Below are 144,179 nucleotides of genomic sequence, written 5' to 3' on the forward strand. Positions count from 1 at the left end.
CTGGGCTACAAACTCACTTGGCACACACTGGCACACAGGACTGGACTGCTTATTTAAACATAATAATAAAGGCACCAGAGCGCCCGAGGCGCAGCCAAGCAGCGCGCAGCGCTGGGCTCGGGACAGACCGGAAGGAACTGATAAACCGAGCGCTAATGATACCCGCTCCCTCCCCTATCGGAAGTGTCCTCCGAGCGCCGGTCATTGAGAAATACCGAAGGGGCAGAATGCGGGTGAGATGAGGACAGGTCCGGGCGCAGCCGCGCGCCTCGCGGGGCGGGGAGCGGGGGCGCCGCGGCAGCAGGGGGCTTCTGCGGGCCCCGCGGCACAAACCTTAGGGCACAGTAGAGTCCTCCCAAAGGACCACCCCCCGCGCGCCCCTGAGTCGGGGGACTGATTTATCGATCCCTTCCCCCCAAACCCAGGGAGATCTACACTCCCGGCCCTACCAGACCCCGATGGGCGAGAGGTGGGAGGACGCAGAGAGGGGGCGAAGGACACGAAACAGAGCGGATGGCAGAGAAGGATAAAATGTCCGCTTCTCCCGGCGCCCGTGCGGGGCGAGAGGGGGCGGGGTCCGCGGCTGGCTTCCGAGTGAAACGAGACCTGCGGGTCTACTGAGCATGCCCGTTCCGCGGCCGCCGATGGTCGCTCCGGTTCCGCGCTCCGGGCTTTCCGGGCGGCCGGCGGGAAGGACCCGGGTGGGGGTTCTCCCCCGTCCGCGACTCGGGATTGAGAGGGGAGTAGGTGGGGGTCCTGCTGGGTTTGCGTGAAGTTGTGAGCAGATCGCCATTACTTTTGAAGCTGTACGATCTCACTCTGAGTCGACACCCTTGATTTGATCGTGTTCAGAGCTGCCTGCCCCCTGCTTTTGCTGGTTGTCGGGGAGATACAGGGATGTGGGTATTCAGCTCTTTCATCAATGTCATTAAATTAGAGCCCTAAATCCGTTATACTTCCTATTCTGGTAACAATCCAGTTGATAAGACCCTGATATTCAGATCAATAAACATATCTGAATTATTCATCCAATATCGCCATTTATTCTATGGAGCGGCAGGAGTCACAGTTAGTAATTGATGGAGTGACCTGCTAGGAACATTTCCACCCAAAGGCCTCTTTTGGGTCACGAACAAGGCAGAAGAGAACTGAAAGGTTTTCTTTAGAGGAACATGAAGGACCAGGAGTGGAGGGGGGAGCATTTGGTAATCCCACTGGCTAGAGACAAGAAAAGATTGCCATTAATCTCCCATTTGCAGTGTGCTTAGCACAGTAGCTTCACTGTATAGCCAATTAATCTTCCCAGCAACCCTATGTTGTGGGAATTATCCTGACACTGCAGACGCCGAACCCGAGGCTCAGAGAATTGAAGGATCTGCTTGAGTGTGGCACCAAGACATCCAAGTGGGGACCTGGTGACTCCTGGACCTTAGAATGTTTTCCTTTGCTCCTCTGGCTGCCTGGTCCGTGGGCTGGGCCAGTCAGTCACTGCCATTAGCAGGGAGCTCGCTGAATGAGTGGTGATGACACCGATTCAGCTTGCCTACCTGCAGAAATGAATACTCACCTCACCTGCTGCCTTGCCATTTGGGCACTCTGAAACTGGAGGGTGGAGCCAAAGAGATGCCCATTGGGTGGATAATTTTGACATAGACAAATGCCTATGTTTCTGGAAGTTCAGGAATGACTGAGTGGGATCTCTTTTAGCACCTCCAGGAGAAAAGCAACAGTGGCCACAGGGGAGAACTGGGTAGATGCCTTAGCCCTATGTGGATTTAGAGAATAATAAGATCTTGTTTTGTTTGTTGCTTTCTCATAGACTCTCAATGGCCTCAAAAACTGAGAAAAACAAGCTTGCCCTTGTTATCCCTGTTTTATAAAGAAACGGAAGAATTGCTAAAAGCCTCACTCAGTGTCTCAGGGCTGCTAGGAGAAAACTGGACCCAGGTGTTCTTCCCCTGTCTAGTGCCCTTTTCACCACCATACACCAGCATTCAGCATCAAAGGTGGGTGAACTTCAATCCTCATCCACAAAGATCATGGTTGCGATAAGCACGAAGCCTAGGGTAAACCACTAGTTTCTCCTTGACTCAAGGTGAAACTTTTACTATCTTTGGAGCACTTGTGGCTTTCCAAACGCATACATACACCCTTTAGGTATACTACATTTGAGGCATATATTTAATCTTCTCTTAATTTGTTCAATGGTAGCTATTTAGTTAACATCTCTATGTAGTCGCTTGGCACATTCAGGAGGATGGAACATCTACTGTGCTTGGAGAGCAGGAAGGGGCAGGGACTGTATCTTTTGCACCCTAGTATTTCCTAGAAGGAAATACTCAAATGCTAGGTAATTTGTGGGATCCACTGCAAAGTAAAAATGTGGAGCCCCTTGTTCAAACATTATAAAGAATTTCAAGACCACAACAGCAGAGCATCAAACCAGGCAAAGATCCCTATGCAACTGCGCAGGTTGCACGCCCGGGAAGCCAGCCCTGCCCTTTGCCCATGGTCCTACGCCAAGGCAGGAAAAATAATTTAAAGACAAAGGGGAGGGGGAGGGGGACTCCAAGAGTTCTCCATCTCCCCATCTCACTGTGCCAAAGCCCACGGGGTCGGCTACCCCTGGCCCAGGAACTATGGCCTTCAAGGGCCTGGGACAAGGGCCATCCTCCACCAATACGAGCGAGATTTACTGAATAATTTAAAAAACATATTTGGGCTTACCTTTTAACCCGAGAAAGTCCATTTCTACTGAAGTGCAAACCTTTCTGGGCTGTGTTGGATTTACCTTTTATTTTTTTATGTACAAATAATGATTCCTTAAAAATGCCCGTTCCCCTACCAAGACAAAAAAGATCACAAGATTCACGCGAAACTGAAAAGCCTCTGCCATTCAGAGCCTTGGCAAAGGCACCTGTGCCGCCCCCACCCTCCCGGCCCACGGCGGGGGGTGGGGATCCTCTGAGCCCGAGCACCCCTCCGGCTCTTCCCTGAGCTGAGCTGCCCGTCTCCGCCCCCTCCTTCCCGCCCCGGATTCTTAATCCAGGGGTTTGGAAGGAGGGAGGGAACCAAACAGGAGCCAGATGTGTGCGAGTCCCGGGCTCCTGCCTCCTCCCTCCTCTCGGGCATCTTAAAACCCGGAGCGCTCACAGAGAGGGATCCGGAGCCAGACAGACGGCGAGCAAACAACTCCGCTCCAAGGCTCCTCCGGGAGTGGAAGCCCGGAGGGAGGGGGAGAAAGGAAGCCGGGCATGCTCAGTAGGCGGGACAAAGTTTTTTTTTTTTTTTCTCTCTCTCTCTCCTTTTTTTTTTTTTCGGTCGCAAGTAGGAAGCTTTTTGCACTCCACCACCTCTGGCCGCTGGGAAGACGTCATCGCTTCCGCCCTACTTCCTCCTCCTGTTGGCGGCGGTGAGAATCCAATATGGAGTAAATCGGTGGAGTCGAGAGATGGGGCTCGGACGGGGCGCCCTGCACCGCCTCCCAGGCGCACCTCCCCCAGCCGCCGACCGCTCCCCGGAACCGTGATTGGCCCGGCCCCCCGGGGCGACCCCGCACCGAGCCCCCACCCGCGGCCGGCCCTCTCCTCCTCCTCCTCTCAGCAGTCCCCGTCGCCCCACGGCGCGCTTGTTTTTCTCCTCCTCTCCCCAGCGCCGTCCCCTGCCCAAATCTCTCCCCCTCCGCCCGCTCCCGAAGCCCCCGAACCCCGCCCGCCTCGCCCCTCGGCGCTGCGACGCTCACTCCCCCCGCAGCTTGCCTTTGCACCCCTTTCCCCAAACCTCACCCCGCGCTCCGGTCGCCCTGCTTCCCCTTCTGCCTTCTGCGGCGCCCCCTTCATCTGTAGCCGCCCCCCCCCAACCAAATCAGGCGATCTCCGGAGATGTGAAGAAGGAGGGTGAGCGGACAGGAAGATGAAGGGAGCAAAGCTGCCCGCCGCGGGACAGGCGTCTAGGTGAACAGGAAAATGACCGAAGAAACACACCCGGACGAGTAAGTTTGGCCGCGGAGTGGGACGAGGGTATCCCGCGGGGACAGCGTGGGGGCCGGGGCTGAGGACGCGAGTGGGGACGCTGGTTGGGTGAACTTGGCATAGGGTGCAGCGACTCGCTGGCCTGTGGGGTTTGGGACGCGAGATTTCCCCCCTTGTTGAAGTGAGGAGGGGGCAAAAACTGCTGCGGCCGACAGGGGCGCGCCTTGGGTCGGCGGGCTGGTGGCCGCTGCGGGGGCCAAGGGCGCGCGGGTGACCTCGGGGCGGTCCCCGCTCCCTCTCCAGGGACTCACAAACACCCCTTCCCCCCCGAAATCCTCGGCGGCTGGAGCGGAAGACCTGACACCCCCGCTCCGGTTTCCTGGGGTCGGTGGATTTTTACATGCTGACTTTGTGACTCTCCCGCCCCGTCGCTCGCCCGCAGTCCCTTCGGGAGCCCACTGGGGCCCAGGCTCCGCCATTTCGTTTTCTTGAATCGCTCTCATTTGCATACCACATTTTCATTCATAAAAAACACGGCAGAGCGAGAGGAGGACTGGGCTCCGGCTGCGCGGGGGTCTGCGTGCGCCCGACTCCCTGCGCCGCCCGAGGGGTCCGGCGGCGCGTGTGAGTGTGGGTGCACGCGCTGATGGCCCGGGACAGGCGCCCCGCGGGGTCGGGGCAGCTCGGGGGGCGGATCCCAGTCGTGTGCGGCGGGGGCGGGCGGGAGCGTGCGGGGCAGCGCGCTGCAGGCCAGTGTGTGTGTATGTGAGTGTGCGCGCGTGCACAGGCGTGCGTGCCCGGCCCGCGGGAAACAATGCTCGGGGCGCGCCGCCCAAGGGGCTCCCGGGCAGACCTGCCGCCCGTGAGACTGGTGCCTTTCTCCGGCCCCGGGCCCCGGTGCAGCTCCCTCCGGCCTCGCGATCGCCGAGCAGGGTTTGGCTTTCTCCCACCCTGGCTCGAGGCGTTTCCAGTCGCGGGTGCAACCGAAGCTGTGCCCGGCGCCTGAGGTCGTCGGCCTCGGGTCCGAGCGGTCACCGCACGGCGGCTGCAGCCGCTGCTCAGCGGCTGTGCCCGCCACCAGCCACTTTTTTTGTGAATAAGACGCTCTCCTTTATTGTCACATGATATCCCTCCCCTCCTCCCCTGCACATTCATAAATCCGGAGCCTGCCTCGGCTCCTTTCATTCAGTGCTGCCATTAGCCAAGGTAGCGGCGGCGCTGGCTTGGGCGCAGGGAGCGGGTCTGCAGCCTCCGGGACGCGCCCTGGAGGGAGGCCCCTCGCGTGTCTGTGGGGCGTCGGGCTGCCGGTAGTCAGCTCCCGAGGCCCCGGGTCTTTTGCCCCCGCGAGCATTGAGACTTGGTGCAGAGAGGGGAAGTGACTCAGGGCTGGGCGACGGGGAGGGCTGCTCTTGCAGCAGGTGACAGAAAGCTGTTTTCTACTCTTAAGAATCTACTCAATTTTTTTTGAATGCCCGTTTATCCTTTGGCGTCTGCTGTTGCCAGGCTGGATGGAGAGGGTTGGGGAGGGCTGGGGTTTGAGAAAGGGAATTTCCTTCTTGTGGGTCCCCAGGGAGTTTTGACTGCAGTAACCCCTGGTCTGCTGGACACCCATAGCTGAATAGGATCCCGCCTGGTGTGCGTGTCGCAGCCGTCCGGCCACATCTGGTTTTTCTATTTTATACATTTTGCTTTGCCTTCATAGACAGTATCTTCAAATGGTAAAATGGAAAAAAGTTGCGCTTCTAGGGCTGAAATATGGAGGGACAGGAATATGCTGCTGGGCCTTGTCCCCCTTCAGACTTGACTAACAAACAGGTGTTTTTATGGTTCCTCGTTTGTCCCTGCACACACAAATAGCAGTAGTAGCAGTAAGTGACAGTTGTCATGCTCTGGGCGTCGGGATTCTTGGAGATTGGTTCAGCCACCCTACATTGGGTTCCTTGGCTCCATCTCTTGGGAGTACTGGCCAGGCCACTCCCTTTTCACAGCGGCATGTCTGCTTTGCATCCTACCCCACCTGGTATCCAAAGCAAAAGGATTTCTGGTGTGATCACCAGCAAGAAATAAATCTCTATTCCAGGCCTTCAGAGCAGTTCAGCATGGAAACCGGCTGCCCCCACTGCTGTCAGAAGCCCCATTGAGACAATGGATGTTTGAGGAAAAGTTCTGGTTTCATTTAGAGAATCAGAAAGCTGTAGTTCTTTAGCCCACTGCAGAAATGGCCTTCTCGGCATTACTTTTAATGTAATGACCTTGGCATGAAACATGAAATGCCTGGTAAGAAAACGGCTGCATGAGCTATAAACTGCCATTTGTGGACACTGTCCATTACATGTATTGTTCAACGTTGTTATGTAATGACCCATCTGAAAAATTCCTTTTAAATGTTAGTGCCAGGAAGAAAGTTTCTCCCTGAGTAATAGAGCTTGCTGTGAGTGCTTTTTTGGTTTTTTTTTTTTTTTTTGCTACTGCTGTCTGGAAGCTCAGAGCTAAAATTATTGCTTGATTATGGTAGCCATATTAGCCTAGGTTTTTGCTAGATTTATATACCCCTCCTCTATATGAATTTTAGTCTTCATTATCTCTTCTAATGGTTTTATGTTTGAGGTCCCTCAAATACCTTTTGGAAGTAGGCAGAGGTGTGTTACTTATAAAGAGAATTGGTGACATCAAACTGGAGACCTAGGGGAGATATATTTGTGCCTTAGGTAAAATAGATTTTCTTGGTAGTCCACATATATTTAAGGTTTTTATTAAACAATACAGATATTTAAACATCTGTTTAAATTTAAACATTTAGCATCAGAATACAATAAATCAGAAACTTGCAACTGGTTAAATTGTGCTTAATTTTAAAAAAAATAATAAATGTTTTATCTTCTAATGTTTTTTTTCTACGTCAATTTAACACTCCTCTCTAATAAATATATAGTAATTCAGGAAAGCTTGTCTGCTCTTTTCACTGATGGTCCTAAAAAATAGCTAGTGTGTAGAAAATACACTGACCCTTCTTTGATCCCACTCCAGACAGAAATGCACTTTAAGGTTTATAATTCTACAGACTTTTTAAAATAATTTAAAAAGTAAAGAACATCAACAAACTATTGAAAGTGGTGTTTTGTACATAGGAATGGAAAGTGTTTTTAAAATCATACATATTTTGTCTGTATCTTTAAAGCATTTGATCATGGCTATGAATGGTTTGGAAATTTGCAGACAAAGTGAAGAAACCCTTCTCAAGCGAGCTGTAACTCAGGAGCCATTGAGCCATCGAGCTGCCATTCAGCTTTCTATTTTGTTCCTTTCGCGAACTCTGCTCTGCAACACACATCTTGCTGAGAATGGATTTGCAGCTTCGCCCTCAGTCATATTTTTCCTGATGTTGAAAGATTTCCCATTAAAAAAAACAGGCTCAAATATTTTTGCTGAACCATTTCAAAGAAATTAGACATCAGAACTCTTATATCTAAATACTTGAGCTTACTTGCCAAAAGATGAGAATACTGTTGAATCATCACACTTGACAAAATTAAGAATAATTCCCTGATGTTTATAAAAGACTCAATCTTTTATAACAGGTCAATTTAGCCAGAGGCCAATCACCAATCCCACCTTAAATGCATTCGTAACATACTTAAGACTCAAGGCTTAGCCATTTGCTAACTTTCTGATCTAAGGCAAGTTACTTACGTATCTCACCTTGGTTTTATCTAAGTGAATGAAATGGGAATAAATATTATATGTCATGGAGTTGCTGTGAGAATTAAATGAGATATCCTATGTAAAGCTTACAGTCTAGCACCAAGCATAAATCAGTGTATGGTGTTGGCTCTTTCCAGGGTACTAAGATGGGTTTCTCACACACTCAGCTTGTTAATTTTCAAATAACCAGTTTAACTGATGAGGAAGCTTAAATAGAGTTACTTACCTAAGACAGCAAACATTTTTTATAGCATTTATTCATTTAGCCTTCTCAACAATCCTATGAGGTAGATGGTATTATTACCCCCACTTACAGATGAGCAAACTGAGGCCCAGAGAGGTTAAGTAATTTGCCCAAGGTCATGCCATTAGTAACTGAAGGAGCTGGGATTTGAGCAGCCCAGCAGCCTGGCTCAGGAAGGACTGTTTTTAGCCACCGTGAGGTACTGTCTCAGCAGGGAGACGGGGATCAGCCGTAGTTGTTCTGACTTCAGAGCTCACACCATGTCTGCCAGTCATGCTGTCCCTAATTCTGAATTGGTGACAGTCTGTCACCATATCAAGTCCTTAATTTATCAAACTCCTCTGTCAGTTCGATCAAGTCACCATCTTGCCATAATTTTTTCCACTTCCCCTCCCTGAAAATGCTATGAGGCACATACTGAATTAAAGTGAATTTAAATAAACTAGGGCTTGAGAATTCTGAGATACACATTGAGATAATAGGAGGAGTGTGAATTCAGAGTTGATTATTACTGGAATGTTCGTTCTGCAGTCATTGAAATAACAGTTGTGGAAATTAGACCTGATACAACAAGTATTGATCCATTTTCTTTGCTTCAGCCTTCAAAAGGTGATGTGTTTCTGCTCTAGAATTCTTAAATGTTGAAAACATGGAGTTGACTTTGCAGAATTGGAATCTTGGTCCACTTATCAGAAAATCTTGAAAGGAAGACAAAACAAAACAACTTGGAAAGACCTGAACAAGCTTCTAAGCCAGGACATTGTCATTGTATGAAGTCAGAGTGCCTACTGCATGCCCTTACTGTACAGCTTGTCAGGTGGTGGGCCTGGGCTAACTCCATCTGCTGGGCTTGTTTCCACAGGGATGTTAGCAGATGCTACCTCCTTTCTAACTATAGCTGATCCCCTCTGCTTTCCAGTTTCTTTCGCCAATAAAATACATAAAAAGAGAATCAATACAAATACCCAAACTATTCTGCCTTGACAGTCTGCTTACTTGTGCTCTTTTTTCTGGAATTCTCTTCTTTCTTCCTTCCTTTCCCCAACAAGTGAAATTCTGGTCATTCCCCCCAACCAGCTTTTCCTTTTGTGAGGTCCTCCTAGACTTTCCACATCCTCACTCTCTGAGTCAAAATTGAGGACTCTTTTTTTTTTTTTTTTTAAGGTTTATTTATTTATTTATTTCCCCCCTGCAAAGCCCCAGTAGATAGTTGTATGTCATAGCTGCACATCCTTCTAGTTGCTGTATGTGGGACGCGGCCTCAGCATGGCTGGAGAAGCAGTGCGTCGGTGCGCGCCCGGGATCCGAACCCGGGCCGCCAGCAGCGGAGCACGCGCACTTAACTGCTAAGCCACGGGGCCGGCCCTTGAGGACTCTTTATAGCAGTTTTTCCCCACGCTGTATGGCAGTTATCACCATTTAGAGTGGGCTTAGATTCTGGCCCAGACTATGAGTTTGTTAGATCCAGGGTTACCTCTCAACTGCCTAGTTTTCTAGTTGTTGGCCCAATACCATTGGGCACATTATGGTTGCTTAGTAAATGTCTGTTGAATTAAAAAGGGGATTTCATTATTATTATTATTTATTTATTTATTTTGATGAGGAAGATTGGCCCTGAGCTAACGTCTCTTGCCAATCCTCCTCTTTTTGCTTGAGGAAGATTGTCCCTGAGCTACCATCTGTGCCAGTCTTCCTCTATTTTGTATATGGGACGCCACCACAGCATGGCTTGATGAGCGGTGTGCAGGTCTGCGCCTGGGATCCCAGCCTGGGAACCCCGGGCTGCCAAAGCAAAGCACATGAACTTAACCATTACGTGACTGGGCCAGCCCCTAATTATTTTAAAATGCTGTTCCATCCCTGCCAACTAATGCAATAATTACAGTTGTTGTATTTGGTTAACTTAGGGTATGCATAAGCCTCCTACTGAGAAACTCTATGTTCACACGAAGCCCTTGGCGTGTTTTGTGGAAATTGGGTGCAGAACTGTCTGGTGGTGGTGATCTGTGATTGACAATTCAAAACCATTTTGACTCCAGTCCCTGTTGTGGGAACTGGGAAGTAGAAGATCTTGGGCACAATAAGCCAGGGCCTGTGTTTCTGCCTCTGCAGGAGGATCTCTGCAGAAATCACAATATTAACAATTTGCAGTAGCTGCAGGGTTCTGATGGAGTCTGAACACTTGAAGTTGGAGACATCTGTGCTGATGAACTCCAGTATTGGCATAGTTCCTATATTACTGGGCTGAACACAAATACACAGTCTTAACAGCGGAATCCTCAGAAACTGAACAAGATGATAATAGAGGCAGAGCAGGAAGTTTTGGTGTGTGTGGTTGTTTGTTTTGGCTTGTTTTCTCTTAAGTAAATTGGGCTGATTGTTTTTTTTTTTTAAAGACCCAGTCATATCAATAAACTCTTAACTATTCTTATAAATGTTTCTTTTAATCAATATTTAAAGCTAGAACATTGATGATATTTTAAGGCATTTTAGTCACTGGAGTAGAAGGAATATTTTGGAGTGGTGCACACAGTGCTCTGTGGAACAAAATGCATTTTCTGTATGCTTGCCCTGGGTAGGCATGAAGGATTGTTACCATGGCTTGACATGTGTTCCATGTCATGGAGAGGAAGTCAGGCCAGGATCTTAGTAAAATATGTGATATTAACTGGCATGGGAGTTCAATAAATTAAGGAACAACTGTTTGCTAATACTTATTTCTGAGGTAATCTTTGTCAACAGTATGTTCACATGTGGCATATTACACACATGATAGCAAATTGTGCTTATGTTCCTTATGCTACTCTCAAAGTATAGTTTAAGATTTACTTAAAAACAAAATTTCTAAGGGGCAAGAAGGGTCGGGGGTGGGCACAAGAGGTGAAGGGATGCATTTATATGGTGACTGACAAACAATAATGTACAACAAAAATTTCACAATAAAGAGAAAAAAATTTTCTGTGTTTACTTGCACTTAGAGCGTAGAGGTGAAGAAATGGATTTAGACTCTACCCTAGTATTTAGCATTTGTAATTGAAGAGATTAGAACAACACAGGCAGCTTCGAAGATGTATGGCTTTGGCTCCTCTGTGTACTGAAATAATGATTTTCAAATCTGTTTGTTTTCATTCTAAATATATTCCCTGTGGTCCGTTCATTAACGATAAAACTTAATTGTCAGGTTAAGTGTTTTAATTTTTTTCTCTAGTTCATCTAGTAATGACATCTCTGTCTTTTCACTTTCGTTATTTATTTCTCTTATTTCTTTTTCTCATTGCATTGCTTTGGCTCTGGCCTCCAGTATTGCTTTTTCCCAGATAAGCACTGTTTATTTTGTATTTGCATCCCACCCTCACTGAGAATGCACAGAGAAGCTTGGCCCGTCTGCCCTTCTAGGTGTGGGAATAATAGCTTGTTAACCCATCTACCCACAGCCTGGCAGAGTGCTGCGTCTATAGTCGGCTTCCTGCAAATGTTTATTGATTGGTTAAAATAAATATTTATTAATTGAAAAATAATTTCACCTTATATAAAAATTTAAACGATTATTCACATTGTACCTACAACCAAAAAGACTTTGAGGTTGCTTTTTCAAAACTACCAAAAGGGGCAGACTGCCATGATGGTAATGGAAGAAACATGGGCTTTGGGGTCACACCCTGCCTCTGCCCTCTGCTGACGAAGGGACTCTGGCAGGTGTCCTAAGTCACGAGCCCTGGGTTAATGTAATCGAAGTTCATTCTGCTACCTACTTCTTTGGCAGTTAAAAAGTGGGAATGTGATAGTGAAGGTAAAACATTTTAGCACAGCTCCTGATAAATCCGGAATTCAGTGGCCCTCATCCACCTCTGGTAGATCTCACATCATGTAGCAAAGTATCATTTATTTTCAGAATTTAGAAGGCAGAGGATTTTCATTACCTATTTTAGCCTCACAGCAACCTTTTGAGGCAGGAAAGGAGACTCTCACTTTATGCCTAAGGGAGTTGAAGTGACTCGCTCAAGGGGGTTTGTGGGAGGAGAATTAGAACCTAGAAGTCAGGTTCTGCTTTTCATTTGGCTTTATAGAATAGCACTTTACTTTGGGCACTTTGATATCAATAACGCCCAGCTGACAATTGGCCCCTTTACTCAGTGATCTTAGTTGGCTGTGCTTTTTGAGATTTTATGTCTTTTAGTAGCTTGTCTTCTCTCTTACTGTCGGCGTACTTACCTATAGTAGCATCATTGGCTCTCTTGCCATCCCTGTCTGTGGTTTAGAAATCATACTACCAACAGCATTCAAATTGTTTCTAAAACAAGAGTCAGTAGGCTTGGGGGGGATGGGTGGGACTGACAGTTCTCTTAGGAGTAAATTGGCTTATGACTTGTTTTTTCTACTTGCCTGCCATGTTGGTGTTTGCATTTTATATTTCCAGCCAAGGAATAAAGTGGATGCTATCCCAGAGGGTTAATGTAATCATCAACATCCTAATAATTTTACTCATTTTTACAGACCTTTTAAAGCTGCACAAGTGTGAATATAGTCAATATAGCAATTACATTTCTCTCCTTTGCTTAATTACATTTCTCTGACCTTTGCTTAAGTCAAATCTGGGATTTTTCTCAGGTTCAAAATTCCAAAACAGGTCTGCTCTGCCAGGATGGTGTGCACTGGCTCAATGTTACCTCTGGCCCTGAAGGCCTAATGGTTGCCTTCTCATTACTCTGTATGTGAACAGGTTTCAATCAGGAGTCCGCTGTTTGTAAACCAGTTTTGAGGCCCTTAGGGTCTGTTCTTAGATGTCTTTTATACTAAGGAAAATTAGGGGACACTAGATTACAGGTGACCATTTGGAGGGTGGTAGACTTTGAATCTAAAGAACTTGACTTTAGAACATACTTGGACCCTAATTGCAAAGCCATGTATAAATTATTTTATTGGATAAAATAAATGACAGTGGGGGTGAGGCCAGAGGAAAGGGAGCCACTAGCTGTTGAGTGCCATTCACTTACTGCACCTAATGTACCAGACACCTAATCTGTGGGAAAGTGCCAGAGCTGTGACTCAGAGGGAGTCTGCCCTCAGGATCTTACGTTCCAGGGTGCTGGGCACTTTCATATGCCTTAAGGGGATGAGGACAGATTGTCTTCATGATTCACTAACTGACTGTCAGAGTTGTTTACTTTTCCTTCCCCCTCTTCTGCAGGGTTCCTCCTGGAGCTGCAAGCATTGGGATTCCCAGATTTGGGGTCGGGGGGGACTCTTCATACAGAGCATTAAAGGAGGGACATGCCCGTCCCAGAATCCCCTAACAAGTTCTTCAAGTTATTTTTAGGGTGAGTGTGTGTGTGTGTGTTGTATGTGCATGCACGTGCGCACTCACGTGTGGATGGAATATGTCCGACAGTCAAGCATCCACAAACTACAGGCAAAGAAGAGATTCAGAGAGGTTAAATACTTTGTCTGAGGTCACAGAGCAGGACTTGTTATTTTTAACCCAGGTCCTTTGCCTTCAAATCCCATGTCTATAGAACAACATTATGTGTCATAACTTCACAGAGCCTCACATTTCTCAATAAAAAAATTGTGTGTACAGGGGCCAGCCCGGTGGCATAGCGGTTAAGTGCACGTGCTCCGCTTTGGCGGCCTGGGGTTCACACATTCGGATCCTGCTTGTCAAGCCATGCTGCGGTGGCATCCCAGATAACATGGAGGAAGATGGGCACGGATGTTAGCCCAGGGCCAGTCTTCTTCAGCAAAACGAGGAGGATTGGCAGGTGTTAGCTCAGGGCTGATCTTCCTCACAAAAAAACAAAAAAAATGTGTGTACAGCTTGATTTGTATTACTGTTGAGCCACTGAAATTAGAATTCACTTAGAATCCTGTAAATGCCTCGAAACTGTGAGGTGACATTTCTTCCTTGCATTCCTGTTCAGCTCTGTGGAGTAGGGAACCAGTGCCCACAGAGGAGGCCTTTGCTGTTCTCAGGTAAAGAGCAGCTCTACAGATACCTCTTGTGGAAAGAGAACCAGCCACCTTACCCGTGATGGAGAGCGTGTGTGAGCAGAATGGCTGACAGAGCACGGTATTCTCCTGAACCTGTGTTTTAGCCTAACTGTTTTGAGAGGAGGATCAAACTTGCATGTAATAGGGAATCACCTGGAAATCTTGTAAAATGAGGTTTCTGATTCAATAAGGCCTGAGATTCCACATTTTTAACAAACTTCCAGGTGCTGCTGGTGCTGTTGATCCGTGGACCACACTTTGAGTAGCAAGGGCCTCTCTCTCTATGGCTGTGATGACGGTGAGCGCACAGCTGCCAGGTTGTGTCTTCACAGGCGACTTCACAGACCTGGCATTTGGAATCTGTTGAAGCTCGGCGGACAAGAAGGTGGTGTTACACAGGGAGCGATGTTATCAGGGCCTGCACTTCCCCATCCCCAGCAGCACTTCGAGCTTTGAGGTGTAGCTTGATTTTAGATGGTAGTGTGCTAGAAGAATTTTCTCTTCTTATGGCTTAAAAAAAGTTCTTGATGAATGCCAGGAGGCCCAAAGGATCCATCACTTAAAAAGAAATACAAAGTCCCAGCACTTCGTGTGTAATGTCTCACGATCAGCTGGCATTCTGCAGCTTCCAGACGAATCAGTCTTGTATGGAAAGCCTGCAGCCCTGCGAAGCAGGCAGGCTCAGCCCTAGAAGAAATCACAGGAAGTAATTAAACAGAGAAGGTCAGAGAAAGAGGAAGTGGTTGTGTTGTTTCTGATGCGAATAGCATTGTTGTTCCTGGGGATCAAGATGATGATGTTTAAGTCTTCTGGAATGTGACTGCTTGGGGATTTGATTGTATTTAAATTGAAGCCCTTTTAGTTTATTCTTTTAGACAGCAATCTAGTTAGGAAATGAATTGCTTTTAGGTCTTATCAGGAATCCCTATGTGCCTCAGCAGAAGTCTTAAGCAGGGAGTTGCTTATAGCTTGGCAAATTGCACTTAAATGAAATGAATGTCAAGATTATTAGAGGTTAATTTTAGGTGTCTGGAGTTCTCCCTAATTCTCTTGATTAAACACTTTAACATAATAGTTTCCTTAATTGGAATAATGATGGAATATTAGCATGCATATTAAACCATTTACCCAAATTTGAATAGGGTTAAAATGCAAATTATCCATCACTTGTCAGTGCTTACTCTTTAGAGGTAATTCCTGGTGAGGGATGGGGAAGAGACTGGAACACGAATCTGAATGGGGCTTTCTATTGAGGCCGCACTGCTAGGAAAGGCAAGAATAGACCAAAGGACTGAAGTAAGTGAGAGACCCTTTGTTTCCCCAAAAAAGAGGTACTAAAGATACCAATGCCTGGCATAGTAATAACTCCAACCTGGAGGTACATGTAATGGGAAATCTGAAATGAGCTGACTCTAGACCCTCTCTGGTTGTATCTTCATTAGCCTGTCATATTTTTCTTTCAGAGGAAGGTGATAAGAGACTTAAAGTCCCTCCCTATCATTTAGATACCCCCTCTGAAGTCTTGAATTGATGCCACCACCCAGCAGTTCCCAAACAAGTGCCTGGGAACCCATAAGCACCCATAAGTGTTGTTTGTGAACCAAATACATAATGTCAGATATTATATATAATATATATATTACTTTTTCAGTGCACATAGCTGCATATAAAATACAACCTCACTAAAATACTGCTGCATTCACAGTGCATGTTTGTGATATTTGTCTCAACTCACAGTTATTAAAAAATACAGCTATAATCCCTGGAGAGGGGAGCTAGGCCCTGAGTTTTCTCCCTTTGAGTTCTTAGAAAGTTGGGAATCATTCCTGTGACCCTCATTCTGGAGCTAAGAACCTAAGTGTGATCATTCTGTAGGGGGTACATATACAGAGGGTGTGTTCCTACTCTGGGGCAGGTTGGGTGGCAGGTCTGAAGGAAGGCAGAGGATAAGTTTAGTTGGAGGTGGATGGGGGGAGTTGACAACGAGTCAGGACATCTCCCCTATGGACTTGGCATGAGGTTGGGTGTTCTCAATAAAGGAGGCGAGCTGGGGCGTGAGTTGTCTCTGTCTTCCAGCTCTTCTCCCTTTCCACTGGAGCAGTCAGCGTTGATAGAACACCAGTGCTGTGCAGCTCACACTCTTTATTTATTGTGGAAAAGAAGATACACCCCACACTAGAAGCTCTTGAATGGATACCAAGTAGCAAAGAAGATGGGTGCCAGTTGCCATGTGTGTAAGTTCTGGGAGTCAGGAAACTGAGGTTCGTATTCACCCTTTGCCACTAACCTGCTGGGTGACCTTAGGCCAGATGTCGAGCTTCTTCTCTGGACTCAGCTGTCTCATTTCTAAAATAAAAGCATTGAATAATATCATAATATTGAAGAACTCTTCTAGTTCCAAATATTGCAAGGAGAGTTCATGTTTAAAAAACTTTTGTTCTTATTTACAAGTATAATCTTTTTAAAAATAGAGACAAATGCAAAGAAGAAATTAAAATACCTCTTGCTGCACCAGCCAGGGGAGGGTTCACTTTCCACAAGGTGGGCCTTGTGTTTTAGAGGACTCAGGTGAGGATAGGGATGGTGTTTTGAGGGATGGGGCAGGTCAGGCAAGTTGGGGAGGAGGCATCTCGTGTCCATAGATTTCTTCCACGGGCAGGGAAACTACCTCTGTATTTATGCTGAGGGAGTTCAGAGAAAGAGCTGGTCCAGTTGGCTGAGGCTAAATTTGGGAGGTTATTGTGTGCCAGGCTAACAAAGTGGGTATTTGGACTTTTGTTCTTTAGGTTGAATGCAGCTGTTTAAGGTTTTGAAGCAAGAACTGATTAAGTGATATATTGGTAAATGCAAACTATTTAGAGGGTACAAGCTAGGCTGGAGTGGTGGGGGCGGGGGACGCTAATAATTGAGGCTCCACTATATCTGGGCAAGGCTTTTCTTTCTGGCTTTTATGAAATGCAGTAGGCATTGCTGTAGAAACCTTTGTTCCAAGAAGGTTGTTGTTATGTTTACTGGAAGATGATCAAGGGTGCTGTGAGATTCAGAACAAAATTAACCAACTTACTCTGTAGATCAAACTTACAGCCTGGAAATAACCCAAATGAGGGTTTTTGTTTTTAGTATTGTTACTTCTGCAGGAACACAGCACTGGTCAAGTGAAATGCCCTTGTGAAGTGGAAAATACATTGTCCTTTCTCAATAGAGTAAAATGGTTGCAACCTGACCATAAAATTGTAGAACTGGGGAGGATCTTAGGAAAATACCAGCTCAGCTCCCTTCCTTTACACGTAAATCACAGTCCAGAGAGGTTGAGTGAGGAACCCAGGGTCACACAGCTAGTTGGTGGTTTGGGATATACTGGCGAAGAGATGTCATTGGCCTTGGTTCCTGTCCTGTTGTGGGTGCTATGTTAAACATGCATGACAATTGCCACCCTCGAGTTGTTGAATCCTCAGGAGACAGGAAAAAGATGGTGGAAACATTCAATTCAGATCAATGTGGGCCGTGTTGATGGTCAGCCGTCAACACTGAATAGATTGCTAGCCTTGGTCAGCCCCTGTACAGGGTTGAGATAGATGCGCTTGCCAAATGCGGTTCCTGTGTGGCTCGCCTGCAGATGGCAGGTAGGGGACCCAAGGTATGGCTTCCACCTGTCATGTTTCAGAGAGAGGAAGGTAGGGAGTGGAGGCAGGGGAGGGCCTTCTTTTGCTCGCCATCCTGGGAAAGAGGAGAAGATGAGCCCTTAGATGAAAAGTTGAAATACATGTGACGTTCCAAGGTTTTTGCACCTGGGCACCAGCAAAAAAGGTGATGAAGCATTACCTATACTTGTTCTTCCTCCCCAGCTCCAGCGCCTTCTGTTCTCCCCATGTGTTTGCTTTTGGTGTTAACTGCCGAGGTGGTGTGGTCAGAGACAGCAGGAAGTAATATTTGATATGCAGGTCTCCTGGGGTGGGGGGGGTTGCTCGGTTCCAGGATGGGAAGGGTGGCGGTTTGGGCACATGAGTGTGAGAACTCCACGTACTTCTAAGCCAACAGGTGCTTACAGCAAAGAGAGGAAGGGAAGAGTCGACCGGCTGGTCATGTAATGAGCATTTTTTATGGTAGCTTTTTACTGTAAGTTTTCATGAGGCGGTTGCCCCATAGGTTAACTCCAGATCAAGTCGGGGTTATCCTCTACTGAATCATACAGCTAGTAAGTGTCGTGGCCAAGGGCATGTAGAAACCTAGGCTTGAGGAAGACTGAAAACAGTCCCCACACCAAGACACACTATCCCTGAGAGTCGGCGGTCCAGCAGACAGGCTGGGAGGACACACCCCGCTTTGCTGTGGTGAGACTTGATCTGCTTCCCAGTCCTGCTTTGAAACTCCACTTTTCAGTCAGGACTCCCCTTGGGATAATAAGATTCATACTGTTTGTATAGGATAGGAAACTTGTATTTTTTTAAAATTTCCTTCTCTTGGGGTTCTACACCCGCCAGCCTTTTGTTTTGCCTCGTTAATCCCTATCAGCTGGGCGTCCTTCTACTTAGAGAGTAAAAGATTCCTTGTGAGCCTGAAGATTCCATTGTGGAGTTTCAGGCTTCTCATCCTGGGTGCTTCTGGGTCATCCAAATGGTTAAGGTGCTTTGGTTATAAATGGTTTACCTGCAGATCCCTCCTTCCACATTCCTCTTGTTCCGCATGGAGCAGTACAACAGTGATTAGGAGGATTAGGCAGATGTGATCCACCCCCCACCCCTGGCATGCAGCCTGAAATGGACAGTTTATCACTAGGACAAGAGGCCCCAAGGTGGACTGTATCTGGGGCTGGTTTGGGATGCTATTGAGGACCCAACACCCTTCCATCTTTCCACTCTTACATTTCTCCTCCCTAAACCAACCAAGTTAGAATTTCACCCCCACCGCCTGTGTCAGTATTTTAAAAAATCCAGATTCTACTGTACCTCCAACTAATCCGAGTTTGGAAGAGGGGAACACCCAACCAAACCTAGAGGATTGTAACCAACCGAAACAGCATTGACCAGGGAGCATTTACTCTTTTTAAAGATCCCCGAGTGACAGATGTTAACTAGACTTATTGTGGTAATATATACAAATATCAAATCATGTTGTACACTTGAAACTAATATAATGTTATATGTCAATTACAGCTCAAAAAAAAAAAAGATTCCCCTGTCTATCACTGCCCATTAATTTATCCTGAGTAGTTGGCCATATTGGAGGGTATTCGAAAGGCCACACACATCCGTATCAGTGAACGGGAATGTTCTAAGAAATGTTACTCCTTCCCTTCCTGTTCTTTCCTCTTGGTTTCATCTCATTCAAGTTAGATAACAAATAATCTCTTAGGGAGGAAGATACCAAATTGATGTTACATGTGAAGGGAGATCATAAGAGACGATAAAAAATAAATTCTAATTGTTGATCCAAGAGGTCTTTTATTTAATAAAAATTCTAAAGCACACAAAAAAGTCACCTACAGCTGTCCAAAATTACGACTGTTTTTATTATTTTCAGAAAAGGTTTGGCTGAAACTTAAAAGCCCCATTAATTTTTTTCAGAAGTTTTCCTTGGTGATGTAACACAGATGCCTTTAGGATACAAATTTAGCTCTTTTAATGTTAAAGTAGTAAATAAAGAAATATAGAGGTGTTTTTTTATTTTCCTTTTTTTTTAGTGAAATGGGGACAGTTATTTTACAGGGAACAAGAATAGTTCTTGCATTTGACTTTTGACAAACTTCTGTTAACATGAGAGTAGTGTTTTCTCAAATTTAGAGGAAAACAAAGCTATAGAATTATATGCTTTTACCTAGAAATGAAAATACATTGACTTAAAACGGATGCCTCTAACAAAAACTGATGGCAGGTTTTAAGCTTGTAGCTTGTCACCCAGAAGTGTGGCGCTGCATGCGAATGTGGGGAAGGCTGAAAAATTGTTTTAATGTCTTAGGAGAAAATGTGAAGGGCACACCTAAAAATGGGACAGAATCTGGCACAATAATGTGAATGTACTTAATGCCACTGACCCATACACTTAAAAATGGTTAACATTAAATGTTATGTATATTTTGCCACAATTTAAAAAAAATGAAACATCAAACCAAAAAAATGGGACAGAGTCAACTAATGACTTAATAACTCAAAGACTTCTTTCCAGGAAAATGGCAGCCTGAACACAACTGCCTGGGCCTGTGCACTGCAGACCCTGAATCTATTTCACCTCCTCTTAGTAGATTTCTAGATTTCTAGCTTCCTGTGGGTCCCTGCCTGGTCTCCTCTCTCCCACCAAAAACTGCCTTCACAGAAGGGATTGAGGCGATTAACTTTGAGATTAGGTCTGTGGTGCCCAGTCGTGTATCTCCTTAAGGTTCCTGCAGTTGACCTAGCATGTGTGTTTCTTTCTATACTATGTCTTGACAAGGGGTTGGAACCTCTGAGAAAGTTCTAGAGGTGGGAACAGTTCTGCGGTAGAGCTAAGAGCAGAGGTGGTCTTGGTTGTGGTGGTGTGGGTGATGGGCCCTTTCCAGATGGGGAGACCAGAGTTGAGGAGGGTCAGCTCATTCAATCCTGACCAACCGATATGGCCTTGGGCAAGCACTTCATGTGCAGAGAGCCTCGGTGATTCTCAAGGACAGCAAGAATTCAGCTTCAGAGACTGTGACAGCCATATGGGATAATAATACACAAGACTGATACTCACACGTGTAAAAACCAGTCAGCTCGGCCCTTCCTCCTTTCCTTATTTGCAGACTAGAAGATTCATAATCAGGCAGGTGAAATTAAGAATCACTCAATTCAGACAAACGTGTGAGAATGAATATGTGCCGTAGCGCAGACCCGTGAAAAAGCAACTTGTTCTTTGAAAATGTTAGGCCCTTTTTTTGTTTTTTTAAGACTTGATGTTTCTCTCTTTGAGTAGTTTTACTAGGCATGTTGGTGTAAATTAGGTTGTTAGCATTTCTGAGGTGGCATACCCCTAGAGTGGGAATATTAGCAACTTCTTATGTAGCTTTTGTTGAATTTTTCAATAAAACTACTAATGAACATTAAATAAAATAAAAATAAATACACTAACTCTTACCAACAAGTACTCATTCTTGATGGTTGAAAATCTATACTCATTCATAAACTGTTTATAGATTTGACACTTTCTGGCCTTGGGAATACTTAAGTCACCACATTTGATACTTAATTTGTCAATCTCTATGTCCAGTAGAAAAAAAACAAATGTAATGAACTGCTCTGATAAGCTTTGGGGATAGGGTTATTCGTGGTCGAGAGCATATTTGTTCAGGTGAAAGCACACACTCCGCCCCAGGGATTGAAACACAAGAGCCGAAGATCTTACCAATTTAGGGAGCTGAGAAGTATGCCCTGTTCTACCACACCGGATGGCCCGTCAGTTCCTGTGGACACTTCTGTGATAAGGAACCCGCGTGCCCAGTGACTTGGGTGTGTGGCTCTGATGGTCAGTGAGTTCTTCTATGGAACCTCTGCCCTCTGCAGCAGCAACAATCGGTTCTCTTGTTCTGATGGCCCTGCTGATACAGGAAGGCAGTGCTCCTTCTTTTCTCTTCTGCTGGCCCAACATCATCCCGGTCTCCTTATCAGTACTCAGGTACAGCCATGTCTCCTGTAAATGGGGGCCCATAACTAGAAGTGCTTCTCCAGGTGCTATGGACCCTTAGATACTGTGGATATTTGCCTCTCTTCTTGCAGGCTAGGGTGGCCGGGGGCCACGGTCAGTGTAAAGGCACCAGGCTGTTTGCATGGAAAACACATGCTGCTCGTGCTGAGCCTGCACCCTTGATTTTCCTTTTTATGGCTCTATCGGTCACCATCAGCTGCTATGGGCTTTAGAGGTGTAGACATCTCTCCCCTTGAGAGGGGCGGGCAAAAAGCAAGCCCTCCCAGTGCCAGCGTGAGCACTTGCTGGGCGTGCTGTTGGCTCTAGGTGTGCTGGGCAGTGTGGGGAAGGGAGTTGCCTCCTGCTCCCAAGGATCTCTCCACTTCTAGGTGAAGGACTCCAGTCTGTTGTATTCCCTGGGTGGTATTCTTTGGTAGGGGTGCAGAAGGCCAGGAGAGAAGGTGAGTGAGCTGCTTATAGCACTGAGATAATTGTTTCTTGAAGCTGGTCCTGGGCCACCTACTTAGAGTCAGTAGTCTGGAGGGCTTGTTAAAATACACATCTGTGGCCCACCCAGACCTCTGGAATCAGCTTCTCTGGGGGTGGGGCCCAGGGAATCGACATTATTGAAAAGCTCCCTAGGTGATTCTTCTGCCTGCAAGCCCGAGTTTGAGATCCACTTCCTAAATTGTAATTACATCCTTGAGGTTCGTTTTCGCAAACGTCCAGCTACTGAGGACTCAGGAATTGTAAAGGCTACCTTTGTGCCTTACTCCAGCCACCAAGTGCTTTTAATAGTTCCTGAGTATGTGTTTACACGATCTGCATTTTATGAAGTCCATAAAGACATATTTACCCAACAACTCACCACTGCTCCAAAGGTCAGCTGTCCTCGGTTTGTATGAAAGGCATTTAACGCAAAGTCAATTAACACCAAGATAGAAACCAATTAAGGCAAGGAAGTGAGCTGTTGAGGCCGACATTCCATTCCTAACTTTTGTCCCCTGTTGTAGCTTAGTTTTACAAGTCCCTTTAAGCCATTTACTTCGCGTAGCCCGTGCCTGTGTGGCCAGTCACCGCATACAGGTAAAGTGCCCTTTATCGTGGCTTCATGTGGGAGTGCTGTTTAAAAGCGTGTAGTATAAGTAACTATTAAATGATGGCACGTTAGCACTGTGCAACTGACTGAAGCACCCTCCTGACTGCAAGCAGCGGGGACAGCAGCGGGGAGTGCCGGGGAGGAAGGGCAGGGCAACTCAGTCTCCCTCAGTGTTGCTTTCAGAGCCTGCTGTTGAATGAGTCCTGCCTGGGTCCAGAGCTGTGATTTCCTCCTTTGCAGAGTCATTCCTCAATGAATGGCTGGAAGATTAAATGAGACAGCGTGGGTCACGTGCTCAGCACAGTTCCTGGTACACGAAAGCAATCAATTTGAAAAAGGTATCTGTTGTAGCTGATAATGATTATTATAACAAAAATTGAAAACCCTGAGGGGTTAGCAGTTGCAGTAGGTCAAGAAGCTCAGCTGGTAGGTTTTTCCACAGTGAAGGCACCCAGAGCAAACAGCCTCAGGTCCTCCTGCACTGGCTGGGGCCCCATCCAGATGCCAGCCGGGCCTCCTCCTCAAAGGAAAGGTATGGAAATGCAATAGAGTCCTTCCTGTTAGACCCTGTGCATGACGTCTTTCAACCTACCTTCTTACCTTAGGAGAAAAAAGCTAGGTCCTCTTGTGATTTAATTTGGGAACCATTTTTATCTAGCGAGGTTAAGAACTGGAATGGTGAGTACAAGTAGTGAAGTAAAAAGGAGATTCTGGGGGCCGGCCCTGTGGCTTAGCGGTTAAGTGCGCGCGATCCGCTGCTGACAGCCCGGGTTCGATCCCAGGCGCGCACCGACACACCGTTTGTCCAGCCATGCTGAGGCCGCATCCCACATACAGCAACTAGAAGGATGTGCAGCTATGACATACAACTATCTACTGGGGCTTTGGGGGAAAAAAATAAAATAAATAAATAAATAAAAAAAAAAAAGGAGATTCTGCCTGAGAGGGTATAATCAAACGCCACAAACATGCTAAGGATCCCAGCGTGGGCAAGGGAGGCAGACACTGAAGGCTACCTGCGGAATCTTTGGCACCAGCACACCAAGTTATGCATTTATTTTGCATTTAAAATTATTCTTAAAGTCTTCATCAGGAAACAAAATTTTTGTTACTAGAGGGGAGGCTGTCGAAGTGGCTTTATCCTTTTTAAATAGTGTCCCAGGTGCAAATTGCTAAGAACTGCATTACTATAGGGAGGTGGTAGGGCTTCTTGATCAAAATCATAGGATTTAGACCAGTGCTGTCCAATGGAAATACAACAGGAGCCACATAAGTAAGTTTAAATGTTCTGCTAGTAGTGTTTAAAAAAAAAGTAAATATGGGCCGGCCTGGTGGTGCAGTGGTTAAGTTTGCACACTCTGCTTCGGCAGCCCAGGGGGTCTGGGTTGGATCCCGGGCATGGACCTAGGCACCGCTCATCAAGCCATGCTGTGGCAGCATTCCATATACAAAGTAAAAGAAGATGGGCACAGATGTTAGCTCAGGGACCATCTTCCTCAAGCAAAAAGAGGAAGATTGGCAACAGATGTTAGTTCAGGGCCACTCTTCCTCACCAAAAAAGGAAATAGAAACAGGTGAAATTAATTTTAATATATTTTTATTTAACTCTATATCCCCAAATTATCATTTCATCATGTAATCAGTTTTAAAAATTATTAGTGAACTATTCTTTTTTTTTAATAATTTTATTTATTTATTTTTTCCCCCAAAGCCCCAGTAGATAGTTGTATGTCATAGCTGCACATCCTTCTAGTTGCTGCATGTGGGACGCGGCCTCAGCGTGGCCGGAGAAGCGGTGCATCGGTGCGCGCCTAGGATCCGAACCCGGGCCGCCAGCAGCGGAGCGCGCGCACTTAACCACTAAGCCTCGGGGCCGGCCCTATTAGTGAACTATTCTGCAATTTTTTTGTACCACACCTTTGAAACACAGCGTGTATCTGACACTTGCAGCACATCTCATTTAGACCCGGTGTATTTCAGGTGTTCACTAGCCACATGGCTAGTGTCTACTGTGTTAGCACATCTGTAGACTAAGGCAGACCTGGTGTGAACTCCTCTGCTGCTTATTAGCCATGTGACCAGAGGTAAATTACCTGAACCTTAGAAAGCCTCAAATGTAAAAATGAGACCATAATACCTACTTTTGTGGGCTGTTGTATCAAGTCAGATGTATGTACATAAATGTATGGGTCCTTAAAGAGATGCTCTGTTCATCTGAGGTGCCTCATGAGTGCCAGGTGGATGTTACCGGCCTCTGGAAAGCAGTTTCAACTTGAAGCCTTGTTGAGAGGGCCTGAGGTCTAGACAGAAGGAAAGGGTCATGGGCCAGCCCGGTGGTGCAAGCGGTTAAGTGCTGGCACTCCGCTGTGGCAGCCGGGGGTTCGCTGGTTCGGATCCCGGGCGCACACCGATGCACCGCTTATCCAGCCATGCTGTGGCGGCATGCCATATAACGTGGAGGAAGATGGGCACGGATGTTAGCCCAGGGCCAGTCTTCCTCAGCAGAAAAAGAGGAAGATTGGCAGATGTTAGCTCAGGGCGGATCTTCCTCACAAAAAAAAAAAGAAGAAGGAAAGGATCGTGCCCCTCTGTTAAGCAGCTTGAAAGATGGAACCAGCAAGAAAGGACAGGGGCCCTAGAGACTGGTTTTGCGAGGAACTATCTCTGGAGCTGAAAACAGAGACTGATAAATCCTGTCTAAGCCGAGTGAATGGGCGTGGAGGATCTGGAGCCACTCGCCCATTTGGTTCATTGAAGACCAAGATTCTCCTAGACTGTGCCCAGGATTTGTGACTGTGCAGGGTGCCAGAGGGGACTCTGGGAAAGAAATAGAGGAGGAAAGGGGGCATGGCCTGGGTTGGTGGCGTTTGGGGGAGTTACCCTTCACAGACGTGCCATGTCATAAGCATTCTGATAATTCTTTTTTCTCTCCCTTTAGTCTTCTGGCTTCCTGGCCCAGCTTTTGATGTTTTTTATTGTTTGTTCTGAAAAGTATAAGTATTACTAGACCGTCGCATTCTCTTGTTTTAGTGGTATTTTAAGACACTCCCAAAGAGCCAAAGGGAGAACTATCCTCAAAATGCAGTTCTGGGGAGTTCCCTGTGCTCCATCGTCCTTTGTGATCACGCCAGGTGGAGCGTGCACGGATACAGTGTCTTCACAGGCAGAAGGACAACGTGATCCAGCCAGAGAATAAATACAAGTTGATCTCTCAGTTTAAGCAGACCAGACACCAAAATCTAGATTTGCAAAGCACGTGAATGCGGGTGTGTGTGACAGTCACCATGTGCGAAGACTCAGCAGAAAAGTGCTTTAAATAGGCAGCATCCCCCCATGCCGAGCAGGGAGAAGCTGCATGCCACGTACCCACCTCCCTGATTTACCAGCAGTTCTCCTGCGTCTGTGGCCACACAGCAACAGGTTGAGCCCCTTCGTGCTGAATCTTTGCTTGATGAGGACAGTTTAAATGGCCCTAAAGATTGTCATTTGATGGGTTTTCACTGCATATGGTGTTTTCCTTGAATTCAGCCATAGGTATTAATCATCTCCTAACACCACACAGAGATATGTAGCCATCTCAAGTTCCTGTTATTTCGTTGTTAGTTCACATTATTAATCATCTCCTAACACCACACACAGATATGTAGCCATCTCAAGTTCCTGTTAAGAAGTCAAGTTATTTCATTGTTAGTTCCCATTAGCTACAAGGCCAGAGACTTTCTGTCATGGGGCTTGTAGCCATGAATAAAGGAGCTGAGTGCCCCATTTGAGAAAGGACTAAATTTTCCACTGCCCCAAGTAGTGTCCAGTGACTTGGATCAGAAGCCCGTGTGAGCCGCCGGGAGCTGGTGGCTTGGTGGAGGGCCTTGCCTCATTCGTGGGTCTGTGCTCTCAGGAAAGGTGAATCTTATCTCTAAGAAGTGTGGCTCTCTTTATCAGGCCATTCCGTAGAACAGGTTCGCTTCCAACAAGGGTCAAAAGGAGAACTTGATGTTAACTATTGCTGGCCTGTCTCTCACCTGCAGCCAGGAGAGCTGATTTGCCAAGCAGAAGGAAAGTGAAATAATAACACATCCTAAAGGGTGTGTTTCTACCTGCCCCCGACCTTCCATCCCCCCACTGCCCAGAAAATCCTCCCCAGAGATGGAAAGTCAGGACATCTCAGGTGTAGGGCACAGAAGATACAATGACCAGTTTCATTTCCACCACCAATTAGGCCCCTTGTCACTGCCTCTCAAAGCTCCTTGCAATCTTAGAGACAAACTTGGGTGCCCCCCAAGCAGATAAAATATTGGGTCCGACCTAGCAAAACTAGGCTGTGTGATTTTTTGCGGGGGGCACAGCTGGTATCGCTTTGGGTTTTTAACATTTCAATTCATTTTTCTTGACTGCTGTGAAGAGTGAATTACAGGAAGGGGGTTGGAGGATTAGCAAGTTTGTGGGTATAGATTTGGGTGGAGAGGATTAGGAAATCTAGTTTCTCACATTTTCTGTGTTGGGCACAGGCTGCGGGATTTTTCTGCCTCTGGGATGGTCTTTGTGGCTCTGGCCTCTTGTCCAGGCTCTGGAGGACCTGCTGCCTCGGGTGGTTGCTCTTCTACCCTCAGGGCAGCATTAGCAGCTCCAAGGAGTCTCCATCAACAGCATCTAGGCCAGAAGCACCATTTTACAGGTGAGGACACTGAGGCCTGGGAGTTAAACCCAGGTCACACAGTTGGGTAGTGGGAGAGTCTGAGTGCCATGGTGGCTTCCTCTTCCCACAGGGGTCATCCAAAGGAGTGCCAGGAAGAAAGGGTGGGCGCGTGCTGCCCATTGCAGGGGACTCAGCTTGGAGAATTGGTTTAGAATTTCAGAGTGCCTGAAGGAACGGGGAAACAGTCACTTAGCAGAGAGGCCCTGGGTCTTCTCAAACAGGAGTGCTCTGGGTAGGAGGAGGAGGGCGGAGGAGCCTGAGGACTCGGTGGAGGAGCTCAGATGTAGCTCCTTAAATTAGTTCAAAGTGAGAACTGTAATTGCTATACTTGCTCAAACCAAATGTCTGAACATTGTTATAAAATGAGGTGTAATCACAGAAAAGAAGATTGCAGCGCAGCATCACTCCCACAAAATAGCCTTAGTGTTCTCTGGAGCCCCACGGTGCTGAGGAATCTTCTGGGGGTGCTGAAGGCCCCTTATGTTGAGGTGTGTGTTTTGGACTTAATTGGGAGAGTTCGTCCTGCTCCTTCGGACAATCATTCAGTTACTTGACATTTGTAACAAGTTGGTGGTGAAGGGAAAAAGAATCGCCATTAAACATTTTAGGAATATTTGAGGTCAGGATAAAATAAGATGTGAACAAGAGGGAAAACTGAGGCTGATTTATGGCAACTGGCCCTTGTTAACTGCTATTTGAATGATAAAAGGAACCATGAAAAGGATATTTCAGTAACTCCCTGGAAAATGACTTCCTCTATCAGTATTTTTATGTCAATTCCATACTTTTCTCCCCAAGCTGAAAAGTGCTATAAAAAGGCAAATTGAGCCCTGATTCTGCCTTTTGTTAGTCACGTCATCTCGAGCAGTCCCATAAACTCTAAGCCTTCGTTTTTTTTGTTTGTTTTTTTAATAATTTTATTTATTTATTTTTCCCCCAAAGCCCCAATAGATAGTTGTATGTCATAGCTGCACATCCTTCTAGTTGCTGTATGTGGGACGCGGCCTCAGCATGGCCAGACAAGCGGTGCGCCGGTGCGCGCTTGGGATCCGAACCGGGCCGCCAGCAGCGGAGCGCACGCACTTAACCGCTAAGCCACGGGGCCGGCCCATAAGCCTTCGTTTTCTCTTCTGGAAAATGGGTTGATGTGTGTACAGGTAAATGAGAGAACACTTGGCACAGAAGAAAGCACATGGTAAATATTAGTGAGCTGCCTTTATCATCATCGTTGTTGTTTCTAATCATGTTTATAACATTGTGTTTATAACACGTGTGTAAGAGAAGAGAAACAAACCGAATCAAAGATAGCCACAAGACAGGAGGAAAAGTGGGGAGTGGCAGGTCTGTTGGGGAGCGAGTGCCTGCAGCTAAGGGAGATTGGTCCAGGGAAGGTTTCCTAGGCCGGTTGTTGGGGAGGAAGGGATTTGCTTGGCAGAAGGGACAAGGTGATGTCCAAGCCGGGGAAGTGGTGCATGGGGTGACAGAGCTGTGCCTGCATTGATGAGAAATGGACATGTGGTTTTGTGGAACTACAACCTGGCCCCTTTGTCTAAGTGGCTCCTCCCTGATCCTGTGTCCCAGACTTGGGAAGTCTGTTGATTCTCCAGCTCCTGGAAACCCCAGGTCCACTCTATCTGTGCACAGTAGGGTTTAGTTCCAGGAGGGCAGGGTGTTTGCCTGTTCTGCTCATTCCTGTGTTCAGTGCCTGGCATAATAGGGGGCTCAAGAAATATCTGCCGGATAAATGAGTAGGCGAACAGTGTGAATGAATGTCTACGGTAAATTATATGTGCTCCTTGAGAAAACTCCCCGAGAAAACTGTCATTACTGAGACTGTTTAGCCATCCTATAAAAAGAAGAGAAAAGCTTTAAAAACAACGTAGTTTGGTCATAGACAAGTTGTATATACTTGTGCTTATACCTAGTTACCATGCAGTTCACTAATGTATTTAATATATGTGATTAGCTTTGTGAGTATAGTTGATCAACGATTTTAACTTTATTTTACGTGGTCATCTGCCTACATACAATCCTTAAAACAGTTAAAGGGAACGTTATTAGCACAAACATTCCTTTTTAGAAAACCGATTGTGCTGCTGTTTCTGGAGTAGTGTTTGAATGTTATATTCACCTGATTATCACTCTGACCAGCGCAGTACTGAGCACTTGCTGTGAGGTCTAGGCCTGCTTTACCAGGGCTTTGATGTGCCTGTCAATCACCTGGGGGTCTTGCTAAGCTGCAGGTTCCCAGTCAGCAGGGCTGGGGGGAAGGGACTGAGAGTCTGCATCTCTAATCAGTTTTCAGATGCTACCTAGGCTGCTGCCCATTGCCCCACACTTTGAGTAGCAAGACTTTGTCTTTAGTATCTTGAGGTTTTTCTTTGTGTTCTAAAGATGTCTAGCATATCCTATTCTAAATGTTGATTTTTCTATACTTAATCTCTTCTGGAAATAGTCATTTTCTTAGGAGGGCCATTGTTTGGTTTGCACATGGTTAATACAGTGCTGCCAAGTATAGCTGCTCCTAGAAGTTTGGATATTTCAGGATTCATTGCGGACCTTGAGTGAAGTCTGATGCTTTATATTTGGCTTTTGGGAAGGTATTTGGGCTTTTGGATGTAAATCAAATGTTATTGGGTTCAGTGTTGGCTAACAGTATGGATTGTACCAATAAATTCTTTGGCACAACTGTAAAATGCCCCAAACCTGGTGGATTCATTTCTATTTCTCAATTTGACCAAATGTGCTCATTGTTGTCGAACCCTTTTTTGATTAATACTGAAGCAAATCTTCTGTAGTCTTGCAAAATAGAAACCTTAATTATGACTCTTTCCATGTCTGTATCATGCCTATTGATTTGAATAATTTCTGAATTGTCAGAGAATTTCTTCAGATGCAGCTGCTTTGTGGAATTATATTACTCTAATTCAGCCAATAATATAGGTGTAGGTTTAACTTTTAGTTTGCCTTAAGATGCTGTGATTCCATAGTGAACTCTGATAGGAATTACTATTCGTTCACTAAGGGCTCACCTCTTTAGGTGCTGGAGTACCCCGGGAGCTCTAACCTGCCCTCTTCTCTCTCTGCAGGCCTGCTGGGTGGCATCTAGTCCCATGGCTTTAAGTACCATCTCTGTGCAGGTGACTCTCAGATTGATTTCTCCCAGCTGGCCATTCCCAGAACTCCAGTCTTGTATCAGTATCGCCCTGTGGACCTCTAATAGGCATCTAAACTTAAATGTCCAAAACAGAACTTCTGATCCCCTAAAGTGGGCAGCCCACTCACCCAACCTTCCATGTCTTGAAAATGACACTACCATTCACTCAGTGCTCCAGATCCCAAATCTCATGGTGTGTTTGATCCCACTTTCCTATACTGCCTGTCTGCATCTAATCCATCAACAAGGTTGTCTGTTGTTCTCCACAACAAAATGAAATTGTCCTTTTTTTTCTTTGCAACCACCTCCCTTGGTCAGGCTGCCACAATCTCTCACCTGAGGAGTTGCTGTAGCCCTCAGGCACCCTACTTCACTCTTGCCTCTGTATATAATACATTTTCTGCAGAGTAGCCAAATGATCTTTACAGAAACCACATTGCTTTGTGTCTCTCCTTGTTTAAAACCTTCCAGCAGTTTCCCATTGGGAACTCCTAACCTGATTTACCAATCCCCCGATTCTTGCCCTGGCCTGTATCTCACATTCTCCTCATCTGGTACCATTCTTCTGCAAGCCAGACAAGCTCTTTCTTGTCTCCATCTTTATATTGGTCATTCCCTCAGATTAAAATGCTGTTCCTTCTGCTCTTCCCATCACTGGCTCCTTCTTGATGATTGTAACTGAGTTTAAATGTCAGCTCTTCTGGGATGCTTTCCCTGACCCTAGTCACCTCTTATTACATCATCCAACTTTAAATTTGTATGGGACTTACCATTGTCTGTTGATTTATGTGTTCATGGTCTGTCTCCCTGTATGTGAGCAGGAACCTCATTTGTCTTTAGTGTTTACTAGTGCCTAGAAAGTACCTAAATATAGTAGAATCTTAAGTATTTGTTGATAAATGAATGGCTTTATCTGGAATACAAAGAACTTTTATAGAGTTCTATCAGCTTTGGTACTTATTCTCTACTGTTGAGACAAAAAGTAAAATAATAAACATATTATTTCTAAAGATTTTTTTTTTGCTTTGTTTTGTTGTCTTGTAAAGAAGCAATTTCCAGAGTATGTTAGAAGGTGAGGTCCCACAACTACAGGCCTGACCCTATTGGTGATGTCCAGGTTCCTAGGAAACCCATGTGCCTTTAGAATTACCTAAGAAAAATTAACAGATGTTTGTATGCTTTAATGTTCTGATTGCTTTACAATCTGTAATCTGTGAGTGGTCTAATGTTAGCATTTAGTTAATTAAAATATTGACCCACTGTTATTGGCGAATACTTCTTGAGCTCTCACTACTTAAATGTCATTGTAATTGATGCTACAAAGAAGAAAATGGTATGAGACGTGGTGACTGACCTTGTAATTCTGTTTGTAAGCATTCAGTCCTTGACTTCTGGTTAAACATAGTAAACTGAACAAGTGTACATACCTCTGCTTCCTCCCCAAACTCTCATAAAATGACAGTAAGGAATAAAAACAGTATAAACCCAGAAACCTCCCAGAGAGTTAGCAACCAAATTTTGGAAGATAGAATTGCCAGTGCGTGAGTGCTGATTTAGCAGAGCAGAGAAAGCTGAATCCAAATTGCCTGCCAGGGTGGGTGGTGCAAACTTGGGGGTAGGATAGATGGAAGTTCTTGCTACAGAATCCTAAAGGCTGGGGTTCCAGATGCAATACTGAGCCAAAAACAGGGAGTGAGAGAACATTCCATCAGAGCAAGGGAGAAAGAGAGAGAACACCGTGAAATCCAGGAATTAGGGTCCAACACAGAAAAGAAGTCAAGAGAAGAAGCCCCAGCAGTGCAGCCACACATTTAGGCCCTGAGAGCAGCCAGTCTAGAAGGGGGATGCAGGACAGATGGCCCCAGAAGGGATGGCACCAAGAACAAAAATGCTTTTGATCCTATTGAGAGAATGTTTTTCAGCTCTGGCCCAGTTTGTAGATGAAATAGTAATTGATACATAGAACACTAAGCAAAAATTTTAGGAGGCAATTTATAATGGAAGAATAAAACAAAAAGTTACAAGAAAGAAAATGTAACCATCAAATTTTCCAAGGTCAGCTCTAAATATTTATATAATTCTAAGTGTATCACCAAATCTTGATTTGAATAAAATGTCATATAATTATTTGAGAAGAAGTGAGGAGGAGAATTGTGGAGGAGCCAGGGGGATATAATTAGATAATCGCTAAAATTGGTGTCAGAAGGGTTGTGTATCAGTGGCTTTGCTGGAGAAGTATTCATACCTGAGTATCCTCTACGATGCTGAGAATAGCCCTGTCAGGTGCTTTGGAGGAAGTGACGTGTCTAAAGAAGTCTAGCTAAGACAGGGTTCCTTTCTTCAAGAGGCTGGCAATCTAGTTAGAAAAGCCAGGGTCTGTGAATTAAATATAATTGTATGGTATCTTGTATTGTGAGCAAAGAGCCAAAAAAGGTGCCAAAAACAGATTGTAGGAATTTGGAGGGAGAGGGGAGATGATCTTGGTTTAGACAGTTGAGGAAATCTTCACAGAAGAGGAAGGAATTGAGTTTTGCCTTGATAGATTGGTAGAGTTTAGGTAAAAAGGAAAAGAGAGATGTCCTAAGCCACAACACACTCCAGTTGCCACTGAGAAAAGTTAGTATTGCTTGTTCAAGACGGTAGCAATGAGGGCTGGGTTTATTACTTGGCGCTGTTGTTGGCTGATTTCTGGCAGGCCTGGGTCACCTTCAGGATATTCATAAGTGTTGGGGTGGGGGTCTCAGAGGCCAGGCCCTGTAGATCATATAAGCCTGGTGAATGGGGAGCCAAGATGTAGTGTGCATCTAGTTCTCTGTTAATTTTTCTATTTTCAGTATTTCATTCAAAATAAAGAGAGAAAAGTCAAGTCTTTTTCCTTTTTCCTTTTCTGATGGCCATGACTGAATTTTTCTTGCATGAACGGTTCTTGTATTCTTATTTGAAAGAAGAATTTGGCATATGGCAGACCTCCTCAAGCTATCTTTAGTTGGTTGTGGGGTGTAAGTGATTAAGAATGCAGCTGCACTTGCTACCAACACATGCTTTTAAGGAGTGAACTGCTAAGCAGACAGGCCTGGTTAGAAGTTTAGAATAGCCTCTTGGGATCAAAGACCTAATTTTTCAAGCGCATGAGATACAAGAGTCCCTCCCCTCAGGACTGAAGCATTGAGGCCTGTTTCTGCCTAGAGGCAGCATGACTTATTTGTTTAAAATGGCGGCTACTCTTGGCTCTGGAGATGCAGCCATGCTTCACTTGGAGTAGACAGGAGAAGGCTGACTTCACTTTACTTTGTATAGTTTGGCTTCAGTGCTCCTTTGGAAGAAAACATTCTTTAATTCTCCAATGTGTCCCTGGACAAATCCATCTCTGTCCTGTTGCTCCGTTACACCGCGGTGCCGGGTCCTTAGTCTTCAAAGCTTGGAACTCCCTCTTGCCTTTCCTCCAAAAATTTGTTCTTTCACTCAGCAAATATTTACCAACTTTCTGCCATATGCAGGACCGTGGGGAGAACACAAAGATGAATCAGACATGGGGCCTATCCATAAATGTTGTCAGTCAAGTAGAGGACGTAGGGCAAGCACACGGGAGCTTTTACTATGAAGTGCCCAAGACTAGCACCATGTGCTGTAGGTATTTAGAAGGGGACAGAGATTAGTTAGAGGGGTGGGTTTCAGGTAAATTCATGGAGAAGGTGACACTTGAGTTGAGCCGTGAGCTATGCAGGGGGGAGGTGTTGTTGGCAGAGGGAGATGGCACATGAGCTGTAAAACAAGAGGATAGATGGAGAATTGGAAGAAGGAGCAATCAGTGCTTACTGAGTTCTCATTATACCCCAAGCACTTGGCTGAGACCCCACCCTCGTTATGCCATTTAATCCTCATAGCAACTTTTTCTTGCTAAGAACACTAAGGCCTGGAGCATTTCAATAATTTGCCCAAGGATGCTCATAAGTGGTAAGGGTGGAGAGTTGAACCCAAGGCAGTCTGATTCCAAATCTCAAACTGTTAGCCTCTGAACCAGAGCAGGTGTTAGCTAGAGCAAAAGATATTTGAGGGGAAAAGGAGTAGTTCGAAGAGGTCACATTTAGAAAAAAGTGGTTTGGGGCAGATGAAAAAAAGAACCTTGAATGCTGAGCTAATTACTCTGTAAACAGCAGAGAGCTGTTGAAGGTCTTTAATGGTGTGTGACGTGGCCACAGCAGGGCTTCCAACTGTAAGACGGAAACATTTGAGTTCATCACTATGTGCCGCACACTATGCCAGATGCCTGGCACCCCTAGTGTCATTTAATTCTTTAACAGCCCTATGTGATAGGTGCTATTGATGCCCCTTGTACCAATGAGGAAACTGAGTAAAATCTTAGAGAGGTTAAGTGAGCCGCTTGCTAGAAGTGGAATTGAGTATGATGTGCGAGGTGGACTTGAGGTCTGAGGCAGAGGTCAATCAGGCCACTGAAGGAGACCATGAGCCACAGTGGTGATTTGGGGAGGGGAGGAAAGAAAGTAGTGGATGTGCGAGAGTTGGAGAGCCACTAATGTGAATGAGAGTCCACGTGGGAGAGGTTTCTAACTTCCACCTTGTAGGGTACAGGTGTTGGGGAGAAGCCTGGGGAGTGTGAGTGGAAGAGGGGGCAAGTCACCTTCCTTTCCAACCTCACAAACAGACTTGAAGGATCAGGTTGGGATGTTCTGTCCACACGTGAAGCGAAGGCCTAGGAGGGCTGGACTTAGCGATGGATGAAATCCATTAAACTGGTAAGCGAAGTGTGTGTGGAGGCGGGGGAGCTGGGGCTGCAGACGGAGCAATCTGAACACTTAGATCGGAGGCTGGAGAGGAACCTGGGATGGAATGAGGGAAATCAAGCAGGGGCATGTGGATGGGCGGTCAGTGGGCTTGGATACCTCAGGAGGAGCTGGGTGGTGGAGAGCAATTGCTGGGTGAGGCAAGTCCTGGTCACCAGACATCTTATACCCTTCACCCCTGCTGCTAGGGTCAACCCCAATCTGAGGCAATCTCCCATTTTCCTCATTCAGAAAATGAATAAAAATCATCACCATAATTGGCATAAATTTGGCTAAGAAAAAAACATGGAAGTAGCATAATGTGAAAATGCAGTGGCTTTTAAAAACTTTTTCAATTCATATAAAAGGAAAAAAGACCCTGTTGGCTAGTACTTGAATATCTAGACCTTTGCATTCCACCTTCTTTGAGTCTCACTGTGATCAGAACTGGGCTTGGTGTGCTGGGAAATCAAGATAATAAGCAAGACCCCTCATGGCTCCTAGCAATCCTAGTATCAGAAACGGACAGAAACGCATGGAGGCATGGGACTGAGGTGCGGGAACATAAGGAAGGAGCCCCTGTCCCCGTAGGTATTCAGGAAATGCCAGGTATGGGGGCAGGGAGTGTGTTCTTCTCTTCAAAATGTTTGATGGAGTGACTGTGAAACATGCAGTGGTAAGAAATCAGTCTTCAGATAGTATATGTTCCTCAGTCAGATTTGGCTCAGAGGGAATTCTCGGTTTGGGGGTTTATTGAGGCTGCTTTGAAACAGGAGGCCCATTAAACCCTTGTTCGTGTCCGTTCACAATGGCTCCGGTTTCATCAGACAAGAGGCCTGAGCAGGGTGCCAGCAGTAACCCCCTATCTATGGCAGGCCTTGAAAAAAGCAGCACCCTTTGCCAGAGCCTGTGAATTTTAAAAGCAGGGATTTGTCTGCGGAATCATCTTTCTGAAGCAAATGTTGTGTAATTGCTCGCTTGTAGAACTGTGGTTGATCTCTTTCTAGCAGGTTAGCTACCTGAGAGGAAATGAGAATTTAAATTGTTTGCTGGACTTTTAAAAATTTACATATGAGGAGATATCTTCACCAGAGATGCATATGACACAGAGGAAGCTTTCTGTCCAAGTAGCAGCCGCTATTGATTGACATTTTATAATTTCCTTGCCTAGGTACTTGTCACACATTCTTAGTAGTCCTCACAACAGTTTTTACTTGTGTGGTTTTAAACCCATTTCAGAGATTAGGAGCCCAGGTTCAGAAAGTAAGTAGCTTTTTCAAGATCCCTCAGCTGGTAAGTGCCCAAGCTGGGATTGGAACCCAGATCTTTCTGACTCCACCGTGGCTTTCTGCTCCCGTTATCAGGAGTAGCCCAACAACTGGCAATAACGATTTTTGAATGAACAAATGAGTTCTCCAAGAAGAATAGTTCATATGCTCCCTAGTTTGAGAGAATATTTGAGTTAGCTGTTTGGAGAAGGGGGTCACGGACCACGAGGCACCAATAAATCTTCCTTACATCTGATAAATCACTTTATTATGATGATTGCTGCAAAAAAAAAATGGTTATTCAACAAATGGGTATTGAGTAAAAATGTACTTTTCAGCTCTAGATTTGGGAAAGGGGGCTGGGGTGGGGGATCCAGGTGGAGGGGGCAGGATGGCCAGCGGTGCCACATTTCCCACAGTGTCTTCCCGCAGTAGCACCACATCTGTGTGCAGGTGTCTAACAGGTCACTGTATGCTACACTCAGGATTATTTTGAATAACATGCTGCCTTGTTTTTATCTCGGTAGCGGTAACTTTGTATAAAAAAATAGCTAGTTCCACAATCATTTGCCTTTTGAAAAGGAGGCAGGGGAGAGATCTGTTTAAAACTTGTCACAAGCTCCTCACAGCCCCTTCTTCCTGTTATTTAGTGGCAGGTAGAATCTCTCATTCATTGAGGTCTGGGGACCAGCGGTCCCCCCTTCTCATTTTGCGCTGCCCTCTGCTTCCATCCCTCATCCTTTCCACGCAACTCCTAGGGCAAGGGCCTAGTGAAGGAGGACGGAGTGTCCCTGGCACGTTCTGATTAATCCTGTTCATTGTCAAGTACAGCTTTTTAATGAGCTGATTCACGACTGAGAGTAGGTCTCATGCAAATCCCCAGTTTGTATCCTGCAGATTTCATTTCTAACAGTTTCCTCATTTCACAACTCCTCCATTGTACCATGGGTTTTATGATTTCCTTCAAATGTAGAACTTCACCTCACATTGTATTTCAAAACTATGAGTGAATATTTTTTTAAAAAATGAAAACCTTAGAAAAATAAGCTGGAAGAACACATAGGTAGATATTTAACTCGTCTCTAGAGAAACAAGGATTGTCTACACATAAACGTACTAGAAGAAATTACAGAGGAAATCACTGATAAGTTTCCAAACTTCTGTTTGTGAGATACCACAGACAAATTTAACAGACAGACAAATATACAAAAAACGTTTGCCTCGATTATGATATATAAAGAGTTAATATAAAACTGTGAAGAGTTCAGAAAATTACAAAAAGAGACAGTAAGACAACCAGTAGAAAAATAGACAACTTAGTACTTTAAAAAATGCCAAGCTAACTGGTTAAAAGAGAAAAATATAGTTGGCCAAACATGGGACAAAATAGTTAACCCCACAAATTATTAAAGTAATGCAATAAAACAAATTATTCACAGATTATTCACAATTATTATTATTCACAAATTATTAAAGTAATGCAAATGAAACAGTAGCATTTTTTTCAACTGTTATTAATTATCAACTAGGAAAATATTTTTAAATGCTGGTGTGGCTTTGGTGAGGGGGCATTTTTCAAACACTATTGGGAGTAGAATTTAGTGCGCCCTTTCTGGAAAGCAATTTGATAATATAACTTTTTTTTCAAGTTCATCTTCATAATCCAAAAATTCCTCTTAATAATCAGAAGAAAACACATTTACGGGCAGTGGTGTTTAAAGTTATGTGAGTTGAAAATGTTGATAAGAGAGCCTAGGAGAGTGGGTAAGCCACATGGAACATCCATTTGACCAGATAGTATGCAGCCTCGGAAAACAGTACTTTTAAGGAATTATTAATAATATAGAGGATACAGCATTGGGTGAAAACAGGATTCAGAACTCTGTACCCATATACCATGATCCAAATTTTGCCTAAAACACATGCATAGCAAAAGGGCCGGAAGGAACAACACCAGACTGTCACCACTGGTCATGGTCAGTTCTGAGCTGTGGTATTAACAGGCATGACTTGTTTTCTTCTTTAGTCTTTTATGTATATATTAAGGTGACCAACCATCCCAGTTTGCTTGGCCCTGCCCTGGTTTTAGCACTGGTAGTCCTTCCCTGGATGGTTGGTCACTCTCGTGTATATGTGTGCATAGTGAGATGAGTTTGTGCCATTTGGCAGGAAGGGCCAAAGATAAAGTGACAAGTGACAAACTAATGGGGCCTGTGTAGGAGTCAAGCAATAGGTTTTCTGGTGATAAAATTAATATGCCTTATTTTAGAAAACATAGAAAAAATTAATATGTAAAAACTTAAATAGTGCTTACATGTGGCCAGTATTGTTCTAAATATTTTTGGTGGTTAACATTCTTTCATCACCCAACCCTATGAAGTAAGTACTGTTATCACATCCCCATTTACAGAGGCACGGAGAGATTGAGTGATACGCGCAGGGTCCCACAGCTCCTGACAGAGTCTGGATTTGAACTCAGGCAGTCTGGATGCAGAGTCTGGGCTGTTAACTACTGAACTACCGTCTTGATCTCTACAGATCCTCCACTCCAGCCACTCCCGTTGCTGCCCTTCTGGACAATCGTGTCGTTACTGCCCACACCAGGCCGCTGAGTTGGCCACGCTTGACTTCCTGCTGCTCCACTCTAGCCCCTGTCATGGCCAGGACTGTCACTGACCTATGGCCAGGACTGCCTTTGACCTCGAACAGAGGAAACACCTTCCCCCTCTCTGGAGCCTGGGGTGGGGATTTCCATAGGAGAGTTGCTGGCCTCTGGTGATAGAGTTCTTTCAGTTTTGCCACATGATCTTGTGGCAAAGGTCTGGGTCCAGGTGCAGCCTTGGGTATTTTTGGAAACACTTCTCCTTTTCCTTTATTTTGCCAAATCTGGCTCATCAGTCCTTTGAGGGTGATTTTGGCTTCTCTGCCCAGACCATCAGACATTTCTGTAGGTGTTGGAATCTTCCATGAGGGTTCTGGACTCTGTGCAGATTTCAGGGTGAGTGTGAAAGTGGGGCGGGGGCGATGTACATCAGGGTGTCCATCCTCAGCTTTGCTCAGCTAAGCCCCGTCGTGATTGCACATGGCTTTGTTAGCAGTGGTGATCTCTGAGTGATGGATGATGGACAGTATTTATTCTTTTGCTTACCTGTTTTCAACATTTCTTCAACAAACTTGATTCACTTTCCAGATTTTAAAAATGTATTTCAATTTTTTTTCTTGTAATGCCATTTTCCTCCTGCAGAATTTCCAGTTCCTTCAAAATCCATGCATGGCAAAGAGCTCCCTAACCCTCATTCAGGTTAGAGCACCTCCATTTCTGTACCAAAAAGAAATACCTTCAGCTATTGTCTGAACTTATACCTTCCTGATAATTCTGCCAGAGTTTCTGGTTAATTGTTTGCTTTTCACATTAATTGAACAATGAGAGGGCACTGGCATTCCTCGCTCATGAGGTGGAGGCACAAAATCTACATTTCTTTTTAGGTGTGTTGAGGGGGTGGGTGGGAAGTGGGTTGTTTTTGGTTTTAAATCTCAGAAATCTGTTATTTGACAAGTAAAACAAAGTTTTAGGTACTTAACTTTTTTGTGAGGACTATGATGTTTAAGCTGAAACCAAGTTTAAATTTGGACCTTGGTTATGTTTTCAAAGAATCTGTGTGTTTCTTTATCCTCTTCCTTCCAAAAAGTTCAAAAGTATGAGTCAGTCTCCCTCCCCTTAACACACTTTTTTGGGAGGTAAGAGGGAAGTAATGTAGCAAAATTATTCTTTCTCAATTATAAAAGTTGGGTGTCTTTAGATGTTTTAGTGTTCAAAGGAAAGACTGTGCTTCCCAAGGCAAGAAGTTCCCTTAAAAAAAAAAACTAGGGGCCGGCGTGGCTTAGCAGTTAAGTGCGCGCGCTCCGCTACTGGCGGCCCAGGTTCGGATCCTGGGCGCGCACCGACGCACCGCTTCCCTGGCCATGCTGAGGCCGCGTCCCACATACAGCAACTAGAAGGATGTGCAACTATGACATACAACTATCTACTGGGGCTTTGGGGGGAAAAAAGGGAGGAGGATTGGCAATAGATGTTAGCTCAGAGCCGGTCTTCCTCAGCAAAAAGAGGAGGATTAGCATGGATGTTAGCTCAGGGCTGATCTTCCTCATTCACACACACACAAAAGACTAATGTATCTTTCTGTTATTTTGTCTCTGGAAGAGGGATGAGGCATCTGCCGGGATGAGAACAGGGGAGAATTGCCAGGTGGATTCCTGAGGCTGGAGCAGAGCTGTGAAGCGAAGATCTTTAATCCTTCAGAGGAAAGAGGGATGGGGCCTGAGAAGCTAGAGCGAGGGGATAGGCCTGGCCAGTCAGGATTCTCAGAGACCCGGTGCCCACAGCTCTCTCCGCAGAGCCAGCATCCCTTGGGAGTGGTTAGACAAGCAGAATCCCCTTCCGCCACCTACTGAACCAGAATCAGCAACCCTAAATGATTCGCCTACACTGCCTGTGGATACTGGCTGAATTGGTGGCCTGCATGGCTGCCCAAGAGAGCAATGTACCACCAAGCCAAGGCGCAGGGGGAGGGGTGGAGGTGGGCTACGAGCTAGACTGAGGAAGATCATTTAATTAAATTCATAATAATATATTCTAAATATATAAAACATAATAAAAATATAATATATACATTTATAATATCGTACCACATGCTCAGGGTTTGGGTTTTGCTTTGGGTACCTAGGAAATGACCAAGAACACAACAGGAGGACACACTTGTGTGTGTGCGTGTATGTGTGTGTTTGGAGGAAGAATTGCTTTTTCACCTCCCCTCCTCCTGGTTTTGGTCCCTCATCTGCACTGGTAGTCTTGGAGAGGACTAAGGGACTTGCTGCCCCTTGACAACAGCCCCTAAGAACACATGGTAAGCTCCGCAGTGAGGAGACCCAGCCCTCTCCCAGTCACCCTCACATGGCAAACAGTAGAGCTCTTTGTGAGGGTCCTCTCTGTGCTCTACAGGCTCAAGAAGTCACCAAAAATGGAGTTGCAAGCCCTTGGGCCTTGGCTAATCTGAGCACAGCCCAGGATGGAGTAAAAGCGAGGAGCTTAGCTGGGAGGCAGGCATGGCACGGGCAGGGCGGCCTGCCCACACGGCGCCCTGGGCTGGCATTACCTCATCCATGAGTCCAGCTGCTGATAATGTCTTTGGCCCTGCCCCTAATGGGAGACTCGATCTTACCTTGAGGGCTCAGATTCAGTGTTCCATAAGCTCTGGATTCACTCAGGTTGAACTTCTCCCCCCAAACACATTGTATTAAAATAAGGGAGTGAACACAGCTTGTAGGTGAGGTGCTGTCCTGGTTCTTTTTGGCTGTGTGATGTGCTAAACCTGTTGTCCTTAAGACACGATCCTCATTGCTAACTCATGGCGGCTCTTCCTTCAGTGTTTATTAGCTCCCTTTTTACATAAACTTATATATTTATGTTTAGGTTAAAATTTGCATTTTTAGTCTAAACTATTAGATCTAGATTGGAAACAAATATGCATCCTGTGCATAGGGTTGATGACTTGAATATTTCTGATTTTGTTTGACCAAATGCTCTACTGTCTTCATTCTGGAGTTGACCTGTACACAGTTACCTAGCCTTTCCAACATAGATCCTGTTGACTTCAAAGATACTTTTGAAGCATTTACCAGCATGTTTTGAAATTTTTGTATTATTTTTCACTTATTGGTATCAGAATTGAATATATTTACCTGTTGCTGCCCATTAAGTAAACTGAGACCTGGGTGTGCTACCATTATTTTGTGCAAAAACTAGCTGATCAGGGTTACAGATTATTAGGTGAGAAAATTAGAAGCCTCTGTTGGAGGGAGTTCATACTGCCTTTGCAGCAGTCATAGCTGGAGAGCCGTGACTACATTCCTTAAAGAGAAAGCACAACCAAGAGTTGCGAGTATGGGCTGAGGAGGAGATTGTTCTGGTAGCTGAGTGGAATTTCTGTCTTCAGTGTTCTGTGACTACAACTGAGGGAACCAGCATCGACTGAGTACCTACCACATAACCCACATTGCGCAAGGCTTTTGGGATACTCCCCACAAAATCACCCTGTCACAGGGGGAGGGTCCTCCAGCCCCACCTTGGGGTTTTAGATGGTCAGGGTATTCACTGAATACTTCAGAATTGAAGTATTTTTCTATAACATTAAAACCAGCTTCAACTTAAAAAAAAAAAAAACAGAACTAGCTCTTAAAGAGCCACGTGTGGGAAGTGTTTGCTGGGTGAAATGTGGCAGGGAAAGCAGGTATCTAGAGTGGACATTGTAAAAGACGCTTTTATGCCCGGGGCCTTATGGAACAAGAGTGCTCTAAACATACAGAGTGGCAGCTGAAGAGCCAAAACCTGAAATGTCTTAGACAGACTGCCTGAGCGTGTTACTTGATTTCTCTTCCTCTATAAGATGGGCATCATACAGTAAGGATGGTGATAATATATTTTTGACAAATTCATGATTACATGAAGAGCTTACTAGGGTGGCAGCACTATTCTGGATGTTGCGTAATCAGAGGTGACCTTACGTTCTTAAGAGGGAGCCACACAATAAGCAGGGAAACCAGTAAACAAGAAAAGTACAGGTTGTCCCCAACGCCAGGAGAGATGTGCTAGAGAATAAGTGGTCCAGCCCTTACCTAGTGAGTACCCAGCTCAGTAAATGATGACTGCTGCTATTACTGTCGTTATTGTTATTGAATGGCCTATGAGGGGAGGGAGGTTCCTTGACTGGGTTTGGTGAAGATCTAATGTCATAGGACACACAAAGTTAATGCCTGTGTTTTCTGATACCATATCATCCCCCTCTCTTGGCCTCACCATCTCCCATGAGCATGATCAGTTGACAATTGCTGGAAAAATCAACTTTGCCTGAATGTGTAGGAAGCTATTTGGGATTTCCAATGTGTTCCTTCCTCCTAAAAAGTTATAAAGCAGGTTTGCTTTGAAGGGGTAGTGGTGATCATTGTTCATCTCTTCTGCTCTCTGCCTCATTCTGCTTCTTTGCTCAAAAGCAACTTAAGTGCCCACAAGCATTTCCTTGAAAAGATCATCATTTCAAGGGAAATGAGATCTCATTTAAAGTTTCTAGGTAAGAAAACCCAAGGTTCTTGTCTTTACTTCCCTAGGGCAGTTGGTAGGGTATTGAAGTAAATGTGGATCACCCTCTTCCTCTCCAGATTCTACCCCCGCCTATGTCAGATGCAGTAAGGTGAAAGAAGGTAATGCTGGCTCTCCTGTTCCCGTCCCTCTACCACACCCCTCATGGTGCTGGCAGCCGCCAGGGAGGTGGTGAAATTTCCACCACTGTGCCAGCTGGGCCACCTGTGAAGCCACTGCCAAAGTCAACATGTGTAGTCTTTGTGTCTGGCCAGTAGGTTTCATAATGGCGGTTAATGGAAGTTCCTGTTCAGACACCCTCAAACTCCTTGTGTAATTCTGTCTCCAGAGGGCCCAGGCAACTCCTCTTATGTAAAAGCAAGATCTTCAGGGAATTTTTTAATTTTTCCTTTAACTGGTCACTTGGCAAGGTCGTAGGAGGCTTTTTAAGTGGCCGTTAGAGGTGGAGAGCAATATTGCTAGTGGCCATTCAGTAAAAATTTATAGCAGACCTAAGGTGTACCAAGTTTTGTTCTGGAAAGAGAGGAGGGCACAGAAATGACTAAGCAATGAACCCAGAGCCCTAGGACTCTTGATGTAATTGAGGTGTGGAGGAGAGACAGGTAAATAAATAACCGTACTATAAATCAAGACCAGAGAGCTCAGTGGAATGGGCATCTGAATGAGTCACCTGAGAGAGTGGAAGCCAATTTCCTTGTCTTGAAGTCATCTTTGAGGAGAGGGATGAGTTGCAGTGAGGAGAGGTAAGAAGGGTTCTTCTCAGTAGTGGTAGCATCTGCTGCCTTCTGGGGCTGGTCTGACGGAGGCGTGTGGACAGGGCCTGCCTCACGTGCACGCACCTAGACAGTCATGCAGGGCCTTGCGCGTAGAAAGGTCCCACACTTGGTTTAATGCTCTACTGTTGCCGTTCTGAAATTCTTAATAAGTTTTGAACAATGGGCCCCACCAATTATTTTCATTTTGTACCAGGTCCCACAAATCATGTAGCCGGTCCTGCATATGGAGATGGGGCTGTAACAGTGTTTGGGCCAAATTGTGAAGAGCTGTCTGTCAACCTGGAGAACATTTGGCTTTATTCTAGAAGCAGTGGGGAGCCATGGAAGGTGTGGTGACAGGGGTTGTAGAAGGAGAAGTGGAGAAGCTGGTGAGACCAGAGAGGCAGGCAGTCCATGGAGGGAGGCTGATCAAATCATGCTGGAACAGTCATGGCAGATACCAAGAGCTAGTGGAGATCCACACCTGGTGCTGATGGGCTGGCTTAGGGCACTGGGGACAAAGGCGGAGAGGGTTGTTGGAGATGGCGGAGGTTTGTAGCTGGGCTGGAGAGTCCACTCACCAACAGCAATGCAGGAGAAAGGAGCCCCTAAGCCAGTGGCAGTGAGGCAGATGTTTTGCAGGAGCGGGGCGAGGCCCTTTCCAAAAAGACCCGGAAATCTCTGGTGGGACTGCTTGTAGAAACATGCACTGCAGCTGCTCAGCTGCAGCAAATGACCTGCAGATCAAGGTTTTTGTCAGTATCGAGAGCTTCACTAGAACAAATATTCATCCAAAAATAAACTTCCCGTTCTTCCTGTTTTTATAACTTGCCTATTTCCTCCGAGTTTGAGGCTGGTCTCCAGTTCCGTGGGTTATTAATCTTCAGAGGATCAAGACCTCTATAGAAGTATTTCCTGTACATGTTTATCTACCCAGCCCTAAATTATTTTCTCCAAATGATAAGAGAATTTTTCCATACTGGTGTGTCAGACTTTTCCTTTGAGAGATTTCGATTAGGCACCGCAGCGAATAAGGCTAAACCAGAACAGAAGGAGCCCAGGTGGTGGTGGGGCGTGACCTGCAGTGGGTTCTGATGGCCATTCTCAGCCCACCTCCTCCAGGCTAAAGGTGGCTTCTTTATGGCCCGAGTCCCAGGGAGGTCAAGTGACAGCTGCAGAGGGCCTTATTTGAGGAAATTTTAAATGCCCTGAGAATCCACAGGGGAATAATAGCTCCAGAAATGTCTCTGCACCTTCGAAGAGTTCAAAATACCCCTCCTTGAACTCTAATTTGTTCTTACAACATCTTCCAACTATAAACAGGGCCCCTACCTTCCCTCTTCCTTTCACAGTCGAGGGAATTAGCGTATGCCTGGTGCTCATGACTGTGCACAAAGAGAGAAAAGCCATGTTGAAGCTTGGGCCAAGTTCAGACCCGATAGACAAATAAACAAGCTTGGTTAAGTAGGCGTGGGCATTTTACTCATCGGCTCAATGAGTCCACCTGCCTCTGGGAGACTTTCTTTGGTCTCCTACTTTTTGTGCTTACACATCCCAAGCTAGCATGCTGATGGGTATTTTTTTTAAGTGTAAGCCTTCTTGTATGACTCTTGCAGAGAGCCGTGGTGGCCGGGCTGCGTGGGTGGCGGCTTGTGCTGCAGCGGAACTTGGAGGGAAGCCAGCTGCCTTTTACCCAGGCCTTCCGAGGTGGGGCTGGCATGCCATAGTTTGCACAAGGCACTACCCCTCCCCCTGGGTGATTCAGGTGCCTGGATTGGGAATTACTGCACCAGACCATGGCCTGCTGCACTAGACCGCACTGTCCGGTATCCAAGCCACTAGCCACCTGGGCTGTTGTGCACTTGAAATGAGGCTAGTGTGAACTGAGATGTGCTGCATGTGTAAAATACACGTCGGATTTGGAAGCCTTATTACGAAGAAAAAGAATGTAAAATAGCTCATTAGTAATTATTTCATTTTGATTACTTGTTGAAACGAAAAATATTGGATTATGTCAACTATATTATTCTGACTGGTTTTGCCTGTTTTTTTATTACGTTTTTAATGTGACTACTAGAAAAATTTAAATTACAGATGTGGCTCATGTTACATTTCTGTAGGACAGTGCTGCTAGTCTGTGCTGTAGTTCAGCTGCCAGCGGTGGCTTTGAAGCAAAGGGTACATTCCCAGAGGCAGGGAGGGAGGGTGCCCCTCTCCCTGGTGGCCTGGCTGACGGGGTGACCCAGCACTAAATGTAGACTGCCTAAGGCAGTGGGTAGACATCCTACTTCTAGGCGAAGAGTTAATAACTTAATGAGCCGGCAGCAGGAATTTTTAAAAATCGTTTCAAAGCACCCCTCTTGGCTTAATTTTTTGTCTTAGCCTCATTTGCTGACCAGCCTCCTTCCTGGAAGCCTTTTTTTTTTCAAATTCAGAACTCAGCCCCTCTGTCAGCTGGGACCTACAGAGATGGTGTTGGCTGGAGGGGCTTGTTGTTTTTATTTTCTTGTTTAGATTGTTCTGCCCGCAGGTCAGCCTCCAGTAGCTGCTCTTTGTCCTTTCTCCGCAGGGCTCACCCTGGAGCTACCCAGATAGGCCTGGGAAGCCACTGTTGCAGACCAGTCCCCAGAGTGGTTACTCAAGTGTAAACATATCTTGGGAAAACACGAAGTGGATGTGAAGCTTAGGAAACTCATGCTTTGAGAAGCACAGACGTACAGAACCACAACCAACCTCCTAATGTCGGGGTCGTGTTTCAGGAAAAAAGGGGGGAAATTCCACTGGTCTTTGACAGCCCCAAATAATTCCCTGTTGCAAGGAGGAGTTTCACGTTGACTTCAGAGGTCCAGGAAGAGCCTGTTGGATTGTATAGTTATCATTTTATTACATGGTAAAATTTCTCTGCTTGGACACCTGTGCTGGGGGCTTCTTCATCAGCCAGAGCAGCCCTGCCTCGAGGCACTGCGTTCTTTTGACACATGTTGTCCACCCTGCTCTCTGTTGTATACTAGACCTTTGCTGGAATAATCGACGTGAGAACCAGCATTTATTAAGTGCTTGCTCTGCGCAAAGTGCTTTATAACGTTTACAGTGAATTGGCATCACAAGCTCCGAGATACCCCAGAGAAAGTGCTGTGGTTTCCCCATTTTGCAGATGGAAAAACTGCAGATTAGAAAGATGAAATAAGTTACCCGAGAACTCATAGCTAGAAGTCGATGGGGCAGGGAGTACAACCTGGGCTGTGTGCCTCCAGAGCCAAGTGTTTAACCATAGGGCGTCACACTGCACTGCCCAGACCAGCCCGTGTATGTATTGTTCATTCTGCACGAGCATTTGTTTATCATTGACACGTCTGCTGGTGCAGGCTGAGACACGACACCAGGGGAGGGTTCAATTCTGGGTTGCTGAACCAGCCAAGCTAAGGATTGAGGAGCACTGCCGGCGCCTCTGAGCTTTGCTGGGAGGACGCTCTCTCACATGGCTTTTAATAATTTTATTTATTTATTTATTTTTTCCCCCAAAGCCCCAGTAGATAGTTGTTATGTCATAGTTGCACATCCTTCTAGTTGCTGTATATGGGACACAGCCTCAGCATGGCCGGAGAAGCGCTGCGTCGGTGCGCGCCCGGGATCCGAACCCGGGCCGCCAGCCCCCGAGCGCGCACACTTAACCGTTAAGCCACGGGGCCAGCCCTCACATGGCTTTTAAAATGCTGTGCTGTGGAACCTTCTCCCCGCATGGCTCTTGTGTTGGTGCAGAAAGGGTAACTCCACAGCTGGCTGGCTAACCTGATGAGGTTTGGAAATGAACAAAGGGGTTAAGAGCTATATGCTCTGGGGTCAGACTGCCCTTTTGGTTCTACCTCTCAATGGCTTCATAGGTTGGCTTCTTCATTCTCTGAGTGGCCATTTCCCCAGCTGTAAAATGGGGATACTCATAGCACCTGGCTCAGAGAACTGCTGTGAGAATTGAAGAGGACACATAAGGGCATAGCATAGCATAGTTGGCACATCAGGTAGATGTCAGCTAACATTTCGTTATGATTATCTTTAGTGCTGCATGATGGATTACAGTCATATACAAAACGTACCAGCAGATATGATCATGTGGCTTGCGTTTTGTTGTTTTATGGCAAACACATCAGAACATATATACCTTTGAATCTGAATAGGTACCTTTGTACTTGAATGTTGTATCTTTTAAAGCCATGATGTCACCTCAGGAAGCTCCATGCTCATCTTGATCTTGCAACCATTTGCTTGAAACATTTTCAGAAGCCTTTTTGAAACTCCTCAGGAGACAAAAGATGGTGATGTTAAGTATTTGTCTTGTGAAGGTAGATTTTAAGTTGGAAGTGGCCTTAAGTTCATTAGAGCTAAGTTTGGTGAATAAGTCGAGAATAAGTTTTGGTGATGGATCCACTGTAAATTAAAAAATAGTGCTTAACTAAAAAGCATGGATTTTTTTTTTTTTTTTAATTTTAATGGCTGGCTTATTTATTATAAGACTAGCCTTGAAGGCAGTTCCAGAAGAATTCCAGGTACCTTTCGACTTGGGACAGCATCTTTGGAACACTAGTAGAATCTCCCAGGGCAAGAGCTTTAGAGACAGGGGTTTGGGAGTGAGTATTGATGTATGGGGACAGTATTAAGACGTATAAAGATATGTTTTAGGAGTAAAAATTAGGCCTATTTATACCTACTGTTTTAAGTAACACTGGCAGCTGAGTTGGCCTTGTATTTGGGGTTCGTGTAACTGCTAATGGGGCCGGTAGCAGAAGGTTCCCTGCATTCAAGGAGTAGAGACCAAAACCTGGCTTTGGGCCTAGACTGCTTGCATTCCAGGCCTATTTACACCTTGTGATACACAGAATTCAAATCTGAAGGTGTAGGTGTGTGTTAAGGGAAGGGCCCTTGGTGGCATCCTCAGCCAGGACCTTAAAGCTGGGCGTGTGAGAAGCACTCATCCTTCTTATGCATTGCCACGGACTGCTGAGAGACTAGAAAGCAACACTTAGCTGGGGCTCACAGAGGTGGAGGAAAGATGTACGTCCCCATGGAAAGTGATGAAAGAAAGTTCAAGGGTTTTGTATCTTCAGACTCATAATGACTAATAAGTTCATCCAGGAGGGCTGGCAAACAACCTTTGGGTGATTTCCTACAGGTAGAAATGAGAGGTGCCATGTTTAGTGTATCCTAAAGCTTATCTTGGAGAGCCTGGGGCTTTGGGATTCAGCTGATCAAACTCCAACTCTGCTCTCTGTTGCTGAGTTAACTATGGTGTCATAACTAGGATTGCCTGGGCCTCACTTCTCTCATCTGTAGAATGGGAACATAATTATACTGGTTATGAGGGAGGGTCAGAGGAGTTACACAGAGGACAGCCTCAACAGATGCAAACCCCTCTCCCAAGGCCCTAAGGATGACACCAAAATTAACCCCATTGCCAGAAGAAAGTAGGCAGAGGCCCACAGTTGTCCATCAGACTATGCCACCTGCCGCAGGAAAATTTCCCTTTGTGAGGTGCGGCTTGCACTCCTGAGAGGAGACTTGTCAATGCCTCTCTGCTTTGAGTAAGGTCAGCTGTTGGGGCTCCCACACTGAGCATCTATGACCAATTAAGCTGCTGAAGACACTTGGGCCTCTTAAAACAGGGACTTTTCTGTAGCTGATGTAGGTGGGTCTCAGCAAGATGCACATTGTCACTTAATGCTCGGGTGGTGAGGGAATGTCGATATGAACTGCAATCCTGATCTTGATAACAGGTCATCTCCGTTCTGGATTTAAAATAGGCCCAGGTTCTGGTTTTAATCTGTTTGCCAGATCCCTAGTTTTACTATAGCTCTACTGTCACCCTTGATTGCACTGCTAATTCAGGGAAGCTTGGCCGGGAACACAGACTTGGCTGCCCCGGAGAGACAGATAATTAGACCGAGGGGGTCACAGGCAGGCTGGACCAGAGAGCGTCCAGCTGCCACTGTCCTCTCACACTCCTGACATTTTCCTAAACCACCCTGTTAGGTTCCTAGACCCCCGATTCTCAAACTTTGTTATACAATAGAATTACCTGGGGAACTTTGAAAAATCCAGAAGTTCAGGCTGTGCCCCAAACAATTAAGTTAGGCACCAATTAAAAAAAAAACTTCCAGATCATTCCAGTGTGCAGGCAAGTTTGAAAACCAGTGTCTTAGTTGATGGGATAAAAAATCTGGTGCGGTTACTTGCTGAGTTGGCTTGCTTTCGTGTGGTCATTAACTCTATCATCTCTGGATCATCTGGGGCCAAGGTGTCACCCCTAGGGGCTGAACTGCCCTTTCTGGTCAGTAGTGAGGTCTCAGTGGCATATAACTATTATATCAGCCTGTTTTCTTATTATGAAATGTTTTAAACTTTTACAAAGGTAAAGAGAATAGTATAATGGACCCATGTACCCATCACCCAGCAGTCATTCGTGTTTTCTCCACCCCACCACACACACTGTTTTGCGGGGGGAGGTAAGGGGGTGCGTGGAGTATTTTAAAGCAAATCCCAGGCATCATTTCATCCATAAAAACTTCAATATGTATCTTTAAGAGATAAGGGCTTTAAAAAAATAACCATAATGCCATTGTCACACCTGAGAAAAATAACAATAATTCTTTAATCTCATCTAATATTGAATCCATGTTTGGTTTTCTCCAGTTTGTCTCAAAAATGCTTTTCTATGTTGAGTTTGTTCCAATTAGAGTCCAAACAAGTATAAATCATTTCTAATTGTTTGACTTGAACCCCAGGGTAATTAAGCCGGCATTGTGTACACAAACAGGTAATGATGCATGTGCACGTCTGAAAAGAGACGTAAATGGCATTTGGCTCAGCTGATGTTACAGGAAGGTCTGTCTCCTCCTCACCTTCCTTAGCCCTTCTTGTGGGACCTTGACCTGTCATGGAGGAAATGCTCTTTGAGGCCTCAGCCACAACCACTTCTGTGCTGCTTTGCTTCTGCCTGAAGGCATGTTCCCTTCGGTAAACTTAGAATAGAATCTTCAGGATGCTTGTGGAAAGAGAGGATGAGTCAGCTTCGTGGACAGCTTAGAATTTCCTGCTCCTTTGCTGGAGGCAGTGGCTGGGAAGGGCTGGAACTGCCTCTTGGGCTCCTCGCTGAGCTCTGTCCTGCTTTGCAGGCTACCTCTGGGGTTTCACCTGGGACTTGTGCTCTGATGCAGGGACCAGCCAACAGCTCAACCCTAGGGTTACAGATGCCTCTGTGTGGCTTCACCTCCAACTGGACCTCTGGGATAAGGTCCGGATAATGACCAGGAAAAGAGAGGGTTACTTTCTGCCCGCTGAGGTAGCACTAGCCACCTCACCAGTCTCCACTTTGGCACAGTGTCCCTCTCCTATGAGATAGAATGCTGGTAGCATTTCTTAAAGGGTCAGATGCCTGGATGGCCCTTAGGATGAATGGATGGTGAGGCTTTGGGGGGTTAGCAGGATGAGAATAATGATGGAGAATGAGTAACCTAAATAATTGAACTCTGTCTCACTCCTTCCATAAGTATCTATTGAGTGCCTAGTATATATGCATCATACCAAATCAAAATCTCATTTTATTTTTCCATAACTATATTTTTTGCTTTGGAAGGGCTTTGTCTTGATTTCAGATGGATTTGCAGTTGCAAGGTTTTCTTCCTTCTTTCTCTGTGTCATGGTCAGGTAACTCCGGGGCACTAAACAAGCATCTTAATATATAAAGGCAACTCTGAAATATAAGGATGTTCACCGCAGGGTTGTTTTCAATAGCAAAAGGTTCCAAAAAACCTAAATGTCCATTAATAAGGGACTGGTTAAATAAATCCTGGTACATCCTTATAGTGGAGTATTGTACAGGTATAAAAAGGGAATGAATTAGTTGTCTATGTTCCAGTATGGAAAGATCTTCAAGGGATAAAAAGCAAGGTCTAGAACATGTGAATAATATGCTATCTTTGTGAGAAGGGTTGAGAGGAGAATACTTATTTATATTTGCACAAAGCCTGGAAGGATGCACAAAAAACTTTTGAAAGGTGGTTACTCTTGGCTTGTTGGGTGGGAGAAGGAACAGGGCAGATGGGATGTGGTGGGAGTATACCTTTTTATATTTCAGTTTATGAATCGTGAATGTTACCTATGCAGAGCAATTAACTAAATTTAAAAAAATAAATCTATACTTATGTGGTACAGATAAATTCATAATTTATTATGCTCCAGTTAATCTGTTTTATAAGCTTCTGACCACTGCTTACTAGTACTTAACACCCCAGCATCTGTTCTGACATGGACCAGTGAGGCTATGACCAGCCCATGGAATGTGTGCCATCTTCTTCCCGTGATGCCTTGCTCAATAGCAGATTATAAATATTTGGTTCTATTCTGAAGCCCATGGGCTTTTCCCCTTCCTCACCCTGAAATATAAGCTGAAGTGACAACATCTCAAGTTGGACGGGTGGGGACAGGGAAGGCGGGCTGCCTGTGTCTTCCAGCAGTCTTCTGAGAAGGAACTGTGTGGGGCGTGGGGGGTGGCTTCCCTTCCCATGCCAGTCTTTCTGCAGTCTTTTGCTTATCTGTTGGCATCCTTTGCGCCATATTGTCTGTGTGTTTGTATTTATTTCCAGCTTCTACTGAGTGGTAGCAAAATCCCTTTGAGCTGAACTGGTCCCACCCTGGTAGCTTGGAATGTTCTAATGTTAAGACTTGCTCTTCACATTCGGCACATTCTTAGGATCAGGGACAATTCCTCCAGGGCTCACAGGAAACAAACAAATGAAATCTATGGAACACTTGTCTCCCTTTTGAGTGGAGAAAGAGGGGTAGAGAGAATCTTTGGGGAGGCTTGAAACAAAGAGCCTGTGGGCGTGAACCTTGTTTAAAAGTATTTTGAAAGATGAAATTCAAGGACACTCAGGACCTATTCTTGATTCTCCCACAAATGTACCTTTTATATTTTTTTCCAGATTGTGTATCTGGGGGTTACCCTTTGGTTTTTAGTCTATAAAATACGTGAAGCCCATATTCATTGTCCATTCCCTCTTAGCCATCTGATACTTATTTTAATAAAACTTGAAGGCTGTCGTTTTAAATGGCAGCTCGGTGAAGAGAGTGGGTGAGCCCTCCTCGGTTCCTTTTCTTCCTTGAATGAGTACTGCAGTGAGTACCGTTCTAGGGGTGAGTACCGAGCCAGTTGAGGTTTGATCAGGGAGTAGGCATCTCTCCCACAGATCTCTTCCTCTTTTGAGTGGAGCTGTGCACACAATGAATAGCACATGTGGTCATAATTACCCTGGACACTTCTGTAGGAGGCCAGCATACACTCTGTCACCTCTTCCTCCAGTTTTGGGAAGGATCACTGTTTTTGTGATGGAGCACCAAATGAGGTGCTTGGTTAGCATTTAAAGTCCATGTTGAAAGATGCATGTGTACTGCATCTTTAAACTACAAAGTCACGTAAGGGTGGCAGTGAACCAGGAGAGGCACGTGGACAGTGGGTCCCCAAATCTCGGCCAGCTCCAGCGGATGTGTTCATTGAGGGGAAGAGCCCCTCCTCTGTTTAAATGTACTCAGACTCTTGCTTCTGTTCTCTCGCTGAGCGGGCGGAGTTGAATTTGGAAAGTTGACGGTGCATACATGCGACTCCCGGGTAAGGCACTCATCTTAACTACGATGCAGAGCACAAGTTCTTTCCTTAGTGAGATACTTTGGATTTTTCCCCTTTCCTCCTCTCTCTCAGCAAGTTTTATTATGGCCATTCTTGGGGGTTCCTGATAGGAGGAGATACTTGAAGCAAGATGAATGCTCACCAACTGTGCCTTTCCTAAGTAGAATTCAGGTGAACCAGGGGGAGGAAATTGACGCCGAAGTCAGTGATCTGTAAGCCTTATCTGATAGTTTGCAACCTGTTGACCAGTGAGCCCTAACTCAGGTTCACTGGCCCCTTTAAAAAATTTCTGATAGAACTAAAATGTTTATGGTAAAGTCAGAAACAATCTTCAGAGTAATGAGTAACTTTGCTGCCCTTCTGATGATTTATTTAACCTGGTGCCTGAGACTTCTAGTGCAGGCGAATATTCTGGACACTGTCATTTACTTTTCTTGTTCTGGAATCATCCCTGATTGCTTTTCAGAAAGCTGAAGTTACCAGTGTGTCACAATTTAGGGATGATTTTGGTTTTAGCTAGGTAGCTAATTCTTAGTCAGGAAAAGTGGACTTAGAGTCAGAGGTTTGGGGCCCAGTTCTGGCTCCTACAACTAAATTTGAACAAGAAACTTGGCCACTGGCCTTAGTTTCCTCATCTGTCAAGTGTAGTTGGTCTAGAACTAGATAAGTCTAAGATTCGTTTTAGAATTCTAGGCTGATCTTCTAGTTTTTTAGTTAATATCTGGGGTCCATAAGGTGTGAAACCTATGAATTATTTATTTGCCCCTCTGGGGTGCCTAACTAAATCAGAAAAAAACCTGCACACAATACCTTTAGTTTTTCTCAGAAATGTGTAAATAGAGAAATAGGGGAATAATGTTTCCTAATTATTTTTTTAATGGGATTCAGACAGTGGAAAAGAATACATTAAATTAGCAAACATACATCACAGAAGTGTAGATTCCTATAATGCTCTTAAATTCTGCCACCTAGATATCATTTTAGGAGAATGTTTCTTTGCATTTCCTAAATTTTTTATAGTGAGCTTATTACTTCTTGTAATAAAGAAGAAATACACATTACAAAAGTTTGCTACCACCTATCGGTCATTTCCTCCCTTTTTATAATCTTGATCTCCACCCCCTATTTAAGACAAGAAAGGTTAATCTGTGTTTTCTGTTGAATGAATGAAAGAAATTCACTCTGCCAAGGGTTTACGATGTGCCAGGCACTGAGCTACAAAAGTGAGAAAAGAAAAAGAAAAAACCTTCTCTCGAGAATCTCAAGTCCAATGGCATAGGCAACATGCAAGTCATAACAAAATGCTGTAATCGTGGTACTGATTGCCACGAAGACAGAGAAGAGGATGTGCTAGACTCCAATTACCTATCTCAAAGTCCTGTGAAAGTCTCAGGCTCAGTGTCTGCATATAATACAACCATAGCTAATGTTGACATTAGCTGTTATTGTTGACTAATGTTGTTTGTAAGGAAAAGTCAGTTCTAGCTTTGGGGTGAGATCTACATCCTTTTAGGCTGCTGTGTTAGTTTAGGCTGGCCTCTTAGATCCAGGTCAGGAACACAGCTTTCCCCCCAAACCCTTGGTCTTGATCCACCAGTACTGCCCAGCTTTCCTTCTACTCCTCTCTCTTCTCTGGCTACTTATATTATTAGGCAGTTTTCTCGTTTAGCTGTTACCAGTCCATGCCTTGCAGAATCTTAGAGCTTCAAAGACTGAACTAGTTTAAGCTCTACATTTTCTAGACAGGAAATTGAGATACAAAGAAGTTAAATGACTCTCTCCAAGGTGATATAACTAGTGGCAAAGCTAGGCCCAAACTACTGCCTCCCAATAGAATGCATTTGCATGATTTCTAAGTCCAATAATGTATGCTGTTTACATAGGTGAATGAGTAAAGAGTATTGTTGCGAGTTTTCAGTAGGGATTTCCACTTCCACAGCTGAATATCTGTATTGCCATCTGACAAACAGAGGTGGCTTGCACGTGGAAGGTTTCCTTAGCTAGGAAGCTACCATTGTTTGTGACCAACATGAAGGTGAGTGGTAGATTTCTCTTCTCAAGACTGTTCCTGGAATTATGCAGCCTTCGAGCTGCGTCAGGTCTAATTCTGGCCTGAAGTGAGGGAAACAACAGAGTGGGCTGAGCTGGGCTGAAGGGCAGATTTGGGTCCAGCACCCTCAGTACAAGTCACCTTGAGGAATAAGCTGTCCAACCTTGAGGAGATTTCAAACACAGACCTCCCTGTTCAGCCTGGCATTTATTAAATACATTAGGGCCTGCCCAGTGATGTAGCCGTTAAGTTTGTGCGCTCCACTTTGTTGGCCCAGGGTTTGCGGGTTTGGATCCCGGTGTGGACCTGCGCACCGCTTATCGGCCCATGCTGTGGCAGGTGTCCCACATGTAAAGTAGAGGAAGATGGGTACGGATGTTAGCCCAGGGCCAATCTTCCTCAGCAAAAAAATAAATAAATACATACGTACATTAAATGGTCACCCCTTAGGCACTCCCTAGATTCCCTTTCCACGTCTTGAGGCAGCTTCATCCCTTGAACTTAAAATTCTATGCCTGGTTTCTCTCTGAAGCCAAGCCCTGTTGCCCTATTTGGTCTCTAGGCTTGAAGGGGAAACTGGTCTCCAGTGGACACCTGGCTTTCAACTCGACCGCACACCCAGAACCCTGAATGCCCTATTACCTTTTCCTTATTAATCAAGCCCTTGGCTCCTTCCATCATTTCCCAGAGTGATTTTTCTGTATTTCTCATATATTTCAGATTTCTTCTTTCTCTTTTATCAGTCCTGCCTTATTTGTATAACATCCTGTGCTGGAGAAATTAAGACTATCTAGACTCAATTGACCTAGTAGTTTAGCCCCCTATTTTTCCTCCACACAATCCAGAAACAAAATTTGTGGGTACATTGAAATAACCATGTGGAGTACCCAACACAGAGTGGGCACTGGGTGAGTGCGAGTTCTCTTCTCCTTTCCCTACAGAAACCTGGCTGAATCTACGAGCCTAGTTCTGAAGGGTCCTCAAATCATAGAGTCTCTTATTAAAAAAATAAAAAAAAAATCTGGTTAGCGTAATAGCGCGTATGCATTTAATCAGTGCAGGTCTTCTGGCTGTGGCCAAGCTGAACATCCCCAGATTAACGATGAGTTTTGGAGAGAGCCTTATTTTTCCCCTGGGCCAGCCAGTTACACTTTGAGGAACGTGGCTGAAACTAACTTGGCCTCAAGTGAGGCTTGTTACTGTGTCTACGTCTCTGAAATCCTGCTCTCAGTAGGAAACAATAGAAGTCATCTTCCTCCCCCCTCTTCCTGAACCAACTCAGCCCTCATCATCCACTTTAGTATTTAACATATGCAATTTTCTATTGGACTGACTTTGTGAAGATGTTGATATTTGCCAGTGAGGCAACAAGTGACTGCCAGAAAGACACTGTGTGTCTAAGTACACCCAAGATTTAACCTCTGTCCGAACAGCTGGCTAAGACTTTTTTTTTTAATAAGAGAACTAACTGAAGGAGGTTAGAATGGTTTCTTTTGTTCAAATTTCCTCTCCCAGAGACTAGTCCCAGGAGTCCCTTCACCTGCATTATCCATTAATGCTGTGGGTTCATTTTCTCCAAATAAACAAGCTTTCCTGCCAAAGAAAATAGGCAGCACGATTGGATGCAGGGATGCGTCTTGGGACCTGCGTTTGAGGCGTGTTCTTCATTTTTCTGGGTTAGCCCCCAGGCTCCTTACTGGGCTCTTGTCGGCAGTGGTGGTGTTGGCGGCAGCCCTCGGTTCTGCAGGCCCCTCGTGCTGTGTTAACCCTGCCCGTGGCTGTCCAGCCCCCTTGAAAGCATCCTTCATTTCTGTTTGCTCAGTTTCCTGAACGCCTCTTCCAGATCATCTTTCACCTCTTGCTTCAAGCTCTGGGGACACATGTGGTTTCAACATAATGCACAGATGTGACTTGGGGGAGGGGAGGCACGGCTGTGGACTCACACAGCAGCTGAGTTCACTGGACTCTGAAGTAAGGGAGGTCGTCCTCTTTGAGTGGGCAGGTCAGGAAGGAGGGGAGGCAGAAAGACCAACAGGCAACCTCAGGCTCTGTAGATTTCTCCACGGGCCGTGAGACAGAGCGCTAGGGTATGTGTTTTGCATTGTAAGGAAAGGGTGAGCTACAGCTCATGTGGATCAAATCACCATAAATAATGCTTGTGTATCTGATTCTAGATGAGACATTAGGCAGAATAAGGGACTAATAACCAAAACTTCTATAGGGAAAAGACCTGGTTCTTTATCTACCCAAATGTTGATCACCAGGGGTCGACAAACGTTTTCTGTAAAGGTCTAGATAGTAAATATTTTCAACTTTGAGGACCATATGGTTTCTGTCACAACTACTCAAACTCTGCCTTTGTAGCTCTAAAGCAGCCATAGACGATATCTAAACAGACGAGTGTGGTAGCTGGCCATAATTTGCCCACCCCTGAGATTTTAAATTCATAAAACTTACAAATACTCTCATTATTGTTTGCATAAATTCATGAGCACTCTGTGGCTAGGCCCTATGCTAAGTACTTGTGAATGATCACATTTATCCCATTCAAAACAATTCTGTGAAGTCATTAATAATATTGTACCCATTTTACAGCTGAAGGACATAGAGGCTTAGAGAAGTTAAACATAAGCAAGAGCCAGGCTAGATTTTGAATCAAGACAGCTCAACTCCAGGCTCATGCTCATTACCACTACATAGTACAGCCTACAGTACCAACATCGTTGATATCCACATTTGCTTTTAGATCTTGACATTAGCCAGTATTTGGACTTTAACCAAAAAAAAAAATTTATAAACAGATAATTGCTAAAACCCTTGTACATATTAATACGTAGCAAGAATTTTAAACATAAGAGTCCATTAGCGAATTATAAGGAATTGGAAGCCATGTTCTGCTATGCTGCCCAGCTAGTTTTGCTTCTTAACATCCAAGGATCAGTGCTAGGAGATGAGTATGTAAAGGCCTGGGGGAGCTCAGAGGCCAAAGACATCCAGGCTGGGTTTCCAGATTCTAAAACCCAGTGCTCTGAAAATGGCGAGATGGAGCTGGGCCTGGAGCAAGCTACTGGCCTCACCCGGGGCCAGCCGCCTCTTACCAGAAACACTAATGTGAGCTGTCAGCCTATTGTACACACAGGTGTAGGCTCCTCGGCTGCCACTGATGGTGGCATAGTTCACTCTAGTGTGGTCCCAGGAGACTGGATAATCACGTACTCCAAGTTATTTGCTGACTAGTGGAGGTCCTTAGCATGCAAGTCAGCCAAATAGAAATGTCCATTAAAGATGGCAGAAACCAAGTTTATGTCTTTTGTTGTTAGAATAAGTAAAGTCTGTTCTGAAGAAAGCTCAGAATAAAAGATCGGAAAGAATCTCATATCCCATCGTCTATAGCAGTGTTTCCCAAAGTGCTGTCTTCAGCTCGCAGGGACAGTAATGGGGAGGGAGTTCCTGTGGTCAGATAAATTTGTGAAATGCAAGACTAAAGAAACTTAAATAGTATTCTTGAGGATATAGTATTGTTTTCCCAAAATGTTTGTTTGTTTTGTTTTCAGAGTCTCTTAAAAAATTATTTGCAAGGAACACCCTTTGAGAAACCCTAATCCAGATGCATTTCCCAATGTTAACATTTATGGTCCAAGATTTTTTTTAAATGGGTGAGAGTGGCAGCAGCAACAATGGTGGTGGTTATTAAATCCTTTTTTTTTTTTTGGTAACGGGCTATGTATTTTCTTGTTTGTGAGTGTGCGTTTAACTTTATTTCGAAATATTTCATACTTACAGAAAAGTTGCAAGAATGGTACAAAGGACTTCTCTATACCCAATTCCCCATTTGTTAACATTTTACCATATTTGCCTTATTATCATTCCTTCTGTGTGTTTGTGTGTGTATACATTATTATTGCTATTACTTTTGTATTTTAATTAGTGAAATCTGAATTATAAAATTCTTTCATGGATTATGGATTTATTTTTTGAAAATACTTACAGAAACTCAATTGGGCTAGTAGTTATTAATTCCCCCTAATTCTACCTGTTGCATTAAGGTACATCATGCTTTGCAAGTGTGTGAAATGTTATCATTAAACTGCGAGGTGACATTTTGATTGTAGCTTGTGGTCTTACGAGGAAAGAATTTGTGAAAACCAAGGAAGGCTTCAGCTCAGGCCCACACATAGTCCTAAACGATCTGGATTTGCGAAGTTATCATTTGATGTTGTGCGAGGACTGTCAAAACTATTTGCAGCTGGTTTGCAGTCCTCTTGGACAGTGTCTTTTGAGGATTAGGCTTGGCTTTTGGCTGAGGTGGGAGCTTCAGCCTGACATACCCTCCTATCCTTGAGTTTCAGAATGAAAGGGAGGCTTTCGTGGGACCTCTGTATTTCAAGTGTCCTATGGTGACTTGTCACGCGTTCAGAATGTAGCAACAGGGACAATGTTTTAAATGACATCTAATTTCGACAGTGGTTTTGTTTAACATATGTTGGAGCTTCCATATCTGGGTTTTTTCCAGCCATGAAATCAAAGCTCTCTTCTTCCTTCACATGGTTTAAGTAACCCAATTTAAGCATAAAGTGAGTGGAGCAAACACTGTACCACCTTACAAAGAGATTGGTTGGTGTAAGGGGACTGTGAATGTGACTTACATAACCTCTCATGGAGTGTTTCCAAAACCATATAAGGAAGCTGGAAATAGTCACCTCTCCTTCATAATGTCAACATTAACTCATGAGTGAGGCTGGGGCTTGTATCCTCAAAGAAGGCATGAAGAAACAACCACCAGACAGTCTAGGGAGGAGACGGCACCAGGCATTTGTTCAGTGGGTGGATGCAGCCCTCACAGTGGCCTTAGGACACACGGATCATGCCTTCAAGCTGGAAGCTCCCACACCCACAGGGCCACTGGGTTGCACTATGTGAATGGTGCCCGTTCACACCTACAGTAGGTTCACACCTAACTAGAAAAGTACCTTGTTTGGGTACAAATTAGACTGTGGAGACAGAAAATTTTTTTTTTAATTTTTAAAAATATTTTATTTTGAAAATTTTCAAAGATACTCAAAAGAAGAGAGAATAATATAGTCAATCCCCATATACTCAACCATACAGATGCAACAATTTGCCACATTTCTTTACGCTCCTCCTCTTTGGCTAAAATATTTCATAACAAATCCCAGATATTATATCCTTTCATCCCCGATATCCTTTCTCTAAAAAGTAGTCATTTTATAAACACAGTGCCGCTATCCCATCTAACAAAATTAATCCAGGACTAAAATTTTGATGTATAATGTTTACAAAGCTCCTGCAACTAGGTAACCCTACAACATAAGAATCAACAGGGTCTATGCCTATGTTAATACACTGATAGGTTAAAAGAGGGCAGTCCTAGCTCTCGACTCTGAACAAAAATTATTTGGATTGGAGATGGGGGCGGGTGAACCATTTGCTCTTGTGGTTCTACAGACTGTAATCTCGGGTATCGAGCTGTGCCATTTGCTTCCTGGACATTTCATAGTATCATCAATGATTGATAATCATAACTTACAGGAATTTTTTTAAACAATATTTTAATTGGAAAAAGCATCTGTCAGCTGTCAGGCTTCCAGCTTCCACTTTTGAGAAGCAGGATGTTGAATGTGAGTAATGACACAACAGGCCTATAAAATGCGGACTAACCCTCAGATGACTCATCCAGTACGATGCAGTATATTTGTCAAGGAGACTGAATCATATATGGGGGAAACCACTTCTCGAGCAGCCAGCTGGTTCTCAGGTCCGCAGGAGACGATCCATTTTTATCGGAAGCTTTATAGTAGCAATAATGCTAATACCCAGCACTTGGGCTCTACAATGTAGAGGCAATGGCATCGCCGGGCAGGTATGTGCTTACTGTTTACATGGACTTTATTTTCTCGTTGTTCTCTTCTGCCTAACCTTCCGGATGATTTCTTTTAACATTTTTTAAGGTAGGAAAAAAAATTATTCTAATTGTGAAGAACTGAAGTGTGTGTGTTTGTGTATGTGCCACGTGCAAGGACAGACAGGTAACCACTGGTCTTTTGATGGACGCAGAGCTCTTGACCACTCATCTCCCTTGCTGAAAACAAATCTCTCCTTAGATATTCAGATAGAAATGGTCTTAACTTACCCCTTTTATTAAGCCCTGAGTTTAAAACATGCTACCTAGGAAACAGCTTGCAGAGGTGGTATACCTTTTTTTTGGGGGGGGTAGCTTAAAACTTAAAAAAATGAATAAACAGAGGTGAGCTAAAGGAGGTGGTCTAATGATAACTATTGTATTTGTTTTGTTGGATTTTTTTTTTTAATATTGTGCTTTTTCCTACCCTCTAAGAGGCATGACTTAATGCAAAAAAGCTTTATTCCCCGACTGAATGAATACATCTATTTTTTGCAAATCATAATTTGTTCATACTGAACTCATGCATTAATTTTTTCTAGGTGGGAGAAAGGGTAGTGGGGATGTGGTAACAAGGTTTAATTATAGCTTTCACATGATCTGAAGGATTGTTCTGCATAATTGGGAGGCTGTGTCGCCTGTCTGACCCTCTCCCTCTCTCTCTTCACTCACTAAATTTAAACAATGCCTGGCTAGTTAAGGCACATATCTTGTTTATTTGAGTATATTAAACATTCCTCTGTGTGTTGACAGTCCATTCAGTGTCTCCTCATATTTTTAAAATATACTTTTTGTGTCCTACTTGTTAGGGACAGATGCTATCGTTAGTTTATAGCAGTACTATTTATGCTTTTCTGGTCTGTCTGTCCAGAATGACTGGGTCAGGACCTATAACACACTGCCCACAAATTTGCCTAAGATTCAGCACTTGTGGGGCAGTCCCGTCTATGGTGGTAAATTCTGTTACCACTCGGAGAACGTTAAACAGATCTGGGTTACCAAGCTGGAAAAATAGCAGTCTTTGTTTCTCTCCCTCTTTCTTGTCAAGCCCATGAATGATTTGTTTTCCTTGAGGTATGTATATTTTAAAGTGTCTATAAATGTATTACATTTACTTATTTAAATACATTCAGAAATTCAGATAATATGGAAAGCCAGCAAAAAGGGAGTTTGTTTGGTTTGTTTCTGTTTGTTTTGTAGATTAAGAGGTATACTTTTTTTAGACTGGCCAATTTGTTTTTGGAGACAGGACCATCTCCAAATTTCATTAATTTTGCATTCTATAAATGAAAGCCACCTGTTATGCTGTAACATGCTAATTATGGTAGAGGACAATAATGAGGAAGAACAGTATTTGAAATATGTGGGGGTTTTGCTAAGAATTTTCCTGCCCACATCTGTAGTGCTTATTTTTATATGTGTGTGTGTATACATGCATGTAGAGTGCATATTTAATAATAGCACTTGGTGATATTAAAAAATACTTCAGATTCAAAATGAGGGTCCTTTTTATTCCTTCTCATTAACATTTTTTTAAGTTATGGAAGAAAAGCTACTTAGAAAATGTTAGCTTGAACTAAAGCTTGAATTCTGTGATCTTACAGGAAATGGGGTTCTCTCTCCAAGGTTTGGTGGATGCCATCCTCAGCTCAGGGTTCACTTTGTCAAAAGTCGTCAGAAAAATAATGTGACTTAATAATGTGAATTAAAGGCAGAATAGCTAATTTGCTCTGATTTTTCTGAAATCCTAGGTTCCATTATATCATTTCTTTTCCTTGAGGCCTACAGACAATGATTATAGGCAGGTATATAAAAACATTTCTTTTAAGGTTCTTGATTTATTGGCGTATTCTGTGAAAGTGTCTTCCTTCCCTCTGATTTGTGTGGTTGAGACTAACTGAGGTCCTGTCCAGATTATTTCAGGGCAGCATTGATTTTGTTCAGCTTTGCTTACATTACACACTCAGGGCATACTGATCATTGCGATTTGGCAATGATAATCACCCCCAGAGTTGTGGCCTCCGCTCCTCGGAGGCCCCTTTGCTGTTAAGCACCATGAGCCATCAGTCCAGAGTGACTATATGGTTTTTAGATTCCTTCTTCCCCTTTTGAGGGAAAAGGAATACAGAGCCATGGCCAAACCAAGGGTCTCATATCATTCAACTTGGAAGCGATCAATAGATATTGAGTGAGACGCTGCCTATGTTCAGAGCTATGTGCTGGGTAATATTAAAGTTAAAAATGCTTGTGATCCGGGCCCAGCCCCGTCCTTGCTTTAATTCCCTTTTCAGTGAGGATTCATCGTTATTGGCGATAGATTCCTCCTGGGTTTTCTTTTATTCATAGATTTACTGGAGTCTATAATCCAGAGCCACTAATTGCTCTGTGTAGAAGCAACTTTTAGCTGTTCTCTTCTGGTTCTTCAGAACCTAACTCTTCTTGGATGGAAATCAAGAAAACTGCCCTACTCAAAAATTCATTTGATAGTTTTGATGGCCATGTTTTCTGAGCCAAGTAGAGTGACACAACCTCGGACAAAGAATTTTTTTCTCTCTCTCTCTTCTTCCTTGAGGAGAGTGTTTGAGGAGAGTTAGGCAGAGTGTTTGAATCCTGAAAGCTTAGAGCATCCTTAGTGGAACAGATTGGGAAAAGCTATCCTTGATGTTTACTAATCTTTGAGGTTTGAAGACCCCTCCCCTGTTAAAATTGTGTTCTAATGACTCAAAGCTGTAATGAATTCAGTAACCATTTAACAAAAATAGGTTTATTTAAAATCACTATAGATCATCTGTCAACATTTAAAAATACTTATTAGTATTTAGAGAGACCTGTTTTAGTAAGTCCACAATCTGTTCTTGCTGTATGGGTGGATGATTTATGCATACATGGTGATAGTCATAGCCCCCAGGGGGAGGGCTGGACCGGTCCATTGCCTGTTGTCCGTTGCCCACTGTTCTGCTGTTACACTGTCCTCCCCACATCCGGGGTTTATGGTCACTCTGCCTACATAGTGGGTGGGATTAATAGCACTTGTAGATAAGTCTTGGGTCATTATGTGGAAATATCGACTTTCCTTTGTAGCTCAGAAAAGCCAGAGACAAGTACAGAACAGCCTTGTTAGGTCATTAACCCCACTCTTAAGGACACACAAATGGGGTGAGTGACCACTGTCTTAACAAAGTCCAGCACGGACTTTTATTAGTCCTGAGCATTCTTCCAGGTATAAGTTTGCTGACAGCTTGTTTGCATTGACATCTGTGCCCAGATTGTCTTATGGTGTATGCAGGACAGTTTTGGAAACCATGCCCATTCCCAGTTGGATTCTTAATCACCAACGTTTCTTCATGACTAATGATCACCATAGACAAAGCAAATGCGTCAGAACCAGGCTGGCACTTCAGCCCTCTTAGAAAGAGGGCTTGTATGACACTCTACCTTCCCTGCTGCACTTTCTGAGAGCAGCTCAGGGAGTTAGCTACCTCGTCTTTATAGAGCTCCGTGTGCAAGGAACAGCAACAAGATACTATTCTCTCTTTCCAGATTTCAACCCAGGAGATGACTTTTAGTTTTCAGTGTTAATTCATGCAGTTGTAAAGATTTTCAGATTGGAGATGTCCAAGCTGGGTTTGGCTTTTTTGTGGTTTTCTTTTTAAACACATGTTCCTTGTACCCATCCAGTGGAAGAGATGGATTGCCTGCTGTTGCTCTGGCCCCGTGGGGCCTGCTGTTTGACTGGGCCTCTTGAATTCCATTAAATGGAGCGCAGACAGCATGTGTCATGAAGGCTGCTTGGGGAGAGTGAGGAGCAAAATTAGTGTCTGTGGGTGGGCATGTGTTCTCATCACATCGCCAAAGAACTGCAATGTGCAAAATCTGGCAGGAACTTGTTCCAAAGAAAAATAAAACAGCCCCTTTTTTCTGCTTCGAGAAATATTAAAAAACATCACTAAACCCCATGTTGAAGAAATGCAACTGTTAGAAAATCTTTGTGATTGTATGTTTTAAATAATCTTAAAAACTGAGGTTAGAACAGAAGAAATAAAAAGGAACTAATCATAAACAATATTTTAGGGATTCTGTCACTTATACAGAATTGTAAACATGATAAGCGTTCTATTAGAATATAATTGGCTAAGGATTCGGGGAATTTGTTAGAGCTAACAATTAGGAAAGTCTATTTTGCTTAACTTTCTTCTGTTCTTTGAGATGATTTTGTAAGAAAAGCCATTTTTATCTCAGAAAACCAATTACAAAGGAAATGTTTGTGTTTTTCATATATGCAGTTTGTCTTGTATCCCAAGAAACAAAGCGTAGGCAACATTTACATTTATATTTGAAGCACAGGATCTCCCTTTATAGTTACCTTGAGAAGGTCTTGCATATTTGTTAATTGTTCCTCATAGTGTAGAAGAATATTTCTGAGACGAAAGAGTGGTTACGATATATGTAGTTTGCGCAACGGGCATATGCTGCTTTTATAATTAGGGGAGAGTTTTGTGGGGTTTTTTTTCGTAGTGGTAATGTTGACTTCTTAAAGACTACAGAAATGTTCTTTAGCCAAAGCCCAAAATTTATGGATTTGGGGTCCTTCTTGAGTATAGCTATTTCAAGTGGCCCCTTTTTGTTTTTCAAATTATTTGTCTTTATTGTGTGTGTGGCAAGAAACACATAACGTAAACTTCACCATCTTAATTATTTTTAACTGTACAGTACAGTCGTGTTAACTATATACACATTGTTGTGCAACAGATCTCTAGTAGAACTTTTTCATCTTGCAAAACTGAAATTCTATACCCATTAAACAATTCCCCATATTCCTCTTACCCCTGCCCTTTACAATCATCCTTCTACTTTGTTTCCATGAGTTTGACTACTTTAGATAGTAGAATTTAAAAGTATTTGTCTTTTTGTGACTGGCTTATTTCACTTGGCATAATGTTCTCAAGGTTCATCCATGTTGTAGCATGTGACAGGATTTCTTTCTTTTTTTAAAGCTGAAAAATAGTCTATTGTATGTATTTTCTTTATCCATTCATCTCTTGATGGACATTTAGGTTGTTTCCACCTCTTGGCTATTGTGAATAATGCTGCAGTGACATTAATTGCCTTTTGAGATAGAAGTTGACTTTCCATAAATGTTAGGGTTAATTCTCTATGTGCAAACACGCCAGAAAAAGTATCATCATGTCATATCACCTTATGTTTATCTAGCCTTTTCGGTTTACACAAGAGCTTCCATATACCGAGTTACTCACTGTGGGAAATTGCTGGGTATGTAGCAATTTTCAGTCCGAGATGGCCTGTTTATGGTGCCTTCAGGGATCATAACTCTAGAGGTGACCTTAGTCCTGGGATAAGATGCCTGTAGCACACCAGTGAATGAGATGAGCTGTGGGTAGCTCCTCTTGAGCAGACATTAAGACAGGGCTCTTTTATTCTTTTCTGATACTACATGGCAGCCTACAGCAGCAGCATGGCTTCAGGGTAGTGTAATTGCATCTCTTTGGCCATACGGACTGCCTGCCACCTTGTCAGTAAAGCTCTTTGGTGAAAGAAGCTGACTGTGGCTACTTGGTTGTCCTGCCTCAAGCAGTGATCTTAGCCACTGCTGAGTGCATGACCTAAAGCTTGGTGGGCTCCTTGGCGCAAGCGTATTGGTGATGTCCAGGAAAGCCCAAACGCAGCAGCTTAGCCTCCAGGGGTCTCAGTTATCTGTGCAGATCATAAGTCTTGAAATCAAATGGCTTCTAGCCCTTCCCAAGCTGGTAGACTTTGTTATGTGGGGATAGCATTAGTGTTCCCTGGAAGTTCCTTTTTTTTTGTGAGGAAGATCAGCCCTGAGCTAACATCCATGCTAATCCTCCTCTTTTTGCTGAGAAAGACCGGCCCTGAGCTAACATCTATTGCCAGTCCTCCTCCTTCTATTGCCAGTCCTCCTTTTTTTCCCCAAAGCCCCAGGAGATGGTTGTATGCCACAGTTGCACATCCTTCTAGTCGCTGTATGTGGGACGCGGCCTCAGCATGGCCGGAGAAGCGGTGGGTCCGTGCGCGCCTGGGATCCAAACCCGGGCCGCCAGTAGTGGAACGCACGCACTTAACCACTAAGCCACGGGGCCGGCCTGGAAGTTCTTTTTGAAATCAAAGTAGAATACCCTGCTATAAATGAAACAGTATTTTAAGAATATCGTGTTAAACTGTAAGCAGCAAGCTTGGTAGCTTATTGGCCTACACATTCTCCTTACTGCCCAGTTCTTTTATGGCAGGAAAGTAACTTAATGGAAGCACGTGTACCAAGTGGATGGCTCTGTTCTGTAATAACTCAGAAGGAAATTGCCCCCGGAGGTCAAATCCCATCCCTCTGTGTGGTCAAGAACTGGTCAGGAATCCGCTGCTGCGTGATTATCCTGTGAGCCGGAAGCATCTTGTTCATGCTCTTCTAATTGCTCGCCAGCAGTCATTGCCACCATAAAAGAAAAGAACAATTTCCCCGGTAACACTTATTTGGAATTCCTAAGTGACAGCCCTAATACGCATTGATGCCATTGTTACATTTACATTTAAACCAGTTGTGAGTTTGGGTAATTTAGTGCTTTCCTTTTGGTTTATCAGCTTGCTTGCTTCGGTGTAAAGATTCTCAGCCTTATTAGCAGATAATCATCAGCTTGGCTCTTTTTAGAGCTATTCAAGATCCAGTGGTGCCAAATTCCAGGGACCTCAAAATGAAGCCTAAACTGGGAGTTTAAGAATTTCTCCTTGCTTACCCTTTCTCCCCCACCCCACACCCAGAAAGGGACACTCTTGGCCAGAGTTGAACAGAACTGGCCGTTCCCACTGGAGGCTGGAAAGGGGCTTCTGCTAAGGAGACTGTCAGTGGGCAGTAAAAACCATTTGGGACTATACCTGTGATTCAGGTATCTTAGGAATCAATTAGGCTTTCATGGACTGGATTGGGAATCCTGCTGCTCACCATTTTATGTTTTTCCTGTGGGGAAAATACATTCCAGTATCAACAACTGCTTTACAAGAAAACTTATGGACCAGAACTCGTTTGTGACGTTGAAGCAGCCTGGACCCAACATGAAACTTGAAGTGCACAGAGTTGCTTTATCCAAGGTCTACAAATAAATGTCTCTGCCCATTTTCAAGTTAAGCAATTGCTTCATTACCTCTTCCCAACATTTTTCCCCTTTCTCTCTGAATATAGTGAAGATTGGTACTGGAGTATCTGTCTGGAGTCCATTGATAAAGCATGTAGAATAAATTCTGTGGGAGAGGGGGCACCTCCCTCTTCTCATCATCTTTGCCTGCATTTGTTCCATAAATATGTCTTGGATTTTATTCCATGTTAAAGAGAATCTGACACTTGTGGATGCATAAACCCAGCTAGATGGCTAGGTTGTACCTATTTTATCCTTATACAAAGGATTTTATTAAACTTATTAAAACTCGTTTTTCATTGTTTTCTTGTTTTTTCAAAATACTTTGATAGACCAGTTTTGCTCCTGGGAACTGTATAATTGCATAATAACACTTGCACTCAGAGAATAGCTGTTAGTTTGTCGTGGTTTCAGGTCTTTGTGGTTTCGAGTTTTTTCAGTTCAGAAGATGTTTTCAGTTGCATTTTACTGCTGAAAGTTTTCTGATCTGCTTTTGTAGAATATTTGGGCGGCTTATGTTCGCTAAGCCCTCTGGCACAGCTAAAGGACTTTAAGGCAATGTTTGTTTTTTTTTAAACACAGAAAGGGGGCCAAAGTTGAAAAGAGACCTCAAAGGTCATTGGGCTCCTACCCCTCATTTTACATATGAAGAAACTGAGGCTCAGTAGTAGCATCTGGGGTGTCTCACCCAGGAGTGGGAGGGAGATGGGCAATAGAGGTTGTCTGCTGACTTACGGCACTGGTTATACTGACGGATCCAAGAATGAAGATGGCCTCTGTTGGTGTGAAGCTTTGTTAAGCTGAATAAAACTTCCCAGCCCCACCCCCGAGCTCCACCGGGTTTTTCTCATGTGGCTGTGTTATTAGTGATACCTCGTCATCTCTCCTTAGGATTCCTTTGGCAATCGGTTGCCTATCCAGTAAATTTTAAGAGACCAATAAGACTACCTTCTCTTATATCCTCTAGATCACCTAACTTGATATGGAGACCTTTGCCGCACCACAGGACCCTTTTAAACAAAGTGTGGGCTGTTTACAGAGATGGATCTTAGTCTTTATTGGTCCCTAATACCAGTGACCTTGAGTAAGTCCCCTGTCCAGTCTGGATTTTAATTTTTCCACCTAAGTGAGGGGTCTAGAGTAGATGGTTTCTACAATTCTTTCTAGCTTAGAAAGAGGTCCTGAATGCTTCAGGGAAAACAGATGCCTTGCATGTGCTTTGTTTGTTTCTTTGTGTGTTAGCTTTTCATATCTAATGAGGGAAGTGGCAGAATCATAGAAGAGAAGGAAGTAAATGAATTGGTAATTCTTGCCCCCTGAAAGGGCATCCATGTCCAATGGATCTGTTGGGATATAAGCAGAGCGCCTCTTAAAATCCAGTCAGCGTATTGCTAGCACCATATGCTGACTTTTTTTTCCCTCCCTGTGGGCTAAATTGTCACCTTCTTTTGTTTGAGAACAGGTCTTATTAAGGACAAGCTCGTAAAGGATTTGTAGGTTTAGAATTTGGTATTAACATAGTTTGGTAAAGTAATTTCCTGACCTTTTGACCTTGGTTTGCTTTGGGGGTTGGAGCAGGTGGCAGGTAAAAAGTGGGAAATGTGTCCTGGATCCCAGACTTTTCAGCACCTTTTGGATTTAGCGTTGATCTCCATTTAGAATATAGCACTATAAATTTTCTCTCTCTTCCCCCTTATAAAAGTCTTCAAATGTTCAGAAAAGTCAAAAGAAGTGTACAGTCAACACCCACCAGCTCCAGTCTGCACCCTGCATTTTACTGTTATTGCTTTATCACACACACATGTATCCTTCCCTCTGTCCCTCTCTCCATCCAAGGTGCCATGTTTTTTTTTATGCATTTCAAAGTAAGTGACAGATATTAGTGCCCTTCTCCCTAAACATTTCAGCATGTGGATCGTGAAGTACTTTTTTCCTTTGTTTTCTCCAATTGAAGGAGAAAGAAAGCAAATATATTCTGAGAAAGTCAGGCGCAGAAGTTCCAGGGCTGCAATTCCAAGACCTGAATTGGAGATTATTAACTTTAAACAACTTTTTTTGCCATGTGTGTTTTGAAGTACCAATTTTTCTATTACACATGTGCTTTAATGTGGTGAGAGTTAATTTTGTTTAGTAATCTAACATTTCCATTAGCTGGCCTTTGGGGGTTTAAATGTGGATCGTAAATACCATTTTTGGAAGGGTGTGTAAAACAGAGGGAAAGTCAAAGAAAATTATTGCTTTCAGAGTAAAAAGTAGAAGAAAGGGTTCTTCAGGGGTGAGTTATTTTGTTTTAAGTTGGTACTCCTTTGATCTTGATTAATTATGAACTTCACTGAACTCCGGGCTCAGCAGAGCAGCAGACAATAAAAGCAAAATCATAAACTTAGGTTCAGGCTTTGCCCTCTCACCCGCCAGGACTCCCTTGTCCCCGGTTCACACTGTGTAATCACCCTGAAACTCAGCCCTTCCGGACAGAACCATTACAGTCTGTAAGAAGTAGATTCATTCTATTTTGGTTTGAATAAAATAAATTTCATTTTTAAAGGTAGTTTGCTCATGTCAAAGTTGTCTGTTTTGGTGATTTTTGATTTAAAAATTCAGAAATCTCTAATAGATGCCCTGAAAGTTAATGAACTGTTGTGATAAAATCTTACCATAATTTCCTAAAATGTTTTAGCTGATATTAAAATATCCGTGTTAACGTTTAGAGAATCTGTTGCTGTGACAGAATTAACATTAAAATAAAATACACATATACATGTATATATTTATCTTGTTATTTCAGTAAAAAATTGTATTATATTTACTTCCAAATCTAAGAATTTTTATTGTTGTTAGAGGGTAGTATGAGTTCATTTAATTTTCTGTAGCCAGTGTTTAAAAACTCAAAAATAATTTAAAATGCATTCCAGAGCCTGCTATTAAGGTTATTAATTACCCCCTGTATAGATACTTGACAGATAAGGATACAGAGGTCCTAAGTGGTTGACCAGAAACCCATCTAGGATTTAAGGGGCATCACCCAGGAATCTCCAGTTCTCTGAACCCCCAGGGTGGTGAAATTAGGATTTCTGCTATTAGTAGGGATTAGAGCAAATTTCCAAATTTCAAGAAAAAATGATTACTTTCTTCACGGATTGTGCGTCCTCCACAATAAACTACCAAGCCTGTCCTGCCGCATCTCCCAGGCTTGACCTCAGCCAGGCCTTTCTTCGCCGGGCCGGGTGCATTACTCACCTCAAGAGGTACTTGCTCAGAGAAGTTATATTGACACAGGGAGAGTTGCCACAGAGGCATTAAAAAAAAAATCTGTCTTAGACACAACATCTAAAATTGCTTTTGGGTGCTGAAGCTGATTTACTTCAGCAAACACTTTATTGCCCAGGTTTAAAACTGCCAAGTGTGTTGGTTTGGGTTGTACATTAGGAGAGCAGCCCTAGCACCTTTATCTTTATTTGCCTCAGTCAGAAGTGATCCATCTTCATAGATATTATATATTTAGTATTCTTGTGTTATCTGAATTTAAGTGCTGAATTTAAATTAAATGTTAGTAGGAAAAGTTTTATTTTTGCTTTTTTTAAAAAACTATAGCTCCGTCCTTAAGACATTTGATATATTAAATAAATAAAATCAAAAGATTTTTGTAAAAAGATTTTTACAAAAGTAAAAAACAATTGAGAGCAATGGAAGTCGAATCCGGCTGAATCACTCTTTTCCTGTGGAGGATTTCTGCATGTTCAGACTACAAGCAATAGAAACTTAAAGGTTAAATTAAAAATTACATTTTAAACACAGTTACAGTGGAGTGCGTCCAATAACTTTGTAAACCTTGCTGAGAAGGAAACGCCAAAATCAGTGTTTTTAAGGTAATTTCCAGCGTGTCTGGGCACTGCTGTGGGCATCACCACCTTCCGTTCACAGTCCTTGAAGACTTGCCCCAGGATTGGGGCTCTCACTGAGGGGTGGGGGGTGACGGGGACCACCAGATGCTCTGACTTGCCTGGGCCAGAGATTTTTCTAGCTCACTGAACTGATGATGGTCAGTGCTCCTGGGCTGCGGGGAAGTCAGAGGATCCCTGATTGCCTCTGGTATTTCCTCAACTGTTTCCTCAAAGGCCTCTTAAACCTCTGTAAAGCTTACAAGTTTAACTACCAGCCATGCCCTTTGTTCCTTTGTTTCTTTGCTTCATTTCCTCTTCTTGGCCATTATGGGTCACAAGACACAGCAGCAGAGAACGAGGGACCAGAGTGGTGAACAGCACACTGCCCGGTACCCTCAACTTTCGACAGCCCTGCAGAGCGTCCATTCCCAAGGACATCTGCAGGGCAGGTGTCTTGGCCCCATCGGCAACAGAATGTGCTAGAATGTTGAGTACACGTGCTGCTCTGTGTCTTGTGGCCTGAAAGTGTAAGGTAGCACTCTGGAGACTGGAGGTGTGTCTATTTACAGTGCACTGTAATTTAAAGGAAAATATTATAGAGGCACATAGCATGCTAAATCAGCACTGTATGTTAAACAAGGTATAGGCATTTCTTTTGAATCAGAGAATCACTAGCTTATAAAAATAGGGAATTTGCAGTAGTTATTCTGAAGGAGTATTTTTGTATTAAAATTTCAATAGGAAAATAAAAGTAAAAGTGTCTAAAACTTGCACTTGCTAGAGTTGGTTCTAAAGAATGATTTATAAATTACTAAATTTAATAATCATTCCTATTTCAAACATCAATTGTGCTGGCAGTGTACTTCACCATAATAGAGAAAGCAACCCTTTCTAATATATGCACTAGAAAATGGTGTGTGGGTGAATAGGTCTATTTATATGCCTCAGTGTAGCTAGGGAGCATCAACAACAAAGATGCTGGGCTTATACTTGGCATGCCAGGATGAGAATGGGCATGCCCCATACCTCCCCCTCTGGATGAGGGAAGAACTTGGACACAGATGCTCTAGTGACCTTGTAGTACAGCAGAACTTACTGGCTTATGGTGCAAGACTAAAGTGAGGATTCCTAAAACATTTTCTAGTATCTTCACTCCCAGTTCTGAGCCCAGCACCTAGTAAAGGAGGAAAACCTATTCACAGTCCCTCTGGAGCTCCCACAATATAAGCAGGACCCCTGGCTTTCAGCCTAATTGGTTCCTGGATGAAGGTTACATCGCCAGTTGTTGCAAGGCAAACAGCCACCATCACCACCTTTTGGATACCACGTTATTTATTGGGATTCCATTCCTGGAAACTCATTATATACCATTTTAAAAATGCCTAAATTGATCATGAAGATAAAACATAGAACAAATCTGTTCTAATCCTCTGGGGGGAATTACTCTGCATGGGCAGGATGAGCTGTGACATCTCAGAAAAGCGGGGACACGGTGAAGACTGGACTGAGGATCCTGCCTTCCTGTCTGGTGGATTTGGTCACTAGCAGAGTGCCCTGGCACCATGAGTTCAAAATTATGGTGTTAGTACCTGTCCGAGTACATGGGATCTTTTACTAGCAGATGCTGGGGTAGGGCAGTTTCCAAGATGACTCTCCATCAAGTGTACTTCATGGCTGATTTCATGGATGTTAAATAACTGTGGGGAAGACTTCTTAAGTGATCTTAGCCCACTTTTCAGCTTCCCCAGCTCTGATATCATGCAAACCGGTTCTCTTTTATGAAACAAACGCTTAATGTTCAGCAAACTTCTCTGCTCCACTGTGCCTGCTCATCAGCATTTGAGAAGAGAGCTGGTGCCTTCACCAGAATTGGCTACTGCCAGGTCTAGCATCTTCAGCAGGCTTTTCTTATCACTGTTTTCTATAATGGCCCATTGTATAAACAGTACACATTTTAGTAGTTAAGATAGAGGTCTTATTTCCTGTGTGTGTCAGCGGGCAGAGCAAGTGCTTTACCTTTAGTGGCTTGTGCAGAGCTGAAAATCACATTACCACCATGCATAAAACTACGCTATGTAGAACTTTCCTTGCCTGTAGAGTTCTGAATACATAAATTTCTAAAACCACGGCAGTTCACTTTTAAACAATGCTTAAGTAGTTGATACTTAATAAAACGGCCAATCTCAAAACCACTACCCACTTAAAGAGAATATGACCAGTATCTTTGGCTTGTCAACACATTTGATTCTGCTGAAATATTTGGTTGATTCTTTCTAAAAAGATGACTGGGCATTTATATTTCATATACATTTGTGTTTTGTACCCACATATAATACTCGATATATACATATATAATCTGATGAAATCAAAGAGCCTTTATAAATCTATAGGCACAAGCGAGACGGGGGTCGGGGGCGGGGGAAGGAAGTGATGACAATGAAGAGTGCGTCTGGCTCCCCTGGAGGACTTGGTGTTATATTTGGCTCAGCTGGCGACTGGGGGTTGTGCTGGGAGGAAGAGGGAGCCTGAGAGGCTGGGATCTTGGCTAATCCCTCTCAAGGTCTGGTGAAGTGGAGAAGGGTGGATAAGAGGCCTGGGAGGAAGTGAATGTAATGTTTAGCATAATGGAGAGATACAGGAGCCGTGTAATCAGATAAGGGCTGGCCATGAGGAGGGGGCCGGGAAGTATTTACAGGGGATGTAAAGTTCTAGGCCCTGAAGCTGAGGTGGGGGGCAGGAGCAGAGGGCCCTTCACAGATGGCAGATGGAATTATTTTCCTCTGCAGGTGTGCCTGAGATATAGGCTCAGACCTGCTCTTTGTAAATCTGACTTCCACTGATAATTGCTGGAGGTCCATTTTGGATTTTCTCCTGTTGTCAGGCCTGATAGTCTCCCCGCCACTCTGCTCTCTTACAGCTGAAAAAGTGGGCAGTCTGGAAACCCACTCCTTAGTGGCTGGGGGGGCTGGTCTTTAAAGGACCTGTTTTGTAATCAAAGTCAGCCTTGCAGCAAAAATAATTTTGATGGCTACAGCTTACCCAACTTCTCTGTAGCGAGTGCGAGCACTTGACCTCTGTTGCTGCTTTTAACCCTCAGGACCTCCCAGCAGGGTAGATCCTCTCTTCGTTTTTGCAAATGAGGAAACTGAAGCTCCAAAAGAGGCTTCCTCAGCTACTGAGAAGGTCAAGGCAGTGCTGACCTGTCTGGCTCTGAACATTATTTACGGACACAGAGGTGCCTCGGCACCGCTTCCTACAATTCCTTTGTTTACGTCTGTAACGTGGCCCAGAAAGGACCTGCTTTGAATCTGGAGAGAGCTTAGAATATAAAGGCCTGAGATCCAAACCTTGCTGTGCCTCCTTGGAATCAGCACCCCGAAATAGAAATCTGGTTTTGAAATTGTTCTGTGCCTCCCCATCCTGCTGTAGGATGTCACCTACCTCTTTTGCATATTGAGTGATCACGGGACAGCAAGTCCTGTTTTTATAAATAAGGCCACGTGTTGGGAACACAAAGATTCTCCTTAAAGAAACCACATTTAAGTGGCAGATCCCCAGTGCAATTCTTAAAAGCCAATTTGACTCATAACGCATCTAAAGAATATGGTATTGTTTGGATGGTGGTAGTCAAATACCATTTGTAATGACATTGATTCTTGGGGGCAGTCTAGCTCAAGTTCAGACACTAGGCCTCCCCATTCAGTTGGCATTTGGACCCACGTGTGGAACTATACCAGGTCCTGATCAGTTCCACTGGCTTAGCAATTGCCACTTTCAGAAGCATTTTTTAAAATTTTGTTATTTTTGACAATGATAGCATTTTTTGAAATTTTTCTAAAGCATACCAGCAATATATTCCTTGTGCAAGTTAAAAAACTAATCTGCCCTTGCCCTTCCTGCTCCAACCTCCCCCAAACAAACCCCACATCTGGTTTAAACATGTTGTTTAATTCTTTCCAGAAAGAGAAGGAGAGGAGGTGGGAAGGGAGTTTTCCTCCTTTATACCTTTCTGGTAGTAGAGTTCATTGTCGTTTCTGTTCTGGGTGGGGTGAAGTGCCTAAGTAACATAAACACGCTACAGATAGGAAGCAGTTGGCATGTGGCCATGCAGCTGGATTATCCAGACATCCTTGGAAGCTTTTAGTGCAACACTCTATCCCCCTGCCTTGTTTTAAATAGCCAGATGCCTCAGTTAATGCTGGCTGTCGGAAAGGAGACCAGAGGAGATGGGGGGGCTTCTGTCCCCCCAACCCCACCATACACACCCCATCACAGAGAAGTCTGTGCCCTCAGGAAGGGGCATAGGAGGAATCAGGGCAGGAAAGAGGATGCTGCAGACCACAAGCAAAAACTAAAATTAAAAGCCCCTGTAGTCTGGAAGCCGAGGGGTGGGATATTTTTTTAAATCTCTAATAAATGAATACCTTTTGGAAACAAGTTTATGGCACTAGTGTAAGTAATGCAACTTCCCTTTTTCATGTTTACTTAATCCCCTCAAAGGAAGGAGAACAGCACACAGCTGCAACGCAAAAGAAGTAAAATCGTGTTTTAACAAGGGGTGTGCAGAGTTTCACCTTGGCCATTTCCTGTTCGGATGAACCCATAGTGTGCTCTCAGAAGAGCTGAGAAAGCTGTGTTTCATACTGGAGAATTCCAAATCCTGGGGACCCTTGGTGTTTCTAGAATAAATGGGGTATAGGGAAAAAAAGGATATTATCAAGTTGTTTGTATGTAACTAACGTAAGCAAATGTTATAAAATGTTCTTAGTCTCTATGATCTAAAGGAATATGCATGTTGAATCCTGAGATGAATGGATTAACGATAGAAGCCATGTGATTTTTTAATTCCATTTCCCTGTTAATGAAAAGGAAATCTTTACCCTATCCCAATTAAGCTATTGTGGCCCATAAGCAAATGAGTATTGAACACCTTATATTTTCTCAAGGATTCTGTTAGCTACAAATAACTTTTTAAAAACCTGTTTATAAATATTGAGTATTTAACTCATTCATTCCACAACCTTCTACATGTAAGACACTGCTCTAGGCTCTAGGGATCCAGCAGTGAACAGAAAGGGCAAAGCCCCTGCTCTCATGGAGTTTACATTCTAGTTGGGAAAAGTAGGCAAACAGGACAGATGCTGATTTAGTAGCATGTAGAGAGACAAAGCAGGGTGAGAAGATTTAAGAGGAATGGAGGGTGCTACTTTATATAAAGTGGGCAGAGAAGTCTTCTCTGGTGAAATAACCTTGGGCAGAGACCTGAATGAAATAAAGGCATGAGCCTAGTTGGTATAGGGGGAGAAGAGTGGGAAATGGGGTTTAAAGTAAAAGTAATAGCAAGTGCAAAGGCCCTGAGGTGGAGGTGTGCTTAAGTGGAGGGCCATCAAGGATAATGGGACTGAAGTAGAATGAGCAAGGGAGACAGTGGTGAGATAAGTGCTAGATTTGACTTTTACTCAGTCATATAGGAAGTTATTGGAGGGTTGGTTTGAGTAGTGTCACAATCTGACTTACCTTTCTGTTTTCTTAGAAAGTTGAGCAAGCGTGGAAGTAAGGAGGCCAATTAGGAGGCTATTGCAATAGCCTGAGAGGTGATGGCAGCTGGGATCCAGGGCAGTGTCGATGGAAGCAATAAAAAGTGGATTCTGGATATATTTCCAAGGGAGAACCAGAAGGATAGGAAGGTGTTGGGAATCAGGAGTTCCATCTGAAACATGCTGATTAAAATGCCTACTAGATGCCCAAGCCGGGAAATCACTTAGGCTGTTGGTTTTACTGATCTGAAGCTTAGGGAAGAGATCTGGGTAGAAATGTGAATGTGGGCACTGTTCGCACATGGAAAGTATTTAAGTAGTTGTTGGCCCTGGCTTGGATCGTGGGTGGTTTAGCCACAGTTACAGGAGAAGAGGCAGAGTACTGGTACAGAGTAGTGGGCACGCTGGCAGGCACAGGTGCAAGGTCTCTTCTGATGTGTCTATTTTCTGGGTGAAATTAAAGCAAGCTCCTCCATCATCTGAGAGGGAGGGGGTCAGAGGACATGTGAAGTAATCTTCTTGGGGACGGATTGGGGAAATGTAACAGGATGCTGGGTGGCACTTGAGGACACACTTGAGTTTAGTGGTTATGACTTTAAAACTACACCTATCAGCGTAGTAGAATGGAGTTTTTCCTCTAACCATGTACAACAGCCTAGGTGGGACATGGAGTTAAGTAGATGGTAGGATTTCACCCGGGTTGGAGTTTCGCCAGGCAATTACTATGAGGAAAGAGAGGGCGAACGTCTTAAGGTTTTGTGCAAAAGAGTGTGTCATGATAGACTATGGAACTTAAGTTGAGTAGCAAATCAAGTGAGAATGTGAGGGATGTGGAGAAGAGGGCAAAGGTGGTCGGAACAGTAACTTGTTGGCCCCAGCGGGGTGAAGAATTATTGGAGTCTGGAGGGAGAGAGCTGCAAAGTTGGGAGGTGGTGGCTGAAGAGCAGGATGCTTAAAATTGAGGTTATGAGGGTTGTGCAGATATTGGTAATGACAAGGTCAAGGCTGTGACCTAGGCATGGGTGGCTAAGATTGGGTGTAAGACAAGGGCATTGGAGGAGAAGAGTTCCAGAAACTGGGAGGCCAAGAATTGGAAGGATCCTGTGTTTGAATTGTGAAATTACGAAGAATCCTGACAGGGATCATAGCGGAGAGATGGAGGGACAGTGAGCCCACTTGCTAACGTCCTCAAGGAATGAGGGAATTTGACCCAGAGGTCTGTAGAAGATTGAAGAAGGGTAGTGGGGGGCATGGTCAGACTTGTGAGTTTCAGGGGAACTGGAAAAAAAGGGCCACTAGCCTGCAGCAGAGGTGAGTACCCTACCCACACCCAGGCTCAGCATGGAGGGTTGTGGGAGAGAGAAAGCAGCCCCATGTGCGTGGGCCACAGAGGCTTAGCCCAGAGCACCTTTTCATTTAGGTTAAGAAAGTGAAAAGAATTTATATGAGGTACCTGCAGCACTCAAGTTCATAGATGGTGGAGAGAATGGGGAGTTAGTATAATGGGTGCGGAGTTCCAGTTTTGCAAGATGAGAAAAGTTCTGGAGATGGATGGTGGTGATGGTTGCAGAACAATGTAAATGTACTTAATGCCACGGAATTGCACGCTTAAAATGGCTAAAATGGTAAATTTTTACGTTATGTATATTTTACCACAATAAAAAAAAAAAGTGAAAGGAATGGTCTGAGGAAGGGAAGAGGGAGTAAGGGGGATGTTGGAGCTTGAGTTCCGGGGGCACAGTGGGAGTGGAGTTGGGTCACAGTAGAGGGTGAGCCACAGGGAGTTGTGGGAAATCTGGGTGGCTTTGCCTTTGGGGAGTGAGTGAGGCGAGCAGGGATGTGGGGCAGAGGGACCTTCTAAATGGTCTCCAGCAGGTTACAGATGGTGGTGGCCGGGCTCTGAGCACCGGTCCTGGGGCGCAGAAAGACGGGTTCTGTGTTGCTCTGCATCTTTGTTTCCTTAGAATCTGGCATAGCGTCTGGTGTGTAGAAAACGGGAATATATGTTTGAATGAGTAAAAACTGAATTCTATCCAAGAAAGAAAACAGCAAGTGAGAATTTAATGGCCTTGCTGAAAATCCAAATAAATTTCTCAAAATGTGATGAAGAATGAAAAGAAGTTAGAGTTGGTCTCTGGAGGAGGAAGAGGGTTTTTGGCAAATGTGCAAAAGAACTTATTGCGAAATTGAAGTTTAGCCTGGAAAAAATAAAATCATAAACAGAAGGCTACATGTGTGTAAAGGGTATTTGAATTGAAATATTTTCCCATCTATATAAATGATTGCATGGTGAATTTGTGATTTGAAAGTGGAATATCTGATTCTTATGCTAAATCAGAAGATTATTAGCTTGGTCGTTCATTGTAAACTAAGTTTTAAGGGTTGAAACCCTAATATCTTCTTAAGTGAGTGGATTTGCCTTTCCTAACTTATAGATACCAAACTATGGTGATCAGCTCATTCGTTTTTTTATTAATGCTTATACCTCGAAACTAGAGAATATTATGCCTGCATACATCTTCAAAGACTCACAAATATTTTTTAATTACTGGGCATCTACTTTTAAATGTACTTTTATATTGAGTTTAAGTGTTTTGTTTTTTCCCTAAGAGTTGAAATGGGCTCCTGGTTAAGGTTGCTGTCAGGCATAGATTTTCTTTTGATGAGTCCAGAAAATGCTGGCTGGTGGTCATCTTGCATTGTGAAACATGTCCTGCAGCTACCAGACCGTTGTCATGCCCCATTCTTCTTGTTGTTGTCGTTTTAGTGACAGCTATATTGTGCGTGTCAAGGCTGTGGTTATGACCAGAGATGACTCCAGCGGGGGATGGTTCCCACAGGAAGGAGGCGGGATCAGTCGCGTGGGGGTCTGTAAGGTCATGCACCCCGAAGGCAATGGACGAAGCGGCTTTCTCATCCATGGTGAACGACAGAAAGACAAACTGGTAATGGCAGACGTGTGGGTTAAATTAGCAACGACTAATTTCTTGACGTTAAATCATACCCCTCCTCCGTAGGTATTTTTTCCCATCTTTCTCTGACTTAAACTCTTACGAAAGCTTCCAAAGTTAGAACTCTGAAGCTGGTACCAAATTGTAAAATGTAACCCTGGCTTTCCAGTGAAGTCACTTTTTACCACACACCGTATAACTCAGATGCTTAGAAGTCATATTTGGCTGTCTTGTTTGCGTCTTTGATTAATTAAGCTGTCTTTCCGTCATTGTAACAAGAGATTCACAACAAAAGTGTGTTCTTTATTATGAGTCACGTTGTAGTGAGCTGTGAAGTCAGAGTTTTTAAAAATGTAGGGTTTATTCATGGAGCATGCCATCAAGGTTTGGATGGTGAGAGGTAAAATGCGAAGGAAAGTCATCTGACGTTTGGTTACTTCTAAATAAATGTTTATCTAGAAGATACTGTAGCTTGTATTTCATAAGCTAATGAATAAAACGTGTTTGGGAAAAAAAAGTAACAAAATAGTGGTATCACACTTCTATAACAATTCTACATACTTAAAAATAGACACCTTGGAGAGTAATCATTATCCACATGGGTGGGTGTGGTGATAGTTCATATCATAGTTTCATGAAGGAACTTAGATGTCCAGTTCTATGTTATGAAGGAATCTGTGATAGGAAGGAAAATTGAATGTCTAAATCTATTTTTAGTTGGTGACCTTGAACCTGAAAGACCATTGCTTCTGTCTGTGTTTGATCATGGAGTGTAGACTCAAAAGCCAACTGCTGATTCAAAATGTGCAGGATCATATAGGATCCCAACAGAGAAAATACAAAGACACCACAGGAATGTGTCAGTATTACATTTGAGACCCTTAACAGAGGCTTCTGTTGAGTTTTATGTGCTCAGGGTACAAATTTAATCTTCTTTTGCAGCGAATTTTATTGTTTAAAAAATTTACAAAACAGATAAGACAGAACAATTTGTAAATGTTACATATGGATTAACAGAAATGCTCTTTTCACGCTTGTTCATTTCTGAAAATGAAAATTAAAAGGCAGAATATAGCTCATTTTAAGAAGTATGTCCATTCAGGAAATTCCCTACATGATAGTCAAATAATTAAAACGTTCTTATTTGTAAGATAGTCACAAAGGCAATGTAACCACACTAACAATAAAAAGTAAAATAATTCCATTTATCTAGGATTTACCGTGTGCTATATACGTTGCTTGTCCTTTAGTTAAGTTGTATCCTTGTATCCTTACAGCAGCCTGTATGATTATAACTGAAGAAATTAAGATGCAGGTAGACTCCGTGTTCTTTGATGACCCATCCCGGGGGGCCCGGAACCAGTATTTGATACCTGTCACTCTGACCCCAAAACTGAGCCAAACTTACATATGCACAACCACCTTTATAGCCCATTGATGTAGTTTTGTTCCCCCTTGTGCATATTTTTTTTACATAGCTGTAATCAGAGCTCATAAACAGTTTTGTGTCTCATTTGTTTTGCCTTAACTTCTTATGAGAAATTTTCCATGTTGCTGGTATCAGGTTGATGTTCCATTGTTTATTTGATGATCTCCTTAGTGTCACATATTAAAGTTCTTTCCCTCTCTCCCCCCTCCCCCCCCCCACCGTATTACCTGCCTGCGTTTTCCACATTTATTATTTTCTCAGAATAATTTGGGGGCATCAGATTTTTATGACTTTTGATACTTATACAAAGAACTGCTACCAGCATATATGAGAATTTCTTCTAGCACACTGAGGATCAGATATTTTAAATCTTTATCAATTTGATAAAGTAAAAGTGGTATCTTATTGTTAATTACTAATGAGATCAAATATTTTTTTGTTTGTTAAACAGTTGTAACTGAATTATCTGTTAATGTCCTTTGCATATTTACCTATTGGGGCCTTATTTTTCTCCTTGATACGTATGCCCTCTTGTGTAGTAAAGCTATCAGTCTTCATCTGCCATATATACTGCAAATATTTTTATAATCAGTTGCTTGCATTTTTTAGTTGGTGTTCTTTTTCTACAAAAATTTTGATGGAAAAAATGTGTTCACTTTTTCGCTTTTTATTTATTTATTTTTGTGTGTGAGGAAGGTTGGCCCTGAGCTAACATCTGCCAATCTTCCTCTTTTTGCTGAGGAAGGTTGGCCCTGAGCTGACATCTGCCAATCTTCCTCTTTTTGCTGAGGAAGACTGGCCCTGGGCTAACATCCATGCCCATCTTCTTCCACTTTATGTGGGAGACCACCACAGCATGGCTTGACAAGCGGTGCGTCACTGCACGCCCAGGATCCGACCCGGCAAACCTCCGAGCTGCCGCAGCAGAGCGCGTGCACTTAACCACTTGCGCCACTGGGCCGACCCTTTTTATTTTTATTATTACTTTTGTGTTAGCAGATTATCTTACCTGAACAATTATATATTTTTAGATCTATTTTTTCCTGGTATTTCTCTCATTTGTCCTAGAATATATCAACCTAAAATGGCCTTTAGATTGTCTAATCCAGCTCCTTCATTTTATAAATACATTTATAAACTTATATCTTACCACTAACTTGTATATAATAATTGTAAACTTATACCATTTTGTTTGAGGCCCTTTATGTAAATAATCTCAGTTAAATTCCTGCTAAATTCTGAAGGAGGAAAATACTATTATCTCCACTTTGTAGTGGGGAACCTCAGTGCTCCAAGAAGTCATCCATTTCCTATTTAGGCGTGCAGTGATTAGCAGAGCCAGCATGGGGAACCATTTCATTGTGAAGCCAAGACCTAGTCCCTTCATACTGACTCTGCATACTAATAGGGCAGCCCTGGTTGTGGACCGGCTTCTGTTGTTTGTTGCTATTGCACAGGGGTTGTGTACTTTATCCCCTCCCCTATCGTGTTTCTCCATCGCTACATTCCCTCCTCCTGTCCCCTTTACATTCTTTGACTCTACACTTTTGGACTTGTACATCCACTGGTACTTAAATCATGCACCCATACACACAGTTGTGTTTCTCTGTCTTTCCATCCCTCACCTTGCCTATTTCACACTCTGGGAAATTCTGGACTCCTATAATCAGTGGTACTTAACCTCCTCCCCCTGCCTTATTCCACAACATGTGTGCACGTGCGTGCGCACGCGCACACACACACACACCCTTTGGAGATATGGTGACTTCTCCTTTGGCCTCAAAGCTTCCATAATGCAGCACTTCTGCCCATTGGAGGGTATGAACCCCCGCAGGAGTTCTGCACATGCAGTGGGTTGTTGAAGGAGCCCCCTCTAAATGGTAGAATGATGAGGAAAGAGTGGAGATCGTTTTTAGAATACAGTGGATGGATGGTATCAGAGTTCCCAGTATTCCAACTAGGACATGAAATGCTTTTTCTGAGAGAAACAGTGTTGTCAATAGTTTTTATAATGTAGTGCAGTTCTAGGAGCACGTTGGCTTTTGTTATTGTTATTTGAATTGTATGTTGAGGCCTGTGAACTTAACTGCCATTGTTTCTATGGGAAAAGTCTGTTCCAGATATCTATTCACAACTTGTTATTTGGATAACTTTTGTAAGTTGAGGATAATCAAGTTTTCCTGACAAATTATATGTAAATTTAAAATTTCTAAGTTGAATCCTATTTTAGATAGACTAGTGGAGTTTACTCCTTAAACGACCCCTGTGAGAAACCACCTTATGAAGATTAACTGCAGAACCTAAAGCGATCATTCCAGTCATTGCCCATTTCCAGACCCAGGAGCACTCACACACATTTGCTGGGGGTTCCAGCTGGCAAGCTCTTTGAAAGGCAATTTGGGAGGATATTAATTTTAAATATATATACCTTTTTACCCAGCAGTTCCACATCTAAACCATACCCTATAGAAGTAGACTTACACACAAAGATTTATGGACAGCAACAGCTCTCAAACATTTTGGCCCAGGATCCCTTTACACTCTAAAAATTTATTGAGGAACCCAAAAGGCTTTTGTTTTGTATGGGTTATAGCTACTAATATTTACCATATTGAAATTAAAAGTAAAATTTTTAAAAAAATATTATACTGTTAGCATAAATGACATTCTTTATGACATTCTATATAGCTATTTTCCAAAACAAAAATAATTAGTGAGAAGAGTTGTATTGCTTTACATTTTTGCAAATCACTTTAATATCTGGCTTAACAGAAAATTGCTAGATTCTGGTATCTACTCCTGCTTTCAATCTGTTGCAATATGTTGTTTTGATTGAAATAGATGAAGAAAATCCAGTCTCACAAAGGTATGTAGTTGGAAAAGGGAGAAGTATTTAATAGCCTTTTCAGTTAGTTGTAGAAATATTTTTTTGATACTATACCAAAACTTGGCTCGTAGTAGTTTCTTAAACATGGAATCGGAAGCCCTATCAATGAACTTTTCATACTCTGTTACATTAAAATCCGCGGATTTATCTTCCACTTTGAATGGTCTTTTCCTTGTTCCTGATTTGTAACATTATGCATTGGTCATTTGGAAAATAATGATCTACTAAGTTAAGCAGATCTTCCAAATGTTGATACATTTAATTCTACAGTATCAAAAATCACATTTCTTAACATCACCACTAATCTCATTAGAGAAGTCTTCAAGTATTAGGAAGCTGTCCAAAATTCTAATTTTCACTTGAAAGTTCAAATGTTTTTATCGGCAACAAATACCTCCAGTTGTTTTCCTCGAAGTGACAGGCTCACTGTGTTCGTTTTCAAGAAAGCGTCTGCCAGATGCCCAAGTCTGAATAACCACAGTCTGTCAGTTGTTCTCTCAAGTAAACCTGGTGATCCATGAAAGAAGCAGTGAGTTCAACTCACAGCTGAGACAGTCGCGCAAGTCCTTCTCCTTGAGACAACCCTCATTCCTCCGTATGCGGCAGAAGAGAAAAGGCTATTAGAAACACTGTTCGCTTTTTCAGCTACATGTTTGTGCAAAGCCCGAGTTTCTTCATATATTTCAACCAAAGCAACATGTTACAGCAGATTGAATGCAGAGGCAGCAATGAGAATCCAATTATATGTACTTCCCATTTCATCACACAAAATAAAAGATTTGTATTCAAGGGTCAAGATTTAATAATCTTTAACTGTTTCATCAAGGACAATCCTGTGTAAAACTAGCATTTTTTACTTTGATGATGTGACAGTGATGAATCCAGTGACCTTTGTACAGTTTGGTGCCACTGCACTGCCTTGATTGACACCACAGCACAGCGGTTTCACCAACCATTCCTTTTACACCATCAGCAGAAATGGCAACACAATGAAAAGGCAAAAAAAGTCTCATTATATGAAAATAGTTTTGCCATCCTGGACCCCCTGAAAGGGCCTTGAGGAGGGGCGAGCGAGGGCTCCCAGGAGCCCACAGACCAAACTTTGAGAACATGTATAAAGATGTTCAGTCCATCATTGTCTGTAAAAGTGACCAATTAGAAATAACCTAAATGCCCATTAGCATGGAGAGTGGCTGAATGATTCTAATATATCCATATGGAGGAATATTATGCAGCCATTAAACAGAAGCCTTTTTACCTTCCTGTATCTCTAAGACATATTTTTAAGGAAAATAAAAGGCAAGTTGCAGAGCAATTTTTAGGTGTGGCTACATTTAAACACACACACACACACACACGCACAAACTTATGTGCGTATATAAAGAAGCCACAGAAAGGGAGCTGGGATAGTGCCCACCATACTGACAGTGTGTGACTCTGGAAATGGAGAGGCATTGAGGGTGTGGCGGGAGATGAGTAAGAACGGAGCCTTCATGTATTCATCTAAATTACTTAAATCTCTTACAAAATATATTTCTTGTGTAGATTTTTTTAAAGCCTCCAACAAGAATATATAATCACTTTTTTTCTCCCTATGCATCTCATTTAAAAAGATATTTTTAAAAGCCTTTCTCAAGTTTTAAGTTAATGCCAAAACTTCGCTAGAGGGTTTATACCTGTCGTGAAGATTAAAGCACCTGAACTTTTTCATTTTTGTCATTAAACTTAGATATGTGATGATGTCATTTTTCATTTTGTTTAGGAGGACATAAAGAGATGGTATCTGATCCCCTCCCCCTCACAGAATTTAGGTGGCTGAACTTATTTTACTTTTCTAAGAATTTATTACACTCCTCTAAGAAAATGTACCATTGGAATAATGTTAAACTTGGAAAATGTCAACCAAAGACTAATTTTTTTTCACCCTAAGAGTATGGAAAAACTGGAAGTCTTTGTTTTGTTTTTTTGTGAGGAGATCAGCCCTGTGCTAACATCCGCCAATCCTCCTCTTTTTTTGCTGAGGAAGACGGCCCTGGGCTAACATCTGTGCCCATCTTCCTCCACTTTATATGGGACGCCGCCACAGCATGGCTTGCCAAGCAGTGCGTCGGTGCGCGCCCGGGATCCAAACCAGCGAACCCCGGGCCGCCGCAGCGGAGCGCGCGCACTTAACCGCTTGCGCCACCGGGCCGGCCCCTGGAAGTCTTTGTTTTTACAAAAAGTTTATTTTGAGACTTTGAAATGAGACTATTAAATTCTAAAATAGATAACATTTGTTAGTTAAAGCCGTGGTTATTTGGATTTCCCCAGTTTGGAATGGGGCTGGGCTGACATTTAATCATTGCACTATTCTTAGGGAAAAATGGCCATAATAAGCAATTTAATTATAAATAGAACCGTGTGAGCGTACTGTTGTCTTCTTTTAATACAATGTAATCAAGTTAACTGCTTGGGACTGCTATTTGATATACCAGTTTCACTATTATTCTCATCTATTAAGTTAGGGAACATTTATTAGGCAACACTTAATTTCTGTTTGCTTAGATGTATTCTTGACAGTTCTACTCATTTAAAGATATTCTCTGATTTGAATTTATACTAATTTAGGGAGGCCTTTACTCTTTTCCTTCGCTTAGTCTAAAATTAATAACATCTCATTTTGTTAAATGCAGAGCTTTGCCAGAACAACATCAAAGCTATTAAAACTTAGCAAAATCATTTTGGTATACATAATGAAGCCATAGGAATAAATATTGTTGATATTTTGGAGTTTTTTATGAATAAAGAATGAAGTTAACACTCACATGATTGCAATGCTTCTTTTATTCTATAATATTAAACTCTAGTATCTTTACCAAGAACGGCACTGTGCTAGACACAGAAGGAGTTATTTAATAATACATATTAATCTTGTACAGTCTGGTTAGGGGAACAAGACTAATGCACATGAAACTGTTAGAGAATAATATGAAATTGAGTGCTAAATTGTGAAGGTGACAAGAAGAAATGGAATAACTAAAAGAGTAAAACTTGATGGTAGAAATATACTGGGATGAGTGTGACCCTGTTAAGTTTCTCATTATTCAGTGTTTTCACAGCATGTTCATGTGTATGTTCTCATTGATAACGTTGGTGTTATTTCCGTTTTAGAGATAAAAAGATCAAGGGTCTGAGACAATCTGCTCAAAGTCCTAGCTTAGTAAAAGGCAATTCTGAGACTAGATTGCTAGAAACTTGGAGATTGTTCTAATAATCCAGATAAAAGGTTAATAGAGATCCAGATCAGGGTGGTAGCAACTGAAATGGGGTTGATATAAAACATGTTGAAGGAAAAATGAAATGGACTTGGTGATTAATAGTACAGGAAATAGAGAAAGCAGAGGAGGCAAAGATAACCATGGAGATTTTGAGCCAGAGAGAATGGACAGAGAGAGATTGGCATTGCTAAACATGGGGAAGTTAGGAGAGGAAACTAGTGGCGGAAATTTCAGAGCAGATTAATTTTTCAACTTGTTGAATTTCAGGTCACTAGGAAATACCCATTAGGAAAGAGGGGAGAAGACTGAGAGTCATTAATACAAAGGCCCTGACACAGAAGCAGTAAACCTGGTACTGAGCAAAGCCCCAAGACCTAGGCCTCAGCCTAGTGCCCCCGAGTCAGGGGCAGGAGGAAGACAAATGAGTGAGATGAAAAGTGTGGTTAAGGAGTATAGCAGTACAGTAGGGGGTCACCAAAGGCAAGAGTGGATGGTCAACAGAGGCAAGCAAAGGCTTCCTCCAAGGTGGAGAGCCTCAGATACTTGAAGGCAGGGATGGGGGGGTTCTCATTAGTTGCACCAATGATGGATAGTTCCTAGTTAGATTTTGGTAACAAGACACCATCATGACTTTCACAAGTAACCAGCCCGTGCATTTCCATCCTTCAGGTGGTATTGGAATGCTATGTACGAAAGGACTTGGTCTACACCAAAGCCAACCCAACCTTTCATCATTGGAAGGTCGACAATAGGAAGTTTGGACTTACTTTCCAAAGCCCTGCTGACGCGCGAGCCTTTGACAGGGGAGTGAGGAAAGCAATCGAAGACCTTATAGAAGGTAATGAATTTGTCACTGCATTCTCAATGGGACTTTGGGAATGTTCCAAATTCTTTTTAATTCCAGTTGGGTCTGTCATCATATATCTGTGGTTTATTTGCGGGAGGGTTGGGGGCCAGGTCAGTAGATGCCAAGACTTGAGGAACATCCAAGGAGAATGATTATAAAGTGACAGTGCAGGGGAAAATGAGATGGGTTTCAAAGTAAGAAGTGATCCCAGTTGGTTTAGACTCTGCTCTGAAAAGACAAGTTCTGGACTACCATGTGAGTGACTTTTTGACAGGTTTTACCTTTCCCTGACTAAAACAGCTTTGGTCTGATCTGTCTTGGGTCAGAAGTGGAGAATGGATTCTAATGGGCCCAGAAGGCTCCAGGCCCAGCCACTGTCCTCCTGTAATCAGAGCCCAGGGTCTATGGGGGCCACTGAAAAGGAAAGGGATCTGTGACTCCTGGAGCCCTGATTTGGGCAGGCCTTAGTCTGAGTGGGTAGTAGACATTGTGTTGCATTTGATCATGGCCTGGAAGGCTCTTGGGCCGTCAATTCTTATGGGCTTTTCTAGAGTCCACAGATGCAAACACACAAATTCTCCTCTTCAACACATTGTTATCAAATCACAGAGTTAAAGGTACCATAGCCAGGGCCCTGCAAAGAAAGAAAGATCAAGCAAGGCATATTAAAGCCAAATTCAGAATTTGGGGAAATTAATCATGAAAGAATATGTTTCGTTCATTTAAGAAATAAAAGTGTTCTGAAGTCATTTCATTGTGGATTTAGGGGAAGAGAGAAAAGCAAATCTTAAAAGAAAAATCGCTTAATATCAGTAGTAAGACAATTCTAGCTAGAACATAAATCTGTTAACTGCAGCCATCTGGTAGCCAAAAAGATAATAAAAAACCAGTGTTCACATCATAGGTCTGACATAAGGTGGCAAATATTTAAAATGTTATTAACCATAGCTTTTAAATGTTTGGAGAGAAAATAGCTCCTATATTATTGATAGAAGTTTGCAGTATGTCCATGTACTTAATCCCTGAAGCTACACACACAATTTGATTCTCTTACTTATAATTTTTTTCTCTATATACACTCTGCCTAGCTGTTTTCTGTCAAACTTGCCTTAAACATTAATTGACTGGAATAATTCAAATAGTGGAGGAAAATCCCAAAAGATCAATAGGAATTGCACAGAGGATATTGTGGGACTTATTTTTCCTCCTGCAATCCCTCTTTGGAAATTTAAATGTTTCTCATCCCTTTCTGAGCAATTCTTTTAATTCCAATTTTGTGTAATAGCAAAATATTTTCTAAATGCACATTTTTAAAGACCTAACGAAGAAAAGGAGAAGATAGAAAATAAATTTCCCTCTTGGTACGTCTATCACTTAGGCACATTTAAATGTTTTTCCTTTTGGCCTTTAACGGTGTCAATTAAATTGATCCACCCATTACTGGGTGCTATTAAAGGACCAAGTGGGAAGTTATACTGATCTGCAAACCAGAATGAAGAAAGAGATGAACAAGTAAGTAAATTGAACCCTAAATAACCAATTTACTCCATGATGGAATAAACTGACTTTTCTGACATGAGCCTAAATTTTGGCCTGAGAAACAGAGAAAACTTGTTGATGTCCTAGTATTGTAAGAGAAAACCTCCTTACCCTGGTATCAGCTTAGATGGTGGCTCCCACAATTTGGGTTTTAGAGTACAGTGTCTGAATTTCAGAATAGGAGGTGACCATACATGCTATTTAGTCAAACCCTGTCATTGGTAGATGAAGAGACCAGAAAGCTACGTGCGGTTGACACAGTGAGACTGTGGCGGGTCTGACGGGGAGCATCGCTGGTGGAGGCTGGTATGACGCATGCCCTTCAGAGCAGTGGGCAGGCTCTCCTCTCTCCTCCTCCGTGGTGCCTCTCTGTGCACAAGTTTGAGGGATTCATTGAGAACAACAGTAGGCAAAGTTAATTTAGGGAGCGTCCTGGCAAGAGTCAGTTAAAGAAGAGGAAATTAAAAGCATTTCAGTCCCAGGTAACATATTTATGCTGGTGATTCCCATGCAAAAGGAATAGAATGTGGTTTTATTAGAATATACTTTTTAAATGATTAGATTTGACTTATCCTCTTTGGAAACACTTTTTCTTACATTTTTGTCTTTTAGGCTCAACAACATCATCTTCCACCATCCATAATGAAGCTGAGGTTGGTGATGATGACGTTTTTACGGTAAGTTCCCTTGGTCCTCTGCTTTCCAGATCAGTTGGTGAATAAGCAGAGAGAGGTTCTGTTGAAGGGCCTGAGAGACACTGTGCAGTTTGGTGTTTGCTGTTGCTGTTGGGGTGCCATCGGGGAGATCTCTGTCTGGTCACAGTTTTTGCTGTGCTGGGTTTGGCTTTGTTGCCCATGTTGCAGTGGGGCCATCGGCCACACGGCACAACAGCGTCAGCCCTCCCCGACCTGTCCCAGGTTCCCTCAGATTTAGGGTGACCAGCTGTCTGGTTTGCCTGGAGCCGTCCTAATGTTAGCACTGAAAGTCCTTAGTCCTGGAAACACCTCAATCGAGGCAAACCGGGACAAGTGGTCACCCTACTCAGTCTTCTGTTAACACAGCCTCCTCCCTGGCTTCCAGGGAAAAAGCCAGAAGTAGCCTTCATGATGAGTAGTTAAATACCTGATAAAAAAATGGCCTGAAGGCTGAGCTGAGGTTGGGCCCAAGTGTGCTAAGGCAGGAAAGGACGTGGCTGTTTTGACTCAGCTTGAGTTAATGGGATGTAACTGGAGACAAAAAGGATTTCTCAGCTTGCTTCTTCATTTCAGTCCTGTGCTTCTGGAAGTTAATTAACAAATAGTTCATTGTGCACCTGCTGTGCGCTTGGTGCAGCAAGGAGCTGTAGGGCAGCATTTTCAGACTCTTGGCCTTGACCTACAGTAAGAAGTACATTTACGTTGTAACCTAGGACACACACACGTCAACAGACACCTGAAACCAGGTCGCGCTTCATGCTCTGCATTCTGATTTTTTTCTCTTCCATTTCATTTTCTTCTACTACTTTTTATTATGAAACTTTTCAAGCACATTATTTAAAGAATAATACAGTGAGCACCTGTATACTCTACACTTGGATTCAGCAGCTGTAACATTTTGCCTCGTTTGCTTTATCTTTGCGTGTGTGTGTACTTACACACGCGCGCACACACATATTTTTTTGCTGATCCAGTTGAATTTTTTTTTTTAATTTTTATTTATTTATTTTTCCCCCAAAGCCCCAGTAGATAGTTGTATGTCATAGCTGCACATCCTTCTAGTTGCCGTATGTGGGACGTGGCCTCAGCATGGCCGGAGAAGCGGTGCGTCGGTGCGCGCCTGGGATCCAAACCCGGACTGCCGCTGCGGAGCATGCGCACTTAACCACTAAGCCACTGGGCCGGCCCTTGCTGATCCAGTTGAAAGTAAATACTTCATGCATCTCCTAAAAATAAGGCATTCTCCTATACGACCATGACACCATTCCTATAGCTAAAAAAATTAATAGGAATTTCATAATATCTAATAGTTCCCCAGTAGTTCCTCCATTGTCCCAAGAGTATCTTGTATGAGCTAGTTTTTATTTCATATTTTAAAATATTGGTTGCAACCCTTTATCCTTGTTTCCCAGTACACTCATCAAGCAACTGGTAGTTTGGAAAACGCTACTTTGGGAATACAGAGGTGTGTAAACCACGGCTCCAGCCCTCGAGGAGATCATAGGATGGTTCAGACAGAGATGAGATTAACCCCTGAAAGGCTCAGAGAATAGCACAGACTATGTAAAGTACTCTGGTCCAGAGTTTTTCACAGGGAGGGGCGTGGGGGTCAGAGAAGACCACTAGGAGGTGAGGCTGGACTGTTCCTCGGTGGCATTTGAACATGGTTCAGGAAGGGGCTTTGAGGCTGGGAACCACAGGGGCAAAGGCGGAAGCAGGGATATGCGTGGTGAGTTGCCTGAGCATTGTAGATCCCAACCTGGCGTGAACAGAACGTGTGTGGGGTTTCAGGAAATGAACTCAGTTGTCCTTCCATGGAGCGGCTGGTGTGATGTGCCTCTGAACAGGCTTCCTATAGTGCTCCAAGCAGATCCTCTCAACAGTTGGCATGTTGCTTACATCTGTTCCTTTGTCACGTTTCGAGAGACAAACAACAGCAGGCGGGTTAAAAGGTGGCTTCCTGTGCTTCAGAGCAAAACTGTCATTCGCAGCTGCTTCCCAGCTACCTGCCAGAAGTGATTTATAGAATTGGGAGAGGGCAAGAGGGAAAGGGGTGATGGAAGCCAGCATCCCTCCTGGTTTTGTCCTTTAATCCACAGAGGAATCAACGTGTTGCTCTAGAAGGAAGTGTAGAAACAGCCCTGCTGCTTCCAGACGCTCAGAAACTCACTGGAGAAGGAGCTCCACTTAATTGCGTTCTGTTCCGTGTAGGCCCCGCTGTATATGATCAGTTGCCTTCACTCCATTTACAAACAAGGGCCCGTTAACAATAGTACCTCCCTTCCCCAGGACAGGCCCAGTCATTAGACTGTCGACTATTAGGATCACATCCCATGTAAGGACGGGTGGGTCTCCAGGGGACACATTTCCCCTTTGTTCATGATCTCCCTGTCATTAGACTGCCCGTCCTAAGATGGTAAATGAGATGTCTGTGAAAGCTGGAACCAAGCAAGTGAGCAGCTGCGTTAACTCCCGTATAGTCTACAGCTTCCCAAAGTTTGTTGTATTCCAGAACTTGTTTTGGTAAGACAGATGTTTAGAACTTGGAATTCATTCATTATAGAAAGAGTATAAATGGTGATAAGACCCTCATATAACTTATGATGGACCAGAATTATGAGAATTTTCTAAGAGAACAGTGTATGGGAAAACCTTTAGTGGGGTAACCCGAGGAACCAGGAGTATATCTTCTCTTTCCAACTGTTTCAGGGGATTCTTTGGGGTTAGGAGGAAAATGGGACATTGTGGACAATATACTGATGCACGTTCTACATTGAGGAATAAAGTGGAGAAAGGGCCCCCCCCCCCCCCGTGGAACAGTTGTTTGGTATGGGTGCTCACCAAGCCTGGGCTGTCTCTGCTCACACTTTCCCAACTGTCATGGCTATCCCCAAATCAGCTTGTCCTCCTGGCTTCTCAACGATGGTAAAACCATGTTGCAATTCCTAACATGTGCACGAGTGCATGTGCACACACAAGCACACACACCCTGCTCACCCATTGGTTGAAGGGGCCGACACCATTGCCTCCACAGTCTTCCCAGGCCTCTCCTTCCATTTCACTGCCACCAGCCTGGTGTGTGCCCACATCTTTCCTGCCAGAGCTACCACCAGAGCCTCCTGATTCACAACTCTCGTCATTTTCTGAATTTGGGCTGTTTATCCATTCATGTAGCCTAATATTTCTCCCTCGATCGATTATGATTGTTCTCTCTCCTTTAAAACCCCACAGCACTCTGTTGTTTATTTCTCTCTTGCCACTTGAAAGTCTGCCCTTTTTTTGTTTTTCATATTTTATTTGCTGAATGAATGACTCTTTGTCTAATTGGAAGCAGGTTATTCATCATTATAGTCTCCGCAACCCCCTGAAGCTTTGCTCTATAGGTGCTCAATATGTGGGTGATCTGAACTCCAGATACAGTGTGTAACAATCATAAGTTTTCATATTTTATTCATTTGCTTTATTGTTATCCTGGCGGTCCATTTAAAGATGGGTGATTTTGAGGGATTCTCGGTAGCTTCATGTCATATTTTTCTAGCTGTGTTTTCTGCCAAGTCTGCAACTGGGAGTTGAGTCCTAGCGTTGTCACCCATTGTAAGCTCTTGACCACTCAGGCTTCTTCCTGCCCTCCCGTCAGCCTTCTCCCTTGCAGCCTAGTCCCTTCACAGCCCCTCTACTGCTTGGCGGACCTCAGTCATAATGACTGATCCAGGTGAACACAAATACCCAGGTGGCAAAGGTGTGCCCAGCATTAAATATGGATGTAGGAGGGAATTCCAATGCCTGAGCCATTTGAGACAAATCTATAAGATGAGTAATGCAAAGAATATACAGCAACAACGACAACAAAAATGTTAGCGTTCTGTAACAGGAGTTTTTTTGGCCTTGCTAAGAGTTAGCACACTCTTGTTGGTGCCTCTGACTGACAGCTTTTCATTTCTTTCACTTCAGAGCTGGGGAGACATGAGAGGGACAGAATGGAAAGACCCTCGAGTCTGTTCCCTCTGTTGAGCTTTCGTCTTTGTGGAGGAGACACGTGCTGTACATTGTCTCGTAGAGGAGGCCCATGTACACTTTAGATATGAACAGGTTAGCTCCGTGGATAAGCTGAGCTAGTTTGCTTCCCAGTAGGACTGACTTCCTCCCAGATCCCTACAGTGCAGGGCTCTGAAGTCAGAGGGTTTGGAGCGTGCAAGAAAGGGGGTTATTGAGAGGAGAGAGCAAGTAGAGAAAATGGACTGTGTAGAACTAGAGAGGCTCCAGGTTTTATGGTCATTTAATGAACCATTTTTCAAATTCCTGTTTGTAGGGTTTGGTCAATTAAAACCCGGTGGTTTATTTACTGCTGCAGAATTCTAAAATCATTTTTAAGTGTTATTAGCATCTTCATAGATAGACAAGGATGATTTTAATACGATCTTGGGAGAATGCAGCTGCAGTGTATACATACTTCTAGAGCAGGCTAATCTAGAATCTGGTCAAGTGTTGTCGGCGCTTCAGCTGTCATTGTGCTGAGTGGCTGGATTCTGGCTCTAAAGCTGAGGGATTAGGGAAATATTTGCTTTATAGAAAGATCCTCAGGGGTGTATAAAATAGCTAAGTCTTCATCTTCCATAATAAGAAGTCCTTAAATAATATCTAAATCTACAAATCAGAAAATAGTGGTATAACCACATGGCATTGAAAAAATGGAGAGAAATACAAGAAGAAAGAGCCACAAGAATTGAAAGTGTATTGCTCTGGCGAGTGAGAAGCTGAGAGGGGGAAGCAAGACTGCTATTTGAGATGTTAAATGATGTACACGTATTGATTTTTTAAAAAGAAAGAAAGAATGTGAGCGGGTTTTCTCAGAAAGGGGCATGGGGGTCAAGAGAGAAGGAGGAGTGCAGAGACACCTTAGTGACAGCAATCCTGACTTCCCCCATCGGAGGGTTTAAAGACGTGAAAGACGCAGCAGAGATGAGAGCCGTGCCTCTCAGCGCTCTTCATCTTCCTGCTGTTTTCTCTGCCTAGTGAGGAAGCAGTGTGTCCACCGTGGAAATCGTGGCCCATTAAAGGTAGCATAGCTGGCAGGAGTTAGCTGGAAGTGTTTGGCTTGCTGAGAGGCCAGGATAGCTCCTTAGATGCCAACTCCTTAGAATTATAGGTCTTGGAATTGGAAGGGATTTTGAGTTCATATCAGATGAGCCAGCCTCCTTCCTTCTGGCAAGTGAAGAAGGATTTGCCTCGTTTTATGGACACAGTTGTGGAAGCAGCTCAGAGAGTCACATGGGTGACTTGCCTAGCTGGTTCATGGTGGAGAAGTGGTGAACACCATCTCCCAACCTTCCCAGTTCACCACTATTGTTTTTCTCTTCCTCTGTTGAATAATTGTATTTATGATATTTCAGCTCTTCTATTTTTTAAACAAACAACCAAATACAAGAGGGATATTTTAGGGTTCTCTTGGACCTAAGTTGGAAAGGGGAGAGATAAGAAGATAAATATGTGACCAATGCCCCGTGTGGCCCATTCATGTGACGGGCTTGGAGCCTACTCAGCAAGTGTTGCAGCCTAAAGGTCCTCGAAATAGCAACTCGGAGCTTGACCATAGGCAAGCCTACCCTGTATGAGGTTTTGATTTTTTTTCAGCCTTCTAGGTGTGTACTACACCTAAGTATTGTTGCTGGGTTTGGGCGGCCCTTCTCCATGGGGAGTCCTAATTCAGCCCTAGTGCCTTAAGGCCTCCATCCTATGTAATGAGTTAACTTCTCTCCTGTGCACCTAGAAGGGTAGTCTGTATTGTCCTTTGCAGAATTGAGACGAGTCGTTCACATCATTTTGTGTGGGGCTGAATTCTCGCCTAGAACCCAGTGGAAAAAGGCTGGTATTTGGGTTATGTTTTGCTGTTTCATTGTACTTTATTTCTTTAGGTAGGCAGTCCTTCTCTACACAGGGAAAATGTCATGTCTTTGACGAGCATCGTCAGCTTCTAGCCATGTTTTGCCCAGACTGGAAAACTTGGTCCTTCCTCGTGCCCTATGCCTGAACTCTTGACATCCTGTTTGTTACAAGCTGCAGTTTTATTACTTTCTGGCTATTCAGAGCAGTTGTCCCTAATGACACCTCGGACCCCTCCCATCCACCCCAGGTGTTTTCTAAAGTGGGGCTAGAGCAAGTGGTGGAGACCAAGTACTAAGAAACCGTTTGTTCTGGCCTCGATGGGCTTTTGAGTATTTGCACGTTGTGCTTATTTTCATTCTTGGTTAAGTAGAAAAAGTGAAGTCATTGAATTTTGTAATTATCAAGGTTTCATTTATAGAAGCAGAAGAGTGCAGAATACCACAAAATTTTCCTTTTCTTGAAGAGTTTTTTCTACCTAATCCATTCCCAACAAACATTAAGACTGTGAAGGCAAATCGACCAATTTTGTAATACGTGATTACATTCATTTACTGATTTCCTAAGAAAGAGGTTTTTCAAAGATGAAGTGGCATGTGACCCCTGAGTTTGCGGGTTTTGGAGGCTTGGGAGAGGCCTGGATTCTACACGTGGTTCTGCCCTTAGTTAGGTGTGATCATTGATCCTTTGGACTCTGCACTTTCTCAGGGTGAACATGTTTCCTCTGAGTCTCTGTTTGCTAGCCCGAGGGAGGGGAAGGAAGGGAACGGCCCGTGTGGAGCTGTCCCTGGCACTGTGCCCTGCACATTCACATAGGTCACTGGGTTCCGTCCTCACAACCACCCTGGCAGGTACACTTGCATTTCTGCAAATAAAATCACCAAGGCTTGGGGCAGTGCAGCAACCTGTGCTCTGTTCCGCACTCTGCTCACCCAGAAGGCAAACCCTGAGTCTACTTGCTGCCTTTCAGAGAACTTTAAGAAATGGGAACATTTATTCAATAAGTTTCGGTTAATTTTACATATTAAATATACCACATTCCCTTTAATGGCAAATGAGTCAGCTAAATGATGGACTTTTCAACTAGTGCATTGGCTTAAAACCTCAGCCATCTCGTCAGTGGAGGTTCTTTGTCCCTTCTTGAAAGCCCAGGCTCACTTTAGATGATCAGTTGATCAAAAAGGTTTTCTGTTGCCTCTACTTTTGGATTGAGGGATTGGGGCAAAGTAGGGTGGGGGGAGGGTAAGTAAAGAAGAAATAGGTTGAAAATGTAAATTACTTCTGCACAGTTTCACTAGTGAAACTGATCTATAGTGGTTTATTAAGAAAAGCAAAGATGTTTTGGGAGAGGCAGCCCATGCTTTGTGGTGATGCCAGGGAGTGGTGTCCCCTAACTGCTGGCTGAGACCCAGCACTGCATGGGGTGGCATGGAAGGTCTCAGAAGACGGATGGGAGCTGTTTTATCTTATAAATGATAGTAATTAGCAAGCTCACATTACTAGTAAGAGGAGGATCTTTTTATTCAACATGTAATACCTACAGTGGCTAAATTAAAGCAATTAAGTGTCTAAGGCTCAAACAAAAGCTTTGAAATGCTCTCAATTTCAGTTGGCCCACAGGCATTTTGCTAGCCCTCCCACTTGTGTGTTTTCTTCACTTAAACAAATATCATCTCATCTTCTTAAGCTGTGGCTAGTAGGATACCATTATTTCCATTTTACTAATTCATACTGAGTACATGTTCAGGGTTACCTGAGTACAATGAAAGAATGCCCACTTTATCTGTCCTCTGGGTCCCAAGAGGATAATGTCCCAGTCTAGGACAGTCATCACTTTCTCCTTCTGCCTCTTAGACCCAGACCGCCTGCTAGTTGGGGCCGTAAAACAGCGCATGCCTGGCTGATTTCTTGCTCTGCTTGCCTCTTTGAAAGAGGACACCTGAACCAATGTAAGCCCTGAGGACAGGAGAGCCAGCGCTACCTGTTCCCAAAGACCTGTTGACAAAACGGGTGACAACTTCCTGTTTACAGAAGAAAAGGGATTGGCTGTAGGTCTGTCTAGTAGATCCTGAGGGGAAGGGCTGCTTTGCTGAAGACGACAGCTCATTTAGACCACCTGAGCCAGGAGCCTTCTGAGGCCCGAAGCCATCCAGTGTACTGTCTTCTGAGAGGCAGAGGATGCCCAGAGTTTCATGTGATCAGTCTAGTCTCCCAGCCCAAGGCTGAGAGGAATGGTATATATTTCTATTTACATTTACATTTGTTTATATTTATATATAGTATGCGTGCATACTTTTTAAAAAAATAAATGAGAAGCCCTTGCAATAGGAAGAATATTGAATACTGCTTTGGTTGCATCAGCTGCTGGGATCTATTTTGGTGGAGGACTGCAGTAAAAATAATACAAATTGTGGTCCTAACTACTAGTTAGCTGTCTTTAAAAATGTAAAATAACAGCAGCATCTACAGACAAGCCAGGAATTCTGCTTAATCAATCTGAATGAATCCCGTGGCTCTTGAATCAGCTAAGCAACAGTCTTAGTCACACCCCTCTGACATGTAATGTTCTGAGAAGGAGGGGAGACGGGTACATGTCAAATTGTTGGAGCTCAAACAGACCTTGGAGGTCACCCAGTGCAACTCCCTGATTTTACACATGAGGAAACTGAGGCCCAAAGAAGTTCAACAACTTGCCCAAGACATGTGGCCTAGCCTGGCCTGGAATCGGGGTTTTCTAATTCTCTCAGTATCATGTTTTTTTTTTACTTAACATTGCTGTATGATTCCTGGATGATGTGATCCAGCTTCTTAAGCATTTTCTTAACTTGACTTTCTACGCCTTATTCAAAACACATAGGCCTGCAGACCTCCTGAAGTGGCTGCTCAGAGTGGGCTCGGCTCCTTGTGCTGTGTGTTTTCTTCGGCTTGTGTGTTCCTGGGGACACAGGGATGATGAAGTGACTGTACTTGCTTTCTTGCCTCTCTGGAGGTGGGCTTCATCCCATTTGTCTCCATTCCCAGAAGAAAGAAGAAAATTGCCAGTTGCCAGCCTTCTTGTAGTCTCACCAGTATACCCAGCAGGAGCGTCCTACTCTGGAAAGCTATAAACCAGGTGCCCCTTAATGGTTCCAGGTGGCCTGGAAACATCAGCCCTGGGCAACACCTTTCCTCTCCCATCAGCACTGCTTGCCAGCTGCTGCTGCCTTTGTTCTCCACCCCTACACTCCCTTTTGGTGAAACAAAGATTTAGCAGGAAAACCCAGGGGAGTTGAAGGGATGCACATAGTCCTGAAGACACTTGTTTCGCTTTGAAATGCATAGTCTGACCCACCCTGAATGCCCCCAAAAAGCCCTTGGTCAGCAGCCAGGATTCCATCCCAGGATGGGCAATGTAAGCAAACTACCTCCTCAGCTGGTCTGGCCTCTTGGCTCTTTCCCTCCCTTCCCTCCCTCCTTGAGCTTCCCTTGGTCAGAGGTTGGCCTTCCAAATGAAGAAGGCTCATTCCCGGGCCCAGGGCATGTAATACATGTGCTTCTTTAGAAACTTCCAGGTACACTTGAGGTCCCTGCATAAGAGAGTGAACAATAGCCAAGTTTCCAAGAGTAAGAAATCATATTCACAAAATATGCCCATACAGTAGGAGGGAGCCAGCCACGTATTTAACATTAGGCATCGATCTTCCAGTCCTCTTTCTCCATCAGACCAATTCCCACCCAACCAGGCAGCACTGACCTTGGTGAAAGAGGCAGCCCCAGCCCAATGTCTTTTTGTACTTCATGTTTTGATTCATTGTCAAGATATCATAACATTAAAGTCAATTCAAAAGAAAAGTCTGTATCAACTTTTGAGGCTCCGTGGTTTTCCTCTCATTTGTTGTTAAATTCTGGAGAATTATAGGAAATATCTGAATTCTCAAAATAACTGTAACGTACCTCTCTGCAGAGTCCAGCCATTGGAAGCTTGCTCTTTTTGAAGAAGCTTATCAGATGTTCACTGGTAAACTCGAGCCTCTTTTTTCTTCCTCTGGGTCTTGCTCTGGGTTGTCCACCCATCTAGAAGGCCACCTGCCCATCTCGGGGCCCCTCCTTAGGGAAGCCACCTAGCCTTGCCCCTGCCCATGTCACCTTCTGCGTCTGAGCCCACATCTCACAAAGCACCCAGCCCAAACCCGAAAACCTTTCAGGGCAGGAATGGGTGTTTTTACCACCAGAGTGGATTTGTTGAGGCTGGTCTTGTCTATATTTTCTGTGTTTAAGGTTGGCAATGCCGACTCTTTCATCTCAGTACCTTCTGAGTCTTGCTTCTACCTCCCTTCCCTTTATTTTCTCACCCTCCGGTTTTTTCTACATTCTTCCTTATCAAAGTTTCGTCTCAGCTCACTGCCCCATTAGAGGGCTTTAGAACCAGGTCACACAAAGCTTGCTACTACTAAAAATACGTGAGTTTTTACAGGAAGCATAGAAAAATTTGAAAATGTAGTCAAAGGTCTACCCCTTAAAAAGGGATCAAACTTAGGTGGTTAAGAAACACAACTCCCATATTATAGGTGGAAAGCTGCCTAGCTCAGTCTACAAGACTAGCATAACCCTGCTACAAAACTGGGCAACGATAGCTCAACTAGAGAAAAATAGAAGCCAAATTCACTTACGAATCTAGATGTAAAGTTTCTAAATAAAATACTAACAAATCTCCTCAAATATTTATAAAACGAATTTAGTGAAAGACCAGTAGAGTATGGAATGCAAAAATGGTTTATGTTAGAAAAGCTGTTTAATTCATACCTTAATAAAACAAATTAAAGGTGAAAGACTGTGTAATCATCTCAATAGATACAGAAAAAACATCTGGTGACATCCATCATCTTTTAGTGAAAACCCTTAGCAATCTAGAACATAAGGAAACTTTTGAAACTTTACTCTGTAATCACTCCAGTTATCTAGAAACACCATATTTAATAGAGAATCTCTAGAAGTTGTCCCATTAAAGTCAGATTCAAGGCAAGCAGGGCCACTATCACCTCTGTTTTTCGGTGTCATGCTGGAAGCCCTGGCAAAAGATGCAGTAAGACAAGAAAAAGAAAGTGTAGGAGCCAGCCCCAGTGGCCTAATGGTTAAGTTCAGCTCACTCCGCTTTGGCAGCCCAGGTTCAGTTCCCAGGTGTGGACCTACACCACTCGTCTGTCAGTGGCCATGCAGCTCACATACAAAAAGAGGAAGATTGGCAGTGGATGTTAGCTCAGGGTGAATAATCCTCAGCCAAAAACAAAAAGAAAGTGTAAATATTGGAAAGGAGACCAAACTCTTTTCTGGGTGATATATGATTTACTTAGAAAAATCCAGAGAATCACTGCATAAGGTATTTGAACTTGCATAAGGAAGTTAAGGTAACCAGACACAAGACCAACATAACAAAATCAGTAACTTTTCTATAATCAGTAACAGTTTATAAAATGGAAATGTTTAATCTCATTTCATTTTTGCAGTAACCCTGAGAATGATTTTAGCTCCATTTTGCAGATATAAAAACTGGAGTTTGGGTCCGGCCCGGTGGCATAGTGGTTAAGTTCACGTGCTCCACTGCAGTGGCCTGAGATTTGCAGTTTCAGATCCCAGCCACAGACCTACACACTGCTTATCAAGCCATGCTGTGGCAGGTGTCCCACATATAAAGTAGAGGAAGATGGGCACGGATGTTAACCCAGGGCCAGTCTCCCTCAGCAAAAAGGAAGATTGGCAACAGATGTTAGCTCAGGGCTAATCTTCCTCACCAAAAAAAAAAAAAAAAACTGAAGTTAGAGGTTAACTTGACCAAAATCACACAATTTATAGTTAGCAGAGAATGAATCAAATCCAGTCTGAGCTGAGACCTTGTTATCTAGCACTGTAATACTCCATTGCGTTTGTGTTCAATGCCACGTATAAGGTTGCAGACTTCTTAATTGGACGTCTTTGTAATAACGGGAATTGACACTAAGTCACAGTGAAACAGAGGCAGGAGTTTTTTGGAGGGTACATGTACAGGTGGCAACGGCTGTACTCGCTGCATCGTGGTGCGCGAAACCTCCCAGGAGTCGGCAGCGCCCAGACGGCAGTGCCCGGCCTTGCTGTCCACAGCAGGCGGCAGTAAAGGCTCGCTCTGACCATGCTTTCTCGGGACGCAGGGTAGCTGCTGCTGAAGCCTCCCCTCTTGGGAGCCCGAGGTCCCTGAGCACAGAGTAGCTGCAGAGGACTACCACTTTTGTTCTTCTTGAGCTCAAACCTGCAGCAGTTCAGAGATACCCGCCACACAGCAAGGCCAGTTTAAAACACAGCCCGAGTCTGAGCTGAAGTGAAGCTGTCAGACTGGTAGGTTGGTAGGTAGGTGTCATTCGCTTGTGCACAAATAACAGAGAGATGCTCAAGAATCTTGCGTGTGAGTGTGTGTAGGTACATAGCTTTGGTGGGCTGCTTTCTGCAGCTCTGTGGAAACCACGGGCAGAGGTATAGGAGAGCCAGTTCAGAAGTGTGCATGGGTAACAGGAGGTTTCTTGCCTGGCCTTGCTTGGAGACGCCCTGATAGTATATTCCTTTGGTTTGTAGGTCACACTCACCACTTTGTGAGATTTGTCTGGCGGTATATATCCAAAATAAGCCTCGGCTTCATTGGAGCCTCTCTTGCATCCTCTCCTTCCTAGAGCCCAGACCAACACAGAACAGTCCAGGCATGGAAGGCTCCAGGCTGGGCTGGGAGGTACCCTCAGCAGTGAACTGTGGACATGCCTCAAAGTGTTCTGGCCTTCCCGCTCCTTTGTACAAATCGGTCATTAGATTAGGAGATATTGAAAGGCCTTTCTCAGTCTCACATTCTCCGACAATGTCCAGGAAGCTCTGCACTGGACACTGCAGTGGAAAGAGGCTGTGCAGGGCTGGGAGGGAGGACGGGTGCATCAGGCATTTCTGATGGCTCGTGAATACTAGGAGAAACTGGGTGTGCCTCATTTCTCAGAATGACTTTCTACACATTGTTAACCTGAACATGGGTCACGGAAAATAGGGTGGATTAGGGTGGACAGATGACTAACACAGAGGTGACCGTGAGCTGTTAACTGGGTTTCTGAGAATTAAATGCTGAGTGCATATAACAATTTTCAATACAAGGGCAACGTCTAACCTACGAGATGACTGTCATGTGGGTGTTGGATAAGAATTTAACCCTTGAGATTTGAATCACCCCGAAGGGCCCTTATCTACTCATTCAGAAAGTATTTATTGAGATCCTCAGAAACCTTTGTATTGTGAGATACCACTCCCTTATCTGCTGGGTTTGTGTCAAGCAGGGTGTACCTTCTTACTTGGAGGAGTTGTGCTTGTGTTGATCTCAACAACAAAATAGCTCTCCGAGCCAGCACTGGAGCGGGCTCACCTGAGTTTGAGAAGCAGCAGTGTGCTATAGTGAAATCCACTGGGCTTGTGGTCAGGGGCTGCATTTCAGTCTAGCTCTGCCAGCGGCTGCCTGCCACTGTGGGCAGGATCCTGCATCTCTCAGAGTCTCTGTTTTCCTGTGTGTGATGTGGAGACGATAGTTTACCTGCAGCCGTGCTCACACGCAGCCAGGGCCTGGCACGTCATAAGCACCCACACAGTATGAGACTATTACGAGTTGTTTGCTTGTTGTTGTCTCAGATCTACAACCACCTGTGTGTCGAAGAGGGAGGCAGTACCCCCAAAGACATAAAGAAAGGGGGGATGAGAGTTGGAGGACAGGCCGGAGTTTGGAAGAAAGTAGAAATGCTTGTGTATCAGTTTGGTCTCTTGCAGTTACTGGAATTTGAGGGGTAAATAGCAACTCTTCCCTGAGTTCTGAACCAATTGAGGAGGAAAGAAAACAAAAGATAGAAGACCCTTTATTACTGATGATCCGGGAAGTGGGTGTCCCAGGACCGCACCCCAGGATTAGACAGACCTGCCCCGCCAGGCACAGGGATGCTGGATCTACCCAGCCTCCCCACAGTGGGGTGGGCCCTTGACCTCCAAGTGGACCCCACAGTCCCAAGAATGGTTGCCAGCACATGCTATTTGCCAGTTGGGTGGCTCCCAAGAGGCAGAGGAGGGAAGTAGCAGACCCTGCACGCCCAGTTCTACTCCACCTGCTGCGGAGAGGAGTGGGGGCCAGAGAGAGGCCAGGGGTGTGATACAGGTGGAACTGCTGCCAGAGGTGGAATCAGGAGTGAGGAAAAAGTGCACCCAAGTGACCCACCCGACGCATTCTGGCTTAAGTCACCAAAGGGAATTGGATCATATCACTGGGACATCCAGGGTGGATCAGGATTCAGGCTTGTCTGGATCCAGAAGCTCAAGTGGTGTCTGTGGGGGCCTTTTTCTCTTGGTTTTGCTTCACTTCATCCTCAGAAGGTTCTCTCTCTGTACCCTCACCAAGATTCCAGGTTTATGGGACCCTTAGATCTTAACTTCAGAGATAAAGACAGTGTCTGTTCTGACCTCTCTGTCAAAAATCTCTCTGTATTGAGAGAACTATATAGTGGTTACTAGGGGCAAGGGGGTTGGGGGGTGGGCACAAGGGGTGAAGGGAGACATGTATATGGTGATTGACAAACAATAATGTACAACCAAAATTTCACAATGTTATAAACTATTAAGACATCAATAAAAAAAAATCTCTCTGTATTGCCTCAGAGAGGACCACATGTCCATATCTGATTAGTCACTGTGGATTGAGGGATTGGAAACAGGCATCAGCCCCACATCACTTGGACCAAAGAGAATTAGAGAAAAATCCAGGAGAGTTGGGTCCTCAAAGGGATGCTGCACATGTCCCCCAAGTTTTAAGAATGAACAGTGGTTGTGCTGCATAATAGAAATGTGGGTGTCTTTTCTTTTTCCTGAATACTTGTAGTCCCATTTTTCTGAGCGTTTATTACTTTCTAAATGGGGGTGGGGTAAAATAATAAGTCTATTTGTTTTAACCTTGCTTTGCCCCTAAAAGGATTTATGACACTAACAAAAAACACATAAAATAAAAAGAGATAAATAAGCAAAAGCGATAAGGGGAATACAAGAGTGAGAAGCAACAGCCAAGGAGGAGTTCCTAGATATTTATCAGAAATAGGACACCTAGATATCAAGGAAAACCTTTTCATTTATTTGGGAAAAAAGAAAAAGAAGGATCCATTACTCTAAGGATTCAAAGGTGGAGTGGGGATTCTGAGGATCCCTGGTTTTAAAGGCGATGCCAGCTGCAATTAACAAAGCCTTTTAGGAGCACATGGCTCCTGGGCCCCGGGAGGTTGTGGAGAGTGAGCATCACCTGGGATCAGCTGGCCCACCTCCAGTCTCAGGTGGGAGCATGAAGCACCTAGGTAGTGGGTATACTGGGAGGTGATCGGGCCCCCTGTGCTCTGCCCATGGCCACAGTCTATCCCGATATCTGATCACCTTCCCAAGATGCCATCATGGAGGCTCCAATCTGAACCTCGTCACCTCCACTGGAAAAACGCACCCTCCACAAATGGTGGCCTGCGTCCCTCTGTGCGGTCATCCATCTAACTTCCAGTTTAAGGTGACCCCCAAGGCTGGTCTCCAACCCAAAGATTACAAAATTTCTTCCTGGAGAGCCAGCACCACGATAACCCCGAGGTATCCTTATCTCTGAGACTTTCCCAGGCCAGAATTAGCCCCACATATAAACATTTGGGTTTGATTTTTGGTTGTTAGCATCTCCCCTGCTTACCAGAGTCCCTTGCGATCAAGGCCACAAGTGGGGTAGCCATTCCTGATCAAGCTGGAACACATCAGTGGGAGGCCTGGTGTTGTGAGCCCTTCCCCAAAGCCTGCTCGCTGCTCCCACATTTGAGAAAACAAACCCAACTTTCCAGGGTCTGGTGGCTGGGTTTCTCTGCCTGTCGAGCCAGCCACATGGAGTTGAGACAAGCTGGCCCTTCAGGGGTCCTCCTGCCTCCCACAGCCAGGATAAACTCAAGATTTCGGGAAGTCCTGCAAGATGGCACCAGTCGGGGTAGACAGTGTGCTAGGGTTTGGTGTGTGGCTTTGGTTTTTGTTTTTTTTAATTAACTCTTGGTTACCTCCCTCCAAACAGACAGCTACAGACAGTTCTTCTAATTCCTCTCAGAAGAGGGAACAACCTCCTCGGACAATCTCCTCTCCCACATCCTGTGAGCACCGGAGGGTTTATACCCTGGGCCACCTCCACGACCCATACCCCACGGACCACTATCCCCTCGAACAGGTGAGCAGCAGTCTCGTTCCTCTGAGGTCATCGGGGTGGATGGCTCCCGATGCTGGAAGGTCTCCTTCCCCTCCTGTTTAGCCAGATGCCCTGGCCTCTTCTGCTCACTTTGTACCCCCAACCCATATTGAAGGTGGTGGTGGCAGCTCCCCCTTACTCAGTTTTCTGTGTGCCAGACATCTTGCTAAACCCTTCATGTGCTTTTTCTTGTTTAATTCTCACAAATCACCCCCCAAGGCAGGCCATTGGCACCCCCAGTTTATGGATGAGGAGGCTGAGGCTTAGAGAGCTAGAGGCCCTGGTGGAACAGGATTCAAGTCTCACCCCGGGTGCTCTGCTGCCTCCTGCGTTCCTCTGTCCAAGGGCCTCCTGGCTTTGAGTGAAAGCACGGAGCCACGATCAGGACTAAAGAATGCTACACACTTGGCTCGAGCACCCAGGCACCGTGGGCTACAGGCCCAGGCTTGCTCGGGGAGATGTAGCTGGAGTCTGGAATTCAGTAATTCAACAAATATTTACCGAGCGGCTGTTTTGCAGAGCAGGTTCCTAAATTGTGGGACATGGACTGGTGCCGTGTGGGGCGATGTGGCCACCGGTCTGCTTTGAAAAGAGAAAAAGGAGCACAGGGCAGTGAGTCTTTTTTTTTTTTTTTTTTTTTTTTTTTTTGACATAAAGCTAGATTTATATGACTTTTTTAAAATTATTGTGTGCCTCTTAATATTTCGGCATTAAAATGTTTTTTTAAATCACATTATGGTAGCAGTAGATGGGAATTGACTTTTTGACTCCCCTTACTTTGCAGAATAAATAATTAGCAAAGTCTATGTCAGCTTTCAAGATTTGTTTTGAAATCCTATAGGATTGTGATTTTCCAAAGTCTGGGAAACTCTGATGTCAAGAATTTCACAGGAATTAGGGCAAAGCGTGTGAGATGGGGCTCCTGTCCTCAAGGAGCTCACAGTCTGGTGGTAAATCTAATTACCGTGTGATTAAATTCTATAACAATATTATAATGACCATAACGGCAACAGGGATCAAGCACATCCTGTGTGACAGGCTGTGTGCTGATACCACCACGTAGATTCTTTCTCTTCATTCTCACAATAGCCCTAAGCAGTTTGCTAGTCAGGGAAACTGAGTCTGAGGCTTAGCTTTTTGTTGTTAGTGCTGTGGAGTCGATTCTGATTCCTAGGGACCCTGTGTACCACAGAGTGGAACCCTGCCTGGTCTTTTTGTGCCACCCTCTCACCTTCCAGTGCTGTATCAAACAACGCTCCGCTGCTATTCATAGGGTTTTCATGGCCAATTTTTTTCGGAAGTGGGTGGCCAGGTCCTTCTTCCTAGTCTGTCTAGTCTGGAAGCTCCCCTGCAACCTGTCTACCTGAGTGACCCTGCTGGTATTTGAAATACCAGTGGCCTAGCTTTCAGCATCACAGCAACATGCAGCCATCACAGTATGACAACCGACAGACAGGTGGTGGGGTTCCCTGACCAGGAAACAAACCCAGGCCACAGCAGCACCAAATCTTAACCACTAGACCAGCAGGGCTGGTGAGGCTTAGCTACTTGGTAAATTCCATAGTTCGAATTTGACTCCACTGGGTTCACTCAGAGCCATGTTTCTCACCCCTTAAAAAGCTTTCATGCCCAAAGGACTTCAAAGGTGAGAAATCTCATTCTCTGCTGCAGCTGAGCTGCCCCGTGCAAGGCAGGCTTACCTGCATCTATTCCATAACTTTACCAGCACCCACCTCGGGACAAGGCATTGTTGCAGACTATAGCAGGACCACCTGCAGAGATGACTCTGTCATGCTAAGGGAGAATGTGGTTTGGGGTGAAGGCCAGAGGGTGTAGCTCTGGGTCCCCCCTACCAGGGCTCCATTGCAGCTCTGCTGCTCACTATCTGTGAGATCCTGGGAGGATTCGAACCGGGCAGCTGGCCTCTGGAGCCTGCACTCTTACCCTTTTCATATCCCGGCATCTTATCTTCCCAACCAGATTACAAGGTACTTATTCCTAGTATCCCCTTTTGCTTTTGTGGACATGACCCACGGTGAGAAATGCATTTTATGCTGTGACCCAGTATGTACAAATTGTACACACGTAGATAATGAAAAGTATTTACCCTTATAACATGCAGTGCACTCCAGTGCTCTTATATTTCACTGGAGGAAAAGAAGCTGGTGTTACAAAAGAGAACCAACAGGCAGGACTAATCTAAGCTGTTAGAAATCAGCCTGGGGTCACCGTCACCTCAGGGGTGGGAGGTAACTGAAGGGAGGTGGGGGATGTCCCGGGGAGGCCTCTCACGGTCTGCTGCTTGATCTGGGTGTGTTGTTTCTGAAAATTCAAGCTATATTCTTACAGTGTGCACACTTTGCTGCATATATGGTAATATTTCAACAGAAAGGGAAAAAATGCTGGTCTCGGCCCCTTAAATTGATTTCCTGACCCAGGAATGGATTGAGACTCACAATTTGAAATATTATCTTCGACTGACCCACAAGATGTTCAGTAATTACAGGACGGGTCAGTTTCGTCAAGAAATCCTTCGTCAGGGTGAAGGGTGCGTATTGGAGGATGTGGGGCCGGGGAGCAGGGGGCGCTGCTATAAAATAATGTCTCCTTTCCCCGGGGCAGCCGATGCCGAGGCCCTACCGCCAGGTGAGCTTCCCGGACGACGACGAGGAGATCGTGCGCATCAACCCCAGGGAGAAGATCTGGATGACGGGCTATGAGGATTACCGGCACGCGCCCGTGCGGGCCAAGTACCTGGACACCTCGGAGGACGCGGACTCCTACGTGCGCTTCGCCAAGGGCGAGGTCCCCAAGCACGACTACAACTACCCCTACGTGGACTCCTCAGACTTTGGCCTCGGCGAGGACCCCAAAGGGCGCGGGGGTGGCGTGATCAAGACACAGCCGTCCCGGGGCAAGTCCCGGCGGCGGAAGGAGGACGGCGAGCGCTCCCGGTGCGAGTACTGCAGGGACATGTTCAACCACGAGGACAACCGGAGGGGCCACTGTCAGGACGCGCCCGACTCCGTGAGAACTTGCATCCGCCGGGTGAGCTGTATGTGGTGTGCAGACAGCATGCTCTACCACTGTATGTCGGACCCCGAGGGAGACTATACAGACCCGTGCTCGTGCGATACTAGCGACGAGAAGTTTTGCCTCCGGTGGATGGCTCTTATTGCCTTGTCTTTCTTGGCCCCTTGCATGTGCTGTTACCTGCCCCTTCGGGCCTGCTACCACTGCGGAGTGATGTGCAGGTGCTGCGGAGGGAAGCACAAAGCAGCCGTGTGACTCCGGGCCCTTCCCCCCGCCCCCCATCCACAGCCACAAGGGACCTTGTCTTCGCCACACTATCATCTTCTCCCCTGCTCCCTGGTGCCACCATTGCAGCCTGGGGAACCTACCCGCTGGACTCTGCACTCCCCTCCGCCACCCACTCTGCGTCAGCGACACACCCCTACACGCAGCACACAGTGTTCTAAGGAAAGGAACCTCCACGCAGACCTTCGTGTGTTATTAACAATCTGTAATCAAGCTGTCTTCTCCACATTGATTTTCCTGTCTTTCCTCCCCACCTCTTCCAGTTCAAAGGCACCTGTAGTCGGAACTCCTGATTTTTGAGGGTTGTTGTAGTTGGTGTTTTCCAAGAGCATGGAAGACTCTCTTTCTCTTGGTTCGGCTTGCCTGTTGGTCCTGAGCATTGTCGGGTTCCTGTGGAAATGTGATGTCAGAAGGATGAAACCCACCAGAAGTATTTTAACCTGCAGTCAGTTATTATGTATAGGAGGTGAGCTAGTTAACAAACTTCTACCACAAATCAAGATCGCTTTAACTTTTCTAAAGCCACAGTTCCCCTGTAAGCTGCAGTTTGTATCTTGAGCCCATCATCATTTTCTGTGCCTCCTCCCCCCAAATCTTGTCAGTTATTCACCAATACGAACATTCACCCGTAAAATGACTGAGAATTGAGCCTTAACTTCAGATTAACTTGTGAGAATCAGGAAAATTCCTTAAACTGCATCACATCCTCTTAGGCCAGGGCTAGAAAGGGGATTTCAGGTCTCTCTGAGCCTCCCCAGTTACCCCTAAAGTAGAACTTTTTAAAATTATGTCACCACCACTTCTAAAAATTTAGCAATATGAGAAAAAAATGCTCATGAAGAAAGAAATTTTGCTCATTGTTTTGCAAACCAAGTAGTCTATTCAAACACAAACCAGTGTCCTCCAAAAAAGTTCCGGTTGAGAAACACTCAAGTTGTAGTAAATAAAATTATAAGAGGTTTTTTTTCCCCCCAGTGGCTATTTTGTATTAACCGGGGGAAATTTTAAATGTCATACATTTGAAGAGTGGTGGGTTGCATTTTGTTCATGGGTTTGTGTTTTTGTTTTCATTTTGGACTCAATTTCACATCACGAAATTCTTCATTTATACTTGGGAAAAGGCCATATGTAAAAACCCTTCCAATGCCTAAGTGTCTTTCTCCTGCAATCCTAAACCCAGACTTGCCACTTTGGGTGCACAGATGGTTAGGTCAGCAGGCTGGGTCTACCTGTCGCCTTGCCACGTAGGAGGCTTCTAATTAGCTGGAAAAGAGTATTTTTCTAATATATTGCAAGGAATAGCCAAATCTTATTGCAGAAAGAAGAAAAGTGAAGAGTGGTTACCTGTACCTAGCATAGTACAATCAGAACGACGTGGAGACCGTAGAGGACAGGCTTGTCAGCGCTGCCTCTTCTTCCTGCCATGATCTTCCTGTGGTAATTGCCAGCTGAGGGCATAGCCTGATCCCTCTCTCTCTCCCCACTTCCCTCTTCTCTTCTCTGTTGCACACAGGACATCAGTCTTCGAGGAAAAGGACTTTCTTCCAGTCTGCCAATCGTATTGGGAAAGTGCTAGCCACGCTTACCTTCATGGGAGTGTTTTCAGCTCATCTGAGAGCCCATCACATTTCTTTAGTCAGACCATCGGTGTAAATACCGAGTGTGCTTATGAGTTAGTTGGAGTATGTTTTCATTTGTTGGAGTGACTGGTTTGGGAAAGGAGCAGAGAGCTGTCAATCTAGTGATGAGAGAACCGCTTCCCTGCCAGGAAAACATCTAGAAAACCTTCAGCCAGCCTCCAAACGTTGTCAAGAGACCATCTTCCCCCCACCCTGAGTCTTTCTCAAGATCTCCTCTCTACAAAGCACAACACTAATGTATGTTTTGTTAGACTTCAGTTCACGAGCCCCTATTTATTTCAGTATAATACACACATCCCCTGCTTTTTGTCTGTTGTCCCTAATTAGTCCTTATCTGTTTCTATCTTCCTTTACCCCTGGTCGTTTTCCATCCCTTTGAAGAGTTATGCTGGTGAATCTTACTCCGCTTACGCTTAACGCTTTTTGGTTTGTGAAGGCAGCGGTTAAGGGCACAGGGCAGCCATGGGGACATTTATGTAAATACGTCTCTCTCTAGTTACCACGCTGCAGCTGAACAGTGTGTAGTATTTTCCCAGTCAGCTCTGCCATACTGACGTCAATCATTTGAGAGAAATTATTCAGATTTTATTTTTGTATCTGTGGTAACAAAACATTAACCAAAAGATTTTCTGTTGGGAAGCTTCCCCCGAGCCCCCCCAAGCTATTTGCTCACATTAACAAATTAAAGTGCCTGAAGCATAATTCATTCTTTACCTGTATACTAAAAACCCTGTTGTATTGATTTTTTTATAATAAGCCTTTTTACCTCTGTGTAAAAAATATATATACAAGTGTATGATGTACATTTTAGTTCTTAACTTTTTTTTATGGTTTCTAATATGTATGACCAATGTAGCCATTGCTTTAAAATGTACCATGTAAATATAAACACATCCTACCAGATTGCTGACTTTGGGCTATTTGTCTGGCTGGAGTCGGGGTGGCATTTGAGCCTCTGTGGATGTGGGAGTTCTCGCACACGGGATGGGAAGGGGTCTCCTTTGGAGAAGGACGTAGGGACACCGGTCTGTTTTTGTGAGGCCCTTCCCGCCTATGGTTATGTCATATTCCCAAGGGGAGACAGACGGCAGCTCCTCTGGCTCGGATGCCTCAAGTGAAAGGAATGCTGCATGTCACCGCCCAGGGAACACCGCCTCTTCCTAGGCCTAGCTTCCCCCACGCGTGCTCCTCAGAGGGAACAGCTGTGCTTCCTCCAAGTTGTTTTCCACCGATTCCTGCTGAACCTCAGGTGGGTGTGTGTGTGGAGTTTGGAAGACAGTTTCTCACAGAAAACAACTGTTAAAACTGCAAGACCCTTGGTCTCCTCAGAGTGGTTCTATTTCACCAACACTTGGCCCACTTTCCCTTCCAAATGGGCTCTTTGGATGCTCAAAAGTTACAGTGACAATCCCTTGGAGGAAATAAAGTGTGGGGTCTTTTAAAGGTCACAGAGGAAAGTTTCAGCTCTTTCTCTAGAGAACTGAGTTTGGGGCCTTAAAAAGAGATGTGTAGAGGGGCCCCTCCATCTTAGTTTTAACTGTTCCCTAAAGCAGTGACTTTTCCAAGGCACTGGCAAAGGTGAAAATCAACAGGAGATGCTGGAAATTGGAAAGTGAGAGGAGAGAAGCCATAAGGATTGGTAATTAAGAGATTATTAGAGAACTTAATGAAAGTTGCTTCGTTAGAGTCGGAGGGGCGTAAACCAGATTATAGTGGGGTGAAGAGTCAAGATGGAGGAAGTAAAAACGTCAAATGGAAAACATGTTTTCAAGAAGTTTGATGCTAGAGGAATAATGGGATTGCTCTGAAGTAGAACTGAGAAATTAAGTTAATATCTGCCAAGATAATATGTATGCATTTACTTGTTCTTATGACAGTTAATCCTGAATAAACTGTTCTCATAAAAACAGAAGGGAGAAGAGAACTTGGAAGGTGCCTCTAAGAGCTGCAGCAGGAAAGAAGTGCTGAGATCTTCCTTGACCCTTGTGCCCCCCTGCATGTCCCTCCCGTTATCCCTGTTTACAGTTGAGGAACTGAGGCTTAGAAAACGTAAGTAAGGTAAGCTGCAGTCACATGAAGCGAGAGCTGAACCCGGCCTGAGCCCGGGTCCTTTCCTGGCCTCGCTCTGATTCCTCTGCTCACCCTCCTCCCTGTTTGTGGGCTTGAAAAGTGGACACCGGTCAAGAGCCTTGCCCAGTCCTCCCTGTTCTCTCAGGCCCATCAGGCTGCTTCAGGATTAGCCTGTCCTCTTTCATGCCTGGCGTGCTCAGCCAGGAGCTGGACGCACTACGTGCGTCACCTTTAACTCCCTGTGAAGTAGAGTGTTCATGTCCACCTCACAGGTGAGGAAGCAGGCGTAGAGAAACTACACTCGCCCTTTCAGGGTCGCTGGACAGTCTGCCATTACTAGCCATTAGCCCTTGGGCAAGTGACTTCGCCTTTGTGAGCCTAGGTTTCCTCAGGTATAACAAGTGGAGTAATACCGTCAGCACTTCAAGAAGGTTCAATGATACGCTGTAGTTACAGTGTAGTACACGGGAGGTGCTTCCAACTGCTAGTTCTTTCCTCAGTTCCTCCTTTATCCTGGGACCCTGAGGAAACATCAGAAACTAGAGAGGACGGTCTCTTTTGAAGCACACGTGGCTGAAGCGATGATGCATATTTGGGGAATATTTAGACTTACGACATAGATGTTGAGATTTCTTTTTCTTAATCTCTCTGCAATTCTAAAGTAGGTTTTGATTCCTTGCCTGCCTTCGCGGATATGTTCGTGGCCCATAGCTGCAGAAGTGCACTAGGCTGGCCGGATTCCTCGGGAGCCAGTGCATGCAACTTGGAGAAAGTTGGTGGCTTCTGTCAGAGCAGTTCCGCCAAGAGGGCTGGACCCGGCTCAGCGTACTTGACCAGGGTTGGAGCACATTGTCTTGCCGAGTTCTGCCTTCCTGAACCTTCCAGCCCCTCTTTTGTGGCGTTTAGGTCGCCCCCTACAAGTCAGTGCCCTCATCTCCTGGGTCTCTGCGCCTCCCTGCTGCTGTCCCCACTGCTGGTTACCACCCCACCCCCACAATGGTGGGCACCCCCCAGAAAACCAGGACATCGTCCCAGAGGAAAAAGTGTTGTTGGAAGAATTCTGTTTTACAAGCACTCCCAGGGTGGTTTGTTATTTTAACGGCTTTCGAGCAGGCAGTCACAGGGCCGGCCATGTGAACGAGGGACCAGCGCTTGTAAAAGTGTGCCAGCTGCTTGCAGAACTCCTTATTGCAGCCCTGGTGGACTTGCTGATTTGTGGAGTGAGATGGTTGGAAATATCACACTTTGTTTGTTTGTTTAGGCCTAAACCAGATGGGTGGACTGAAGGGAGATGACCCTGGTGACATTTTGCACAACCAGATACCAGTTGTGACCTAGCAAATCGGGGCCCACCTGTCTCCTCAGCTAGAGCAGCCACCGGTGCTAGTGGTTCCCTCAAGGCAAGCTGACCACCTAAAGGGCAGTGTGGAGTGGGGCCAGGGTGGGGCGATTAGGAGGAGGTAGGCTCTGTATATTTATGAAGGAGGAATAAAACCAACTATGTGATAGTCATGCCTGGTATCCTTTTCTTCTCATTATGTCTCTTCTCTCATTTTTTTTTTCAAAAATTGGTCGGAGGGCCTCTGATTATAGAAGTAACACACAGAGTCATTGTAAAAATGTCATACACTACAAAAATATGAAAATGAGTCTCCTTGTATTAGTTTGCTAGGGCTGCCGTAACAAAGTACACAGACTAAGTGGCTTACACAACGGAAATTGATTGTCTCAGTTCTGGAGGCTGGAAGTCCAAAATCAAGGTGTGGGTTGGTCTGTGAGGGAAGGATCTGTTCCAAGCCTGTCTCCTTGGCTTGGAAATGGCTACCTTCTCCCTATGTCTGTTCACATTATCTTCCTTCCATATGTGTCTCTGTGTCCAAATTTCCTCTTTTTATAAGGCTATCAGTCATGTTGGATTAAGGCCCACCCTAATGACCTAACTTTAACTTAATTACCTCTGTAAAGACCCTATCACCAAATAAGGTCCCATTCTGAGGTACTAGAGGTTAGGACACCATATGAATTTAGGGGAGACACAATTCAACCCATAACACTCCTCTATCCTACCGAAAGTAAGCGCTGTGTGTCCTTTTGGACCTTTCTATGCATATGTACGCAGATGTGTGTATGTGTGTATGTACACTTACGTGTATATGTGCACACGAGTGTTTTCTCTTTGGAGAGGAACTAAAATAGAATTATGCATCCTATCTATGCTGCTCTAAAACCTCTTTTTCTGTTTTGTTTTTACTTAAAAGTATATCCTCAGCCACTCTATGTCTTTTGATTAGAGAATTTAGTCCATTTACATTTAATTATTGACAAGTATGCACTTATTGCCATTTTGTTAATTGTTTTCTGGCTGTTTTGTAGTTCCTATGTTCCTTTCTTCTTTTGCTCACTTCCTTTGTGATTTGATGGTTTTCTTTACCGGTATGCTTAGATTCCTTTATCTTTTGTGTATCTTCTGTAGGTTTTCACTTTGTGGTTACCATGAGGCTTACCATATAAGAACTTGTATTTATTAACAGTCTGTTTTAAGTTGACAACAACTTAAGTTTGAATGTATTCTAAGCTCTACCTTTTTACTCTCCCCCCTCCACCTTATATGTTTTATGAGGTTTTTTTTTTTCTTTTATTTATTTATTTGTTTATTTTTGTGAGGAAGATCCGCCCTGAGCTAACATCCATGCCAATCCTCCTCTTTTTTTTTTTTGCTGAGGAAGACTGGCCCTGGGCTAACATCTGTGCCCATCTTCCTCCACTTCATATGGGACACTGCCACAGCATGGCTTGACAAGTGGTGCGTCGGTGCGCGCCCGGGATCCGAACCTGGGCCACCAGCAGCAGAGCGTGCACACTTAACCGCTACACCATGGGGTCGGCCCCTCGCCTTATATGTTTTAATGTTACATTTTACATCTGTCTTGTGTATTCCTTAACTAATTATTATACTTATTTTTAGTACTTTTATCTTTTAACCTTCATTCTAGCTTTATAAGTGATTAATCTTCAATCTTTACATTAGATTATTCTAAATTTCACTACATATTTGCCTTTACCAGTGAGATTTATGCTTCCTTATGTTTTCCTGTTCCTAAGTAGTGCCCTTTCTTTTCAGCTTAAAGAAGTCCCTTTTAACATTTCTTGTAAGGCCGATTTAGTGGTGATGAACTTCTTTTACCTTTTGCTTGTCTGGAAAACTCTTCTCTCCTTCAATTCTGAATGACAGCTTTGCCAGGGAGAGTATTCCAGCTTGGAAAATTTTTCTTTCAGCACTTTGAATATATCCTGCTACTCCTTTCTGGCCTGCAAAATTTCTGCTGAAAATCTGCTAATAGCCTTACTGGGGTTCCCCTGTAAATAAAAAGTTGTTTTTTGCTTACTGCTTTTAAGATTCTCTCCTTGTCTTTAACTTTTGACATTTTAATTATAATGTGTCTCTATAGACCCATCTATATGCTGCCTACAAGAGACTCACTTCAGCTTTAAGGACACACATAGACCAAAAGTAAAGGGATGAAAAAAGATATTTCATGCGAATGGAAACCCAAAAGAAAGCAGAGGTAGCTATAGTTATAAGAGTGTAACTAGAGACAAAGAAAGTATTATATAATGATAAGGGGGTCAATCCAAGAAAAGGATATAACATTTGTAAATATTTATGGACCCAACATGGGAGCACCTAAATATATAAAGCAAATATTAAAAGACCTAAATGGAGAAATAGGCAGCAATACAATTAATAGCAGAGGACTTTAATACACCACTTTCATCAATGGATAGATCATCCAGACAGATAATCAATAAGGAAACTTCAGCCTTAAATGACATGTTAGACCAGATGGACTTAACAGACATATACAGAACATTCCATCCAAAGCGAGAGAATACACATTCTTCTCAAGTGCACACAGAACATTCTCCAGGATAGATTTTATATTAGACCACAAAATAAGTCTTAATAAGTTTAAGAAGATTGAAATCATATCAAGCATCTTTTCCAATCACAGTGCTGTGAAACTAGAAATCAATTACAAGAAGAAACTGGGAAATTCACAAATATGCAGAGATTAAACAACATGCTACTGAAAAACCAATGAGTCAAAGAAGAAATCAAAAGAGAAATCAAAAAATATCTTGAGACAAATGAAAATGGAAACACATTATACCCAAACTTATAGGATGCAGGAAAGCAGTTCTAAGAGGGAAGTTCACAGTGATAAATGCCTATATCAAGAAACAAAAATCTCAAACAACCTTATTTTATACCTCAAGGAACTAGAAAAAGAACAAATAAAGCCTAAAGTTAGTAGAAAAAAAGGCAATGACAAAGATCAGAATGGAAGTAAATGAAATAGAGACTAAAAAGATAATAGAAAAGATCAGTGAAACTGGTTCTTTGAAAAAATAAACAAAATTGACAAACCTTTAGCTAGACTCACCAAGAAAAAAAAAAGACTCAAATACATAAAACCAGAAATAAAAGAGATGTTACAACTGATACCACACGAACACAAAGGATCATAAGAGACTACTATGAACAATTTTATGCCAACAAATTGGACAACCTGGAAGAAATGGATAAATTCCTAGAAACATATAATCTATGAAGACTGAATTGTGTAGAAATAGAAAACCTGAACAGATAGATTACTAGTAAGGACATTGAATTAGTAATCATAAACCACCTAACAAACAAAATTCCAGGACCAAACAGCTTCACTAGTGAATTCTACCAAAATTTAAAGAAGAATTAATACCAACCTTTCTCAAACTCTTCCAAAAAATAGGAGAGCGCACTTCCAAACTCATTTTACGAAGCCAGAATTCACCTGATACAAAAACCAGACAAGGACACTACAAGAAAAGAAAATTACAGGCCAATATCCCTGATGAGCATAGATGCAAAAACCCTCTACAAAATATTAGCTAACAAAATTCAACAATACATTAAAAGGATCATACACCAAGATCAAGTGGGATTCATTCCAGGGATGCAAGGATGGTTCAACATCCACCAATCAATCAATGTAATACACTACGTTAACAAAATGAAGGATAAAAATCATATGATCATCTCAATAGATGCAGAAAAAGCATTTGACAAAATTCAACATCCATTTATGATAAAAACTCTTAACAAAGAGGGTATGGAGGGAAAGTACCTCAACATAATTAAGGACATATATGACAAACCCACAGCTAACATCATACTCAATGGTGGGAAGCTAAAAGTTTTCCTCTAAGATCAGGAACAAGACAAAGATGCCCACTCTTGCCATTATATTCAAAATAGTACTAGAAGTCCTAGCTAGAGCAATTAGGCAAAAAGAAAAACTAAAAGGTATCCAAATCAGAAAGGAAGAAGGAAAACTGTCACTATTTGCAGATGATATGATATTATATATAGAAAACCCTAAAGACTCCACACAAAAAAAACTGTTAGACCTAATAAACTAATTCAGTAAAAGTGCAAGATATGAAATCAATATACAAAAATCTGTTGCATTTCTATACACTAATAATGAACTATTGGAGAGAGAAATTAAGAAAATAATCCCATTCACAATTGCATCAAAAAGAGTAAAATACCTAGGAATAAATTTAACCAAAGAAGTGAAAGAACTATACACTGAAAACTATAAGACATTAATGAAAGAAATGGAAGACAACACAAATAAATGGAAAGATAGTCTGTGCTCATGGGTTGGAAAAATGACTATCATTAAAATGTTCGTACTACCCAATGCAATCTACAGATTCAGCGCAATCCCTATCAAAATTCCAATGGCATTTTTTGCAGAAATAGAACACAATCCTAAAGATTTTAATGGAACCACAAAAGACCCCATATAGCCAAAGCAATCTTGAGAAAGAAGAACAAAGCCAGAGGCATCACACTTCCTGATTTCAAACCATATTGCAAAGCTATAGTAATCAAAACAGTATGATATTGGCATTAAAATAGACACATAGACCAATGAAACAGACTGGAGAACCCAGAAATAAACCCACACATATGTGGTCAGTAAATTTATCACAAAGGAGCCAAGACTATATCATGGGGAAAGGATGAGCTCTTCAACAAATGGTGTTGGGAAAACTGGACAGATGAATAAAAGAATACACACGCAAAAGAATGAAAGTGGCCCACTCTCTTACACCATACATGAAAATTAACTCTAAATGGATTAAAGACTTGAGTTTAAGACCTGAAACCATAAAACTCCTAGAAGAAAACATGGGGGGTCAGCTCCTTGACATTGGTCTTGGGGATGATTTTTTGAATTTGACACCAAAAACAAAAGCAACTACGAAAAAATAAACAAATGGGACTACATCAAACTAAAAAGCTTCTACACAGCAAAGGAAACTATCGACAAAATGAGAAGGCAACCTACCAAATGGGATAAAATATTTGCAAATCATATATCTGACAAGGGGTTAATATCCAAAATATATAAGAAACTCATACCACTCAATAGCAAACACACAATTCAATTTTTTAAAAAATGGGCAGAGGATCTGAATAGACGTTTTTCCAAAGAAGACATACAGATGGCCAACAGATGCATGAGAGATGCTCAGCATCACTAATCATCAGGGAAATGCAAATCAAAACCACAATGAGATATCATCTCACACCTCCTAGAATGGCTAGTATCAAAATACAACAAGTGTTGGTGAGGATGTGGAGAAAAAGGAACCCTGGTTCACTGTTGGTGGGAATGTAAATTGGTGCAGCCATTATGGAAAACAGTATTGAGGTTCTTCAAAAAATTAAAAATAGAACTATCATGATCCAGCAATTCCACTTCTGGGTATTTATCTGAAGAAAACAAAAAACACTAATTCAAAAAGATATATCACCCCCACGTTCGTCGCAGCATTATTTACAATAGCCAAGACATGGAAGCTACCCTAATGTCCTTCAATAGATGAATGGATAAAGAAATTGTGGTATAGGGGCCGGCCCCGTGGCTTAGCAGTTAAGTGCGCGCACTCCGCTACTGGCGGCCCGGGGTTCAGATCCCAGGCGCGCACCAACGTACCACTTGTCTGGCCATGCTGAGGCAGCGTCCCACATACAGCAACTAAAAGGATGTGCAGCTATGACAGACAACTATCTACTGGGGCTTTGGGGGGAAAAAAAAGGAGGAGGATTGGCAATAGATGTTAGCTCAGAGCCGGTCTTCCTCAGCAAAAAGAGGAGGATTGGCATGGATGTTAGCTCAGGGCTGATCTTCCTCACCAAAAAAAAAAAGAAATTGTGATATATATACAATGAATACTATTTATTCATAAAAAAGAAAGAAATCTTGCCGTTTATGACAACATGGATAGACCTTGAGGGCGTTATGCTAAGTGAAATAAATCAAAGAAAGACAAATATCATATAATCTCACTTATATGTGGAATCTAAAAAAATGAAAAAAAACCTGTACTCCTAGATATAGAGAACAGATTTGCGGTTGACAGAAGCAGGAGGTGAGAGTGCGCAAAAAGGGTAAAAGTGATAAAAAGGTACAAACTTCCACTTACGAGATAAATAAGTCCTGAGGATATAATGTACAGCATGGTGACTACAGTTAATAATACTGTGTTGCATATTTGAAAGTTGCTAAGAGAGTAAATCTTAAAAGTTCTCATCACAAGAAAAAAAAATGTAACTGTGTGGTGATGGACATGAATTAGATTGTAATCATTTTGCAATATATACAAATATCGCATCATTATGTTGTACACTTGAAACTAATAAAATGTTATATGTCAATTACATCTCAATAAAATAAAGTAGCTATGAGAATACAGCTGTCTTCTATTTAGGCAGACATTAAAGAGATTTGCAAAATATATGCCAGTGACTCTCATCTCACTAAAATATTTTTTATTTGGAAAACATTTATTTTTCATTAAAAATGTTATTTATGTTAACATGCAAAGGGTTTATTATTGTTTTTTGTTTTTTGTGTTTTTTTGTGAGGAAGATTAGCCCTGAGCTAACATCTGTTGCCAATCCTCCTCTTTTTGCTGAGAAAGATTGGCCCTGGGCTAACATCTGTGCCCCTCTTCCTCTACTTTATATGTGGGACGCCTGCCTCAGCATGGCTTGATAAGTGGTGCATATGTCCGTGCCGGGGATCTGAACCTGCAAACCCCAGGCCGCCAAAGCAGAGTGCATGAACTTAATCATTATGCCACCAGACCAGCCCCTATTATTGTTATTTTTAAGTGAATTTTTAATAAATAATTTTTAAATCTCTCAGTTTTAATTTCTAATGCAAGTATATCAATAGCTATAACCTACACAAACTAAAGTTCTTTAGGTTCTGCAATTTTTAAGAGCATAAAGGGATCCTAAGAACAAAAAGTTTGTGGCCTCTTCCTCTCTTTGGTTAACAGACTGTTTCTTAGTCAGTTCTGCTCTTATTCGCTTCAAATGTAGCGTTGACTCTGATTCTTCTCTTTTTGGGTACTTTATATTATCTTCTTATTTTAGCCAGCTCTCTTGTATCTCTTCTCTTATCTCAGACTTTGTCCTTCTAGTTCCTTCTTTGGCCAGTACCATGGGGGCCGTATCTTCTTGCATCTTTCCAAGGACCCAAAGCAGCAATTATCTAAGATTAGCATCTGTTTCTTGTAGAACACTAATGTTCAGAGAGATCTGCTGCCTCTGGGTCTTAAGGGCAGTTTTCCCCTCCTTCAGGCCCTGCTATCTTTTCATTGGTCCCTTGTTGGTATTTTTCCATCGCGTGGAGAGCCCTTTATCCAGGCTCAGCCTTGGCCATCAGACAAGGTAAATGCAATGTCCTTAGCCTCCCATGTGGGTGCTGGCAGCTTCCTATCATGGATCTAAGCCTACCTAGCTCAGATGTTCATGCCTGGTGAGCATTACGTGGGGTATTTCTGAGCCAGCCTAAGGTTGCGTCTTCTGCTCAGCTCTTGGGATCTCTGATTAGGCTGAAGAATCAAATGTAGTTTGCAGACCTTTCAGTATCCATTCCCACCACCCTTTCTTTTCTCCCGCTCTTGATGACCCTTCCTAGCAATTAAGTGTGTCAAGAAGTTGGTGCATGCCTTCGGCCCTCCTCTCTCTCTCCCTCCCTCTCTGTTCTGTGCTGGGAATTACAGTCTTTGCTGCTTTGGACAGAGGCAGAAAAGGAGGGTGAAACTAGGCTCTGTCTGACCTAAAAGAGAAGTCCTGCCTGCCCAGGTGGGAGACCATCGCCAAGGAAGGGATTGAGTAAAACAAACCTATTTCCTTCCTTCCAGGGGCTCTCTGTCCTATTTTGGCTCAGAGAGGGCAACACAAATGGCGTGAAATCCAAGAATGTTCTTCCAAATGCATCCCAGTGGACGATGTGATTAGTGAAGATTCTGCCTCGATTCTGGCTTGCAGCCTTGTCTTTGGTCATAGGGCTGTTGCCAGGTTTTACGTTTGTGTGAGACTTCCTGGGAATTCTAGGGGATACTGCAAGGGGGTATCAGGTGTGTCTGGTCTGCTTCTGCACTCACCTGGGAGTCCTTGGAATTAATATTTGGGGCCTGATGCAAAAACCATCCCACGTTTTTTCTTCTTTTGTCAAGCCCGGGTAATAGCTACCTCTGTCTCACGCTTGCCATGCTCCATTAGTAACTATGGTTGCCTTTTGAGTGTCTTCCAAAAAAGGCTTTCCCTGCCAAGAGAGAGAAAATTGACCATGTCTGCCCAGCCCTGAAAGATGACATTGTAGGCTGTCACAAAACCATCCTGTGCAGCACGCAGCCAAGGAGAAAGGGAGAAGGAGAAACACGAGACCCAGGCCTGTGGTCCCTTTCTGAGTCTACCCTCTGGGGCCAGGAAGTTGTGCTGTGGTCCCTGCATGCTGCTTTTGAATGCAGATCTTTGCTTCCTCACTGGCTTGATGTGACAGGCAGAAGCCACTCTGAAAATGCCTCGCCCCGACGGGGCCCAGGTATTTACATAATGGCCTTTCATTCTGCGAACCGAGTGTGCGCCTCTGCAAATGTTTTAGGCCTCCCTGCATGCTTGCGGGCCCCTGAGTGCCATTCGCCAGCTTTTCAGTTTGTTTTGTAGGCAGCGAGCCACCGAGAGGGAGGCCTGACTCAGAGCACAGGGGCCCAGCCGTCTGCTGCTGCCGCCGCCACCTCCTACCACTGCAGACTTGGCGGGGAAGGAAGCAGTGGGTTTTACAGCTGGTGTTTTTGGTTTAGAAAAAAAGAGAGAGAGAGAATAATTTTTTAAAAAATACCTTGCACATGTAAAATGACACTGAATGTAAGTCTACATGCAGTATTTTGGGAAGAGAGAAATTATGTGTATGATTCATCATTCCTCTTCATGACAGCAAAGGAGGTTTGCACTCAGCCTGTGGTGTTTTGGGAGTTTGTTTCAAATGCTCTGAAAAGAGAGGGAGAAGGCCCAAGTTCCTCGCCCCCTCCTCAGAAGGAGCGTCGTGTCTGGGCTAGATTAGGGCAGCCTGCCACTGCTTCCTGTCCTCTGATGACAAAGATTCTCATTTTTTTTATCAAAAACTGGGTCAGCTGCTTCATGGATGCAGGGAGACCAGGGTGTGGGGAGGCCAGAAAGCCATGCTCTCCTGAGTCTGACTTGAGTCTAGAAATATGTGTTGACAGAGCTGGATGGGAGGGCCCTGCCTAGTGCTGCCTCCCAGCAGGTGCACCAGGCTCCCAGGAGGCGGGGTGCGCATCGCTAAGGTTGGGCGGCCAGCGGCCAGGAACACGCAGTCTTTCTAGGATTCGGCCCTTGCAAGTTACCAAAACATGGTGTGCTGCTTCAAGGCTGACACATACCTTGGCAGGGGTGATGGGGCTTCTGCCCAGAGCTGGGAGTCCCCAGGGTCAGGCTGACCTCCAGGCTGCAGTTTGGCCTGGAGGAGGGGCCACACAGTGGGTGTGGGGGCCGCCCAGGGCAGATGCGTTCCCTGGGAGCACTGGGGCCATGAGCAGCAGGCTGACCCAGGGACCAAGTGCACAGTTCGGGCACCCAGGGAGAGGCTGGCAGCAGCTTCCCCACGCTGCCGGCCGGCCTGCCCGAGGCACTCCACGTTCCTTCCCTCACATTCATTGTGAGACGGGAGGACTTCCTCAGTCCCTCAGTCACAGGCACATTGCAAGTTCATTGTGGACATGAGACAGCCCTCAGTATAAGAGTGGAGACTTATACTCTAAAATTCAAAATTTCACTTTTCCAAAGCTGTGTTAGACTCAAGTCTGGTAAAATACAGCACTGAGTCCAAAAATCAAAACAATTAATTATACTGTTAAGTTCTGTTTCTTGCTTTGGGAGGCAGTTTCCAGAATGTTTGTCTGATAATTTACTAAGCTTAAGCTCTACATTATTTTGTGGGGTTTTCTGTCTGTGTGGTTTATTTGACAATATGACAGTTAAGAAAAATAAAAGTCCTCTGCAGATGAATTAGCAATTGAGTAGCATTTAAAAGCTAATATTGGTCCCCAAATCTACTATTGTTAACAAAAGCCCCCACAGGCCTGTGGTCATTGCCCTGCTCACCCAGCCCCACTAGTGTGTGGGCTTGGCAGAGACACGTATTGCGCAGGATTATCCATGCGACCACACACACACACACTGCCCAGTCCCTTGCAATTAGGTGTGGCTACGTGCCTAGTTCTGACCAGTGAGCTCTGATGGACGTGACTTAGGGAGACATGGACGAGTCAGTGCATGATCCTCCTGCATTCTCCCCAGTGCCGCACCCCTCCCCCAGGGCAATCATGAAGGCCACCCATGGAGGCGGTAAGCAGCCAGATGAAAGCAGATTGGGTCACTACAGGAAGGACAGCTGACATGGGGAGTGGCCTGAGTCAGGGAGTGGAAGAGTAAGTAAAAAATAAATCTTGGTATGAAGCCAGGATAATTTGGGGTTTGTTTGTTACCACAAAAGACTGTCCTGACTGATACAAAGATAGCAGCAGTTTATATAAGAAATATCACCCTATGAGACAAAATGCCAGCTTCACCCTAGTGAAGGGAAGACAAAACGGTGACAAGAAGATGACCTCCTTTCCCCCAGGCCCAGAAGTGGCTTCAGAATCTTCTCAAGCCTTAGTACTAACTAGGGAAAAGGCATAGCTCTGTTGAGCTGAGCTTCTGGAGCCCAGGGTGGGCAGTGGAAGGAGCAGTGCTCAAGGAGACGGAAGACTTCTCTCCAGCCACACCCCACCCCGTCCTCCCCACTGACTGTTTACTGCGTGACCTCGGGCAAGCTGCTTCACCCCTCGGGACCTCAGCCCGTACCTCCTTAGGTGAACCAGGCATGATGGGTCTCCACCTGCCTAGGGCGCAGGCTGACAGATGACCTTTACAGTTCCTGGCGGCCCCACAGGGAATGTGATGCGCTGGGGGCTGGAGAGAGGAACCTCTGCTATCAACATTCTTGCTTTCATTCAGAAATGTCCCTGGGGCACTGGGCATGCTGAGGTCTATCAAACCTGGAGGGTTGCACGTATGGGATGTCCCAAAGCCAAGAGCCTGCATGGCCCCCTTGGTGCCATCCCCAATGCCTTGGCAATGGTAGAAGTGCAATCTCTGAGCTAGTGCCCCCGACTGTCCCTCAATGTCATCTTGCTCTTGTTGTCAAAAGCAGAATATTGCTCACACACATGTGGGAGGGCATTTGCCTGAAGATGCTTACTGCAACATTGTTAGTGATGACAAAAATCTAGAAACGCCAAAAAAATCTAAAAGTCCTAAATATCCTTGAGGAGTGGACTGGTTAAGTTCCAATATATCCATACTACTAGCCACTATCTAGCTATTAACAAGTCAGGTGGCTCTCTCTGTACTGATGCTGAACCCTTCCAAGACATATGAAATGAAGAAAGCAAGATGCAGATAGTGTGGACAGCACATAACCGTTTGTATACATAGAACTGTAAACACAAACACAGACACATCTGTGTGTGTGCTCTGTATAGCTGGAGAGCAACACAAGAAACCAGTAATGGTGGTTGCCTCAGGACTGAGATCTGGTGGGACAGAGAATTAATTTTCATTGTGAATTCTTTTGTACTATGTTTTGCCATACATGGATGTATTCTGTTTTCCTTTAAGTTTTTTATCAAAGAAGTCAAGAAAGGAAACACTGGTTTTGGAATCCTAATCCTAGATTTCAAGCCAAAGTTTGCTACATCATACCTGTGATCTTTGGCAAGCCTCAGTTTCTTCATCTGTAAAATGGGGTAATAATCATGCCTACCTCAGTGGATTGTTGCGAGGATTAAATGAGATAATGTGTAACAGTTTAGCACAGGGCCTGGCACCCATTAAGCATTCTTGGCATCCATTCATGGCACCCATTAAGCTATTTTTGTTAAAGCCCAGTGCTCACGTCCATTTGACCACAGGGCCCAGCTATCTGACAGAATCATTAAGACCATTCCTTGAAGAGCGAATGTTGGTATTGGTTTTAATATTTTATCACCTGGCAGTATCTTGTGGAAAACACTCATTTGTAGCCTCCTTCCTGTGCCCTGCCCAGCCTGCTATTAACAGTCCCCAAAGCCTTCTTAAAAAGTGTGCTTCTCCATATGGTTTCCCAAAACTCCTACTTAATAGACAGGGTTGATATATAGCTGGGTGAACATCCTTTTCTCCTTGAGCTTTTACGGAGGATGTGAGGGAAAGGGCTCTTCCTACCAAATGAGGGAGAAAAGACTCTCAAAGCCATTATGTGTCTGACACCAATTCAATTACCCCATCCGTGCCCTCTCCAGCTCAGCACTTCCTCAACTTCATTAGTGCTGCTGCCAGCTGACGTCCGACCCTTCACGCAGAGCCTTGTACAGGAGAGGACAAGCCTCCAGCGCAGCAGGACACAGCAGCTCTCCCATTCCCTGAACTAGGGGACCTGGGGCCCTCCCAGCTGAGTGGAGGGTCCAGGTGCAGTTGTGAGGCCCCGTACAAACCTACGGCAGCCTGATTCCCATCACCCAGAGTTTCAAGTGATCTTTAAAAAAAAAAACAAACTTGGTGCTCCCGGGTTGGTGAACGCATCCACGTGCGGGAGCATAGGACGCCCAATTCCACGGGCACAGAAGCTCCTGCACTCGGGACCCTTCCAGACCCCGCCCCAGGTACCTCTTCCTCTGTATCCTTTATCACATCCTTTATAATAGACTAGTAAAAAAATTTTAAAGGGTGCTAAAGAAAGAAAACAGGAGGGACAGAGAGTGAGGATAGGAGAGAGTTAAAGGAGAGCGAGATTTTCCTTGAGTAACTAGAGAATAAAGCCAAAGCAGAACATACAAGAACAGACAAAGAAAATTCCATTCAACCGGTTGTTTCTAGTCAAAGACTGACTGTGACGTCTGATAAATATTCTCTAGAGTATAAAACAAAGAGATGAGGAAACTGAGGCCTGGAGAAGTCAAGTAACAAGACAAAGTTCAGGGACGAACCCAGTTTTCTCATCTCGTCTAATCCCTAGATGAGCCTGTTGAGTACCTTTCCTTGTTGCACAAAACTGAAAATGAATGAATAATTTTTGTTATCATATTAAAAACTGAACATTACGCTAAAAAAAAAAAGTTGAGAACATAGGTCACAAAGCCTACTTTGGCTCATTCTTTATAAGGAAAATAGCCCCAGAGGCCGGCCCGGTGGCATAGCGGTTAAGTTCACGCGTTCTGCTTTGGTGGCCCAGGGTTTGCGGGTTCGGATCCCAGGCGCGGACCGACGCACCGCTTGTCAAGCCATGCTGTGGCACAGTCCCATATAAAGCAGAGGAAGATGGGCACGGATGTTAGCTCAGGGCCAATCTTCCTCAGCAAAATGATGAGGATTGGCAACAAATGTTAGCTCAGGGCTAATCTTCCTCACCAAAAAAAAAAAAAAAAAAGCCCCAGAGTCTATCCTACTGCCCTGACAGAGCCCAGCCGTACCTCCCATGAACCCTGGTTTCTTTGTCTGTCAGACCAAAGGTTCTAAGAGGCTTGAGGGAAGGTGACCATGCGTTATGCATCCACACAGCATCCATTAATGACCTGAGTGCTGAGAGTGGTAAGCAGACACTAGGGAGACTGAGTTCCTCAAAGCTGTGATCCTCCTAGAACCAAGGGAAGGATATTGGAAGCCCTGGTTGGTCCGGGAGATGGAGCTGCTTGCCTTTGAAGAGACCATTGGGCTTGGACCATAACCATCTTGGCATCATCCATGACAGACTAGAGACCAGAGACCCTTTCTCTCGCAGGCACCTATGAGTTCCTGGGGTCTCATGGAACCACAGGGGAAAGGAAGGACGTGCACCTCCTGAAATATGACTGAGATGGAACTCTTTGCCACCATGGCAAGGGGGGCTTGGAGTCCTATTTAATTAGGGAGATGAAGTAACTGTGATACAGATTTTTTGTATCAAAAGTTGGGAACTCAAAGTCACATCAACTAGATTTGTATCCCTGGTGCCTGGCACAGAACATGGCACATAGAAGATGCTCAATAGTGTATAATGAATGAATGACTAATCCTGAGGCCTTGCAAGATCTTTAGTCATCAAATGAAAATTCAATTACTTTTCACAAGTTCTATTATTTTCAAAGGCAGAGAGTGGGCTCTAACCATTTAGAAAATTGCTCATCCCCATTAGGAAGCAGAAATTCTCCCTTATATCGCATGTCACTCCCTTACTCAATCCTTCCAATGGCTTCCCATCTCACTCTGAATAAAATCCAAAGTTCTTACCATGACCTTCACAGCCCTACAAGATCTGGCCCCCACTATCTCTCTGACCTTGTCACCTAACATTCTCCCCTCCTTTTATTTCCTTAAGTCACAATGGCCTCCTTATTGTTCCTCAAACACGTTCCTGCCTCAGGACTTTTGCACTTGTTCCCTCCACCTGCAATGCTCTGCCCTGAGATCTCTGCAGGGCTTCATCCTTGCTTCCTTCAGGTCTCTGCTGAGATGTCGCCCCTTTAGGAAAGACTTCCCAGGTCACTTAATCTAAAACTGCCTCCCTTCTCAGTCTCCCCTTCCCACACTCTATGCTTACACTACTTTATTTCTCCTCAGAGCCCTCAGATGACATATATATGACACTGTTATTTGTTTACAGTCTGTTTCCCCACTAAAGCAATAAGACCATAGATCTTAGTCACTCCTGAATCCCCAATGCCTAGAACATACCTGGCACATAGTAGGAACTCAAGAAATATTTGAGTAAATGAGTGAATTTAACAAATTTGACAGCCTAGGCCACCACACCACTAGGTCTTCTCTCAAAGTGAGACTTGATTGGCATGAATTTCAGAAACAGAAATAGAAATGTCGGAACTGGAGGAGATCTGGGGATCATGGACTTCTGCCCTTTCAGGGCCCTGCGGGGCCAGGCTGTGGCACCTGACGACTGCGAGGCCTGGGGTTTTCTGCTGACTGTAAGGAAGCCACATTGATAAGGGGAGACTCCCAGCCCAGTGGCTCTGTGGTGTCTTCTCCAACATCACTGGGCTCAGAGCAAGAGGGAAATTCCATAGATGGTAAGAGCTGCTCTGAGAAAATACAACTGGGAAACCCTGGGGTAAGCAGATCCCCTCACCTCTCAGGGCCATAGGTAAGCTTCTGGGCGTTATGATTCTCCAAGATGGGGTGACTGTAGACTGCATTTCTCAAACTTTTTTTAACTCTTGTTCTGGAGAACCCTTTTGTGGGATTTGTGTTCCCTGGGACACATCTTGGAAAACATGCTTTTTTCCTGGCTAATGTGCCTTCTGAATAGGGGTGTGGGAAGCTGCAGGAAAGTCAGTTGCTTTGGTTACCTAAAGAACCCAGAGATGGGACTTTTCCCTTCCCCAAAGCCAGGCTTGCCAGCTCCTCCCATCTCTCTGGGGAGTATCAAAGCACATTCCTGTCTACATTCTGCCTCCAGCGCCCCTAGACCTGAACCAGCTCCCTTCAGCATCTCCAAGTCCTACCACACACGTTTCACCCGGATGGTCCTTCCCCTTCCAGAGGTCACCTTCACCTGCCTACCTGCCACCTCCGTCCTGAGGCCCTGCTGGGAGGGCTTCCTCCTGGAGCCCAAGGCTGCCTGCGGGGGAGAGGAACATCGGAAGCGTCCCCTCTTCCTTGCGCTTTGGCAGCCCCCAGGCAGGGAGCCATTTAAATAGCTGGTGTGCTCGTAAAGGAGACAAGCAGGGTCCTGAACAGTATGTGAGTGATGCAGCTTTGTAGAATAAGAGCATGCCGTGGACATGTTCACGGGTATCTGCAGAAAGGGAAAGAGAAAGCTGGGAGGGGGATGGTGGTTATCTCTGGGCGGTGGGATTTGCGGTCGTTTTTTACTTAGCTGTATTTTTAAATTTTTCCACATGTTTAAAAAGAAAAAACAAGAACTCGTGTAAGTATCACAATCTGCAGCTGTCATTCGGTTCCTCACTGTGTGACCTCAGAGTACTCGACCTCTCGAGTTCCTCATCTCAGATGCCCCACCTTGTTCCTTCTCTGAGGTTCTCCGGGAACCATCTCTGTTCCATAGCTAGATTGCAAGCAGCTAGAGAGCAAGCGAGCATCTCCCGCGGCCGCTCCTCCTCGTCTTCCCCATGCCCACGCGGTGCCTCGCACGCTGCGGCGTTATTTTTTATTACTGCAGGTGCTAAATAAATTCTCAGTGACTGAGGCTAGAGCCAAACACATTTATCCTTGTCATCGCTCCAATTCTGCGCGGCTGGGATGGAGCCCAAGGCGCTGGAGACGCCATAAATCTGCTCTGGGGGCCCCACCCATTTCTCCACCAAGCAGATGTGGTCGCCGGGAGCCAAGGTTTGGGGGGCCCGGCGCTGGGCTGAGAGCAGGAGTGAGCGCGAGGCCCCGAGAGTTGGGAGTCCCTGAGAAGGGGGGGGCTGGTTTCACAAACCTCCCCTCCCAGGAAGTGTGTGAGTCGGCTTTTGGCAGTGATTTCCCCCGAAGGAAGGGACGAAGCCCTGCCCAGGTGCAGAGGCAGCCGGTAGAAGCCACGCCTGGGCTCAGTCCAGCCCCGGCCCCAGAGCCCCTGCCCCTGCAAGCCTGCGCAAGTCCCTCCACTGCTCTGGGCCTCCCTTTCCTCGTCCGCCAAAAGCACCTATATTTGGGATTATCATGAGAATAAAATGAGATTATGCATATATAATCTGACACATAGAAAGCGCTCATAACGACCAAATGGTACCTCTTAAGATGCTTTTAGGGTCCAACACCAGTCCCTAATTGAGTAACTGGCCCCCAGGGGGCTCCAAGTTCAGGGCTAGCTTAATGCCTGGGACCCTTTCCCACTGCTGACCAAGCTGCTGTGGGTGGAACTCACTGAAAGCAAGCTCCAGCTTTGACATGAGTGGGTCTGTTTTTCCCCTATACTCCCCACTCCTAGGCGGGAGTGGATTTATGAAGCAAAAGCAGCTCGTGGTGCATCCTGTGTGCCAGACATCTGCTAGGTGCTTCCTATCCCCTTTATAGAGAGGACGTCGTCTGGGCGCAGAAGAATAAGGTTGTGGCCAAAGCCACACCGCATGATAAAAGGTGGAACTCGAGTCCAAATGCTGCCGAGTTACTGCACCAGAAAAGAATAAGAATCTCCTCGAAAGTCTGCTCACCCCTATGTGGTTTTGCAGACTCTGGAATTTTCCATTCCATTTGTTTAACACCATTTGTAGTGAAGTCTTCCTAATGCATCTTGGGAAAGAATGTGCTAAATGGTACTATATACAAACTCACTTCTCCCACATATTAGCCACACTAAGAGCCACGCCTTTAAATAATTCTGAGACGTTCTTCCCAGGACATTTGCAGCAGCTGTGTTCCTCTCGGTTAGGAGTTGTGATGGGGACCCTGAGCTGGGTGCTGACTGGCAGGGAAGTGTTACTACCAAATCCTGTGCATGACTTAGACCCTCTCAAGTGTCCCCTAAAAACTCATTGTCAAAATGTGCAGGGAGAAGACTGTGGGTTCACCAGGTGCTGAACAAATGTTTCCTGAAAGGAGGGTGCTTGGTGACAGCCGTTGGAGAAATTCAGCTGGAAGGATGGATGCTCAGTGATTTAGACACAATGGAGTTTCACATTTGACCTTTGGCTTCCACATGAGATTAAAGGACAGAAGACTTTTTCAAAGTCATTTTCTATTTACATAACTAGTTCAGGGGCTCTGGTGGAAGTGGGGAATCCAAAGGCTACCCAGACTGCTTCCTCTTATTTTGACTTATGCCAGTGGTTTATAGCTTGTTTGTATAATAAATATTTTATAAATTCCTTTTAATATCCCAAATGAAATTTGTGGATTATAGAAGCTACCTATACACATTTTTTTAAAATTTTATTTATTTATTTATTTATTTATTTATTTTTTGTGAGGAAGATCAGCCCTGAGCTAACATCCATGCTAATCCTCCTCTTTTTGCTGAGGAAGAATGGTTCTGAGCTAACATCTATTGCCAATCCTCCTCCTTTTTTTTTTCCCCCCCAAAGCCCCAGTAGATAGTTGTATGTCATAGTTGCACATCCTTCTAGTTGCTACATGTGGGACACGGCCTCAGCATGGCCGGAGAAGCGGTGCATCAGTGCGCGCCGGGGATCCGAACTCCGGCCACGAGAAGCGGAGCGCGTGCACTTAACTGCTAAGCCACGGGGCCGGCCCATATACACAATTTTTTTTTTTTTAAGATTTTATTTATTTATTTATTTATTTCCCCCCAAAGCCCCAGTAGATAGTTGTATGTCATAGCTGCACATCCTTCTAGTTGCTGTATGTGGGACGAGGCCTCAGCATGGCCGGAGAAGCGGTGCGTAGGTGCACGCCCGGGATCCGAACCCGGACCGCCAGCAGCGGAGGGCGCGCACTTAACCGCTAAGCCACGGGGCCGGCCCGTATACACATTTTTAAAAAAATTAATGTAATACCCTAATTCTAGCACAGGGTTTTTTAACCTGAGGACTATTGATATGGGGCCACATACCTCTGGAGAGGCTGTCCTGTCAACTGGAGGATGGTTACCAGCATCTCAGGCTTCTAGATGCCAGTAGCACCACACCCCAAATCGTGACAACCAAACATGTCTCTAGATATTGCCAAATGTCCCTTGGGGGGCAAAATCATCCCCCATTGAGAACTACTCCTCTAACAAAAAGGATACAAAGAAGGTAAGGTATAATAAAGTAACATGTATATCGAAATATAACTGCTCAAGCATGGCTGCCCTGGAGGACTCAGTGACGCTGCCAGCTGCATCTACCCATAATGAAGGGGCTTGGATTTAAGAGATCAGAAGCTGTTTATACAAGAAGAACGGAACAATGAAAGGGCAGAGGTATGGATGGACTTTTGAATAAAAACTAGTGTTAGGCTAAGTAATAACAGAGAACACTTACCTGTGTATAAGACAAAGAATAAAATAACCATAACTGAAGTAGAGATAGTGTCCTAGGACAAGCTACAGACTCAAAGTCATGAATGAGCTGGGACTTATTTATAAGTACAGCATCAGGGTGGTTCCCTGTTTTATGACTAGGAGTATCACTCTAATGATAGAGTCTCTAGAACTTAAAAAGAACTCAGAGACTGTATCTTGTGAGAGGATGGATTGAATAGAGGCCAAGTGGTGGGGAAGACCTCTAGGGAAGCAATCAGAATAGTGTTGAAAAAGAACAGGCCAACTGAAAAATAATTTAAAAATGTAATTCTCACAACCTAGACTTCTTATCATTGTGCTACAAAATATATATATATGTATATATGTATTATATAGATGGCAATATTATAACAATATTTTTTTAAACAACATCAATGAAATTCAACGAGATCCTTGTGTTTCAAGCATCTGCTCATTTACATCTGGTTCAAGGTGTATTCAAAGAAATCGCAAATCTCTGTTAATATTTTCAGTTGGTTTCATTGCACAGTAACTGCCCTATGGCGTTGAAACCCTTTTCAGGAAAATTTATAGTTAGAAATGCTTAACGCATAGAGCTGTCAACCTGCACAGCACAAGTAAATTACACACTAATTTCCAAAAAAGATTTTTCTTCCATTTAAGTTTTTCTCTATAGAAAGGTCTTCTAAATTACTGGGTTTTTCAAGTAACTTCTTAGAACTTATTTTCAGAATTACGATGTTCTAAGTATTGCTGATTTACATTTGTAGTGAGTTTGAGCTGGGAGAACATTCGAAAGTCATGTGGGACGTGAAACGATTCTTCGAAACATGGGACTCTCCCAAACATTGCCGGACATCTTGCTTCGCCCCATCCCCAAATGCCAGTGGAGGTGTGAACCAAAAACCACACCCACCAAATTCCAAAATGCCCCCACTGGGGCCACACAGCTCCTGTTGATTACCCCACTCTCACATGAGCACATCCCCGATGTGGGGTGCTGTCACACAAGACCATGTTGGCAAGCATCCTCTTTGGATGGACACAGATTCATATGTCCCGGCCACCAGCTGGTGTTTGGGGCACCATATAGGTATTTCCATTATCTCCACTACCTCTAACACTTCTATACAATTTTGATTTGGGCCCGGCCATGTGGCGCAAGTGGTTAAGTGCACGTGCCCTGCTGTGGTGGCCCGGGGTTTGCCGGTTCGGATCCCGGTGGCGCACCGAAGCACTGCTTGTTAAGCCATGCTGTGGCGGCATCCCATATAAAGTAGAGGAAGATGGGCACGAATGTTAGCCCAGGGCCAGTCTTCTTCAGCAAAAAAGAGGAGGATTGGCATCGGATGTTAGCTCAGGGCTGGTCTTCCTCACAAAAAACTAAATAAATAAATTAATTAAAAAAAAATTTTGATTAGTCATAACTCACTTCATGCAACCCTCAGTGAGTGATATTAACAAGGTAAATGGGTAACAGTTGTTGAGAGCTCCCTGAGTGTGAGACCCTGAGTGTTAGGGCTATTATTTGATTCAAACTTCACAATAACCGTATGAGGTAGATACTATTATTAGCCACATTTTATAGAGGAGAGTTTGGGTAACTTGTCCAAAGTGACCCAACCAGTGAGTGGCAGAGTCAGAGTCTGAAAGCTGGCCTTACTCTGTTTGCTGTGCTATGTCCTCAGAACTGGCTGCTCTGTATTCAATTTATGTAAAAGAAACAAATGGCAGCAAAGCATACTTTTATAAAAATGTGTATGTTTTTTATACCCAAAGTTTATCCAGATTCAGTAAACATTCAGCACAGCCCCCTACATCACCTGTTCTATTGTCCTGTGTACTTGGAGGACTTGGGGTGGAGGAATCTTGCCTTTGAGGCCCTGAAAGATACCCCATTATGAAAGAATTATTAGCTAAATGCACCATGCCCAGAATGGCAAATAGGTTTCATCTTCAGTGTCAGCTGATTGACTGGGCATGGCTGCCTAGGGTTGAGAAGGATTTTTAAGGCAACTCGGAGGTTGGTGTCATCATCAACAGAAACATCTGCCCCGGCTAGGGAGAGGGCACGTAGTGGCCGCCATGTTATGAAGTTACTAGCCCTAGGCAGGAAATTTACACTTCAGAAAAGTTTTCAAAACTAGGAATACAAACAAAAAGGAATTTTTGGTGGAATTCTAAATTAACCAGAAAACCTCAGTGCCTCAGAATATCCTTCTCCTGTAGTTATAGAAACATTAAGGTAGGAAGGAGCTTCAAGATTATTTAGACTTATTCACTTTAAAAACATTTTCAAAAATAGGAATAGAAACAAGAAGGAATTTCTGGTGGTGAATTCTAAATTCCCCAGAAAACTCAGTTCCTCAGAATATTCCATTCATGGACTCGTAGAAACTTAAGGCTAGGAAAGACTCGGAAGATTATTTCGGCCTGTATTCTCAAATTTGGCTTACAGCAGAATCATCTGGGGAGCTTTTGAAAAATTCCGATGTCTGGGTTCTGATTTACTTGGTCTGGGGCTGGGCCCAGGAATTGGCATTTTCTTAAAATTCCCCTACTGGTTCTAACGCCCAGCCTGGACTGAGAACTACAGATTTGGTCAAAAGCCCTCATTGTACAGATGAGGGAATGGAGGCTTAGATAGAGAAGACTGGTGGTCTTCCTGGAGACACACAGTCAGCCAGGGGCAGAGCGGAGTCTGCCCGCACCCTTGCCTCTGGCCTGGGCGTGGGGTGAACCCCTGGGTCCTCCATGTTGCAGAGCTAGGGTCCTGGAGCCCTGCTCAGTCTCCTAATCTGCGTCCCATTGGTCGTTTCCTCACAGCTGACTCTCAAGCTGAGCATGACCACGCCCCTGAAGACGGCCATTTTGTTGCTCCCTCCACCCCCTGCTCCTGGCATTTCCAAAGAGAATCCAAACTTTTCCCACTGGGCCGCTATGACATATCTGGTTTGTCATGCCTCTTGCCACAGGTGTTGCATTGTATGGCTTGCTTGTCCTTGACGTCCCTTCATGGCACTGGAAACAATAGTAAGAGTACAAATGGTATACTCTTATATACTATAATAGTATATAAATAATAGTAAGAGTATAAAAAGTTATTTTTTTAAAATAATTTTTATTTATTTTTCCCCAAAGCCCCAGTAGATAGTTGTATGTCATAGCTGCACATCCTTCTAGTCGCTGTATGTGGGACACGGCCTCAGCATGGCTGGAGAAGCGGCGCGTCGGTGCGCACCCGGCATCTGGGCCCAGGCCGCCAGCAGCGGAGCGCACACACTTAACCACTAAGCCACGGGGCCGGCCCAAAAGTTACTTGTAAAGTAACTTTAAAAAAGTGGAGGAAGAGAATGAGAAGCATGCTAAGACTTGTGGAATGCCTGCTGTGCACCAAGCACCTTATGTATTCATTTATCCTCTCAACAACATTGGAAGAGAAATATTATTATCCCATTTTATAGATGAGGAAAGGAGGGTCTGAGAGGTTAGGTGACTTGCCCAATGTCACACAGCTAGTGAATGGCATAGTTGGGATTCAAGCCAGTTCATACCACTGCCCACTGCAGCCTCCTCCGTTATTATTATTATATTATTAATATATTATTATATTACTATTAGGGGTCTGTCCCAGTCCCTTAAAAGACAGAGTGTATCACCCTACAGACTGATCATTAGTTGCCAGGAGAAAATGGTAACTGCAGTGGAGAGACCCGACCACTCATCCACCAGGTGATCAAAATGAACATAAGCAGATGGGCATCACCTGTGTTGTCCTCTGGCCAGGACTGGTCCTGAGGAAACATCCCAGGAACCCAGACTGCAGAATATTCTACGAAATATCTGGCCTCTATTCTTCAAACATTTCAGTGCCACAAAAGACAAAGCCTGAGGAGCTGTTCCTGAGTAAAGGGAACAAGAGACACGACATCTAAATGTTGTATGTGGTGCCGGAGGTGATTCTGCCCCGGAGTGGGGAAATGCTTTGAGGCCCTAATGGGCCAATTGACAAGCTTGGAGTATGGAGTGTAGAATAGAAAACATTACTGCAACAGTGTTAAATTTCCTGAATGTGATAACTGTGTTGTGGCTATGTCAGAGAATATCCTGTTCTTAGGAAATCCGCACTGAAGTATTAAGAGATAAAGGGGCATGGGGTCTCAAGCTCCTCTCAAATGGGTCAGAAAAAACAAATATTGCTGCAATATTCCTTACAACAGCCAGCAGAGAGCTAAGCCCACAGCAAATAGAGACTTAAAAATCTTTGTTTTTATTTGATTAAACAATCCCCCGGTTTCTTGACATCAAGGAAAATACTTTTCAAAGTGGCTTTCTTGGCTTCTAACACTTCTGCTTCATTTCAGAAAAGGCATAACTAAATTCTGACCCTTCACCAACCCACTCCCACTCCACCCCCAGCTGCTCTAAGAAAGGGGGAAACCCTACTGCGAACTTGTCTTACTTCATCACCATTCATAAATTCCTTCATGTTTCCTGGAGATTTATTTGGGATTTTATTACTCTTACCATATTCATAGGGTGAAAAAACAAACTCAGCAGGATATGGCTGAGCACATTCTCTGCTCTTCTTCTGACCTGCTCCTATGAAAATCTTAAATCAGATTCTCGCTGTATGAGATGGAGGGAACTGAGAGAGGCCTCTCGCTCAAAGGAGAAAGTTGTCTTTAATTTGACAAATATTGAGCCAGCCCCTGCTTTGTGTGGCAGACAGACCTCTTAGCTCAGACATTCGAGAGAATAAACACACTCTGTATTACCGAACTAAATGTTTTGGAACTACCTCCAGTGTCCTTCATTGCTAAGCCCCAGTTTCCTTAAGACAGAATCGCGTCTTACTTGGCAGGATATACCTATTTAGTCAGTCTTAGCTGCAAACAGCAAAACCTGCCCTGGATGGTTTAAGCAGGAAAGAAATTACTAAGGGAAGCTTGGGAGCCCACAGAATCCCTAGGAAGGCTGGAGTCCAGTTGGAGACCATCCAGGCAGGAGCCAGGCCTTCAGCAGGGACCCCCGCCACCTCCCCTTCTGGACATAGCCTTTGCTGCCCACACCTCTGACACTGGGCACTGGAGACCAGGTGCCCTGCCCAGCTGTGCCTAAAAGCCCCAGGGCTATGCTGCCCCCTACCCAGGAAAGGATTCCTCTGGGTATCTGCTTTCCAGGTGGGAGTGTCTGAGGGGCAGATCCTTGCTGCAGGAAAGGCTGGAAGGCTGAGTGAGTGACTTCTGCCTCAAGGAGGCTGGACTTCACAGTGTCGAAAAGCCCCTACATATGGAAAGAGAGTTCAAAAGATGCTTGGTGGCCACCAGCATCATGGCCAACATCCAATAATATGGCGCCAAGGTGGGAACAGTCAACCCAGGGAAAACGCCCCATTTCCAGGTTTGCTTGGCATTCATTAGTCTACTGTTTGTCTCTTCAGTCACTGTCTTCTCTCTCCTCTGTCTGCTATTGTTCTGGCAGTCGAAGGCTTATTCTGAATATGAAGAAAAATCTGTAAAACCCTCAAATCTTAGTTCTAAAGTGAACCTTTGAGGAAGAGACTGGGACTAATAACTCTTCCAAGCACCTTGAAACCTGTTGTTTACAGATGAGGAAAAGGTGCCGAGAAATGTGGGATTTGCCCACAGCTATTGCTGTCTATGCTACTGACTAGGACCAGGATTTTCTAGACTGTGCTTTGGACAGTATTAATAGGTGGTGGCCAGAGAGAGGCAAGGAGGCAATGATTAAGAGAGAGAGAGACTTTGCACTGGATGAAGTCCACTCGGTTTCCTTCCTGCAGGGCCTCTCGGAGACTTGAATGTGCTGCAAGGGAGACGGATGCAGCATTCGGACCATAGAGCACACTTGGGTTGTAAGGGGTCTCGCTGGCACGTGGGTTTCACAGAACACCCTTGGGGAAATACTGCCTTACCCCATGCTGCCTCTTACCCAGGTTAGAATTCTGCAGACAGAACACTTCTGCAAATTCAAAACTCAAGAGACTTGCACGCAAATGCAAGTGATTGTAAATGTCATTGGTTTCAGACCTTTGAGGGCTACTTTCAAGGGGGAAGGAAGGAACAACACACTGCAGACGTTCAGTCCCTTTTAAGTCCTCTTGAATGTCTGGGAAGTTGCTTTTCCTCAGCCACCATTTGACTTCGGAAATGCAGCTTGAGATCTTGAAACAATGGGACCCCTGATCTTAAAGCAGGCTTTAAGGATAAATGATTGTAACTAACGCAGGATAAAATAATGGTATCCACTGAGGAAAAAAAAGATTTGTTTCCTACAATGTCAATGTAACGCATATGACATTTCAAATGCGCTTATTTTGCACAAACTGAAACGAACATTGTCATGAGTTGGTTTTTGTTTTGTTATTTTGTTTTTTGGTTCACTGTCAAATTCAACTTGACAGAATATCTTCCAATTAATTTAACACATATACGTGTATAAAACTTGCAAAAACTTTGGCTCCCACGCGAGCTGGCCCTCAAACCCCTCGCCAGAACAGCTGCACAAGGCTGACCCTTCCAACCGCAGCAGACCATTTGGCTTCGTAATCCTTGGTGCACTTTATACTGAGATAATTGCGCAGCCTATTAAAATGCCCATCGGTCCTACTTTTTAAAGGTGTTTGTTTGGTTCTATCCCAAGGGCCATTAAGATGTCAAAAAAAAAACCCATCTCGGAGGTGTGGCCCACAGCATCAACCTCACCAATCCCTTCTTTGATATTATAAAAGCACTGAATTGTGAAGGTCACCAGACACCAGTCCAGTTCCTCTGAAAGTGTCTGCTGGAGACCCCCTCATTTGGAATGGGTTTTGATTAACTGAAGAGATCATTTCATACTTTTTAGCAGTATATTCACTTCTTTTAAACAGCAGTTTTAAAAAAGTGATGAATTATTTTCAACAAGATCATAAAACCCATTTAATCCTGTCACGGAAAACTAAAGGCAAATTGGCAGTGTGAATGGCCTTATGGTAAAACTTGCTGGACATATTTTTAAACAATTTACGTGTAGGCCTTAATGTGTCTAAACATCCAGAAACCAAAGAGGAATCTGTTTCCAGGATCTTTAGACCGAGCCAGGCACTCCACCCGCTCGGTTGTTTTTCTTGGTCTTCTCATCTCATGCGAAAACATTCAATCCAGGTCCTAACCCTCAACTATCCCATGAGTATGTGAATTACAGATTCTTGCACATCTGAAGTACTTTCTTGTGGCTTTTTTTGGTTTTGCTTTGTTTTGTTTATCCTACACAACTTCCTTCCTTCCTTCCTTGCCTTTGCTCCCCAGGGCTTTTCGAGATAGGCTAACCACTAATCATGTCCTCCTGCAGCAGCAGCAACAGGACACCCAGATCCAGGCACCTCCCCCTGCTCCTGGCCAAAGGGGGATGTCAGCAATAATGGCATCTTAAACAACACTGCTATTCCCGGCATGGAGATCTGGGAAACATCCTTGAATTCAGAGAGCGAGCTTAGCTGCTGCTTAAGTGACACACAGCTGCTCTGCATGGGAGCAGAGTTACTGTCTCCCAGAGACAATGCCCCTTGCAGGTTTTAGCCTCTGCAGACGTGCCTTCCATTAGGTTGTCCTCGTCGAGACAGTCACTCTGAGAGCTTGCTCACGCACTTGCCACTCTCAGAGCATTCCACCCAGCACAAATTCTTAGGAGATTGAAGCGATTCGCATGTTTCCCCTCCCCAAGTGTTCTTCCCAGGGCCATCTGGATTCCAGGGGCCACTTGCTAACCTTAATTGACATTCTTTCCATTTCTTGCCTTCCTGTTGAGTGGAGATTTTGAAAACTCCATTGACTAATTTGTCAAGTTCTGATCTAAATTTCAGGGCCTTGGACCAGAATGAACACCTGCTAGGCAAAAACTAAGCCTAAAAAAAAAAAAAAGCCCAAACTTGATAAATCCTAAGTGTGACAAGCTCCTCTGGATTTAAATGCCTGTGGCCAGCAGGCCATTCATTTGTTCACTCCCAGAGCTTCCACTTAATTTTCTTCATGGGAATGGTTTGCTATAAACAGAAGAGCAAGCTCTTATGGGGCACTTCATATCAAAGCGCTTTTCTAATGGCACTTGGGGCGGCAACCACTCCAGGCTGGGGGCACTCTCCTCCTCTGCCGGAGTTAAATTAAGCCACACAAAAGACAAGTGCTTTTCCCACGGCCTCTGAGTGAGGGGTGGAGTCAAGACAGGGTTCTGTGCTGATCAAAGCTTTGAGAGACAGAGAGAGACTCGGATGACCACCGCACAGAACCATCACAGGGTGTTGGAGAAGCAAAGGTGGTGTAGTCGAGAGATGCTTGAGTTCAACTCTGCCTCAACAACTTCTA

At 44.2% G+C, this 144,179-nt stretch overlaps 1 protein-coding gene across 4 annotated transcripts; it reads left to right on the forward strand.

Annotated features, from left to right (window-relative positions):
• The first annotated feature begins 3,180 nt into the window (after nucleotides 1–3,180).
• Nucleotides 3,181–117,572, forward strand: SPRED2 (sprouty related EVH1 domain containing 2). Of its 4 annotated transcripts, none has more exons than XM_058551078.1 (7): nucleotides 3,181–3,412; nucleotides 3,869–3,991; nucleotides 81,429–81,606; nucleotides 89,855–90,023; nucleotides 92,184–92,248; nucleotides 108,240–108,389; nucleotides 111,030–114,268. In XM_058551078.1, the coding sequence occupies exons 2-7, from the start codon at nucleotides 3,966–3,968 to the stop codon at nucleotides 111,693–111,695; spliced, it is 1,254 nt and encodes a 417-aa protein (XP_058407061.1). In that variant the 5' UTR covers nucleotides 3,181–3,412; nucleotides 3,869–3,965; the 3' UTR covers nucleotides 111,696–114,268. The 4 variants fall into 4 exon arrangements, 2 of the variants coding, with proteins under 2 accessions (XP_058407061.1, XP_058407060.1); XR_009221666.1 differs by lacking the exon at nucleotides 3,181–3,412 and adding an exon at nucleotides 114,441–117,572 and having other exon boundaries at nucleotides 3,422–3,991; nucleotides 111,030–112,191; XR_009221665.1 differs by lacking the exon at nucleotides 3,181–3,412 and having other exon boundaries at nucleotides 3,422–3,991; nucleotides 111,030–112,191; nucleotides 113,239–114,268.
• Nucleotides 117,573–144,179: the final 26,607 nt, after the last annotated feature.

Source organism: Diceros bicornis, chromosome 12 (assembly GCF_020826845.1).
Source record: "Diceros bicornis minor isolate mBicDic1 chromosome 12, mDicBic1.mat.cur, whole genome shotgun sequence".
NCBI classification, from domain to species: Eukaryota; Metazoa; Chordata; class Mammalia; order Perissodactyla; family Rhinocerotidae; genus Diceros; species Diceros bicornis.

Excerpts from the sequence above, each read along its gene's own strand:
- SPRED2 (XM_058551078.1), top strand. The coding sequence starts at position 3,966 with ATGACCGAAGAAACACACCCGGACGA. Across the intron at positions 92,249-108,239 it reads GTGATGATGACGTTTTTACG|ACAGCTACAGACAGTTCTTC; the intron begins GTAAGTTCCCTT and ends CCCTCCAAACAG. Across the intron at positions 108,390-111,029 it reads ACCACTATCCCCTCGAACAG|CCGATGCCGAGGCCCTACCG; the intron begins GTGAGCAGCAGT and ends TCCCCGGGGCAG.